This window comes from Notechis scutatus, chromosome 5, assembly GCF_049901735.1.
Source record: "Notechis scutatus isolate UNSWTSFEM ecotype Mainland chromosome 5, rNotScu1.2, whole genome shotgun sequence".
In the NCBI taxonomy this organism is placed as follows: Eukaryota; Metazoa; Chordata; class Lepidosauria; order Squamata; family Elapidae; genus Notechis; species Notechis scutatus.
The window spans coordinates 35,009,495-35,125,271 of NC_142013.1; the positions used below are offsets into that span (position 1 = coordinate 35,009,495).

Consider the following 115,777-nt stretch of genomic DNA (forward strand, 5'->3'; position numbering starts at 1 on the left):
GCCAAAACTTTATTAATTTGTCCCTATCAGTGGTAATTTGAAGTAGTAGATGGAGAAATATTAATTTCTTTTCATCTTTTCATTCTATTTTCTCCATTAAAAACATTTTTATTTCCTCTGAGGCAGGTGGGTGGTTAAGAAATAGAAAAACAAACAAACAAATAAATTAAAATAAACTAAAAATAGACCACTGAATTATCATCAATAGGATATTACCATCTGCTTCAGAGAATATTATTCAAATAGCCCAAATTTACCAATGAACACCTTATAGCATTTATTCTGTGGCAATGACCATGACAAAGAGCTCTTAGCACATTGTTTAACACTAAAATAATCAAACAACAAGCAAAAGGCAATTAGCATATTTCCAGTAATATATTGGTTTGGCTGTAAATCAGTTAACTGGTAATACTAGAGCCATGGGCTAGGAATTAGGCAGAGGAAGATTCTACAGACAAAGCATCTCTGTTGTTTGGGGATAGTTTCACAGGCTTTCTTTTTTTACATCAGCTAATTTTAGCATTCTGCATTGGGGATCCTCAAAGAATAAAACACAGAAGTCGGATCAACAGTACACAGAATGTACTCCTCTTCACAATGCACATTTGAGATTTGGGAGTTATTTGCATAACCTCTGCAACTTCCGCTTACCCATAAATCCTGTCACAACATAAGTATGCAGCAATGCCTATAGGCAGTTGTGGGCAACTTTCAATCAGCCATGACTTATAGCTGTGACTTAAATTAACAAAGAAGAGAAGGTTGGTTGCATACAGTACTGTAATCTGAGGTGGAAATCCTCTATGAGAATCCAGGAATTATAAATTGAAGATCCTTTTACAGGAAAAGGTATCAAGAAAGAACAAGAATGTAAAGTTAAAGGTATCCAAATCCAGGAGTAGAGATTTGTGTCCAACCTAGAACAACAGCAGGAATTCAAGGATTCTTCTATTTCGAGGAGTGGATGTCCTTTTTTCTCAATGACGCATGCCACTGAGTCATTTTAGGGAGTTTTAGGGCTTGTCACGATCTCAAATTTCAGGATTCAGGATGCCCTTTAGAATAGCTGTCCCCAACCTTTTTGGCACCAGGGACAGGTTTCATGGAAGACAATATTTCCACAGACCAAGTGGGGTAGAAGAGGAGTGTGCAGCCTAGATCCCTTGCATGTGCAATTTACAGTAGGGTTCATGTTCCTTTGAAAATCTAATCTGTGGTGATTTGAGGTGAAGCTGAGGTAGTGGTGGTAGCACTGGGGAGCAGCCACAAATACAGATGAAGCTTCATTCTCTTGCCCGATGCTCATCTCTAGCTGTGCAGCCCAGTTCCTAACAGGTAATGGACCGGTACTGGTCTGTAGCCTGTGGGTGAGGGACCTTTGCTCTAGAATATTATCCCTTCAGATATTAGATGACCCTGACTCTGCTGGCCTTTTTAAAGCTTGTCAAGACTTGATAATGTGCCCGGGCCTGGGATGCTGAGTATGTTAAGAACCCCATTTCTTAGCTATATTAACATGTGTGGCAATGGTTTTACTTGAGGACCATATCTATTTATTTTAATTATTTTATGTTTTTATGATATAGGGCATGATATAGAGTAACTTGTTGAGATGAATGACTGTAGACATCAAATAAGTAAATAAATGTTGTTTAAAGCAGTAACCTGTTGTAGACCTGAGTCATTATTCTCAGGTGGGTACAGCTCAGTGGTGGTATTCAGCCGGTGCGCACTGGATCAGGTGAACTGGTAGCAATGATTTGGCGTGGGTCACTGAACCAGTAGTAAGTTCTAGCTGGCCACACCCCTGACCTGGTCACCCGGTTGCCACTGGCTCACTTGCCCCACCTGCCCGATGCTCTCTCACCCCGCCCATCTGACACTCGCCCCTTAAGGTATTTCTTTTTTTCCCCTCCCGACAATTAGCTGTTCATACGATCAGCTGTGCCAGGATTCCCCTTGCTGAGGCCCAGGAAGGAAAAAAATGGATGGAGAGGCTCGTCCCCCCTGCATTTTTTGCCTTCCTGAGACCCAGAGGAGCCTTTTGGAAGGAAAAACACCCCTCCCCAGAGGCTCCTCTGAGGCCAGGAAGGTCCCAAAATGGAGCATGGAGGGGTCTGCGTGCCCCTCCCATGCTGGTTTTTTCTTTCTAAGCCCCAGAGGAGCCTTCTGAGAACAAAAACATCCCCCTCCAGAGGCTCCTCTGAAGCCAGGAAGGTCCCAAAATGGAGGGGGGTGCTGTGTGACCGCTCCAGGCTCAAAAAACGGGCGGGGTGGTGGCTGCAAAAAACCAAAAAAAAAAGCCACGCCCACGGAACCAGTAGTAAAAATGTTTGAATCCCACCACTGGTACAGCTTGTGACTCACCAGCTTCAGGCTGCGAGTGTGCAAATGTCACTGGCACTGTCTTCACAATTAGCTGTCCAATTGAACTTTTGGGGATAATGATTACTGAAGAAATTGAGGACTCTCGGAAGTACACTGTTTCAGAACAAATTAAACTTGACGACAAGAGTATCACCTAGTTTGCTTTTATGAGATCAGTTTCTACATATGTAACCTGAGGACCTGGAGATTGTATTTAGAGAAAACTGAATTACTGATTCTCTCTCATCTTGGCCTTTAAGAACAGTTTGGATCAAGTGACCTTCTAAGGAAACTGCTTATCTGAAGACATTTCAGCCAAGGCTCAATCTCAATCTCCAGCTGTAAAGTTCAAGGATCATGGATTTAGAAAGACTAAGATTCAGGGAGAGAGTTACTCAGGCTAATTTGACTGAAGACCAAATAGCAAAATCAGTTTGTGTTATAAAGAGTTCTGTCTGCATGAACAAATATGGTAAAATCAGTGTTCTGTCTGCAAGCAAATATGATAAAATCAATGTTGAAGTCAAAGCTGATCAGTAGGATACTTGGAAAACTATAGAGATCTATAAGTTCTGTAGCCTTGGTTTTCTTTTCTTCTGGAAGGGAAGACATCTATATTTTTCATAAGGCATTAAACAAGTCCTCCTTCTTACTTTAGCAGCAAGCAATATTTTAAAATATTTAAAGGCATCTTTAACTATAGGCTTTATTCTTTGGGCCGCATTTCAGGTTGATTTTATTGTAGTTTTATTATAATTACTACTGCATATTGATTACTACCTCTTGCTTATATATTTATTCATACTCTAACACAGCAGGTATTTAGAGAATGAAGATAAATTGCTTGCTAAATAAACAAGCTATTGTTTGAAGATAGATGGTGTTTTTCTTTGTACAGGTTCTCTCCTACAATCTTACTTTAAAATAATATAATTACTAGCTAGTGGCTTTGGATTCAAATACAAAAAAGGTTATGTCTTGAGATCATTAAAGAATATTTTTCCTGGAGTTCGTTTGTCAGAAAAAAAAACCTCCTTATCTAAAAACTCAAAAGAAAGCCATTTTTCTTGTTCTGGCAGTTCCTTGCTTGACAAAGTGCTTCTCTGAAAGATTGAGTGGTATTGAGATTGCCATCATTTTAGCACCCTGGGATAAAAATTCCTTATTTGCATATGTACTTTGAAATATTACATGGGCTTATTTAGTTTCCCCTTTTTAAAGTTTTTTAATATGATGCTTTGAAGCATTAGAATTTGATGTAAGCTTTTGTAAGCTGCCCTAATTTCCTCAGGTGAAGGAGGGTTCACTGTATTTCCAGCAAAATTGGGTTGAGGTGAATAATAATAGAGGCAGACCATTTTCTAAAGGCTTACCTGGTGCCCACGCCAATGTCTTCTAGATGCCAGACAAAAGATTTTTCTTTCTAAAGCTTTTAACCTTATAATTTTTTTTTCTCCTGCTATGGTTAATTTTTAGATTCTTTGTGTGTCTGTTATTGTTATGGTAAATTGTACTTGTTAATGTATATTTCAAATGAAGGTTTGCTTATCTTTCTGGTGAACAAGGTTTCAGCTATCCTTGATACATAATGTTCTGGACATTAAGGAATGAACACACACCTTAGGAGTGGACCTAGAATCAAAATGGAATGTATTGATTATACATTAGAATTAACATTGGTATTATTAATCAATGGCTTTTAATAAGGCAAATCATGAAGCGGTTTACAAAGTAATAAGAAAAAACTATTTAAGCAGTGCAACTCTTCTGCTGTATCAGAAGAGACTTTTTATTTTGATTTGCTAAAGTCCGAACATTTGTATTTCTGTTCAGTAATGCCATTTTTGAAATGTCCAAACAGCCAGAGTGAAAGGAAAGAAAGCTTTACAATAAAAAGACTAACTACTTGCTCTGTGAAGTAGAGAATTACATTTGTGCACAGTGTTTCCATATGTTCCAACATTTTTCCAGGAGTGACTGAAAGCAATCTATGTTTTTGAAGCTTTGCAAATTCTGCTGACATTTTTTTAAAACGATAAGTGGTTTTGCCTTGGGGAAACCCCCCTCCCCCAATCTGTTAAAGTAATTATTAGGTCATTTCGACACATGATCTATCAACATCTTTGTTGTATGATTTCCTGAACCCCTCTGGGAGCCTGATTAAGTTCTCAGAGTTCATCCATGTCTGTTTTACTCCATACTGGGCACCTGCATGAAGCTGAAGCAATTAGTTATTTTTCTGCCTGGTGAAAAAGCAGGGCCTGTCACATCAATTTTTTATGCTGAAATGATTCAACAAATTCCCTTGCTTGGCTCAGGAAGTGCTGCTAGAGGCTTGTTTATGTTCTTTTGTCAGACAAAGTGCCATTCAAAGAATCACTTGCCTTTCCCTGCTCTTCTCCCAAATATCAAGCATTTTCTGTAAAAGGAAACAGAAAATAAAAATGTTTATGATTTATAGATTTAGAAGGCTTGGAAGTCATTTTGCCAGAAGGAATGGGTGGAATATCTTAGTTCTTAATGATATAAAACCTGTTACCAATCTTAGTTTTTGCCTTTTTGAGAGACTGGTGACCTTTTAAGATTGTTCGTGGCATCTCAGACCCACCAAAAAACAAACAACCTAAGACAAGGACAAAATAGACAAAATAAACAAATTGTTTGGGCTGGAAAGCTATATTCTTTAGTTCGAAAGTTCAGAAGATTTTCATGTGGTAATCAGGTTTCATATAATGAAGTCCGAGCTTCTCTGAAGCTCCTCCTTTTCCTCAGTACCCTTGGTATTAAGATAGGAGAACAGCTGCAAAACGAAAATAGGGAATGCTCAAGATAAGTCTATGGCTGATTCTTTTTCAGCATCGTGGATTTTGACGTGATAGTGCTGAGCTGTCACCTGCAATGTTGTCATGTAGAAAGTACTACATATTTGTTTTTTACTTCTGAAACTTAGGTATGACAAGCAGAACTGCCTTGCTTGCCTCTTTCCTGCACAAAAACTATAAATGTAGTAGAATGTGAGAATATAAGAACTGGCTAAACTTTTATCCTTGAAATTCAGAAACTGCATTATACTGGATCTGATCAACAGGCAGAAAGAAGGCTATTTCATCCTCTGACAGTTGCTGCTGCTGCTTCTTTTAACAGAAAATAGCAAGGATTACATTTGGTACTTCTAAGCAGAAACCATTATCCTGCAGGAGCCAGCCATATGCTTCTACAAACTATATATACAAAGCAATGGATTATGTAGATTCTAGGTTATATTAGAATACTATATTTCTTTTCGCAAGGTTAGAATTTTCTCAAATATGCCATCTTACAACATATGAGAAGGCAAGAATGCCACTCTGATCACATGCTCAGATAAGGTGTGTGGGCTGAATTACTGTGTGCTTGATTAAATATATTACTAGTCAGATGGAAAAATTCTTTCATCTTCCATATTTAATGTTACAGAAAGAACAAAAACACAGTTAAACTGAAGAAGGTGGAGCCATGTCGCTGCGATACAGCTGCAATCTCGGGGCTCCGAGATCGCAGCTGATATCTTCGCCCCTGGTCGGTCCAACGGACCTAAACCGTCCCGTAGAGACAGTGATAGTAAGGGGCGCATCCTGTCGATCCCAGGGACACCGCAAAGACCCTGGTCGATTCAGGAGAAGCCCTTCTACCATCGGCGGAGAGGCAGCCATTAAGCTGCTGAAGCTGGGACAGCTCCGGAAGGAAGAGACTGAAAGAGAAAGTGTATCGGTTTGGTGAGGACTTTTTTTTTTATTAGTATTTGGGACTTAAGGACACCCTAAGAATGAGAAGAAATCTGTAAGATTTTCGACAAAACTGACTTAGCAGCGATTTTTTAAAGAGAAATGTCAAAGTGAGGCTTGGCTTTTTACTTTTACTTTTTTTTTTTTTTTACTGAACTTCTATCGCAATTTAGCAATTGTTAACTGGACTGGTTTTTTCTCTTATATTTACCTATTCTTTTTCTCCTTTTTGACTGTTTATTTTTTAGAATAGAGGCCCCCTTTAGTAATTTTTTTAAATAAATAAATATATATATATATATATGTATATGTATATGTATATGTGTGTGTGTGTGTTATATATATATATATATATATATATATATATATATATATATATATATATATATATATATATATATATATATATATATATATATATATATATATATACACACACACACACACACACATATATCTTCTTTTTCTATTATGCTTTTTCTGGGAAAGAAGGGGGAGTGGATTAAAGAAAATTTGTAACACTGCCAACTAGAGGCTTGAAAAATGCTTTATTGGAAGCTGAGAGAACTGTGAAAAAATCTCTCTCAAGGACACTGGAACTTGATAAGATAGAGGGAAGAACACTGGAGAATGTTTTTACAGGTGTTCTCTGGGACTTCTATCAACAATTGAATATTTGAAGCTTGGCTTTGAAATTTGTGGAGAAGCCATAATAAGAGCCTTGGATAATTAAATAAAATGCAGTGTGCTCTTTTTCTATTTTTTCTTAGTTGTCTTATCCCTCCCCTTCAATCCCATAGTATTTTGTAATATTTGTATATTTATTTTTTATTTTTATTTTTTTTCTCTTCCTAAAGGGAAAGCCTCAGAATTTCTTTTTCTTTTTCTTATTGGGACTTTTGCCTTTTCCATTTTCATTTTCGATCCATTTTTATGGCTATTTTTTATTTTTGAGATCTTTCAATTGGATTAAGGTGTGAAGAACCTGAAGAATTCTTTTTTTTTTACTACTTTTTAATACTATTGGGTTTTGTTCTTTTTCTCTTTATTTTAATTTTTATTTTGAATCATAATTGACTACCCCACAACAGGATTAAGGTCTAGAAGAACCTGAAGAACATTTTCTTTTTTCTTTTTAATTTTGGGCTTTTTAATCTTTATTGTCTTTTTCTTATTCTTTTTTTCCTTTTTTCCTAATTGGATTATAATTGTCCACTCTACTAATTGGATTAAAAGAGCTTAAAGACGCTGAGTTACCTAAATGAGTAAGAAATTCATATCTTCTGGCATTTCAACTTCTGCTCCTGCCTCCCCAACAACTGGAGGACGACGTTTAACCCAGATAATGTCGAAGCAAGATAAAGAACAAGTGGATTTAAAGATGATTATGCAAGGAATTCAAGAACTTAAAACGAAATCGGATATCATTGAAAAGAAAATAGAAAATATTGAACAAAGAGCTGAGAACATTGAACAAAGAACAGAGAGTATTGAACAAAGAATGGAGAGTATTGGACAAAGAATTGGGAAGACCGATGAAAAAATTGAAAATATTCAACAAATGATGGTGAAATATGATGAGAAAATTGAAAAAATTGAAGAGAAAGACAAACAAAGAGATGAGACAATTGGAAATATTGATAGCAGATTAACAATGGTTGAACAAGACAAAAGTGGGATGTTGAAGTGGGAGATGGACAGGTCAGAATTCTATCTCAGATTTCAAAATATAGAGGAAGAAAAAGGAAAAAATTTGGCTGCAATAATGATAGAAATCTTGGCTGGAGCTCTGGGAATAACAGAGGAAAAGATGATGGATGGAGTAGATGAGATATACCGAGTCTTCACAAGATATGCGATGAGGAACAATCTACCAAGAGAGGTTCACGTCAGATTTACAAAAAAAACTATTAAAACACAAATATTACAAGTGGCAAGAGAGAAGATGTTGAAATATAAAGACAGTGAGATTGTGGTCTTAAAACAAGTACCCAGAAAAGTGAGAGAGATGAGAAGAGAATATCGATTCCTGACTAAAATGTTATTGAAAAAAGAGGTGAATTACAGATGGCTGATTCCAGAAGGATTAATGTTTACATGGCAAGAACAGAAACACAGAATTGACTCAATTGAGAAAGCAGAAATATTCTACAATGAATTTTTCGAAAGAAGAGAAATAGAGACAGAAAAAGAGATTATCTCAACTGAACTTCAAGAGGACCAAATGGGAATGGGAAAAGAAGAAGGCGCAGTAGGTGGACAAGTGGAGACCAAAGAACAACGTGAAGTAAGATCTACAAGAGTTGTTAGACCTAAATACAAAACATAATCATGGAGGAAAAAAAACTGATTTCTATGAATATAAATGGACTGAACTCAGCTACCAAAAGAAGATTTTTTTTTTCACAAATTAGAGAAGTTAAAATTTGATATAATTTGCTTACAAGAAGTACACATTAAAAAACAACATGAACAATTACTGGCACGACCAAAATTAGGGAAAATATTTACTTCTCTGACTCACTGTAAGAAAAGAGGAGTGGTTTTATACATTAAAGAAACTATCCCAGCAAAACTGATTCATACTGATGAAGATGGAAGAGTATTAATGGTTGAAATAGTGGATAATAATACAAAAACACTCCTGGTTGCAATTTATGCCCCGAATGATAAACAAGAAGAATTTTATAAAAAATTACATATTAAAACAATGGGACTGTACTATATTAACATAGTTATGATGGGAGATTTCAATGGAATCGTAGACAATAAATTGGACTATACAGCAACAGCAACAAGACAAAATAGAAAGACTCTCCCTAGATCCTTTTTCAAAATGATAGATGAATTAAACTTAAAAGATATATGGAGAGAAAGAAATGCTAAAATTCAACAATATACTTTTTACTCAAATAGACATTTATCATGGTCCAGAATAGATATGATTTGGACCTCAACAGAATTAATATCTAATATTCAAGAAATAAATATTGAAACAAGTACATGGGCAGACCATAATCCAATAACAATTAAATGGAAAGGACAAATGATGGACATTAAATAATACTATTTTAAAGGAAAAAGACTTCACACAATGGATGGAGAAAGAATTGGCCTTCTTCTTTAGTGAAAATAAAAAAGAAGATACTTCAATACAGAATGTTTGGGATACAATGAAGGCATATGCGAGAGGATTAATAATAGACTATACAAAGAAAAAGAACATTAGGAAGAGGCAAACTATCAAAGCTTTAGAAGAGGATCACAAAAAAGTGGAAAAAGAATTACAGAAAATGCCACAGAAAAAAGATATTAAACTTAAAATGGACATAATTAAACATAAAATGGGTCAGATAGAGAAAGAAGAATTGGCACAAAAAATTAGAAGTGCTAAACAGAACTATTTTGAAGATGCAAATAGGCCAGGTAGATGGTTAGCATACAAACTGAGAAAGGAGAAAGAATCAAGGAAAATATTACAGTTAATAGACGATCAAGGCCAAATGTGCTATGGTAATAAGGAGAAAAAGGCAATTATCCGAGACTTTTATGGACAACTATATAAACAAGAGGATATTGATGAGGAAAAAATTAAACAGTATTTACAAAATGCTAACCTACCTAAGATACCTAAAGAGACTGAAAAAATGTTAGAAAGTACTATAACAATGATGGAACTAACCGAAGCACTCAACAGACAGAATAATGGAAAAGCACCAGGTCCAGATGGGCTTCCGGCAGAATTTTATAAAACACTACAAGAATCATTGAGCATCCCATTGCTAGAAGTCATGAATGAAGTTATGTCAAATAAGAAGATACCTAAAACATGGTCAGAAGCTTACATTACACTTATTCCAAAAGAAGGGGCCGATCCAGTACAAATCAAGAACTATAGACCTATTTCTTTATTGAATGCAGATTATAAAATCTTTGCTTCAATCTTGGCAGAAAGGCTTAAAAAATACTTAAATAATTTTATTCATCCTGATCAGAATGGATTTCTGCCAAAGAGACAAATCAAAGACAATATAAGAGTAATTCTGGACACTTTGGAATATTATGAGGCACATCCCGAAAAACAAATGGCTTTGATATTCCTCGATGCCCAAAAGGCATTTGATAATGTGAATTGGAGATTTATGTTACTACTACTGGAACAGATGGGTTTTGCCAGAAAATTTATTCAAGCAATAGAAGCTATATACTATAAGCAAATGGCAAAAGTAATGATAGAGGGAGAACTTACAGACTCTATTAACATAAGAAAAGGCACAAGACAAGGGTGTCCATTATCACCTTTGCTATTTGTATTGACTTTGGAAGTGTTGAATAGAAATATTAGAGAGGACCAAAATATAAAAGGAATGAAAATCAAAAAGGAGGAATTTAAACTACAAGCCTTTGCGGATGATTTGGTTTTCATTCTGGAAGATCCTCTAGAGACAGCTTTAAAACTATTGGAAAAGAAAGAGACGTACGGTGAGATGGCTGGTTTGAAAATAAATAAAGATAAAACAAAGATTCTGACAAAGAACATGTTATTAAGACAAAGAGAAGAACTGGCAGACCTATTCAAGTCATGAATAAGGTTAAGTAAAATTCAAGTCATGAATAAGGTTAAGTATTTGGGGATATATTTGACGTCAAGGTGTACTACATTGAAAGAGAATAACTATATTAAACTCAAACAGCAGATAGCACTTGATCTGAAGAAATGGGAAAATCTACAACTGTCATTAATAGGCAGAATTTCAACAATCAAGATGAAAATTTTACCCAGAATTTTATATTTGTTCCAAACAATACCAATTAGGCTTGGCAAAGATTATTTTGAAGACTTAAATAAAATTGTGTTGAAGTATATATGGCAAGGCAAGAAAGCGAGAATAAAATTAAAACTTTTACAAGATGCTAGAACTAGAGGAGGATTTGGCCTTCCTAATTGGGAGTTGTATTATCAAGCTGCAAATTTGATGTGGGCTAAAGAATGGATAACATTAAGAAAGACTAGATTGTTGACACTAGAAGGACATGATTTATTACTGGGCTGGCATGCCTTTCTGTGGTATAAGGGAACTAAATCGCAGGGCTATTTTAGAAGGCATTATATACGGGAGTCTTTATGGTTAAACTGGGAGAAAATTAAGAGACAATGTTATTTGAAAATTCCAGTTTGGTTATCAACTATTGAAGCATTTTCCTATCCTATAATATATAAGAAGGAACAAACAGTTAGATATGGGGAAATATTGGATGAAAAGGGTGAACTTAAAACGATGCAAAATCTAGAAGAACAAGGTATAAAGATGAATTGGTTTTCATATGCGCAAATACACTCAAGGTATGTTAAAGATTCTAAAACAGAGGGATTCTATGATAAATTGACTGACTTAGATAATATTTTGACAGGTACTGATGAAAAAGTGATTAAAAAATTATATGGTTATTTACTGGAAATTAAACTAGAGGAAGAACAAGTTAAAGAAACTATGATTGCTTGGGGGAAGAATTTTGGATATGGGATTGATTTAGAGAAATGGCAAAAATTGTGGTCTCAAAATTATAAAATGACAATGTCAACAGCATATAAAGAAAATCTGTATAAGATGTTTTACAGGTGGCATTTTCCCCTGACAAGAATTGCAAGAATGTTCAAGAATAAATCTGAAAAATGCTGGAAATGTCATCAGATACCTGGCTCATATTACCATATGTGGTGGACTTGTGAGGACACTAGAAAATATTGGACTAAAATTCGCATATGGTTGGAAAAAATGACAAAGAAACATATAGATTTAAAACCAGAGATTTTTTTATTGGGAATCTTACCTGATACATACAATAAAAATTTGAAATATTTGATTGTAAATGTATTAACAGGATTGTATTTGCTAAAAATTGGAAGAGTGAGAAAATACCACCATAGGAAGAAATTATTAAGAAAATATTGGAATGTACTGAAATGAGTAGATTGACATTTGAAATTAGAGAACAAGAAGATAAACAATTCTATGAAATTTGGGACCTTTTCTATCAATGGCTAGATAATAAAATATAATAATAGAATATTTAGAACTTTAGGAAACAATGAATACATATTTTGTTTTTTCTTTGATATTATCTTTATAAAATTTTATTAAGATAGACTTGGTATGATTTTATGATTTGCTATAAAATAAATTAAGTAAACTATAGTTATCTCGTTAAAGTATGAATTAATAAAATTATAGTCAAATGATTGTTTAATAATGATATCAGGCTATATAATTATTGATTGATAATATGAGCTATTATGTAATATAAGTACAATGGAGACTATGAAATGGATGCACAAAAAAAAGTGGTAAACCAACCGACACACGGTCTGTAAACTCATGAAGGAAAGGATGATGTTTTTATGTTTTATGTGTTTTTGTTTGTTGTTTAAATTAATAAAACTGTTTAAAAAAAACACAGTTAAACTGAATAAAAATTAAATTTTTGAGTCTAAATCTGTAAATGCTTGCAAAGATGTTGAATTTATCAAAATCTGCATGCAGGCAGGAGGACAACTATTTATACAATTATGCCTTTAAAAAAACATGCTCAACTAGATTCCTTTTGTCCCTATTTGCATTTTAAAGAGCAAAAAATAGTCCAAAATGTTACATATGTTAATCTCAATCAAGTGGATGGCATCCTTAGGGTGTCAGTACTGCTACCTGTGAATTAGATCCTTATACCTCAATTACTCAAGATCTTCTGGGAGGGTTCAAGCAATGGTTATTTTTTCTTGAGTGACAAAATTATCTTGCCAGTCCTAGAGAAGACATAAACCATCAATAAACCCAGGAATCTTGGGTAATTTTCAACCTGTATTAAATCTCTTCTCCTTTTAGAGATTGAGAGTGCAACCAATTCAAACAGTGATAATTAAAAAGATATGGACATGCACAGAAATGGATAAACTAACGTTGGAATTAAAAAAATAAAGACGAGTCTAAATATTATAAAGTATGGGATAAATTTTACTACTGGTTGGGAAAAAGGAAGGACTTAAAACGTAAACTAAAATGAGATAAGGATGTTAAGATAACAATTAGGAGTATAAAGAATTGTTGGTATAGATGTATATACTATGTAAATATGTATTATTTATCGTCCAAAATAGCTATGTGTAACAATTAGGTGTGTCAGGATGATTACACCACATTCACTGTTTTTAAATGTTTTATTTTTGTTTAATAAAAATTTAAATTAAAAGAAAGAAAGAAAGTGCTACAAATTCAAAGGTCTCAGGAGTGAATTATTTGCATTCTTTTCATTTGGGTTTATGGCCTGGATAAAGCAGTAGGATAGTATTGATTATGCTTGTGGATGGTGTTTGGGGTAAGAGTGATGTGACTTCGTTTTGCTGGATCTTTCAGCAGTATTCATCACCAGTTATCATGGTATCCATTTGGATCATCTTCAGAAGATGAGGTGGACAAACGTGCATTGATTTACAGTGCTTATCCCATCCCCTGGAGCTGGTTCCAGTTAGAAGGTAGGGTAAGATCCAGCTCAAGATCCTTGCTTTGTATGGTCCCACAGGGCTCGATGTTCTCCTCATCCTTACTATTTAGCATTTAAATGAAACTAATGAGTGTGGCCATCCATCAACAAAGGGTCATCAGTACTCTGATAATACCTTGTTTTCCTAGCTGAGTCTGAAAAGGTGTGGGGAGAAACAGGCTTAAGGTTGAACTAGAACAAGGCCAAATGGCAGTGGTTTTAAGCTAGGGACCATGCTTTACCGTTTGTAGTTCTCAAAGAGTGACATAACTTCAGGCAAAAGTGATACACAATCTCCTAGTCCTGAAATCTCTAATCAGAGTATGATGCCTTTCTATCCTCTCCTAAATATTAGATTAACATTTAAAATGACACCTAATATCCAATCTGATTCTGCTTGGTACATTCTATCTATTAATTTTTACTTTTAATAACAATAAAAACAGAGTAATAAATCGGAAATGTTTAAATACATAGTATCCTCCTAAATACGTAGTTAAATAATAAATCTAAATAATAAATCTTATAGCATTCTCATTGCCTTTCCCTTCAATATTTTATTACATTTTAAAAATCAATCATTATTAAACATTTCAACATTTTAATTTCTTATTAACTCTTAAGCCATTCTAATTTTCTATTTCTAATACAAATATTACAATACCGTCTTATGTACCTTGCAAAATCTTTTAAGAAAATTTATGCTTTACCCTTTATCCCTGAAAAGATTCCTCTTTTCCCATCCAATTTTAAAACTTTGCGGCTTTTTCTCTGCCTTTCCCCTTTCTTTCTTCCCCACCAGATCTTCCTACCCCCTTCTTCTAACCTCTGTCTTGCTGGCATCCCTTCTCTGTTGTATTCCCTTTTTCTCTTGTTTGCTATCATTGTATTTATTTTGCATCATATTTTTCTCTTTCTTAAATGTTTTTAAATCTTAAGTCCTTCATTTTCCTCGCTTTCTTCCTTCCTTCTTCCTTAGATAAATTTTGGGATTCATTAAAGATGGTGTCTTCGTCTTCTTCTTGCTGTTGTTCCATCTGTCGCATTGTCTGTTCATAGTTAACCAGCGCCATTTCTAAAAATCAAAAAGTTTTTCCATACCATCTTTACAGGCTGCTTTTGTTTGCTCATATTCATCCCTCAGTTCCTCAAGGGAGAAAGCCATTATAAATCTTTTCTTGTCTTTTTCCCTCTTTCTTCTTACTCCAACCAAAATATTCCAAAAGAAAAGTAAAACAATCCCAAAGTCCACAATCCTCAATCAATCCAAGCCAAGCCAAAATTTCCACTTTCTCTTTCAGGGGTAGTATCAGACAAAGGAAAAAAGAAAATCCAAATCTGTGTTTTAAAGCCTTATTAAAATTTTATTTCTGTCTCCAAATCCTTAAGGCATCTCCTCCAACAAAATCCAACCAGATAAATATATTTTTGTCCTCTCCCTTCCGACTTATCCCATAAAGCTAGTTTTACCTGGAAAAAAAAACAGGTTTCTCAATATCCGTTTGTTAATTCCGTCGGGAGGGAGAGTAAACTCCTTTCAGCACCTCAGAATTGCCGCTTACTTTCTCTTGTGGAAAGAATCATCCAAAAAGCCATCACTTCCAGGAATTAAATTAAATATATCTCAGAGTCCTGGATCGACCAAGAAGACTTTCACTTTTAAAAACTTTCTCCTCTTCCTCCTGCGCATACTTGCCCAGCTGCCGGCTTCTTTGTGGCGGCCATTACGGACCCGCCGCTACACCGTCTTGGTAAAAGGAGGTTCTGCCGGCCAGGAGGGTAAAAAAAAAGATTATTGATTGGGTTTCATCCAAATCCAACCTATGGTCTAGTTAAATTCCTTTATTTTATTTATTTATTTTGGTTTGTTAATTGCTTACAAGATAATAGGTATAAGTAAAAACATAGTAATGAATACATGGATGCATATAAGAAAAATAAAAGAAATAAAAGAAACAATAGGACAGGGACGGTAGGCACGTTGGTATGCTTATGCACGCTCCCTACACACCTCTTAGGAAAGGGGTGAGGTCAATAGTAGACAGCCTAAGATTAAAAATTTTAGGGTTTGGGGAAGAAACCACAGTCAGGTAGAGTATTCCAGACATTGACCACTCTGTTGCTGAAGTCATATTTCCTGCAATCAAGTTTGGTGCGATTAACCTTGAGTTTGTATCTATTGTTTGCTCTTGTATTGTTATGGTTGAAGCTGAAGTATTCATTGACAGGTAGGACATTGCAATGTAGGATTTTATATACTATTCTTAGATCGGTCCGAAGGCGGTGTAGTTCTAGATTTTCTAGGTCTAGAATTTCAAGCCTGGTGGCATAAGATAGTCTGCAATGAGTAGAGGAGTGGAGAACTCTTCTTGTGAAATATTTCTGGACTTTCTCAACTGTGTTAATATCAGATACATAATGTGGGTTCCAGACTGATGAGCTGTATTCGAGTATTGGTCTAGCAAATGTTTTGTATGCTCTAGTTATTAGTGTAATATTACCAGAGAAAAAGCTACGTAAGATTAGGTTAACAACTCTTAACGCCTTTTTGGCTATGTAGTTACAGTGAGCTCTTGCACTTAAATCATTAGAGATGAGTACTCCAAGATCCTTGACAGGGTTGGATCATCAATAAGGTCTTGACTATTCAGCCTGTACTTTATTTTCTGATTTTTTTGCCAATATGTAAGACAGAGCATTTATTTGTTGAGATTTGAAGTTGCCATTTGTTTGACCATTCTGACACATAGTCAAGGTCTTTTTGAAGGGTAGCAGTATTGTCTGTGGTGTTGAATAGCTTTACATCATCAGCAAAGAGAATGCAGTTACTCTTAATATGATCACAGAGGTCATTTATGTAGAGTATAAAAAAAGTTGGTCCTAGAACACTGCCTTTGGGGGACACCACTGTTGACAGGTACAGGATTTGATAGGACACTCCCAATTTTGACCATTTGTTGTCTGTTTGACAGGAATGCTTCTATCCAGTTATGCAGGTGTCCAGAGACAACGTAAGATTTTAGTTTTAGGAGTAGTTTGTCGTGTATCAAGTTGTCTGATCAAGCCCGATCAGAGGCTTTACAGAAGTCTATGTAGATTGTGTCTATTGCTTTGCCCTGATCGAGTTATGTAGTCCATATGTTTTTGCAGTGTAAGAGTTGCAGATTACAGGATAGATTTTTCTGAAACCAAATTGTTTATTAGAGAGTAGATTGTTTGTCTCTAAGTGGAGGATGATGGATTGGTTAATAATTGATTCCATGATTTTACAGGTGATGCAGCATAAAAAGATTGGTCTGTAATTTTAAACTAGGCTGGGGTCTCCCTTTTTGAAGATGGGGATGACCATGGCTTGTAACCATAGTTTTGGCAAGGAGCTGGTCCTGAAAGATTTTTCAAAGATTATGCTTAGAGGTTTGGCTATGGCAGTGGATAGCTTTTTTAAGAAGTAGGCACATATTCCATCCGGTCCAATAGAGAGAGATGGTTTTAGATTGCGTAGTGCTTTTTCAACATTTTCTTCTGTAAAATCAATATGTATTAGATCATTGTACTTGTCTGTGGTTCGACTAGGAAATACTGAGCATGATCCATTGCTGTTTACAAATACTGAGCCAAAGAATCTGTTAAAGAGGTTGGCTTTAATGGTGTCGTCGTTGCAGTCTTTACCATTAGGTCCTTTCAGGGGTGGGATGGACCTTGAGTCTTTTAGTTTGTTGTTTACAAAATTGTAGAAAGTGCGGATGGAATTGTGCATAGGTTTTCCTCTTGTTTAATGTGATAATTGGTGCATTCAGTTTTTATCTGGTGGCATAAATTTTTGTATCGGCTTTTGAAGTTGGCAACGTGACCAGATTTGTTTTTCAAAGAAAGCGATTTCTTTTTGGATTGAAGCTTATTGTTATGGGTAATTTGTTTTTTCTGGTTTTGGGAGTTGTTATTGGTACATATAGTTTGATGACTCTTTTGACTTCAAGTAAAAATATGTTGTAATTGTCTTCTACAGTATTGCATCCAGTGAATAGAAATTGCCAATCAACGGATGAGAGATTGTTGTTTATAAGATCATAGTTGACTTTTAATGTATCGGGAGACCTTTATCACAGTCAATCATCCCCTACTGACTTTTTTTATGCTTGGTCTTCACTGCACATGGGAGGGCAGACTTTAAAACAACAAATGTGCAGAATTTTGCTTTATGTTTTTGAGAGTAAAAAAATGTCACTATTGTTTTGGATACTGTTATTTGACGTGATGGCAGTGGTACCCAGAAAGAGAACCATTCTGAAAAACCTGCCCTGCTTATATAGAAATTTCACATTTCAAGCCACTTTACTAGTCTTAAAGGTTTCAATCTTATGGGGAAAAAATGCAAAGTTTATTAATATAAAAAGTTATTCATTCACTTATTTATTTGGTAATAGTCAGGAACAATGATTTCTTGTTTCACCACAGATGTTACATAAGGTACCTATACTCAAATTCACTGCTGAATTTTACATAAATGTTAATATTAATTAAATAGTAACAATCTATATTTTGGATTATATAACATGTCCATTTCACTTTAAGGATGATTTTTCTACTCAGATTTGTAATTTACCTTGTTATGTGATATCTGATTTCTAAATATGTATTATATTCCTCTAGATGGCACTATAATGCTATCTCATGCAATATTTGGAGTAAAGTTAGTTTACCTTATTTTTCTGCCAGTAAATAAAGAAATCAATCCTGCTCTGTGATATGCGTCCAGTTCTTTATCAGCTGTTACTTATTGGACAAGTTCTGTGATACATTTATGTCTATACTATTAATACGTTATTAAGCTACAATATTTATATATACACTTGATGGATAATGTGGAAGTAACGCCTCAGTAACACATAATGGTGTTTTTTGGTGCATAAGCAAACAACTAAATGAAGAATTCCATCCTAAAATGTATGAAAAAGTACAAAAAAGTTTTGTGTTCTGAATTTTATTTAAGTATGGAGGAAATATAATTGATGAAGGGGAAAAATCAATATGTGCCAGGGGTGGGTTTTAAACTGAAGCTGATGTTGCCTGGCGTTCTCATAGCATTCTTCAAATTAGCCAGGTTAATGGAGCAGTAAAGTCTTATCCAGCTCCAGGGATATTTCAGTGTTTGGTGAAAATGTCAAGATGATGCAAACAAAGCTTGTTTTTTTTTTAATATGCATTGCAGACACAACACTTTTTTTAAAAGGCAGAATATGATTCCACCAGCATCGTCTCCATCTGAACATTTTTTTAAAATTATACTTCTCACACAGTTCTAATTATCCCTCACTCTATTTCACTGTCCCTCCCTTTCTGTTTTCCTTCTCTCCTTGCTTTCCTGTTTTTATCAGGATTTCCTAACATATGGAGTGAATTCATTCCCATTCCAACAGGGTCTTCCAATGCTAAATTATAAACATTGCTATGAGTGGAAAAGTAATAATGCCAGGCTCCAATTGTACAGATTTGTCAATTTTAACATACTTACAAAAATCTCATTTGAGATTGAACATGACAAAATTATCACCATTTTTAGTCTCTGATCTGTTGTTCATCAAAGCAAATAGGTGATACTAATGAAAAAAAAATGTCCCTGCTAAGATACCATCCGGAGTCTTTTCGTAATAGTTCCATAAGACAGTACCTAATTAAGGCTTATTTCTGAGTTATCGAACAGACTTTTTTGTTTCTAACTGCAGCTAGCTGCTCCTGAACTTGAAAGAATATCAGCTTTAACCGAATTACATGCTAGAAGCAGTGGAGGAGATAATGGAAGGTCCAGTCCCATTTTACAGTTTAGCAAGTTTAAGCCTTAGTCCTGCATCTCTATTCCATAGAAAGGCATCTGCGTTTAATTGCTACTGAAATGAATAAGGTGTAACAACCATGTCAGGGTGCACACAGTGTGACTGTGACAACCCAGGAGCAAATACAGCACACAGGTTTGTCTAAACATAGAGTGGTTTTATCCATACAAAAGCATATATACATACATGTACTTTGATACAGGCCTTGAACAAACAGCAAACAGCAAATTACAGCTACACCACAGAAGCACGCATGGAGAAAGAGATACACCCCCACAGGGTCTCTTATATCATAGCCCCTTAAAGCGGTAGCAGTCAAATAACTCTGCTAATTCATTGCTACCATTGCATCATCAATACAACATTACAGTATTACAGCATTACAGCCTTACAGCAGCTGATCAGCTATTAAATCATCATTATCCTGACAAACCAAGATTAGCAAATTTATTGTGTACTACACTGAAATGTATTAGTTTCCAATAATAGGCTACTTCTAAAGTAGCCAAAAAGACTGATTTTTGATGATCGCAGGGCTTATTTTTGTTTTGTGAAGAGCATACGTCATTCCAATAAAGTATTATCATAGTGAAAGTATATGCAAATGCACCTATCCACAATGTTCCTATGCACACATTCTGTACATATCATGTTATTTGTTGATACACTCTACTATTCTGAATTATAGGACCTAGGAAGTTTCTTTAGTGGTCCAGTTTATGCAATACTTTTTATTTGTTAGTTTGTTTTGGTGATTAGTCTCTGTAAAGTATGGTGCCAAAAGTCAAAAGTCTTCCTTATGCAGAATCAAGTGGAACCATAAGTTCTGTTGATTTAGGAAATATACTTTTATTTATGCAGTCTTTTTCAAATCATGTTACTAAGCAGAAATACTCTGAAATTGTCCTATTATATTTTGTTCTGCTTTTCAATCTGTTTCTATAACTTATCAAGATAATTTTATTTGTTTCCCAAAAAATCTGCTGCTTCATCCAATTTTGGTAAACATGATCTGCATTGCTTCATCTAAATTATTAATAAAAATACTGAAGAGTTCAGGCCTAAAGACTGTCTCTTGTGGCACCCCACGTAATACTTTATTTCAATTGGATGAGGAACTGTTAATGAACATGTTTTCAGTGTGATTTTGAGTCAGTTATGTTTTTACTTAATTATTATGCCATCCTTCCTAACTGTTCTTGGCTGATCTTAGAAAAGCTAAGTAGGATCAGGCCTTGTTAATATTACTGTGATAGCTTCCTTGGTCATTGGCTTGAATGATGATGAAGAGCCAACTCCAGGGACATCTGAGAGGAACTATGGGGAGCACCAGGGTAACATGCAAGGTTCTATGGCAAAACTGAATGGTTGAGAAGAAGCTGTGTCGGGATCATTGGAGGAATCCAAGAGAGAGTGGCCATATGAGCAGCCAGCTATGCAGACCAAAGAAGTGCAGCTGCATCCAGACAGTATGGACATCCAGTTAGTCACATGGAGCATAGAAGAGGCTCAGCGGTACCTGGTCATACAGAAGAGTAGGAATTGTTACCCCTGCCCAATCCCAGGTTGCACAGAACTACAGAGGGAAGCACAATGGAGATCAGTGAGGCTATACACAAGGAGGCAACTTTGCCCCTCCCAATAAGGTGCACCAGTCAGCACCTATTAAACAACCATTCAACCATCAATTCATGGATACTCTTGATTTGTTGCTTTGAACTCATTGAGACTGTGTTGCCATTGTAATGCCTTGTACACCCATTAAAATCAAGTTGCCTTTGTCCTGCCTTGAACCCATTGAAGCCAAATTGCCTTCACTTTGTCTGGATGCAGAAAGTTGTGGTTGCTTTTACTGGGCCTTGCAATCAGCAGTTGCTGTCATCCTGCTTGGAGTTCATTAGTTCACCTTGCTAGCATTGTCCCCTTGCCTTAGGCATTGAAAGACTGCAGCTTGTCTTGCTTCTGTTGTTTTCACTATGTCCTCTCAGCATTTTTCAGCGACATCACTTGAAACTGACTCTAAGGACTACACGTGCAGAGTTGGGACCTGGAGAATGACTATGGGGTAGGTTGTGTGAAATAAACACAATTAATCCTGCTCATGCTGTGTATGCATGTATGGAAAGGGACAAGTTGGATGCAAAGTCATCAGGAAATCTCAGTTATATAGACTAAACTGGGAAGTTTAAAACATCATGAAAGAAGGTAATGGCAAACTTCCTTCTTTACTGTTGCCAAGAAAACAACATAGACATTCTATGTAATAATCAGAAGTGATTTGAAGAAATTATTGGCTCTGCCTTTACCATCCTGAACTTAATAAGCTTTCTGATTATACAATAGTGTCAAACAATATTGCATCACATGTTATAAGAAAATCAAGATTTACTATAGCTATATGATTTAACGTGCTAAGTGTGTTGTTCAATCAAAATCTGAGGAAGGGAAAAATCTGGAAAGATTTGTACCAGACAAATCTATATTGACTTCCAGTAAACACTGTTTTTAAGCATTGTTCTCAAGATGTTTAAAGATCAGCCATCTTATAGCATAGAATCTTTCTATGTGTCATTGTCAAACTGATTTATAGTAACTTAGAACCTCATTTTAATCTTTTCAGGAGACAACTGTTGTCCTCTAATCATTTGATACTTCATCAGTTTTTCTAGCCTAATAAATTAGGTATTGATTAGATAAGTTACTATGGTATTCTAGGTCTAGGAAGCAATTTATCTGGCCCTGACATTTAAAATAATATTTGAATGTTCTTGATTATGTTTTTATTGCCTTCAGTCTTTAATCCTGTTCCTTCATTCTGTTACTCACAATTGCCTGGTGGAACTATACCTTCTTCAAGAAGACTGAGCCAAAATATGAGGGCTATCCACAAAATAGATTACGCTTTCGTCTGTAGCAAGAAGGGGCAGAGCTAGCGTGGCCATCTTTGGTCTGTGCGTCTGCCGCTCAGTCTGCATCTAGTCGTGCTAGTGGGAGGTTCGTATTGTTGCCCATTACTTCACAGCAAACGTTTGAAATGTGTGCTGCAATTGAAAATCCCTCGAGTTGTGAGGTGCGATCAGTGATAAGGTTTTTGTTGGCAAAAAAACATAAACCGATTGAAATTTTTCGGCAACTGTGTGAAGTGTACGGGGACAACATCATCACTGAAGGTGGAGTGCGCCAATGGTGAATTAAGTTTAAAAATGGCCGAACTACGGCACTCGAGAAGTCCTGAATGCTTTCAAGTGGGAGATTTTTCCTCATCCGCCCTACAGCCCCGATCTTGCACCAAGCGACTACCACTTGTTCTCGAGGATGAAGACCTGGCTTGGAACACAGCGCTTTGACACCTGAGATTTGAGCCAGTCAGTCACGCCCGCCTGCAGTTCCACGTTGTCGTCAAAGTGCTGTGTTCCAAGCCAGGTCTTCATCCTCGGAAACAAGTGGTAGTCGCTTGGTGCAAGATCGGGGCTGTAGGGCGGATGAGGTAAAATCTCCCACTTGAAAGCATTCAGGACTTCTTGAGTGCTGTAGTTCGGCCATTTTTAAACTTAATTCACCATTGGCGCACTCCACCTTCAGTGATGATGTTGTCCCCGTACACTTCACACAGTTGCCAAAATATTTCAATCGGTTTATGTTTTTTTGCCAACAAAAACCTTATCACTGATCGCACCTCACAACTCGAGGGATTTTCAATTGCAGCACACATTTCAAATGATAGCCCTCGTATTTCAGTCACTCTGACATTTCTTCATTAGCAGGAGCTCTTTGCTTGTCTTCACTAAACAACTGGTATACTTTTTTCTTCTTCTTTTTATTCTAATGTTTGTTCTTCTTCAGTAATCTGGAAATTCCCCTATTCTCTAGGACATCACAAAATAATATATAAAGGCTCAAGTGGATAGTCAGCAAGTTCCTTTAATATCCTGGGATGTAATTTATTGTGCTGTTCACTGAGAATTTAAGCTCAGTTCATAAATTCTCATCTTATGTTTCTATAAAACTCAAACTTTAATCCTGGGCCTTTAATTTTTTCTTAGGCCCAGTACTCTTCAATATTTTCATAAATGACTTAGATGAGGGGATAGAAGGGGAACTCATCAAATTTGCAAATGACACTAAGCTGGCAGGAATAGCCAATACCCCAGTGTCAGCTTCCGATGGAAGACGAGGAAACTTTTTCCAACAAACTTCTTCACTCAAAGATTCATTGTGGCAAGATTTGTTTATTGTGGTTTGTTTCTTCCAACAACAGCAACAAACGGCACACACAAGCAAAACCAGCGCTGAGAGCGTCTGCCTCTCAGCGCTGTTTATATCCCTCCCCTCACATAATCATTGTCATCTCCACCCTTAATCATTGTCATCTCCGCCCTTAATCATTGCCTAGCCTTAATCATTGTCATCTCCACCTTTAACCATTTTCTAGCCTTTTGTTCCCAGCACACAGTTAATTTCTGCCTCCCTGTGTGATACTCCCCCTCCCGACTCCTACCCCATGTGCATATTCCTGATTAAGAGTGCACAGGCATTCCCCTCCCCACGCTAAGTGCACTGCCTCCCCAACCCACCAAAGCCGATTCTAATCAGCTGACAAGCCACTCCGAAATGCCATTTGAGAGCTGGGAAGTGCAGCGCCGATATGCCAGCCCAACAGTTCATCCAGCTGGCTGCATTGGGAGGAGGAGGGGAGTGCGAAGCGTCTCCCCCATCAATTCATCCAGCTGGCTGCATTGGGAGAAAGGAGGGAGGGGGAGCATCTCACCTGGTGCCATCTAAGCTTGCCCTCGCCCAGAATGGATTCCCCGCCCTGGGTATGTTTTGGGCTTCACTCTGTTCATTAGTATGGCATCGTCAAGGAAGCCCGACACCCAGAAGACAAGCACAGGGTCCAAAAAGATCTTGACAGACTTGAACAATCAGCCCTATCCAATAACATGAAATTTAATGTGGAGAAAAACAAGGTTTTACACCTAGATAGGAACAACCAAAATACAAATACAGATTATGTGAAATCTGGCTCAAAAACAGTCACTGTGAGAGGAACCTTGGAGTCCTAATGGACAAACACTTAAACATGAGCCAGCAGTGTCTGGCAGCAGCCAAAAAAGCTAATACTAGCTTTGTTGTATAAACAGAGGCATAGGATCAAAATCACATGGAATATTAGTACTACTTTATAAATCCTTAGTAAACTATACCTGGAATATTGCATCCAGTTTTTCCAGTTATGCACATAGTTCCATTTGTGTGAGCAGCCTGCCACTCATGGAAATAGAAAGTGGCACATGGGCTCGCCCGCTGCTCATGCAAGTGAGGATGCATGTTTGAGTGCTTGCTGGTCATTTCCATGACCTGGTTGCAATCCCCTCACAGCAGTGGTGGGATTCAAAAGTTTCCACCACCAGTTCTGTGGGCATGGCTTGGTGGGTGTGGCTGTAGTGGTAGAATCGCGTGACTCACGCAACTCACGTGATCGCGCACAAGTGCACCAAATGCACGCTTTGCGCACACATTAAAACAGTAAAAACTAAGCTACTGTGCCTCTCAGCTGTTTAGAACAACAATCCGCTCTGCAGCACAAACAACTGAGAGTTAAAAAGGACTTAAAAGCAGGGTGGACAGGTGGTCCCAACGACTTGGAGCAAACTGGTTCTCTCCCAGCTGATCTTCAGCACTACCGGTATGCCAGAACCAGGCCGAACTGGTAGAATATCTCACAGCCCACTAGTGGGGCACAGCCCACAGGTTGGTGACCCTTGGACTAGAAGACCTCTAAGGTCCTTTCTAGCTCTATTCTGATTAAATTAAATTTTGAGCATAACATTCACTAACATTAAATCATTCTGAGATTTAACAGTGCCAAATTCCAGATTATAAAATCTTAGGCTACCTGTCCATATTCTTCCTTGGTCACTTATCAAAGGCTGAAGATTGTGTATATAGTGTTTATTCCTCTGATTTTTCTGACAGTTTGCTGGTGTAGGATTGACTGAAGGTGTTCTTCACAGTATCTAACTACAGATGAGATCCCATACTATCTGACTAAACTCAGGTTTCTTGAACTTGAGAATGCTAGGATTGTACATAGTCCTTTTATGTTCCTACTACACTAACTACAGTATGTTTCATCTTGTTTATTGTACAGTCAGGTTAGCTGATCCTCTTGTTCTTTCTTGTACGCTTTTAAGGAATAAGTTGTCGTCTGCCATATTGATTCCAAGGGATAATTACTCCCTTCAAGGCAGATATAGGGATTGGTTACCCAGGAGACAGATTCAGGAGACAGTTTTGCAAACAGATACGTCCATACTCATCAGTGGTCAATGTAAAAACTGTTCACAGTAAAGCTATTTGAAACATTTATGTGTTAGGGATTAAAGTAATTGTACATTTTAGATAGTTTATTGGTGAAATTATTGCAACCCATAACCCAATCTTTTTTTACTTCAATAAATCTTGCTAAACAGGATTCTGTGTTTTGATCTGGAACAATGAATTATTTTAGTTTAAGACAATTCCCCAAGAGTATGATACAGCACAGAGATTAAAAGTTCAAAAATATGTTGACATAATACTATTGTCAAATATACAGCTATACTTTCACACTTTGGTTATGTTCACACAATATAGTGGATGACAAATCAACTTATTTTAGCCTTGTACATGCATGACTGAAGGCCAAAGAAACTTTAAACTGAGAGGATAACAAAATCAAAATCACCCTGTGAGTTTCTATGGCTCAGAATGGACTTGAACACTAATCCTAGTTGAATCCCTTAACTACTGCATCATACTGGTTAATTTCATTAGGTTCATATGAGTATTAGTTGGGAAATACTATTATTCTTTCCCACGCTATTCAATCATTACTCAGATAAAACACACTAACTTCTGTAACTACCTGCTGGATTTACTTACCTGGGTTTTTTTAAAAAATAAAATCAATCTGGTATTGATGTTTTCCTGATCTTACGCCATGACTTCTTTCAGTCACATAAATCAATTTTTGCAAATGTCAGGCTCTAAATCTCCAGTCAGATGGAAGCACGTGAAACTTCGTTATTGTTTAGAATTCAGCCTGATGGAGGATGTGTTTGATGAATGGTGTCTCATGGTCTGTTCAAAGCATTATTACAAAGAATATCAGCTCCATATCAGAAATTTTAAATGCTGAAGCTTTTATATGTTTCTATTTCAGGCAAATGTTCCCTTTTATGATGGTGTCACAATTTGAACAGAGGGCAATGACAAAATGTTGTGTAGAAATTGCAGCATGACTCAGAGTAAGTATGTACAGGTGAAACTCGAAAAATTAGAATATTGTGCAAAAGTTCATTTATTTCAGTAATGCAACTTAAAAGGTGAAACTAATATATGAGATAGACTCATTACATGCAAAGCAAGATAGTTCAAGCCATGATTTGTCATAATTGTGATGATTATGGCTTATTGAACTGAAAGGGGCTCCCATTGTTGTATTTCATAAACATGAATGGCATAGTCTAAGGAGTAATAATTTAAATACATGAACCCACACATACTTTCCTAAAGTACTATTATGTTAATGAAGACTATTATCAATTCATAATCCTACCTAATTACATTTGAGCAATGGTTCTTTACAAAAAACATCATGCAGCTCAATTTCCTGAATGAGTCAGGAAATTTTAATTCAAGGAAAAACAAAACAAAAAAAACCCTGAACTAATTGATGTCAGCAAATCAGTTTACCCATGAAACAGCTGAAGGAAGACTTTACCTTTTCCTCTTTCCAACTGTTTTTTGAAATTTTTGGTACTGATTATATAAATTTTTAAATCTTTATGTGGAGAGAAAATTCATCAAATGAATGCCTCAGAGCAAAATGTTGCCTTGGGTAGACTTTTTCAGCATTTTTGCCAAGAATGGGAAGCCTTTTGGAGAGTGGAGAGATACATTTAATTTGGGAAGACAAAGAAAGTAGTGGGAAGAGTGATAGTCTTTCTCTTTCTTTTCTTTTTCTTTTTTTGTGGTAACTGTATTTTGGAGCCTATAACATAATTGTGTTTCCTGTCTCAACACGATAGCAATCATAGACTGATTTTCAGCACTCATGCTCTTGAATTTCTGAATGAGCTCCCGGACCCTCAAAAAAGATACTTGGGACCAGGATCATATGAATATTTCAGGAAGGTGGTACACCACAAAACAGCCACATTGAGATGAACTCAAGTTCTGCATTATTTACCCTTTTCAAGACTAAAGGGGAATCTCAGAATCCAAAGGATGAAAAGCAGGAGGTCTAGAACCTCCTCTTGCACAAGCCCTTTGTTAGCCCTCCAAGATAGATCAGACTATGAATGCTAATTCCACTTGTGTTATAATGTTGTCAAAAAAGAATCCTGAAAGTCTGAATTTGCTTCCACATTCATTTCCATTATCTTCAAGAAAATTAGGAAAAGTCCTGTCTGAGATCAGATTTCAATTTCATTTTTACTTATATGCCTTTTAGTGGATCTTGACTTGGTTGTTCTGTTCTTCAAGATTATTCTTTTATTCCATTACATCCTCTTGAACTTTACACTGTAGTCCTTCCTTCCTTCCTTCCTTCCTTCCTTCCTTCCTTCCTTCCTTCCTTCCTTCCTTCCTTCCTTCCTTCCTTCCTTCCCTGTACCTTTCCTTTTCCTATCCAGTATCATTTTTCCATTTTCCCTATTAAATTTGTTTGTTTTAACCTGCTGCTCAAGTCTCTAAATTGTTTTTTTAAGCTCTCTTAAAAAAATAGCCTCCCCTTCCAGTTTACAAAATTATTCTACAGAAATACCGTAACCTTATGTACATAACCTAAAAGGATGGATAAAGACTATTGTTTAAACATCCAGTTCTTTAATGTGTATAAAATAATAATAATAATAATTAGTGCAACACAGAAAAATAAACCAATATTCTAGCATAAAATCCAGACTGTGTTTTTATTTATTCCCTCAGAAGAAAGCACTAGTATCCAGTTAACCTAAAATGGATTAGATGGTTTTACACTGCTCAAATGTCAGTCTTCAGCTTCTTCTTTTTTCCCCCCTGGCGCAGGTGAAAGACATCTGAAGCAGAGGAAGATACTTTCTGAAGAAAAATATCAGTTTCAAAGAGGAGAATGTGCCATCGGATTTTTACTACTTAATGCAGACGATTCCTCAAGGATTGAAAATGATGGAAAATACCAACCACACAGAAGGAGTAAGAGTATATTAGAGGCATAGTTTTTTTAAAACAAACTTTATTAATTTTACAATTAAAATAAACAAACAACACATACACAAATGTAGAAAAGAAGAAAAGAAATAGAGTTGAGAAGTAAAAAAGGAAAGAGAGAGAAAGAAAAGAGAAGTAAGAGTAGAAAAAAAATAAAAAAGTGATTAAAAGCAATTTCATCTTCAACAGTTTGTGGGTCATTATTTCTATCCTTATTTTATGCCATATTTACAAGTAATCCTTAATGCGAATATACAATTACCACTATGATTATAGCTTATCCTCTTTTACAATATTATGTAGCCCATCTTTTATCTAACCATTCATAGCAGCAATTCCAGCTCTCATAGTACATTGATGTTTCTTTCACTTTTAATGCTAGGGTTAATTTATCCATTTCTGCACAATTTAGTATTTTTTGAATAATCGTTTCCTCTAGTGGAGTATAAGGCTGTTTCCAACATTGTGCAAAGGCCAATCTAGCTGCTGTCAATATATGCAATATTATATACTTCACTTTTTTTGGAAATTGTTTATTAAAGATCCCTAATAGGAAGAACGTCTGGTTTGAATTCTGTCTGTTCTGTCGTTGTTTCCTCCAACCATGTTTTAATTTTCTGCCAGTATCTTTGTGCTTCTAAACAGGACCACCACATGTGGAAGTATGTTCCCTCCTTTTTTTGCATTTCCAGCAGTTCGGACTCATATTGGGGTGCATCTTCACCAATCTTGAGGTGGGGAGATGCCACCTATAAAACATTTTGTAAGCATTTTCCTTGTACAATGCTGATTTTGTGTTTTTATTATTTCTATTCCAGACCCTCTCCCATTCTGTTAAGGTGATACTACGTCCTATGTTCCTACTCCAAGTAGAGGCATACTTTAAGGCAGGGTTTGGAACATCATTCCTTTTCAGCCAGAATTAATTCTGCCTTCCCCGTTCTATACTGAATTTACATTTTGCTTTCTTCATTCATATTCAGATGTGATTTGTGAATTGTTTTTCATAGCTTTTCATAGATTTTGGAGAACAAAATCAAACCATTCCATGTTTAGCTTATGAGAATAGCATTAGTTGGACTCCATTGCTATATTGTCATGGTTTCATATAAACCATATTTATATAAATACCATTAAGACAAACTTTATCCATCAGCACCCTGTATATATATTTTCCTTTACAGTATGGCCCAGTTTGGACAAGGTTGTCCTAGGATGTTGTCAGGAGTAAGCCCATGCATAGGAACTAAGGAGATTTTGCTCTTCAGATGTTCCCATGGCTTTCAATAAATGTGCAAAGCAAGAATATCAAAGGATGCTTTTTTCAGAATATTATGTACCCAACTTCACAATGCATTCCATAGACAGTAAGTAAACACAAATATGACTACTACCATGGATGCTCACGTTTTTAAGACAGTTTAATTAAGTGGAGCATAAGAATAAATTAATTATAGATAACAGTCATATTTGCTGGCAAGAAGCTCAGAGACATTTTATAAAACTGAGGGCCCAAGTTAAGATTACAATATATGTGATTTGGAGATGTTACCTTAAAATCATGTCAACTAAGAATAATAAATCTTAGTATCAAGTGAGTCAATTGAGGTTAGGAAAATAAGTCACCAGCTGTGTTTTGCTGTCATTAGTAAAAGAAAGTGTCAATGAAAATGCCAACTTTTATTCATACCACTTGCATTTCTCCCTCTAATAATTTCACCTAATCCTTCACACATTTTCACCATATTTAATACAGAGCAGAAAAATTAGTAGATTTTTTCTTCTTTCTTCTTAAAATAAAATAAAATGTTGTTGAATATTTTGTTGTGAAGCAACTATTAAATACAGGGATTAATGTGTGAACAGAATGAGCTCTTTGCTGAATATCTACATAGTCATTACACGTTTCTTTGACTGATTCAACAATAGATACTTGATTAGACAGAATACGGGCCAAACATGTATCACTTCAAATGTAGCTGATGGTTAAATACATTTCTTTTTTATATTCTGTGCATGAGTGTGTTGCAAGTTGTTGAGAGTAGCAAAGTGAAAGGCTATTGGACCCAAACTACTTTTCCTAAAGCCTTGCCCAACACACATGGTTTTTCATACAGCTGTTTTGTCATCTGATGCAGTTTGACTTGACTCTTTCTTTTAAAAATGTTTTGCCAGTTATAAGGTCAGCCATTTGTGATAGGGTAAACTTTCTTGTGCAGGTAGATCTAGCTTACACTGTTTGGTGACCATTCAAAGTTATGACAGCACTAAAAAAGTAATGACCAGTCATCACACTTACAACCGTGATAGCATCCCTGTTGTTATGTTATTGAATTTGGATGTTTTGTAACCATTTAGTGGTCACACAATTGCCATTTTCACACTTAATAGTTAATTTCCAATGAACAGAGTCAGTGGAGAAGTTGTAAATGAAATTGTAAGTCACTGTCCTATGATGCTTTGCTTAACAATCATGGGTGATTCAGTTAAAGACCATAGCAGAAGTGAATTAGGTCTGGTGCAGTCATGCATTTCTTAGCAATGGAGTTGCCTGTCCCAATTATGGGTATTAAATGAGGACTGCTTGTATATATTAGGTGTGTCTCACATAAATCTTTATTGTAAACAATAATTAATATGGATGAATAATTGCAAGATAGCACTATATAATCTTTAGGAACTAAGAAAGTTTAGCCTGTCCAGGAAACTGCTGTGTAGTAGCCAGAGTAATCTGAGGAAAACTTGCTGCTACCTCTGGTTAGAAAAAGGCTCCAACAGCGGAAAGAATTTGAGTTTTGTACTACATTTACATTCCTGTACCAAATATTGTTATTTCTTTTTGATTGCCTTGGCCTGTGGATACTTCTTGTCAGTAATCTACATTTAAAGTTATTCTTATTTTATTCAGTAAATCACCTCAGGTTCTACTTCATTTATGTACTCACTGTCTTAATGACCCTGAACTTTTACCTACAATTTACCATGCAAAATAAACATGAGTTTTTTGTCCGGGTATCTGGTTGTACAAAAGGGAATGTGGGAAGAGTCTTCACATTCAAATTTGTTTTTTGTTTTTTTGCCTGACAAGACCAATTCTTCTCTTTAAATATTTTTTCCTTTTTCTCTACAATATAATAATTTTTAAGCCTAGTAGATCAATGTTCTGAAGTACATCACTGCTTTGACAATGAACATAAATGGGAAAACTAAGGCTCTTTGGATATTGCTGAACTGACTCAGCATTGACAACAAGAGTGCTGAGAATCAAGGTGATAAATTTCTGGAGGCCTACAACTCTCAGACCCATAACAATATGTCTCCAAGTAGTTGTTGACAGAATGTAACACTTTCACTGCCTTTCTTTTTCCAAATTTCATATCAGCACGGAGTCCTGACAATGGGAAGATAGAGAAAAATCAGAAGAGGTTGGCATTTTCAAATCTTTCCCTTTGAATATTTTCTAAGGGCTAATACAAAGTATAGTAGCAGATGGGACAGACTGAAAAAAAAAAATCTGGAATGATATGTGTGAAAAAAGAGAACATAATTCTTTCCTGTTTGCCATTAACTTGAAGAATAGCCAACCTCTGAAGGTGGTCTTTGCACAGGAAAGAAATTTTACTTCCATTGGCACCAATAAATTCCCACTGTAAATTCTAATGTCACAGAAAAAAAATTTCTTCGGATCCAAAGGCAAGAAAGTTTAAATTCCCCTTTCTACCTGCCTACCATTGGTCAGGAGATACTTTGGTCCTTATTTTCCAAAGCACACATTCACTCTTATTTATTGCCATATAATACTATCTTATTTTTTAAAAATCATATAATATAACTTACCCAATAATTTAAAACTTATTAGCATAATATCTAGATAAGAATAAGAATATGAAAAATATTGTGTTTCATTTTTAAATATTTTATTTTTTAAAAGACATAATAAAAACAAAAATAAAGTAAAAAATTAAAGAAAAATAAGAAGTGTAAAAAGTGCAAGACAAATAAACAGAAAAGAAAAAAGGAAAGAAAAAAGAAAGAAAAAAGAAACAAAGGCAATTTGTTTCTAGCCACTTCACCACATTGAGCACAAGCTGATAAAATAACTCTCCATCATCCTTTAAAACTCTTCTTCCCATAACTCGCATACTTGTATTTCGGATCTCATAGCAAAAGTAAAAATGTTCCAAATTCCATGTGTGTGTGTGTGTGTACATTTTTTGCCAATTATATATTATTTTTAACGTCTTAGATGTCTATTAAAGTAGGTAATGGTTCTTCTTTCTATTGTCTACTAGTGGTGATTTTCATTTTTGCAACCCAGATATTATATGAATAGCCCACAACCTTTCCAAAAGCACTGTGTAGCTCCTCCAGGTTCCAAAAGATTACCCACCTGACATCAAACATGTTTAACAAATTCATCCAACTCTTGAAACTACAATCAAACAAGCTGTATTGTGTCTTAGCTTCATGAACATTTGCATAAAGTCCATATCTGTCTTTTGCTCTTCAAGATCTCATAGGTTCATCCAGTGTATGACTTCCATAACAAACAGGTGAGGAGTGATGTCATTAGTACAATCCTGTTGCCCTTTAATCGTATTGGTCCCTTTCAAATATTTACACCATGAAAGAGGCCATCAGAATGACAATTACTGGGGAAACTATTTTTTATTCTCTAAATATGGGATTGCATTTCCTAGACAGCACTATCCAGAAAATGTTTCTCTTCTACCTTTTCAAAAGAATCAGGTCGTCCCTGATTTATGACCACAATTGGCATCTGAATTTCCACCGCTAAGCAAGGTGGAAGTGAGTCATGCCCAATTTTATGCTATGCCCAATTTTATGCTTTTGCTATGGTTGTTAAGTGAATCACGACAGTTATTAAGTGAATTAAGTAAATCCAGTTTCCCACATTCTTTGCTTGTTGGATGCTGGCTGAGAAGGTTGCAGATAGTGATCAAATGAACTTGGAATGCTACAACCTTCATAAATATATGCTGAATTGGCAAGCAACTAAATTTTGATCTCATGGTCGTAAGTATGAAAACCCATCATAAGTCCATTTGTCACTTCAAACAGTTATTAAACAAATGGTTATAAGTATAGGATTACCTGCACACTAAGTGGTTGTAAATAGAATGTCACATGTCAATGGAAAATGTGTGTGTACAAAATTATTTAGGCACTTTGATTCTGAAAGCATTCTTCAAAGTCCTGGAAAAAATTGAGTGGTTTCTCCAACGGAAGTCTGCAGTGCTGTTTATAAAAAGAAATGTTTTCAGCCGCAGATGATACTGTAGTTGTAATTTTTTCACACTTACAGTACTTAACAGTTATATGCTGTTTATACTAAGATTGTGAGTAGTTTTTGGGGTTATTAACCAATTTAAGTACACTTAATCTCAGAAATGATTCAATGTTTATATTTTAAGAATGAAAGTATAATTGTTCAGATGTGAATGAAGAACCACATGTTCCTTGGAATTCTCATATGTATATTATATTTGGCATTATCTTGCAATATACCACCTTTTACAAGGCATTGTCTCCTAAAACATCCTTTTTTTATCAACTACTAATATCTAAAAATCTGTGGTAATAAAAATATTCTGTTACCTTTTTTGTTAAAGATAATATTTTATTCTGTAAAAACTGCTTTAATTACTGTACTTCCAGTACAGTCATATAAATGTCAGCTGAGAAGTAAATCATTCTGAGTTTACTGGCTCTTACTACAGGGAGTAGATATAACATGGCAGCTTCATATAATCAAAATCTGAAATACTATTATTAGAACTAACCAAAAGGTCATAAAATATATTAACTTCATAATGTTTTGTTTGCTTCTAACAAATATAAGGCTCATATGAATTTTGATATTCTTTTAATGGTTTCCCATCCTTGACTGATATTGCATTTATCTTTAAATTAACCTTTACATTTACATGCAGATATATCATGTACCAGTTAATAAAGCTAAGTGGGATTTATTTGTGAAAAATGTGCATACTCTTGCATAGGAAATATTCTAATTTGTTGTTGTTTCTTTGTGTATTTAAATATTACTTTGGTGGAATAAGTCCATAATTTTTCTTTGCCAGCTTAATCATTAATATTGTTTGTTTGATACATCACACAAGTACATTAAAGTTTTCTTTGCTCAAGTTATTTGATATATGAGCATCTGAAGAAGACCATCTCTTCCTCTGATATATAAACTATGACAGCTACATTTTGGTCTGATAGCTGTGTTTTTAAAAATGTTCTTTATCAGGGTGTTTAGCCCTTTATTTTATTTGCTAATTTTTTTCAACCTGGATACCACTTGACTCCTACTGTCTCAGGGTGGCTTATAAAATAAAAACAAACAAACAACATATACAAGTATAGAACAAAAACAATAACTAAGTGGCAAAATTGATTATTGAGGCAAAAATGACATGTACACAAGGTGCTCCAACCACTCTAACTTGACATCTGAAAGTAGAATCAAATCTGGAGTCAAGGCCTCCTGAAAGTCATCAGGTGAGACCCAACTGGATCTCAGAGGTAACTTCATTCCTGAGGACAGGCATTGGAGCATAGAAGACTTGCTTCTATGATTCTGATAAGCGGCATTGTTTTATCAAAGGAACCTGGAGTGCACCCAACCTGTTGGATCAAAACAGCATCTTGAATTGCTCCTAGAAGCAAACTGGCAACCAGTAGAGTTCATGAAGCAGGAACATCACATAATCATACCAAGACATGCCCATCATTGCACATGTCATTGGACTAATTGAATCCTTTGGGTGGTCTTCAAATGCAGCCCCCATGTACAGGGGTTGCAGTAGTCAAGGTGTGAGGTTGCAACTGTGACTGACTGTCTGAAGGGCCTTCCAGTTGTTAGAAGTGAACCATTTGTGCATGTGTATGAACATTCCCGAGAATGGGAATCTAACTTGAACCATTATTAGTGAGTCATGTTATAATTTGAATATAAAGATGATTTAAGGAAACATATGGAAGGAATAAGCAGAGTCTATAGATTATCTAACTATGTTAAGTTAGAAGGAGACAGACAAAAGCATCATGTATGCATATACACAGTGAACAATGGCAGAAAACCCTGAAATACCAAGCTCATAAACAAAGGTGAAAGACAAGGAAATGGGAACAGGGAAAACCCCTCTTTATCAAATACAAATTGGTGCCACAAACTGGTCAGCTGGTTGTACTGGAATCACATTTCCAGTACTTCAAAGGGGCATTTTGTGTTCTGACGTAGGCTTCCCCAAAAAGCACTAAGCAGACTTTTTGTCCTGGTAAAACCCCTTTTATTAAACAAAGGTGAATTTCTTGCATTCACATTCAGCCAAAGGCCTGGCAGTCTTTTAAGAGTCTAATTAGGAGCACAGACCTTATCTAGCTTGGAGAGCTGCCAAGTAAATATTTTCAAATGCAGTGCTGACAAGGAAAGGCTTGGCACAGGGTCTCTGAGATGCACAGACAAATCTTCACTCTGCTGCAATGAACAAATGAATGAATGGTTTCCTGCAAAAACCCCTTCCCCTTTTGCTCCTATTTTAATCCCTATGGGAGGGGCCATTCACTGTTCACCAGTAGCCTTACTCTCACGTCAACCCTTAGTTCGTAATTGTTCTTTTCTTATCGCAGCTCTGTGCATGCACAGGCTGGGAACCGACTCCAGGTGCTCTCCCGCCTCATTGCTGTCCAATTCTGAAGGCAACTGATAACTGCCAGCATGCCCTGGCCCCATCTCTGCCTCTGACGTAGAGCCCTCGTCCGAGCCTTCCTCAGCCTCCAGGACTGACCCATGTTTCTCCCCAACCTCCTCACTGTCCTACTCTATTGCCAACTCTGCTAGCCGCAGGTGGGCCATAACATTTTGTTTTGATGAAGCTTCAAATGAAGCACTTCCTTCATGCAAAATGGTGAAGCACAGTGTTGCCACAGTAACAGCGTAGCCATGATGTTTCCCATCATTTGAAGAATGTGGTGTCTATGCTTGCATCGGCAACTACTTCCTTTGAGACAAAGTCCCTGATTGAAATCAATCAGCCTTGCTGTCATGCTTCCTGAAAATAGAATCATACAAAGTACAGCATCAGATTGAACATTATCAGGACATCACATCTTCCTGTGCAAAATGCAACATGAATTTGAATACTATTATAACTGCAAATATCTCTGTAGTTTAAATATGCAGAGGACACTCATCGAAAACTGAATAGTCTGGCACCATAAATGTAAATTGCATGTGTATTCAGCAATGCATATCTTCAAAGGTGAATTTGTTTTCACTGTCAGCTTTGAAATTGAGCTGCCAGAGAGATTCGACTGACATGCTCTTTCAAAGGGGATCCAGGAAGCTCAGGTTTTGACTGGAAGCTGGTCTACACATGCCACTTGATTTGTATCTACAATAGCAGTTTCTGGGCATATGCTGCACATGCTCAGAAGCTCTTTTCTGTTAGGTAGATCTTCCAGTTGAGGTTGACCATACCCAGGCTTGATATGATAAATCTCTTTGAGGCAAATCCCCTCAAGCTGATCTACCTTTAAGCTAAGGAAAATACATGCACTAGATATTTCTCTTTTTTTGTTACATTTTTATTTAGGTTTTTTTTTTTGTCTTATGCTATGGTAGACTTTTATAAAATTTTATTCAAAATTATATTCTTTTGGTATATTACTCCAGAATCCTTTGGGAGAAAATATATAAAAATGATGATAAAAAGAAATATACTTTTGATTGATTATATTGTATGAGTAATCAAGAAAAAAACAGTAGTTTTCTAGGTTTGGGATTAGCATGTTGTATGAATCATATTTGAACCATATTTGAAACAGATCTTAATTAATGTGTGACTCAATATAATTTTAATTGAGACTGCGTAACTCACAGTTGAAATGCTTGGGCTTTATAGAATGACAATTTTCATCACCTCATTGCACTGACTTATTATGATTTTAGCCAGAATTTAAATGGACAGTTTCAAATATGGTGCTTAGCAACACAATTTAACTGTGCTTTGCAAAATAAATCACTTTTGGCTCATTTCCTAGAAAGTGAACATGGTACAGATAGACATCAATGGCCAGGACAGATCTTGGACCCTTGCAGTGGGAGACTTCTAGTAAGACCACATCTAGCCAGCAATACATACAAATATAGTTTAGAGCATGGGAGTCATGGTGGCATCACATGACACATTGGGACTTTTCCCCTCTTTGCTAAACTGGGCATGGCCAGTGTGTGACACATCTGGCCCATGGGCCAGGGGTTTGACAGTTCTAATATAGAGGCTATCACTTGCATCTTTGGCCAAATTAGAAAAGTTCTGTGAATTGAAGCCTGGGTTCAAATCTCAGTGTTGAAGCAAGAAATCATAGTTGGTGTTGTGAAAAGGATGCCTATGAAGCAATTATTGTAGACAACCGATTCATGAAAATCTCATCCGTAGCCACAGCAAGAAAAACAAAAATAGCAGATGTCTCCACAAGAACATAAGCAAAACGTTACAAAGGCAGGGGAAAGATCAGTAAGAGAAGTATTCTATGGAATTTTATCTTCCCAGATCTAATTAGTCTGGGAAACCAGCCAAGAAAAGAAAAAGTACTGAGGCAGGACTAATAAGGCTCCCCTTTGTAACAAAAATGGAAGTAACCCCAGGGCAAAAACTGACAATAAAAATTCATGGGTAGATAATTCTGGGGTATTTTGTCCACTTAAAAAGAGGGAATCCTGCACAAGTTAAAGCAAAAATGATGCAGTCATGGTTCTACAGAATGTCAGGACTGGCTTACTGAAACATATGCATGAAAATCATTGTATCGGACAAGATAAAAAAAAGAATCTGGTGAAAAAGTATTATTTTGACTACCATAGGAATGACCAAGATATGGAAATTCACTAGCAATCCTAACCAAAGAATCAGAATAAGAAATTCAAGGGGAAATGGAACAAGGCTACCATAACTCCAATGGTCCTTGTGCTAACTAGAGAGAAACAACACATCTGTGACTAAACTAGAAGATACTATGAGGGAATGTTCTTGCACTCAATCTATCATTGGATATGAACTGCTAACCAGAGTAGGGTATATTTAAATTCTAACAAATGAGGCCAAAATTTTCATCTAACTTGCTGAAGCATTTGTAAGCAGTCTTGAGAATAACTGTGATTGAAATTTCTCCTTATTGCCCTCAGAAAAATGAACCTAAATATAAACCTTGCATGCATAGGAAAACCATCGGATAATCTTTGGATAAAGTGAAGTGGATAAAAAATGCTTTGGATAAAGCATTTTTGAGCTGAGAAGAAAATTTAGGAAAGTAATGTGTATTATCCAGTCCCTCATATCAAAACAGGGACAGATTCTTTACCGATGCGTTTATCCTCCGAATGCTGAAAATACCAAATCCTTCTTATAATAACAGCAAGTGCTTGTTGCTTTAAAATAGTAGCCACTAGAACAGCAATGGCAAATCTTTTGGGGTCACCATGTCAAACATTTGGAAAATGCCTGAGTCTGCTGGTATATCACCACCTGCCTCCTGAACAAAAGAGAAACAATTCTTTACTTACTTATTTATTTTTAAAAAAATACAGTACAATCATGTGTTGCCATGTATTATATAAAACAGGGGGTCTCAAACTCATGATGTCATCGTGGTACCATGTGACTTATCAGGACTTTTTTCTCCTTCGCTAAACTGGGCATGGGCGTGGCCAGCCTGTGACACATCTGGTCCATAGGCCGGGAATTTGACCGCCATGATATAAAGAAGCATCAAATAATTATAAAAATTAAATACAGGTAAATCAAACTTATTTTTTGAGGATCCAGAGGCGATGTGAGAGCACGGTTCTCTCACATGACTTCTACATGGTCTGGAAGTTACTCCCTTTTTGAAGTCTCCATAGGCTCCAAAGGAGGAGTATACTTTCTTACCTCTGCAATCTACTGACTTCAAAAGTCACACAATCTATAAAATTATCTATCCAATATTTTCTTTTTATGATTTATTACTGCAGTAAATAATTGCAGTCTTTTTTCTTACTGGGGATCATGGGAACTGAAATCTCACAACTCTGGAGATCAGCCCTTTGGGGAAAACTGAAATCACGGTAAGTCTTCAAACCTTTGAACATTTGTCTTGCAAACCTTCCAAAGAAAGGTTTGTTAGAATTCATAATTTACTTTAATGATTGAAATTGAAATTTAAAAATCTACAGGTTTTATATTTAGTAAGTTCTATTTGTATGTCAACATGCAATATGTTATATATATTTGGATTTTCAATTAAAATGTAATAATCTTCAGAATAAAGATATTTACTTTCGTACTTGCAACACTAAATTTAATAAAAGAATTTGATTCAAAGAAGAAAAATAATTGAGCTTTTATTCATAGCAGTTATAGAATGGCCTACCACATTTCCTGTTTGTAGGATTTAAACTTGAATTTTAAATGCCCAGATTAACTCAGTGTTGAACAAACAAAAGTCAGTTCTTGAGTCTCTGACTGAGACCTATTTTTGTTTCCGTTTGTTTCTTTAACCAGCAGGAAATTGAAAGGTAAGTATCTTTCCTTTATACCATAAAATTCAATTATCTTTTTTTAAAAAAACTTATTCAAAATGTTTATAAATCCAAAGGCAGGCTGCCAAAAGAATTCAATGTCTACTCATTTTGATAATCTTTGTGAATTTTAATTTATCTTTAGATAGGTGGAAAGAAACATTATTATTAAATATTTGTTGGGAGGAACTAATGTTAGTACTCATAACTAATGTTAGTTATGTACACAAAATATAGTTGTGTAACTATCTTTTGCTTTTGAGGCTTATGTTTTGAAAACTAAAAACCCAACTAAATTTTGATTAATTCTCTTTTAGATTATCCTTTAAAACTTATTCTAACAGGGCATATCTGTGTTTATGCCAGTTCAGGGCTGTTCAATCACATAATGGATTTGCCTTTACTGAGATGATGGCTGAGATGAGAACTTTATTTATTTCACAAATATATACAGAAGAATGTTTGATTATTCCAAGACAAAGGCAGAATTATAATTCGGAAATATAAATTGCATTGCCTTTGAATGATATTGTATGGGATGAGAAAACAATAGACCATAGGTGGTCCCTTAATTAAAACAGTTGATACTCCTGGAGATATGAATCCCCAACATGAGTTCTTCGTATCAATATATTTACCTTAAGCTGTAATGTCTACATCGACTGAAGTCTTAATGAATTCAATTAGATTTATTCCCAGATAAGTAGATATAAGGCAGCAATCATTCTAGTTGTTTTCATACATCAACTGTTTAAAGTATGCAGAATTTTTACTCCATTTATTTAGTACTGGTGCTCATTTGAATGTCAGTAATTATTTTAGTTCCTTTGAGATTTTTCCTACTGTGATTTGCTTTGTAAAGTGGTATAGACAGTAAAGGTAGTAAAAACGTATCCAATATTTCCTTAATATGCCAAGAAGTACTTCCTTCTGTCAAACTCCCACATATTATGTCAGTTCAGTGTGATGGCTACTTCTTTGATGATATAGAGATTTTAATCCTGGTTGTTGATCTCCCTTAAGCCAATACTTCATTTTTATAATTTCTCAATACAAAAGTATGCAGTGGAATTACCCATATAGAATTGTAATTTGGACACTTTTTGACGAAATGATGGTTTCACATATAATAACAAGTGAGCGTATGATTAAGTCTGACTGAAGGAATTGCTTTAAAAAAGATCCATACCACATTGCAAAACCAGGGTTGTAAGTTAGGAACATTACTACAGACGTAGGCAATAAAATCAATTGCTGACAAGAAATAAAGATTCTACTCTTGCATATATTTTTTTTTCAGAAATGCATGTCATTATTTCTCTAAGAGGACATATCCCAATGACAGTAAGAAAGGGACAATTATAGTTATGCAATTAAAAAGAATATTTCAGCAATTTTACGAGATGTATTAACCCCAGCCCATCCAAAAAGTAACAGTTGGAGAAATCTGATTAGATTGAATCAGAGTTGATATAAAGGGATACATGAATGTATACATATGCATACTGTACTCTTAATAAAGTTTTTGTACAGCGATAATGTCCATGGAGATTTACTAATTTACTAATTTGTTTGTTTGTTTAATTTGTCAATCCCTTACAAGATAATAGGTATAAGTATAAACATGAGTAAGAATATAGGAAATAGGTGCAAATAAATGGGGACAATAGGACAGGGATGGTAGGCACGATTGTGCACGTATGCACACCCCTTACAGACCTCTTAGGAATGGGGTGAGTCAATAGTTTGAGGTTAAAGGAGCGGGGGTCAGAGAATGTAACAACAGAGTTAATTGGTGTTAATAGTTATTAAGAATATATTCCGGGCAGAATTTGAAGATTATGATATAATTGTTACCAAAGATTTTGATAGTATTATGTATTCTATATTCTATAAAAATAGAATACCTACACTTAAAAACAAAATGATACATATGAGTGCTATCGTAGAGAGATTCTGTTTTAGTATTTTTTTCTACAAAGATAATTACATTTCATTTTGATCAATTCCTTGATTTCAGCCAGAGATATCTAAATATTATCTAAGCTATAGATACACATATCAAAGCTCCAAGCAATGTTTTTCCAGAGCCTCTCTAAAAGTTTGCCTTTCAATCATAATTTCAATGCAATAGAACAGAAATAATTAAATACATAAGAAATTATCATATGAATGGCGTTAATTTTATTTTAATTATATACATCAAATTTAATTGTCATCTATCTTATTTATCTATCATGGCCTACCTACTTTTAAACTCTAGTGCTGCTGACATATCATCCAAGAGCTAAAGCCATACTTTGATCTGAAACAAGGTGTGCACCCATGACTAACTGCAAATTTTGCATATTAGTTTCAATGGAATAATGCTGGTAAAACAATACTTCTTGCTGTAAATTCTTGCACTCATTCTGTAATATTGTAATATTCTTTGTGGGAATCATGAGACCATGTAATTTGTATGCATGTGTGTGTGAGAGAGAAAGAAACAGAATAGAGAGTAAAAAAATGGGTCTTTTGCATAAGCACAGGTAAGGTGGAGCCAAGCCACTGGTTATCGTATTTTATTTATATGATAACTTATTTATATTACAGTCTAGTGCTGGTGTACCACTAATGTTTACTTTCAAACAATTAAAATCAAATACAAGAACAGTTATAATACAACAAAGTACGTATAATTAAATCAAGATCAGGCAAACACAACAACTTAAATGAAGCTTTAAATACATTTATTTAAGAAAATAAGATAAATGAGCCTATTAATAGAGTCTTGGCCTAGTCTATTCAGGCTGAGGGATCCAGAGTTTATGTGCAATCACTGGAAAATCCTCTGACAACTAAGAATAATTGAACTCTGTTAGTCTTTCCACTGAATTCTATGGCTCAAATGTTTTGTTGTTGGATAGAATGACGGCGAGATGTCCTAGGCTAAAATCCTTCAGAACTGAAGGAGCTTCTTGGCTGAGAAATGAAATTTCTTCAATGAAAAACAAAAACAGTCCAGTTGCCTCTTGACCTTTGGGATAGGAGTATATCTCACCCTGTACTGCATTCTTTAACATTCTGGTGTAGTTTGCCTTGTTTTGTCATCAAAGTGTTAACTTCATTTGATGATGAGGCACAACTGTCCCAACCACTGGTGGATATCCTGAAAGTGGGACAAAACATCTACTACTCACTGTCCATACTATGGGATAGAGCTGAGACAAGAAGTGAGCTTTGACATTTGGCAACCTGTTGGTTTGGTTATCTGTCAGAACCTGATTTGTGGGGTTACAGTTTTCCTGCTTTGCTGGAAGCCCACACTCATCCTGTGAATCAGACATTACAGCCCTCACTAAAGTCCTGCTTCTCTTGGTACAATACTCTTGTGCTTGTTATTTTTTATGCTGGCTTTCTCATTTGTTGTTTGCTGCTTCTTGGAGGCTTTTCTCTTACAAGCTTTCTATTTGCTTCGTTCTCTCTCTCTCTTAATTGCTCAGCTTTTTTACTTTTGCTCATTTAAGAGTTTTATTCACCCGCTTATCTTTCTTGTTCTTGCTTGCTCATCTGCCTCAGTTTCTTTTAAAAGATCTGATGGACAGCCTCTACGCCAGAGACCCTTCTTGTTTGAAACACTGCCAATAGGCCTGTTGGCGAGGGCAAAAGGTGTTTACTTTTTCACATGTGTAGATAAGCAGTCTGTGGAATGTCTGGTCTATGCCTTGTGATGTGTGAGGCAGGCATGACACAGGCAGATAGATTCTTGACCTTTCCTGCTGCCCAGCTAAAGTGGCCTTGGAGAGAAATTGGCAGCAACTGCAGAGTAGCGACATAGCACAAGCAATTAAAATGACTGTCAGCAGTTGGGAAAATCATGGCCTCCATTGCATTATTATCATAACTGTTATAGCAATGTCACAAAGTATACATGTAGTACATTGGGGTGGGATAAAATTGAATGCAAAAGATGCTGAAGAGCAGAGAAGGGGATAATGGAAAGATGACCAGGGGAGGAATGAAAAAAAGTGATCCAATCAATCAGGAACATCTGCTGCAATAGTGACTGGCTGCAAAATGGCAGGCACAATTGTGTGATTGAAGCCTTGCTCCCTTTTGCAAGCCTGCAGTGCTGTGCCACACATTAAAAGGGGTGGAGCTTTGATCTCTCTGCCATGCTTGCCACTTTGAAGCCCAGTGTCCATCATTACAGATACTCCTGACCACAGTATGTACTTTCCTCATTGCATTAGTTTTTGCAGTAAGGAAAAAAGGCTGGAGACTGTGTGGCAAATGATGATGGTTGAAAGTCAGTCAGGCACTTTGACTTCAGGAGACAGAGAAGACAGAAGAGGCAGGACAAGGCACAAATCCTACCTGAAAACAATGTTTGCGCCATAGCTCCAGAATAAATGTTGCAAAAGTGCCTTTGTACAGTTTTCTCTGAACTAGAAGTTAATCAGCATAGCTGTTGAAGTTCAAATTTACAGCACTGTGGTAGCACAAGTAGGTGGTACAAATCCTAGAATATGTTTCATTAAACTTGCTGTTTTGTTTTGAATGTTGACTTGCTCAATATTCTTTTATGTTTTCCTATATTTCTCATATGTTTGTCAATGTTACCTGATCTGTATGATTTCTAAACAGATTTTTGGAGAAAACAAAAATATTTATATGTATGGTATTCAGCTTTGTTTGGGTATTTTCCCACATCAGTATAGTTGTGCTTTTAAAGTTGTAGCAATGTTTCGGCAGAATCTCATCCTCAGGCTTCTGTATAGTGTTCGTCTGACAACGAACTATACCAGAAGAAAACACACACCAACCGCTACCTCAATGCCCAATCCCACCACCACCCAGCACAGATAAACTCCGTGGCCAAAACACTAATTGCTAGAACCAAACGCCTGGCAGACAAGAGACACATAAAGACTGAACTATGCATCCTGACTAAAGTACTGACAGCTAATGGATTCCACAAAAGCAAAATCACCGGCTTGATCCACAAAAACACACTGAGACATAATAAAGACCTAGAAGATGAACAGACCTATGGATCAGCTGTCCTGCCCTACATAAGAGGTACTACAGACAAAATCAGTAAGATACTACACAGGCATCACCTCAAGACTGCCTTCAAAACAGACAGAAAAATAGCAGCCATCCTAAGAAAGCCCAAAGATAAAATTGACCTGGAAAACCAAGGCATACATGAAGTCCCCTGAGCATCATGCCCTGCCACATACATTGGACAGACCAATAGAAGAATAAGTACCCGCCTGGATGAACACAAAAATGCAGTAAAAAAGCTGGAACACACTTCCTCACTAGTCCAACACATGAAAGCAACAGGTCATAGCATCAATTTCAATGGCACCAAAACCCTAGCCACTATAGAAAACCCCAGCTACAGAATTATCAGAGAAGCCATAGAGATTGAAAAAAGACCAGAAAGCATGAATAGAAGAGATGATTCCACCAGACTGTCAATTATTTGGAAGCCTGCACTCACAAACAAAAAAATGTCCACACCACAAGCCAGCCAAACACCTGGGCACAAACAGATCGCCCCCTGATACCTCCAGCTCAAACACACCCCAACCAGGCACCCAGATGAAACCTAGCTTCCTAATAAATGCTAGCCGTCCATTTACTCAGAGCCAAGCCGCACTTTCCAATACAGGAAACACAATGTTTCCAGGAAATCAAGACAAAAAAAGCCACAAAACAGACAGAAGATATTAGAAACACCAATCAAGCAGAACACAGCAAACTCCAAGACCAATAAACACAGAGCAAGACTCCCAACCAATCAGGATGAAGAAAAAACCATTCCGGCACAGCGTAGGCTAGTACCAAATTTAAAACAGAAACAGCTGTGAAAGTCTGACTCACAGATGAACACTATACAGAAGCCTGATGATGGCAGATGAGATTCTGCTGAAACATTGCTACAACTTTAAAAGCACAACTAGAATGACGTGGGAAAATACTCGAACAAAGCTGAATACCATACATGTAAGTACCCGCGAAAACTTAAGAAAACAAATATATATATATATGTGTGTGTGTGTGTGTGTGTGTGTGTTTTCTTAAGTTTTCGCGGGTATTTATATGTATGGTATTGAGCTTTGTTCGGGTATTTTCCCACGTCGTTATACTTGTGCTTTTAAAGTTGTAGCAACGTTTTGGCAGAATCTCATCTGCCATCATCAGGCTTCTGTATAGTGTTCATCTGTGAGTCAGACTTTACAGTGGTTTCAGATTTAAATTTGGGGCAGCCTATTGCTGTGCCAGAATGGTTTTTTCTTCATCCTGATTGGTTGGGAGTCTTGGTCTGTGTTTATTGGTCTTGGAGTTTGCTGTGTTCTGCTTGATTGGTGTTTCTAATATCTTCTGTCTGTTTTGTGGCTCTTTTTGTATCTTGATTGGCTGGCAACATTGTGTTACTTTATTGGAGGCCTTTAGTGCAGCTTGGCTCTGGGTAAATGGACGGCTATCATTAGTTAGGAAGCTAGGTTTCATCTGGGTGCCTGGTTGGGGTGTGTTTGAGTTGGAGGTATCAGTGGGGATCTGTTTGTGCCCAGGTGCTTGTCTGGCTTGTGGTGTGGAGATTTTTTTGTTTGTGAGTGCAGGCTTCCAAATGATTGACAGTCTGGTGGAATCATCTCTTCTATTCATGCTTTCTGGTCTTTTTTCAATCTCTATGGCTAGTGAGGAAGTGTGTTCCAGCTTTTTTACTGCATTTTTGTGTTCATCCAGGCGGGTACTTATTCTTCTATTAGTCTGTCCAATGTATGTGGCCAGGCATGATGCACAGGGGACTTTGTATATGCCTTGGTTTTCCAGGTCAATTTTATCTTTGGGGTTTCTAAGGATGCCTGCTATTTTTCTGTCTGTTTTGAAGGTAGTCTTGATGTGATGTCTGTGTAGTATCTTACTGATTTTGTCTGTAGTACCTCTTATGTAGGGCAGGACAGCTGTTCACTAGTCCAACACATGGAAGCCACAGGTCATAGCATCAACTTCAATGGCACCAAAACCCTAGCCACTATAGAAAACCCCAGCCACAGAATCATCAGAGAAGCCATAGAGATTGAAAAAAGACCAGAAAGCATGAATAGAAGAGATGATTCCACCAGACTGTCAATCATTTGGAAGCCTGCACTCACAAACAAAAAAATCTCCACACCACTAGCCAGACAAGCACCTGGGCACAAACAGATCCCCACTGATACCTCCAGCTCAAACACACCCCAACCAGGCACCCAGATGAAACCTAGCTTCCTAACTAATGATAGCCGTCCATTTACCCGGAGCCAAGCTACACTAAAGGCCTCCAATAAAGTAACACAATGTTGCCAGCCAATCAAGATACAAAAAGAGCCACAAAACAGACAGAAGATATTAGAAACACCAATCAAGCAGAACACAGCAAACTCCAAGACCAATAAACACAGACCAAGACTCTCAACCAATCAGGATGAAGAAAAAACCATTCTGACACAGCAATAGGCTGCCCCAAATTTAAATCTGAAACCACTGTAAAAGTCTGACTCACAGATGAACACTATACAGAAGCCTGATGATGGCAGATGAGATTCTGCCGAAACGTTGCTACAACTTTAAAAGCACAACTACATGGAAAATGAATGCCATACTGTACGAAACTGAGAATATATATATATATATATATATATATATATATATATATATATATATATATATATATATATATAAATACTCCTTCAAATTCCGAGCAAACAAAAAGCCGTTCAGAAGAATCACAAGATAAGGCTGGCATAAATCCCAATGTAAATCTTTACTCTGTCCGCAAACCTGTTTGGAGAATCTAGCCTATATATATCAATTATACTTTGCTTCAATTCTATATATTGCTAATATATATCACACTCTACTTTCTACATACTTAGTCTCCTTCGTTACTATTCCAATCACTGAGCCATGCCGGCTCATATTTTTTATGTAAATTTGTCAGCAAGTAAAGCAAATTGCACATATTTTTTTGTTTTCCTGACTTTACAAAGTGTGGAGAATATCTTACTTATTTTGTTATTCATGCAATGGTTTCAAAATTTCTGGAAAAAAAGAATCACCACCTTTCTGCCACCTTCTTCATGAGTTTGCAGAATTAGCATAAAAATTGAGATTTAATACAAGTTTGTAATTTCCTATGTTCCTGTGTACTCATTTTTTAAAACATTAAGCATTTTAATAAAATCTAAATGTTCTCCTTTCTTTAACTATTCTATAGCAATTGTTAACTGGTTATGCCTCAATATTAGAAAAATGGATATCTGTTTTATCAATGTATGAGAAAATAAAATTGTAAATTTCAAATGGGAACACACAATTAGTTTTTCAGAATTTGAACATGTCTCATATAATGTATTTACCCGTATCCAAAGATCCTTTCAAAGAAAAAAGTAGTGCTTGTGTTTATAAAATTCATACATGGATATAAATTCTAGCATGTCAAATGAATACTGAATTGAAAAATTTAAATGAACAAAATTCTTATTTTTATTTACACTGTTCTCTTCTTACAGGAATGGATGCTAATCAGTGTATCATTTGTTGGATACCCCTTTCTTTTGTAACTCTTATTATGATAATTTCTTTACTAAAAAATGTTTCATACTTCTTAAAAAACAAGAAACAAAAAGGTAAGCAAAGCTGAAGAAACAGATGTAGAAGAGAGGAGAGGTGCTAGCTGAATAGTAGAGAATACACAACAGGTTTACTTAAATACTCAACAGATTTATCCCTGGGATAGAAATGAACTACCTGTATAGTACAATGGATTTTGATCAATAGCTCTGCAGATTCAGTTGGAGTCTGATATCTGCAGCACTGTAGCTACTACATATTAACATTAGCCTAAACGATACTGTACCAATATTCTGATCTTGGGTAAATCAATGTGATAATATAATTGGTCATAGTAAGATAGTGTCTCAAAATATATCTTTGTTATTAATATATATTGGCATATCTTAAGACTTTTAAATTAAACTAAGCCTTAATTAATGCATTCATATGAACAAAATGACAGCAGTGAACTGATGAAAATAAGCAAATCAAACTCAGCTACTACAAGGAATACAAGAATAATGTAAGTTGTAAATTATAGAAATAGCAGGAAGTGAGGTTTCACTTTCATCTGCAATGGAATAAAAAGAATAATTCTTTATCTGATCTCAGTAAAAGTAGTGCTACTTTTCACTAAGGCCACATTAAAAATAATCTCATATATATTTATACATATAAGATACCTTAAGTTGTGGTTTAACAAGAAGCATCATCCATTTCAAAAGTAATCATGTTTACTGTGCTAGATGTACTTAAAAGAAACTGTAGGCATTTGTCAAGTTTAAGCCTCCCTTAGTTCATGACTATTATACCATGATGGCTGTTGAAGCTTCTTCTTTACAGTTGTTTCTGGTATATAAGCTCCTGAATTACTATTACTATATGCAAATGCTTTTAGTTATTATAGAAAATCCAAATGCCTTCAGGTACCATATGAGCCAAAAATCAAATTCTATAGCCACTGCCAGCACCACTATTCTCAGCCAGAAAACACAAATAACCCAGATTTTGATGTCTCCAATTTGAGATATTACTTTAAAAAAGGAGCCAGCAAAAGTTCAGAAAATACTGCAGAGCAAAGCTACAATATTACATTCATACATACATACATACAATTTTATTTTTTTTTGTTACATCCTGTTATAGAAAGCACAGAATGGGAATAACAAAACAGTAAGCAAAGACATGGAAGACATGAAAATCAAGAATTCTAACTCAGTATCATTCACTACCTTTTCCCATGCATTTGTATCTTTGCTCACTGTTCTTATGTCCTGCTTGGTATATAATGTGTCATACATTGGCATTTTGCTTTTTAATAGTTCTCTCTTTCTCTTTCTCTCTTTCTCTCTCTTTGTCTCTCTCCCTCCCTGCCTCTCCCTCTAAATTGTATGAACTCCATCCAGCCACATCTTTCTTAAGTCTTTTTCTTCCTCTTGACCCATTCATTTAGTCCAGCACTCATTCATTCTTGCCCCTATTGCTTCTTACATTATCAGACAATCCTTTTAAGTACCTCATTCCTCTGGCATTCAACTTTTGTGTTTTTCCTGACATAGTAAACACTCATTTCCACATAACAAATTGAGTACAAGCACATTCGTATACAGCCATTGTTATTTTTTTTCAACAAATAAATGTTGAAAAACATTCATGTTACCCACTCTCTTTCTACTAGCACTTCCATTTCTTAAAATTTTTCCATGCATTTATCACTTTTCATAAAATTCTTTCTTGGTACACCCGTATCAATCTATTTACTTTTAGGTTTTGCCAGTTACTTTCAGTCATTTATGCAATTTTCCCTATAAAACATAATTACCATAGTCTTTGGTATATAAATGTTCAGATCAATACTATTTACGGCATCAAACCATCTAACTTTTGTTGTGGGTTCACAGCAAACACATATTCTTTTGCATCAGAACTTCATTTATATCCCCATTCCACCAATACATTTCTGCAAGCAGTCTTATATATATTTCCATAGATACATTAAACACTAAAGGCGATATGACTTATGCTGTCTTTCTTTTTGCTCAGTAGCATTCCATTTATTCTCACACATACATACTCTTACCAACATTAGCAACTAAACTTCAACTCCACATCTGCAGTGAAGGTTGCATGATTCAAGTCTATTCTTTTTATTTCTATGTCATAAATCAACATAAAGGCAATCAGCATTCTTGCCACACTCCTACATTTCTGAAAAAGGAAAAAAAATATACAATCTGCATATAGTACAATATTGCTGGTATCTTTATTTCTTGAAAAACACTCTCTCTATATATGTTTTTATACACTCATACAACACTTATATGAATATATAAAAACATTTTGGATCTGGAACACTGCTCTACCCAAACTTATAAAGCAGTCTATATGCAGTATAGAATATACAATACAGTATACATTTTTATTTATTTTTATTTTATTTTATTTGGTTTTCAATTGCTTACAAGATAATAGGTATAAGTAAAAACGTAGTTATGAATACATGGATATATATATATATAAGAAGAATAAAAGAAACAATAGGACAGGGACGGTAGGCACGTCGGTGCGCTTATGCACACCCCCTACAGATCTCTTAGGAAATGGGTGAGGTCAATAGTAGAAAGTCTAAGGTTAAAGTTTTTGGGGTTTGGGGAAGAAACCACAGAGTCAGGTAGAGTATTCCAGGCATTGACCACTCTGTTGCTGAAGTCGTATTTCCTGCGATCAAGTTTGGTCGATTAACCTTGAGTTTGTATCCATTGTGTGCTCTTGTATTGTTATGGTTGAAGCATTTATCGACAGGTAGGACATTGCAATGTATAATTTTATATACTATACTTAGATTGGAGCGAAGGTTGAGATACTAGCTATAACTGATTCTTTGCTACTTATTGCATGTAGACTGCTTTGTAAGTTTAGCAAAGTAGAAAGTAGAAGAAAAAGTGGAGATGGGAACAAAGGGCCTGGGAGAGTTCTGGCAGAAGGAAGACCAGAATGAAAATAGGCATTAGAAGGGAGGTAGCAAAACCAAGGAGACATAGCAGTTAGAAGTGTATGGTAGGAAAGGAAAATGCAGAGAACATTCCATCTTATATTTAGTGTATCTTTATAAAGAAATAAAGAAGTATCACATCTTAAAAAATAAGTTATATTGAAATGATAAACACCTATTTTTAAAAATTTGTTGATTTCTTCAAAATGTTTTCCAGGCAAAATTTGTGAAGATTATAATGAATATAATTCAAGGTATGGCAAAAGTCTTCCTTTTTTGAGATGGTGTGCTTACATGGAAAGACCTTTATCCAGTGTATTCTAGATCCCAATTTAATATACTGATACATTTTTGGAACACTTCCGGCTCCAACTAAAATTATTTTTACATTGTTTAAAATTGGAACTTAATTTTCTGGAATTAATAATAATATTAACACACTGATTAGATATGTTGTTGGTTCAAGCTCCGAGCTTGGTGATTTGGTTGCAAACGTTTCGCCCCATTCAAGGAGACATCTTCAGTGCATGTTAGATTGTGCTTGTCTGGGGGAGCACTGGCTTTTAAATACCTTTCTGAGTACTAGTCTGATTTCAGGTTGTGTGATTGGCTGGCTGCAGTTGCTGAGTCATAGTCCTTGGTTTTAAGTATTGCCTCTGTGTTGTAAATTAGTGCTGGTGTTGTTGTACCGTGTTTCTCACATAATAAGGCCGGGGCTTATTTTTTTTTTGACCCCCGAAAAACCGGCTAGGCCGTCTTTTTGGGGGGGACTTAATTCCCCCCCACCGTTGCATCCTCGGATGGGCGGGCGACGACAGCTTGGATGTTCGGGAGACCTTCCATCACCGTTGCTTTTCCTTCTCCCTTGCTGCCGCGGCGTTACAGTAATGCCGCAGCGTTTGGCACAGCTACGTGCGGCCAGTCAGGGCTCCTCCCTGCAACCGGAGCCCTGAGGAGATTGGCTTCAGGCGCTCTGTCGCCGCCTTCCTTTGCCTTCGAAGGTAAAGCAAATTATTTTAAAACCTCCGCTCATCCCATCAGGGCCGCGCCGGAGCCGTGCGAGCTGGGCAGAGCCGGGAAAGTGAGCCGCGGGTGTTTCCTGGTTCTGCCCAGCCTGCATGGCTCTGCCGCGGCCCTGGCAGGATGAGCGGAGGTTTTTAAAATAATTCACTTTACCTTCGAAGGCAAAGGGAAGGCGGCGACAGGAGCACCTGAAGCCAAGTATACCAACAACAAAAGGCAAATCCTCAAGGTGGGCTGGAGGGAGGTGGCTACGTGCCCCTGGGCTGCTTCAATGCAAGGTCCTGACTTGCAGCATCCTGCCGTTGCCGCCACGTCCTTTCGCCGCTGCCTCCTCTCCGACTGCGAAACTCGTGTGCTTCGCCAAACGCTCCGAGCGAGGCGAGCTCTTTCATACATAGAGAGAGAGGGGGGAAAGAGGCCACCCGCTTTTTATCACGCCGCCGCACCACCGGCTCTAGGCCAAACCCCGGGCCTCTCTCGGAAAGCAAATACCGCGCATGAGAGGAAAAGACGCGCAAACCCCCGGCGCAGGCGCCCCTCTTATTGACATGGGAAGACGGGGTTGGTTAAGGCAACCCTGCTGCCGCGGACCTCCTTTGAGCCCGCCCCGCTGTGACCTCCAACCAATCCACAACTTCCAAAGCTTTGGCGCCTCCCAATGGGGATGTTTGCTGGGAAATGGCTTCGACTCCTCCACTCGTCCATGCATTTTATTGCCTGCCCCTTTGCCCGGAGCCGGAGGGTTCTGGCCACGCCCCATCGTGCCTTTCAGCTTCAGGAGCCCGTGCGCTCTTTTTTTGCCCCGAGAGTTATGATCCCGCCTTTCCAGAGAGGGGAGGGGCGGTGCCCTCTCAACCCAGCGCGTCCAGCATCCCATCCGTCTCTTCCCCCTACCTCCCGCGCGCACTCCTCACGTGCTGAGCACTTCCTCTTGCAAATTACGCCTCGCAACTCTTCTCTCCCTTTCCTCTCGCTCCAAAAAGATTGCCATCGTATCCCACCGATTCGGGCTTCCAGCCACGTTGTGATCCACTAGTGAGGTTGCCATCTCGGATGGAAGCATTGCAGTCTCCCTCTCTTGCTCGCTCTGAACTTCGCGCAGACCAAAATACAAAGATCACCCGCCGTCATGTTTGGAGCTGCCACTTCCGCGTTTGGAGCTCCAAATGGCGGCGGCACTCCAAACACGGAAGCGGCAGCTCCAAACGTGGTGGCGGAATGGGCAGAAGGGAAAGCAACAGCGGCGGGTGCCAAAGGTGTCTGCAGCAAAGTTGTTTGGTGGGAGTAGGGAGCTCTCCGCGCTTCGCCATGATCGCCCATTAGGAGCGGCTGGTGGCGAGGAATTCCTGCCCGCCGGGCGCTCCTAACGGCAAGTCTCCCCACCCTTCCCCCTTATTTTGCATATTTTAAAATAGGCCTAAATTTGGGGGGAGGGGCTTAATTTGATTTTATGCCCAAAAAACATGCTGGGCCTTCCTATTGGTGGAGGCCGTATTGTTGGAGAAACACGGTATGGATGTCTTATAATGATGTCATGGTCAGGTTGATTTGATCGGCTGTGTGAGATGTGGTCTGATTTCTTGAGATCTGCCAAGTTATAATTTTGTTTACAGTGTGGCTATTCATTGGTCTTTAAATGCTGCCTTCGAGATCATGACTGATGTTGTTCTTTCATTCTAAGTGGTTGGTAGATTGGGTCGATGTCAATGTGTCTGTTTACTGATTTATTGGTGGAAAACCAGGCTTCCAGGAATTCTCTTTCTCTCTTTGACTTCACCTGTGTTACAACTGTGGGCCAAGTTAGATTGAATTTGTGTCTGAGGGCAAGCTGTTCCATTGGTTGATTTTAATCACTGTCAGAAAGTTTCTCCTTATTTCCAGGTTAAATCTCTCCTTGTTCATTTTCCATCCATTATTCCTTGTCTGGCTTACGGGTGCTTTAAAAAATAGCTCGACCCCTTCCTCCCTGTGGCAGCCCCTCAAATATTGGAAGACCGCTATCATGTCTCCCCTGGGTGGTTAGGCACAGTTGGAGGAGATCATCATCTATTGTGGGTAGTCTTCTTGGTGGCTTTGTGTTGTCCAGTAGTTATTTGATTAGGTCAACAGTTTGAAGTCTACAGATGTGAATAATGTGGTGGCATCGAATGATATAATTGTTTCATCTTCATCGATACGTAGGTGTTTGAACCTGTCCAGGAATTGTGTTTCGTAGTTATGGAGTATTGAGAGTCATTGATTAGGCATTTCTACATTTTTTTGGCAAGGTTGTAGGTGGATATGCCGGGAGTGAGACAATTGGCTGGATTGGGGTGTTTTCTTTGTGTACTTTCAAGAGTCTGTAGAACTGTGCTATGTTGAGCCAAACAACAATACCGCCACTAATTTACATCACACAGACAGTATTTAAAACCGAGGACTATGAATCAGCAACTACAGCCATCACACAGCCCAAAATCAGACTAGAACTCAGAAAGGTTTATAAAGGCCAGTGCTCCCCAGACAAGCACAATCCCAAGTGCACTGAAGATGTCTCCTCGAATGGGGATGAAACATTTGTAACCAAATTGCCAAGCTCTGAGCTCAAACCCACAACATAACTACCAACTCGAGCTCCTAATATTCAAATAAATTTCTGATTAGATTTAAAGACTGATTAGATTTTCAGGGGATTGGTGGAAATAGAAAATGAGAAATCAGAAGTAACCATGTTTGCATCCTCTATGGTGAACATCAGGAATCTGTTTCTATAAATGGAAATCTGGATATTTATTTTATTTATGTTCCTTTGTTAGCTAAATTTATTTGCTCCATTTACTCTGGGCACCTTACTTCAATAAAAACAGGGAAAAAAGATGAAAAATGTAAATTTAACATTAATAAAACAATGAAACAATAAAAACAACAATAACAATAGACAATTCATATGAATTAAAGTCATATGAATTAAAAGATGGGTGGGGGAGCAGGAAGTGCAGAGGGGAGACAGAATATATTGAGATCCAATCTATTATTTTCAAATAGTTGTTTATTCAAAAACAGTGTAAACTCAAGTAAATCACATAGTCATATAAATTATATTTTCTAAACAAATTATGCAATACAATGTAATACAATATGTCCACATTTGTTTGTTTTAAATCTGTCTTGCCCTCTTTTGCAGCAATGAGGAATTTCATGAAGAAGTTTGTCCGGTTTATGACAATCTTAATCACTACCATCAGGAGATGCTAAGTAAGTTATAGATAAAGTTGTCCATTCATTGAATTTAGGTTCATATGACTAACTTGAACTAATTGTTGTAGGCATTTCCCCTTTTTCTTTCCTTCTTTTCTGGAAGACAATGTTGCAGTTTATAGGAAGAATATAGTAGTTCATGCTTATTTATTTAATTTGTATCCTGCCTTTATTATTTTTACAAATAACTCGAGGTGGAGAACATATCCAACATAACTTCCTTCTCCTATTTTCTCCACAACAATAGCTCTGTGAGGTGAGCTGGGCTGAGAGACAGAGTGACCGGCCCAAAATTATCTAACTCAGGGCTCACCAACCTTTCTGACCTCAGGGACCACTAAATTCATAATTTTAAATCCCACAGACCACTAATGTGATTTGCCTAATGACCGACTGGATGGGCATGGCTAGGTGGTCAAGTGACTGGGTGGGCATGGCCAACTCGATGTCACTCACATCAAGGGGCACTCCATCTATCTATCTATCTATCTATCTATCTATCTATCTATCTATCTATCTATCTATCTGTCTATATCTGTTTTATATGTATGTGTCTAATATTATTATATTATATTACATTATAAAATATATTAAGGTTTGGAGATTTGGAAATTCCCCATCTTTAATACAGCAAAAAGTTAATAACAAATGTTCCTATCTTTTAAAAATGTTTTAATATTTTTTAATATTGCTAGTATATTTTATATACAGATACATACAGTGGCTATAAAAATGCACACACCCGTTAAACTTAATTGTTGGAATTATGGCCAAAAGAGTTCAACCTTGGTCTCATTAGACCATGACATATTTTCCCCATGCTTTTGTCAAACTTAATGTTTGCTTGTTTGCCAAGTTTGAATGTTTTTCTTTGTAAGAAAAAGCTGCCATCTTGCCACCCTACCTCACAGCCAAGACGCATGAAGAACAGGGGAGATTGTTGTCACATGTAGTACACATGTGTACTACAGTACAGTTCTTGAGAATGTCACTGTTGTGCCATATTTTCCCACTTGTTGATGACTGTCTTCACTGTGTTCAATGATATAGCCAATACCTTGGAAATTGTTTTGTACTCTTCTCTTAACTTATACCTTTTAACAATGAGATCCCTTTGATTCTTTGTAAGCTCTTTGCAGACCATGGTTTTTGCTGAAAGAGGCAACTAGTAAAAAACAGAAAAATCCTGCTAGAATAGCTGATCTTTATATGGACTTGATCAGAGTCACTTTAATTAATGGCAAGTGTGTACTGACATGTATAACATCAATTTGAATGTGATTAGTTAATTCTGAACACAACCACATCCCTACTTATAAAAGAGTGGGTACACTTATTGTAAGTTTTTTTATTGTTATATCCCCCGCCCATTTTTTTGGCTTGTTTTTGAATTGAATTATATAGCTTATGTGTTATATTTATGGTGCAAAAAATTCAGAAGTGGTTTATTTCAGTTTGATATTTTTTTTACAACTCAAATAACTGGCATTTCAATAGGGTGTATAGACTTTTTATATTCACTTTTATTGGGACCAATGGTCTATGTAAATGAATATAAAAGCAATTAAATATATGGTAATCATTGTTGATTATTCGAATTATTTGTGTTAACTGTTGCCATTGAAAATTTGGCCACAATATTAGTGATGTTCTCATTTCAATCAGAAGATAAAAACTTTATATACTAAAGATCTGTTTATTTGAATATTTTTGCAAGGAATTAAAATAAGTAAATTCTTCTAATTATATTATCATGCTTTAGTGATGATTTCGATTTCTCATGAACTCTGTGGACAAGTCCAGAACTTTTTTACATTTCTATGTCTGTGGAGATTCTCAGTTATTCAGGTCATAGTCGCAAAGGTGCTTTTCCAAAAGGCAACTGGACTTTGTTTTTTTCCATGAAAACGTTTCATTTCTCATCCAAGAAGCTTCTTCAGTTCAGTTTAAATATCTACCCAAGAAAGTGGATGCAGAGTACTATACTGCACCCCCACCAAAAGCCCTTCCTTAATCTAGAGCAGGTGTGTCAAACTTGATTTCATTGAGGGTCGCATCAGGATTGTGTTTGACTTGGGGGGGCTGGGGGGGCATGGCTGGGGTGCATGAGGTCACTCATGTGGGGGCACCAGTGGTGGCCTGAGCGCTCTGTCAGCGAAAATGGGCTCCCAAACTCTGTTTTTGTCTGCGACAGCCCCCTGCAACCCTCTGCCAGCGAAAATGGAGCTCAGGAGCTTCATTTTCACTGGCAGAGGCACCATGGGCCAGTTCTTGCCCGTTTCCAGAATGGTTGCACCAGCCAGATCTAAGCACCTTGAGGGGCAGATTCTCCTGATCTAGAGGAAGTGAAATATGTCAGGTATTTACCAGCACAGTTATAGCTGCTATATTGCATGGTATTGAAAAATAACAGGTCATTGCAGGACTTTATATGATTGACAATAATATAAACTATTTTAAAACATTCTACATCAAAAATTATTTTCAGATGAAAGTTGCTATGAGCAAATGAATGTCCCTTCTCCTAGATCCACCACTGATGCACAGGTTTGTACATGCTTGTTTATATCAATGTTCTTTAATTTCTAACAGCTTTTTTCAAGGCCCTTTATGGTGCTAAATGATTTGCCTGGATCTTAGCTGCACTAAAATACAGAACGTTACTTTCAAAATCTTGGCCAATTTAAAGTTTAATTCCAGCCCTATCTTCTTTATCAATTCTATATCTTCCTTATCAATTCTATGTAGATATGTCACATTCATTTATGTCCATTTATTATTTTACCTTAACGAAATTATGGAGTCAAGAGTTCTAAGTTATTGCAGGTAAAGTAACATTTAGTTACAATGGCCAAGATAGATGTGATCTCAAACCCAAGCTTAGAGATGAGACAGTGAAATCTCATGCTTTTATTTGCTTACACCAGAGCTGTCAAACTTGTGGCCCACGAGCAAATGCATCACATGCTGGCCACACCCATGCCTGGTTTAGCGAAGGGGGAAAAAGTGACAATATCTCACGTGATGCCACCATGACAACATGAGTTTAACTTACACCTGGCTTACACCTATACACAGAATCTTGCCAAACTAAAGCTATAATTGTCTAGGCCAGCCATCTGGCTTGGTAGCCTGGCGGTTGGAGGGGAGAGGGGATAATTTTTTCCCAAGAGGTAGATGGTCACCACTTGTGTGAGGGAAGCTTTGTGCATGCACACATGCTTTCCTGCCGCTTGTGCGGTCTGGTTCCAAAGAGTCTGCGGCCCGGTAATGGCCTGTGGCCTGGTAGTTGGGGACCCGTTTCCTGCTACTAGGCATACCCCAAGTGATTTGAAATTACGGTTACCCTGAACCTCTCCCCTCTTCCCCCATCCAGTTCAGGACTGCACTCTCTTTCTAGAAAAGATCTAAGTTGGCAAAATCATCCCACTGTGCTGCTGCAGGTACACATTCCACATAATGGTACAATGATTCAGTGTAACACAACCTTGTTAATTACAATTAACAAAAGGTCTGTGAATTCTCAGAATTGGATTGTGCATTAGCAAGATTCATTTTGAACCCTCCTGAGTTTGATAGGAGATATACCTAAATATGCTTGAGCATGGCTCCTACTTACTGCTCAGTTCTCAAGAACAGCACATTAATCATTGAGCTGGGAAATATGGGTTGTGTGAATCATAGATAAGCATTCAAATGTTATCTGTTACAGTTACTGGTGGAATCTGTGATTTCACACAAATGAGCAGGGTTCATTTTCAGGATGTCGGAGAAGGACCGGCGCCTAATTCTCCTTCATATTCTGGCATAAATCTAGCTAATAAAAGTTAAGCGTGCAACTATGTGGTTGCTTTGCAAATTTGGTCAAAGACAATTGTACTGAGAAATTATTAACATTGCCAGAGCATTATTGGAATAATCTCTGAGACACTTATCTCTGGATATCTCATAACACAGCAACACTGTTGCAATAACCCATTTACAGAGATGCTACAAACACAGTTTGTTAACCTATACAAGAGCCCTCCAGTAGGGTGTATGGGTGGAGACAAAGTAGGAGGCCCTGCCCCATTTGAAGTAGAATTGTGTGAAATCAAGATATTGAACCAGTTCATCCAAATAGAGAGTAAAATAGGGGAATGGCCTGGTAATGAATAGACTTTTCTTATATAGTATGCCAATGCAGTATCAGTAAAAAATATAGCCTTCTTCAAATGCATATGGAATAAGCTAGCAACTATTAGTTCAAGTGGATCAACAGTGAACATATAAGAATCAAGTATTGCAGTGACAACATTATTTACATTATGCTTGCTATAATAACCTTAATGAATGCAAACCTAAGGAAACAGTAAGTCTTGTGTGGTGGTCTCTCATGGAAAGAAGACACAACGCAAGGTTGTCTCGGGATGAGAGCCCAGAGCAAACTCTGAAACCCTCTTTTATTAGAAGCAATCTTTGTTAACGTAGCAATTTTTGTTAGCGTCCTATCACAAACGCATTACATCACACAAAATGCACTGATCATTCGCATAAGCATACAAGGCTGTAAAGTTTAAGTTTGCTACAGTCCTGGTTTAGAAATGGCAACAATTTGTCCTTGCTCCTTGCTTCGTGTTCCAGCCAACCACCAGAAGGCTCCGTTGTCCTAGCACGTACACAAAGAACAAAGAATCATAGTTCCCACAGTCTTGTTCAAAGATGACTGTGGATAATGACAAATCTTAAATCTTTTAGGTTTAACAGGAAACCAAGAGTCCTATAATAGAGTTCTTGATTTGCAGGAAGCCCCAATGCCAGTCCTAAAAGCATATTAGGTTTGATGGAATTCCCTAACATTTCCTCCAAAGATTGCAATAAAAATGTATCAGCAAGAACTATTTAGATAAGCAATTCAAATAGAGAAAGGGAATCCAATATTAACTTACGTTTTATGATCCTATTCCAATGGATTCAGGAATGGATCCAATGGATCCAATTTTTCACAGTAAAAATAATGAATTCATGATTAGATAAGATAGGAAACCAGTTGAGGAAAAAGTGCTGTTTCCAAGAAGTTACCAGAATAACAGAACAACTAAGTTGGAAGGGACCTTGGAGGTCTTCTAGTCCAACCCTCTGATCAGGCAGGAAACCCTATACCATTTCGGACAAACTGTTGTCCAATCTCTTCTTAAAAACTTCCAGTGTTGGAACATTCACAATTTATGGAGTCAAAATGTTCCACTGATTAATTGTTCTGTCAGGAAATTTCTCCTTAGTTCTAGGTTGCTTCTCTCTTTGATTAGTTTCTATCATTTGCTTCTTGTCATGCCTTCAGCTCCTTTGCAGAATGGCTTGACTCCCTCTTCTTTGTGGTAACCCCTGAGATATTGGAAGACTGCTGTCATGTCACTCCAGTCCTTCTTTTCATTAAACTAGACATACCCAACTCCTGCAACCATTATGTTATAGCCTCTAGTGTCCTAATCAACTTTGTTGCTCTTCTCTGCACGTTTTAGTGTCAACATTTTTTTTGCATCGTGATGACCAAAACTGGATGTAGTATGCTACAGGTGAAACTCGAAAAATTAGAATATCGTGCAAAAGTTCATTTATTTCAGTAGTGCAACTTAAAAGGTGAACCTAATATATGAGATAGACTCATTACATGCAAAGCAAGATAGTTCAAGCTGTGATTTGTCATAATGGATTATGGCTTACAACTCATGAAAACCACAAATCCACAATCTCAGAAAATAAGAATGTGAAAAGGTTCAAAAAGGTTCAATATTCTAGGCTCAAAGTGTCCCACTCTAATCAGCTCATTAAGCCATAACACCTGCAAAGGGTTCCTGAGCCTTTAAATGGTCTCTCAGTCAGGTTCAAGTAGGAATCACAATCATGGGAAAGACTGCTGACCTGACAGCTGTGCAGAAAACCATCATTGACACCCGCCATAAGGAGGGAAAGCCTCAAAAGGTAATTGCAAAAGAAGTTGGATGTTCCCAAAGTGCTGTATCAAAGCACATTAATAGAAAGTTATGTGGAAGGGAAAAGTGTGGAAGAAAAAGGTGCACAAGCGGCAGGGATGACCGCAGCCTGGAGATGATTGTCAGGAAAAGGCCATTCAAAAGTGTTGGGGACTTTCAGGAGTGGACTGAGGCTGGAATCAGTGCATCAAGAGCCACCACAAACAGACGGATCCTGGACATGGGCTGCAAATGTCATATTCCTCTTGTAAAGCCGCTCCTGAACAACAAACGTCAGAAGCATCTTACCTGGGCTAAAGAAAAACAGAACTGGTCTGTTGCTCAGTGGTCCAAAGTCCTCTTTTCTGATGAGAGCAACTTTTGCATCTCATTTGGAAACCAAAGACCCAGAGTATGGAGGAACAATGGAGAGGCACACACTGCAAGATGCTTGAAGTCCAGTGTGAAGTTTCCAGTCTGTGTTGATTTAGGGAGCCATGTCATCTGCTGGTGTTGGTCCACTGTGCTTCATTAAGTCCAGGGTCAACCCAGTCATCTACCAGGAGATTTTGGAGCACTTCATGCTTCCTTCCGCAGACAAGCTTTATGAGGATGATGACTTCATTTTCCAGCAGGACTTGGCACCTGCCCACACTGCCAAAAGCACCAAAACCTGGTTCAATGACCATGGGATTACTGTGCTTGATTGGCCAACAAACTCGCCTGACCTGAACCCCATAATCTATGGAGAATTGCCAAGAGAAAGATGAGAGACATGAGACCGAACAATGCGGAAGAGCAGAAGGCTGCTATTGAAGCATCCTGGTCTTCCATAACACCTCAGCAGTGCCACAGGCTGATAGCTTCCATTCCACGCCGCATTGAGGCAGTAATTGCTGCAAAAGGGGCCCAAACCAACTGAGTACATATGCATGCTTATACTTTTCAGAAGTCTGATATTGTTCTATGTACAATCCTTGTTTTATTGATTGCATGTAATATTCTAATTTTCTGAGATTGTGGATTTGGGGTTTTCATGAGCTGTAAGCCATAATCACCCCAATTATGACAAATCACAGCTTGAACTATCTTGCTTTGCATGTAATGAGTCTATCTCATATATTAGTTTCACCTTTTAAGTTGCATTACTGAAATAAATGAACTTTTGCACAATATTCTAATTTTTTGAGTTACACCTGTGTGGCCCAACCAAGGCATTATAAAGTGGTATTAACACTTCACGTGAAATTGATTCTATCTGTTAATACATCTTGGAACTGTGTTGGCTTTTTTTGGCAGCTGCAGCATACTGCTGGCTCATATTAAAGGGATTGTCCACTAGGACTCCAAGATCAGTTACTAGTGAGCCAGGTACCACCTATACTGTACCTGTACATTTGGTTTTTCTTGCCCAAATGAAGAACCTTATTTTTTTCACCATTGAATTTCATTTTGTTAGATAGCGCCCAATGTCCAAACACTTAATTGCAAATCTATATCATTTCATTTAGGTGTATCATACAACTGAATTGTTACTTTTACTGTTAGCTGTTTGCCATCATGGTAAAAATGACATATCAATAATATGAATTGCTTGTTTTTTGTAGCAAACAGCTGAACGCCAAATGTGTTATGCTTCCCTTGATCATAGTGTCAGAAGAAAGCACAAAATGCAGCCCAAAAAGAAATATCCTACATTAGAAATGGGTGAAAATCAACTTACCAGAAAGAATTCCACGCTGTCTTGCATTTATCTCAACAGTGAACAACTCAGTGCTGAAAATAAGTTGTCTGAAAATACTTCTCACGTTGATTCGTTCAGAGAGTTTGGTTTAAAACACAATGCAAATGATGTCATGTTTCAGTAACCAAATAATTTTCTCAATTTAAACACTCACTGAGATAATCAATTGCCAAGTTAGATAAATTATTGTGTGAATAAAATTGTGCCATTGAGTTCTGTAGAGAAACAATTCATTTTTATTTTTATTTTGAGACTTTCCATTAAATGTGCTTAGAAGAGTCTGGATCATGCAAGAAGTTATCGGGGCCATGGAGAAACTTGCTTAGTCCTTTCAACAGGCCAGTGTGGAACTGGTTATACCCTCCACCTGCTTCAAGTATGAGTAGAAGCCAAAATACTGTTTTTACTATAAAAGTTATATTCCATTGGAAGATTAGAATCATTAACAAAATTTTTGCTACCTTTCTGAGAAAAACGTACTCATTCAGCTCTGCTCTGGATAATTGTAACTTGCCATACGGCACATGTAATAACATCAGGAAATATTTAAGGTTAATTAGGGAATAATGTATCAGCTTTGATTCATCTAATTAAGAGTTATACAGCTAGCAAATGTAATGTCGGCATGTATTTAGTTTCCTGCTAGTTAAGAACTGTTAAGAGTCAATCCCAATTATTCAATGAGCATGTAATGTCTTGAGCATCTGAATTAAATGGTCTATAAAGAAAGTAGTAAATGAGGTATAAAAATAAATCTCCAAGGAAGAATTTGACATTTTTCATTGTATTTAACTGATTGCTATTCACTTTTACACCACTGTTTTATCGTGTATTTTATAAGAAGTGATATTCCTAATTGCTGCCCAGATATACTGTACCTGTTCAATTCAGTCCAAAACATTTTTTTGTAATAAAAAATACATGAATGCATTGGATATATCATAATATAGCAATGAAGTTTGAATTAGGCACAATTTGAAATTAGTCAGTGACCTTTAAACCTGTCTTACACTTTTTTTGAATTACTAGTAATGGTCGCTTTTTGTTCATAGTGAACAAATTCAAGAGAAAATTATATAGTTGGTATAATTCTAGGAAGCAAATATTTAAATATATATTTTTTAATTTGACATGAAAATAAACAATTACCAGTAGTTCCAAAATATGTACTATGTAATGCTTCCTCTAATTATTTAATAAATGTATTTTAACTGATCAATAAAGGAGAATATTTGTAGCTTAAGGTTGAAATGAGGGCTCCTTGATGCTCTGAGAGGTTTTAGCAGATGTTTCATTACCCTAACTAGGTCACATCATCAGCCTTAGAAGTACCATGTCCTGATATATAGATTCCCCATTTCACCTGGCCTGTTCAAGCAAAAAAAAATATAAGATTGAAATGATTTTCCTTCACATGGCAGCCTTATAGAATTGAGCCTTTCTTGCTGGTCCCATCCCTGCTGATTGAAAACACCCAAAGGTAGGGAACAATTTATTTACTGTTCCACTACTACCCCAAGATAACACTATCTATTGCATTTTATTTTTAATTTATGGTTTTTAAGCCAAGCCTTCCATGTTCCATCTTGGGTAGCCTTGAAAATTGTTCAGCAAATAAGGAGGTGAACAGTTTTATATATTCCAGTAGTAGCCTTAAAATAAACTCAGACAAAATACAAACATATTAAAATGTTTATTAGGTGAAGATATATGTGTCAAATATTAGGTATATTTAAAATAAAATCAAAACAAAAAAGTATATTTTCAAATATACTCTTTATCAACGAAACAAAGATTTTTCTTTAAAAAATCCACAAACTTATTGAACAGTAAGTTAAAAGCTCTTTATAAAAACACAACTATTATTTCTCAACTCCCAATAACCTCTTTCTAGAGGTGCAGATCAAACAAATTAAGGGCTGCAAAAGATGTTTCTTATAGCCACTTAAGCTAAATAAACTACCAAGAAGGAAAAAACCAATTAGCTGAACTGCTGAATTTTAGAAACATAGTCTCCATTATCTCTATAATTTTCCAATGACAGAATTGCATAGATTTGGATGCTGAACTATATCAGTAGTTTTTAATCTCTCCATTTTCACTGCTAGAACTACTACTCTGTGCTAGAACTGATAAGTTAAAGAACTGGTAAAAAATATTTACCCACTTTAGTTCAGGAATATTCCACTGAATATATATTCTGTCTAGAAATTACTGGATTAAAATATGTTTTGTTAAACCCTTCCAAACCCTTCCAGAAATGTTTCCTCATAATCCTTCTGTATGTGTTCTCTTCTTCTGATTCCCCCATCACTATAGCTCAGCTTTCTGGAAACTCTAGCAAAGAAACAAAATTTAATACAGACTGATAAGTACCAAATACAAATACAAAGCAGCAAAAGAGCTCCCCGCACAGGTATATTGATCATATCCTTTTTAACTGAAAAAAAATCCATCTCTGTACTTCTATGCATAAACAATAAACTAATGACCCTCTGATGCATTTCAAAGAAATTCATACACGACATATCACATAAGAAATATAAAGCCCACCAAAGCATATTATGCCACTGGATCTTGATGCTGTATTTCAGAAGATAATAATTAGAACATCAGAATATTTTAACATGTACAACATAGCAAAATAATCTTAAGCTTAGGTCACTTGTGACATAAACAATGACAAAATTGTCATTTGTGGTGTGAACAATGCATGATGTACAAGAAACTCACCACTGGTTTCTGTTAGTGAAACGTAGTGATCAAACAATATGACTTAACACTGACAGTGGAATTTATGATATCGGCTAGTATCCATCACTCTTATATGATTCAAATTTTCATATGAAAGTGTTTTTTGGGGAAATATGCACAAATACATGACTGCGAATATTAAAGTATATAAGTTTTGTACATCAACATGTGCAGGTTGGTGGTTTTTTTGTTTTTTTGTTTTGCTGTAAGCTAAAATAATTCATCTATTCACTTCCCTTTATTTGCTTGAATTCTAAAAGAAATTGATGTCCAACTCTAATTGTAGATGATCTCTGGCTATCAATGTCTGTCTCTTCTCACTACGGTATGCCCATAATTTATCATTTTTGATACAGCAATGCTAATCATCTCAATATATTGATGAAGGAATAATTAATCATCTCAGTGCACAGTAGTTAAATAAATTCAGTGACACCGAGCAACATACAGAGATAATGTTGCTTTGACTGGACCTTGTTTTTATTTATCTGTGATCATTCATAATTCCCGTCTCCCCTGAACTGCCTACCATCAGATTATTATGTAGAAAGGAATGTACTGTAGAAGAGAGCACAGATGATCTTCTGTACTGTATCTTATGTCTTAGTGCACGAAGCTGTTTTGTAATCCCACAAAACATTCCTTAGATTACCATGAGCAAATTTAAGCCTCAAGGCCACATGAAACTCCTTTGGGAGTTCTGGGACCACTTTCAACCACTCCATTTTTCCAGTGTTGTAAGGTAGTTACAAAATGATAATGCAATTGTACAGTAAAGCTCTTCATAGTTTAAAAACAAGGAAAACACTCAGATCTACCAATTTTATAGAGATCTCTCCTGCTCACAAGGACCTTTGATTCCCTGGACCAATTTTTTAAATGTGAATCTTGGCAATAGAAAGATTATCAATCTTGCCTTAATGTTAGCTAATAGAGATACCTGAGCATTTTGTCTCCTCTTTTCTACGCATTCACAAAGAAATATAAGAAAGAAATTGTTATCACTTAAGGTGGGATGGACAGCAATAAAAATTCGATAGATAAATAAATGAAATACTGAAAGGGAATTCAAATATTGCTTACTTTGGTATATAATTCTGTGACTTTCTTGAAAACTCATGTCCCCGCAAACACCTGGGAATATTTCCATTCATATCTGAAATCCCGGATTCTTTGAACATGTTATATATGGATTAAAAGTGTATGTTTAAATGTTTTGGTTACAAATTATTTCAAAAAGAATAAAAAAACATAACAAAGATACGAAAAGTAAAGTAATGTCCCTTTAGCAGGTTAAATAAATATTATTCTTACTGTAAATTTCTTATAAACCAAATTGAAACTAACTTCAAATGTACTTTGAGATGGGCAATTCAGAAATGGGAAGAATAATAAAAATAGTAAAAAAAATTAGTTCCATTCATATTTTTAAACAAATCAACCTAATTCATATTTTCCAGATTATGTAATACACATACGGTTGCCTTTACTTTCTGACACTCTTTTCCAACTATAACATGGTAATTCAAAACTCAAAAATTGCATACATTAATTTCATATTATTGAAAGTGGGAAAAACAAAAGCAAATGCAGACTGATTTGTCAGTCAATGGACACATGAAGTTAAAAATACTCAAAAACTTCAACCCAATGATCTAATATTAGGAAAAAATGTTCCTAATTTGGAATATTAGGAATTAGTCATATTAGGAAATAGGTTCAGACAAAAGAAACAATGTTGGTATGTCATTAAAAAAACCTGAAATTATTTGTGCTATTCTGAAAGCATCTGTTGACCTTGTATATTGTTTGTTGCCTATACTATTTTTATACAGTATAAAGGATTAAAAATCTAGTTGATCTAATATTTGAATATTTCTTGGAATAAACAATTAGCTGCCTAACTTGACCAAAGAACCATACATTGCTATATAGTTTGCATTTAATCTTTTAAACCAACCTTCCATATCAGCAATTGAAGTGGCCAGAAATCCATGACCTGAAGCAACAGAACCTCCGTAATTCTGAAAATTAAAAAGTTTAAGACTTTTAACTAACATCATCAACCTGGATTGCTAATGTCCCAGAATAAAATGTTATTTAGCCACAAGCTTCTACCATACTTTTTTCCATTCTGCATCACTTTAGTTTCCAAGTATCAAGCTATTTTTGCAGAAGATTTGGATCAAACGTTACTTTACCTTTCATCTGTCATACATGTTTAATCTGTTGCTTGGATGCAGTTTTAAAAGAAAAAAAAACTAGCATCTAAATATTAATATTCTTCCATAATCTAGTTTCATGTATTAGAAAAGAACACCGGTAAGGAGAACCACACAGTGCCGTAACAACTAGTAAGACTCTTAGTCTAAGAGATTAGTTAAAAATATTTGTGCTAAATTCAATGAGATTTATACGTAGGACTTTGCCCTGAAAGGTAAGTTCATGTATTTTAGAAATGTTGTCTATAAATAAAATACTTTTAAAGGATTTGGTACTTTAAAACAGTTTTGAGGTTTGAAGGCACTGTAGAAGATTATATTTCACTTACCGTATTTGATGCCGAACTGTTTTTAACAGGTGAATGCAATGTGGAAGTTGTATCTCTTATGTTTTTCCTGCAAGGTAATTTCTGATATATTCTGTTAGAATGATCAGATTTATTTTTTAACCTTTTTAAAGGTAAATACTGAAAATCTTCATTGCAAAAATGTGCCGCTCTTTTCATTCTGGCAACAGCAGGCAGAATTCTTATTGGAGAATTAACAAGGGCATTTACAGTTTCAGATATCTGCACTCCTTCGTATTTTTTTAAGTTTGCTGCTCTTAGAAATGTTGGAAATTTGGGAAAGCCTTCAGAACATAATTTCTGGTACATATCATCAATTGTACTGTTTGTTTTTTTATGGAAATTTGAGGACAGATTACCTAAACCAGAAGTGTGAACATCTGCAGAGTTTCTAAGGCTTGTGTACATATTTGAACACTTAAATGGCTTCTGCAACTTTGGAGAACACAATTCCTTATATATTTTTTCAAATGCATCTTCATATTTCTGTTTATAAGAGATGGGACTTCGGTTAACATGAAACGATGAAAAAGAATGACTTCGTGGTAATGAAACAGTGGCAGTGAAAGTTTTAATTTCATGATTTTTGAGTCCATTAGAGGTTTTCACTGGAGATTTGCTTCTTTGTAAAATGGAGTTTGTACTGCCATTCAAGGACAAACTTAAACTTGAGGTGGTTTTGAATGCCACCGTACTCAGTTTGTCAGTTTCACTTTCTGCTTTTGGATTAAATGCTGTGTCTAAATCTACAGTGCAAAATGTATGGGAACAACCTTCAAAACTCTGATTCTTTTTTACACTGTCTGAAGATAAAGGGAAACAAGTTGTATTTTTGACAAAAAATGTTTCGTCTGCACAAAGAGTTCTAGGAAAAACAGTTTCCTCTGTAACACTTTCTCCAGTTCTTTCACTGTATAAATGATCTTCTGTGATACCAGAACAGTCTATTACCATTCTATCTGAGTTCTGAGATACAGTAGGTTCTATTCTGTAAATACTTTTTTCAGAGCATAGCACCTGACGCTTTGAATTGTAAAAAGGACTTTTGTCACGATTACTTTCTATAGATAATTTCTTCTTTTCAGCATTTTCGGTAATGAAGCCAGGTGTCCATTTTAGTACTCTGGACTTTCTCATTTTCTCTTTGTTGGTATTAAATTTTGCTTTTTTAGAATGACAGTATCTATATTTGTATTGCTTGTTTAATGAATTGGAAAAAGATTTTTGGGATACTTTATCCAATAGTCTGCTAAGAGTTTTTACCATTCCTGGATACAAGTCTGCTATTGTGACATTATTCCATGAACAGTTTTCATCTGCAAATTCATACATTTCTAAAAAGCTACTATGTCCAGTTTCATTATTAAGAAGGGATTGGTTTTTAGGCACAGTTGTCCTATTCACTGAATGTGAAGCAGCAGAAATGGACGGTTCTGGAGATCTCAGCGATACAGGTGACAGCTGCTTCCTCTGGATTGTATCACACCCTATTTAGATCCAATAAAATGAAGGTACAAAAAAGTAGCACTTAATATTGACTTGTTTACATTACGTAATGAAGATACTTAATATTTTCTAAAATGTCTATTTGATCTGTTACAATGTCACTCAATAGCTTGACTCATTAAAATAATTCGTGGTATACCCTAAATCTTAATTCACTGTAGTGCTAGTTATTATTTATTATACTTGTGTACTGTGGTAATCAAGCATGGTCCTGTTTCACTGTATAATAAATAAAACTACAAAATATAAAATAACATTGTTATATAATTATAAAACACAACAGTAAGAACGCTTCAAAAATAGTGATTTGAATTATACCTAGGAACCTATCAGCAGCCAATATAGCATCCATAATACTGTACATATATTATATGGGTGTAATGGCTTTTACTCTCCAGTATGCAAGAAGCTGCACTTTACAAGCATAGCAGTTTCCAAGTAGTCTTCAAAAAGAGTTTCATGAAAAAGCATATCATAGTCCTCTAGTCTAAAGGTAATAAGCTATAAATTACTGATGCCAAAGCTCATGATTCAATTAGATCTAGCCAGGAATATTCCTATATAATGGTCCTACTCATTCAGGGGTAATTCACAATTTAAGGAAGAATCAGACAGCTGAATGCTTTTTATAGAAACAGTAACTCACTCTCCTTAAAGATATGATATCTTCAGAATAATTGTTTCCCATACCTAGCTTATCTCATTCATACACACCCTCAGCCAACTGAAGGAACTAGGTAGGACATGGATCTAAGCCACAAGCACAAAACATAAAATATTACAACAAAATAATAAAACAATAAAAATCAATAATATTCAAAATTAGTGATTTCAGTTATACCCCAAATCCTGCTAGCAGCCCAGGTAGCATCCATTATATAGATACTAGATGGCTGTATCCACAAAGTGGATAGCACTTGGAACATTTTATCAGTACCATAGGCTAATACATGCTGAATGAAAACACAGATCTATATTGTCTTGAATGATGTTGAAATGTAAGAATACTTCATAAACTCATGGTTCTTAAATCAGGATGTTTTTACTGTTTCTCTTTGCTTTAGATAAGTATATTAATTATATAACTATCTAATGATATTCAGAAAACAAATGTTAAAAATGATTCTTAATCTCAGAAATAAGTTCACTTAAACTGTAATATCTCCAAAGCTATTTTACAAATTAAATAGTCAGAAGAACATATGAAAATGTAGGCTTATATATCTAAACTAAGCTCAAATATGGCACAGGATGTCAAATTGTGAAATATAATCATATCATTCTACAGGGAGAATAGAGCAAATTACTTTATGATGGAGGACTAGAAAATATTCCTGTGAAATAAAATAGTATTTAATTGTTTGAAAACATTTAACCCTATCTGTCCACAGAAATTTTCAAGTGCATTGTTAATTACAGATTTATTAATAGGTACCTCTTAGCACAATCATTTTAAATTATCTAGAGGGCTATTGCTATAACGATTGTCTGCAGCTAACAATAATGTTTACTCTTAAAGTAAATTCTAAAGGCCAGTTATTCAAAGACTAATACAGAATAAAATATTTCTGGGACTGCAACCCAGCTGTGTAAAAAAGGCAGGACATGGATACTGATTAAATGCATGCATGAGCATGTGTGCTCTCTCTGTTTTCCAATCCAATTATATAATCCATTTAAGTGGTGCTCTTTCTAGTAGTATTAAATTACATGTAGGTTCCACCACAGAAGATTCCAAGTTTAATTCATGGCACTGCCATCATAAGAGTTCTAAGGAAAGATTTCGAGCTGAGACCCTGGATGTCTTCACTACGTTCAGTAAAGAAAGATTAAACCAGATGGACTAAAACATTAACTCAACACGACAAAGAATTATAAAGCCTTCTTAATGCAAGGCAGAACAACTTTATTTCAGCTGTTGCCTGCCTGTTCATTTCCTTCTATTCAGATGGTATAGGCAGATGAGCTGAAGAAAACTGAAATAAGAGAGGGGGAAAGAGGGTGTATGGCAGTTTCTGTAGCAGAAATTTGTATTTACAAAGACAAAAATAAATAGGGCACAAAAGAAATACTTTTGCATTCCTTATTGGATCCAGATCATGCAACAATTTGGGTTTTCTTTTCTAAATAAATGTCCTAGAATTGTCATATAACACATGAGATCAGCCAGTGCTTTAAAAATAATCTTACCTAGGTAGCGTATCTAACAAGTATCATTCCAAGGATTTTTTAATGAGCCAAATTAATACAGTTCTTGGCTAGTCTATTAGAAAAGATAAGCTTTGAAGACAAAGAACATGAAAATCTTTTGAGACATTCGATATTGTCCTTTAATTAAAAAAAATCCTAAAAATAAGGACAAGTTCCTAAAAAATTTAAAAAGGAAAAAGAAGTTTTCTTTTTTTCAGTGCTGTAAAGCATCTTGAAGGTGTTGCAAAGCTCACCGATTAAGGATTTATTTTCCAATTTCCTTCTTTGCCGCAAAGGAGACAACTGACAAATACTTCTTGGTTTTGTAACCTAAACCAAGATATACAAAGAATGTAGTTAATAAAAACATTAAACCAAATGTTGGGATACAGATTATGTTCATTATTGCTGTTGTAGTACAAAATACACGTTACATGCTTAGACAAAAAGAGCGGACAAGGACAGAAATATGCATATGAAGTGACTGAGAATCATTAGGTAAACAATTGTATAGTGTGATAACACATGGAATACGATATACAGATTTCATCATTTCAATTAAAAAAAAGATAAAACATGGAATTGTAAAATAAATGAACCACGAGAGTCATAAACTTATTTCCTTAGAGACAATAGGAAGATGCTATTATATGTATGTTCTTTTTGTGAAGTTGCATCGGTTGTCCACTAGAGTAAAAGAATTCTGGTGGATTGGATTAAGTAAGAATATTTTTGTGTTGCTTTAAGTATTCCAGTTAATTTAATTTCTTATGGAAACAGGAATATGAGTACTATATGACGACTATATTATAGTCTTAATCTACAGATCTGATAGGCTTGATTGTGCAGATTGGGTCTCTTTAATAGCAATAGCACTTACATTTATATACTGCTTCATAATGCTTTGCAGCCTTCTCTAAGTGGTTTACAGTATCAGCATATTGCCCCCACAATCTGGGACCTCATTTTACCAACCTCAAAAGGATGGAAGGCTAAATCAACCTTGAGCTGGTCAGAATTGAACTCCTGGCATTGAGCAGTGAGTTAGCTTGCAATACTGCATTCTGACCACTGTGCCACTACAGATCTTACAGAAAATATATAAAAGTTTAATAGTTATGTTGAAATTCTATGGACAGAAATCAGACCATGGATAGAAAAATATGGACTATACAGTTATAACAGGAAAGAAATTTAAGTAGAATGAATTAAAAGCTGTACTACCATAAACATTGCTGGAGCAGAATTTGCATAATCTTTCAACAGAATGTCCATTTCTACTTTGCATTTATTTTTCACAGGTGTTCGAGAAGTGCATTCAGGTGGGATGTTATCCTTTTAATAAAAATAGGACATAAGAGCAAAATGAAATCCTGCTGTTTATATGAACAAAGTAGTTGGATATGTACCAATTATATATAATTATAATATATATTATAAAAACCAGTTTTCACCTGGATTCAACAGGATTCATTAACGTGATACCAAGATTAATGTCAGAAAACTAGATAAATGTTTCAGTTTAGGATTATTAACCATTGTTTCATATATTTTTTCCTATGGCAGTATATTACAGAAGAGCAGGGTACTTACCTGTTAGATAATAATGATTAAGATTATATGTCATGCAAATAAAACAAATAAAATGTTAAAAAGTTATATTTATGTAGTTACTTAACAAGTACATCTAAATTATATTAAAGTAACCACATTTTTTTTACAATCCCCAAGGAATGTCACAACTTTTGGGCACCTCTAATGTTTGGAAATCGAAAGTTGAAAAATTTGACATGCCCTAATTCATGTGTAAACAATCTTAATAGAAAAATTACCCAGTAAGAATAACCTCTAAAAAGGAACCACAAAAATATTAAAACATAATGCATATATACTTTTTGTCATACATTTTCTGTGTTATATAATTTGTTAATTACTATATTTAGGATTATATCTTCAATATGGTGTCTGTGGGCAATAACATACCCATCTGATCTGCCCTGTCCCCTTGATGGTCATCAAGCTTCCTGTTTGATCTTTTTTTAAATATATATTTTTATTGTTTACAACTATAAATACAAAATACAGCGCAGCCATTTTGGCATTACTTTGCCATACATACCAAAGGTGTATTAAAACCCATTAACATTTCTATTATTGGTACAATATTTACATTTTCTTCCAATCCTCCTAGCTGTTTTTGTTCCAACCTTTTTTGCAGCCACAGATAAAAACCTGTTCCAAGTATCGTAATATTCTGAATCCCCCTTATTTTTCATTTCTCAAGTTAGTCTATCAGATTCTGCACACGCCTGTTTCATCTTACTGCTTATATTTAACATACAAAATACTTTAATAAAAAGAAAATTGTTATTCTGCAAATCAAAATAGTTTTCAGCACAATCTTCATTTGAACTGGTCCACATAAGTTGACTTGGAAAGTAGCCAGAAACTAATGTTTAGTATCGTATGTTTGCATAAAGGAAATAGGCAAGAAGTAAATCCCTTTGAACGACCCTGTAATTCCTTAATTCGGGGTAGAGTCATTAAGTAGTATCTCATAGTAAAGGGACAGAATGGGTTGTATTCTAGAACAGGGGTCTCCAATCTTGGCAACTTTAAGACTTGTGGACTTCAACTTGAAGTCTACAAGTCTTAAAATTGCCAAGGTTGGAGACCCCCGTTTCTAGAAAATTGTTGATTTGTTATTATATTTTTAACAGTAACAATTTTGTTAATGGAAAGTTCCCCCAACTTGTCCATGGTGATTTTGAAGCAGCTTCCATGACAAAATATCCAATTCCAAACGGGCACACCAGTTAGAGTAGAATGCACAATTGTCTGTGTAGATAAAATGCCATAAATATTTGCTGACTATATTGAAAGATTTTGACAGGGGTAGGGTTTCTTTTTGCAAGTTAGGAAAGTATGTAGTTCAGAGGATATGATATATCCCTTATCATACAACTGATATTTCTTTAATGAATGTCTCATTTAGTGACCGTTCAGTTACAATGGATTAAAAAGTAATTTACAACCAATTTTCGCATTTATGACCTTTGAAGGTTTGTGCAACAGAGGAAAAATTGAAGTAGGATTGTAACCAAGTTGCAGTTTCATTTAGCAATTGCTATGCTTAATGACTAAGTTGCCACTCCCAATTGTGATTTCTAAATGGGGATTACCTATATGTCAATGTATTAAGATACTTAAAACAAATATGCTAACGTTGTGAACAAAATTTTATTTTTGTGTATACCTTGATATGTATATTGGCCAACTGACATTTAATAGACGCCAACTCAGCCTTTCCTTTGCTATCTGCAATTCAAAATTAAATAAAAAATATTTTTGTCAGCATAACAAATCCCAAGGTTTTAATTTTTCATATAGGATTTTTTTCACTTTCTAAAAAAACACACACGTATCTTTCTTTGAGCAAATAAAGGAAAGATTTACTCTTCTTTTGGTAGCTATTAAAAAACAAACATTACATTGTTGCCAATATAAAAATTGTATATCCAAAAATGTATATCCATGGTAAATGTGATTACCATGGCCTTTAAAAGCATTTCATTGACAAGTAATTGTACAGCTAGAATAAGACAGATTTCACTTAATTGCCTGGTTGTATATTCTTTTAGAAATGTATGTGGGGGCCATGAATAAATGTCATACAGAAAGCTTCCAAATCAAGGTTTAAAAAAATAATGATACAAATACAGTAATCTTACTTGTTTGAAGAATGGATAATGAATTAGCAACACATTAATGATTTAAAAAGGTAAAAGGAGCTATAATTTCATATGCGTGTGGTATGATTCTTAATTACAGACTTAATACACTTCAGTCAGATACTACAGTTACAACCTGAGCATTCATTTATACAAAAAGATACCCAAAATGTTGCTAGAAACAAAAAATAAAAATTACACTTTGGGTTAAAATTCTGTAATTCATTAACTCACAGGATGAGGTTTATGATACACTGATATTGTTAAATACAAATACAGTATGACATATAGGAATTGTCTTTGCAGATCAAGTATCAGTTAAATGCATTTTAAAATAAGTTTAATCCATAGTAAAATGTGTGTAGATAAACTGAAAGTAATTTTCAGGGTTACATGTTTTGTGCTTACCTGGACTGTGTTGGCTGTCTTCATATAGGTCTAGGAAGTGATGTTCTTCAAATTTCTTTTTAAAAACCCAAAATTACAAACATTGAATTAACTTCAATTACTGTACAAAATCAATTTTACTACTGAGTGACAAAGAAGTTAGTAAAGAGACTGATTATTACAAAAAAAAAGTTTCTCAGAAGGTATGTGCATATACACAAATGCATATACATACGATGATATTCTGTTATGCACTACCGTACAAACTTCGGAGAATCTTTTGCTCCAAAATGCTTCTATACTAATTTCTTTTTATATTTTCCAAACTTGCAGAATAACTACTGTTTCTGTTGCTATCAATCACTATGCATTTGTAATATTGATGTAAATTTTATGATGGGATGGGGGAGAGGGGAAATCAAACAAAACTATAATTTGTTGACTTTATATTTATTTATCAAATTTATTTGCCACCCATCTTATGGTTCAGGCAACTTTGAGTGGCTGAGATTTAATTTCCATTTTTATATAGGACAATGCCACAATGAGAAACGCAGATAAAATGATCTTGTTTTTCAGGCTTTAAATATAAATATATTGAAGTTTACATTAATAGCCTTGGGCAGATCCTTCAGTAAGATACTAACTTACAAATTAAATGCCTCTATGGTTTATTCAAGAGGATTCTGAAGATTCCTCATTGTTGTTTTGGCTATCAGACACCCAGTAATATTACTTATGTTATTTCATTTTGCAATTTATCAGAAATATCATGTTTTAAGGGTACTTGGGAGTAAGAGCCAATGTGGTAACAGTTAAGAATTAAAGCTACGGAATGCATATCACAATGAGATGACAAATTTTTCAAATGGCTTCTCATATAAGCTATGTTGACTTTATATTTTTATATATTTTGATAAATCACTGATAAGCATTACTCTCAGATATATTTTATATATTATTCTTTACTCAAAATTAGAAAGAAATAGGTTTGACCAATCATTGATACAGTTAAACATATAAGATCATCCTGTAACCTAGTGTATTATATTGGGTATCGAAATCACAATAAAACTAAAATTATCAGTGTGAAGAAAGGGGCAGGGGAGGAAATCAGCAAATAAGTATTTAATTTTTAAAAAATGGTGCATGAGAGTAGAATGAAGAATAGGAAGATGTATATACTTGAAGAAAAGTTTCATATTATTCTTCCTAAGCTACTGGCATATCATACTTGCTCATCTGTAGAGTCTTCTTCAAAATCAGAATTCTGCTTTTGCACTTAATTAAAAAGAAAAAAAAATAGTTAGATATGCACATTTGAAAATAAAATTTCATCTTCAATGGCATTTAAAGCCGATTCATGCACACAAACCAGACACTTATTTTATTGATCAACATCTTTCTTATATTTAGAAATAAGTTTAAAACAATCACCCAAGCATCTTGTACAAATGTTTTGTATAACGGTATGCCTGTATGGTTTAAATGGGAGATTGGTTGATATTACTCCATTATATTATTACACCTGGGCAAAGAGTCATGTATTAAAGATTGGGCAATATATACATCTATTTTTAAAAGATTAAATAAATACTTTCCATTTAACCTGATTTAGCAGTTGAACTAAATTCAAAAGCAATTTGATTTTTATTTACCAATATAACCAAAAGCTGCCAGCATTTTAATATATCTTTTTATTATTAAGCATAAAACGCATTAACTTCTGCACATAGTTGTATAAATTCATTGGTCTATTTCTTTGTTTCTCTCTTTTCACCACATTTTTTCTCTGCATTTGCTAACCAATTATTATCCAAATCTTGAAGTTTTCTTTTATGTATTACAATTAAAGGCTAAAAGAAAGAGATATGAAATTTCAAAACCTTTTTCTTACCTAGTTTTTCTTGGCATTCTATAGTGTTCTGTGGTTTTAAACAAAGACTTTAGTTAATGAATTCCTTTATAATGGTAATAAAAGGACAATTATTTGCTTGAAAACTTTGTTGTTCAATAACAAATGTTACCAGCATCCATGTTACCAGAGAAGGGAGAGAAAATCTAGGCCAGTGGTGGCTAACTTTTTTGGGCTCCTGTGCCAAAAATTGCGAGCGCGCCAGCACGCCCATACTTGCGTGCCAGCACCCAGAATGCAATGCGCACGCCTCCTCCCCCTGCACATGCCCACGCAATCCACACCCCTCACCTCCTTACCTGCACTGCACCTCACAGCTGATTTTTTGGCTGGTTTGAGGCCTTTTTCGGCCTCCCAGAGGCTTGGAAAAAGCCTCTGCAAGGCTTCTCAGGCCGAATTATAGGCCCGTTTAGTTACTTCCGGTATTACAGGAAATGACAAAATGGGCCTATAATTCAGCCTGAGAAGCCTTGCAGAGGCTTTTTCCAAGCCTCTGGGAGGCCAAAAAACACCTCAAACCAACCAAAACAAAATCAACTGTGAGGTGCAGGCATGCACAGTGAGGTAAGTTTGCCTGTGACTTGCGTGTCAGCACAAATGGCTCTGCGTGCCACTTGTGGCACGCATGCCATAGGTTTGCCATCACAGATCTAGGCAAATGTTTATCTACAATCTTGAAACTACTATTAAACAAACTTCAGAATTATACTGTACCAAAGAAATTTCTTTTGCTATAACCTGCTTGCAGTGGTAATGAATATCTTAAAAAGAAATTCATAGAAAGTTTGATTAAGTAGATCTCAAGCCTACCTTCTATTGCTTCTGAAACATCAATTTGGTGGAATGGGAACATTACAATATATTTATTGGTGCAATATAATATAATGCAATGTTATGCACATATATGTATGGAGGATTGTGTGTTTGTTAGTATGATTTACTGTGTTAGGGATTTTCTTTCTTTCACTGTTCTTTATTGAGATGTATTTATATTGAGGGGGGTGCACTAAGTGAGGCTGAGCCAATCTCATTGTACACATGTTGTGCATTGACAATATAGGTTTGAACTGAATTAAATTGAGAATAAAACAGTTTGTGTCCAAAACAAAATTGGAAATTCTGTTTTAACTATAAATTCCAATTTGATTTGGACAGCAAACTGGCATTTGTAGGATTTTTTTTTCTTTCCTCCTCTGTCAATTAAAGTTCAAACACGTTTTATGATTCTATTATTTAAATAACGAGACTTGATTCTCTGAAATTTTACAAATTGTTCAACCTACTGGCTTTGCATACCTTATAGAAACTCAAAATATCTCTCTGGACTAGGAAACTCTACCAATAAAAACATAGGAGCAATAGCCAATGAACAGGACCCCAGCCTTAGAAGACATTCAGTGATCTATTGATTAATAAATATTTGGTCTTGATTGTAACTCCCAGTAAACTAACATTAAAACTATATGTTTGGGAAATTACTTATCCTATAATTCCACTGATATAAACAGATCTTAATTAATCCATATTAGTCTTAGTCATCTACTAATGCTCAAATATAGAAGAAAACTATTAGGAGAATGAACTGTATTCAGAACAATATTCAGTAACAAGATCATCTGCCATTCTTACTTAGAAAAAGTAACACATTTTAAAAACTTAACAACAATATTTGAATTTCATCATTCAAATTACAAAAACAAAAATGCTATAAAATAAATACAATTTATCTCCAGAAGTTGTAGGTATTCCAACACTGGAAGTTTTAAAGAAAAGATTGGACAACTGATCTGAATTTGTCTGAAATGGTGTAGGAGGGTTTGGTGCCAAAGCAGGGGGTTGGACTAGAAGACCTACAAGGTCCCATCTAACTCTGTTATCTCAAATGAAAAGCCTGATCTACGCAATGATTATTTAATAAAGATTGAATTACAATAATTTAAATTTGATATTTTATTATCTGTAACCATCAAATGAAATATATTTATTTTCTGTATACTAAAAAAAACATTGCTGATGCTTTACAACTTCAGAATCAAAATAATAATAGTCAATACCTAAAACTGATGAATAATAAAACTATCAACTCGCTTTGGCAGAAGGAAGAGTTAAGAGTTAAGGAAGAGTTAGTATTGATTAAAAGGTCTACAAATTAGCCCCATCTTGACTTAACTTCTGAATCACAACAAACACCATCCACATCCAACCACACGTTTTTAGATTTTAAACATGGACCCAACAACTTAGAAAATAAATTTCATATTAGTAATAACAAGGTTAAGAATGAAAGGCATATATTTTAATACCTCATAAGACACATCTAAAATTTCATCATTTGACTCTTCTCCCCAAACTCTTGGTCCTATAAATTGCAAAAGAATACATACATTAGTTGGAATACGTATTTCCGATTAAGATCTTATATAAATTTCAGTTAGGACAAAGTCATAAATTAGAGACCTCATCTGGGCTAGGGGCTACCCTCCTCCAAATAAGGAATAAGGAATGACCATTCCAGACTATGACAATAGGCAAGAAGAAAGAGCTTTATAATAATAGGATCAATGAGCAAAATATATTTTCCATTCACTTTTTATATGCTATGTCCAATAATGGAAACCTTAGTTCTATGTTGCTTGTCTTCTTGATTATTTTCCATTCATTGGTTCTTGTTTTCCTTTTGGTACTTTGGAAAATATCCCTTCGCTCCATCTTTGTGACAGCCCCTCAAACACTGGGACCTTCCCTAACCCCCCCCCTTTTTTTACTAAACATACCCAATTCCTGCAACCATTATTCATGTTTTAGCTTCCAGCCCCCTAATCTTCTTTGTTGTTCTTCTCTACACTCTTTCCCTTCCTTCTCTACTCCCCTGCTCTACCCTGCTGTAAATTGGCATTGGATCTGAGATGACAATAGGTTAAGAACAATCTCATTGAAATTTAATTCCCTGCAGATAAACTTTATGTCATCAAGAAGTATGAGACTGGATCCCAGCTTCCTGTGTTCAGATTTAAAGTAGTAAAGTTATGAACATTTTCTATTACCATCTGAACTTGATCCAACATTACCCATGACCCTAGATTACTTCTCCATGTATATTTAACTCTAGCTGTCATTTATTTAAGTATTTCAAATTAAAAAAAAACCTAAAAAAACCATCAAAATCCATAATTTTTTAAAATGAAATTTAGCTTGATTGCCTGAGTTGAACTCGGGTGACATGCTACTGCATTTTGGACCAGGTTTCAATCATGTTCTATAATATGAGATATATTAAGTGCATGTATGTGGGTTCATCCTGTTCTACTAAAAACCATAGCTGGTGTATCAGTCAGAGCTATGCAGAAGCCTTCCTGGGTGTGGTATTCACCTGCTCTTCAAGCAAGAACTCCAAGACCAGGAGGACTACCAGATGCAAATCTGTGCATTCCATCTGTGCATACAACCTCTTCAAGGACTAAATGTGGCAATAAACAGCCATTTTCTCATGTTTGGGTTAAGTATGACTCTTTCCCCCCAAATTCTTATACTCTCCAAATATCAGTACTATCCAGACATCCATATTTTCCAATGGGCCTGGGGTGGAGATGTATATCTGAGTATCAGTATCGTCAGCATACTGATACTTCAACCAAGGTGACAGATGACTTCTCCCAGTGCCTTCAGGTATGTGTTGGAACAGAATAGGCAAAAAATATTAAACAATGAGGCTGTTTATAACCAAGTGCCCAGTTTCCTGAATATCTTCGGTATATGCTCAGTGAGGAAGTATTGGAACAACCGACCATTGTGCCTTTATCTATCAACCCTTGCATTGTAGTTGACAGTATGCAATGCCACTAAAATATCTAGGATAACTGCACCACCTTTGTCTAGTTTAGTGTAGCAATCTATTGCAGTGATCCCCAACCTTTTTGACGCCGTGGCCCGGTACCGGCATCAGCTGGGCGCCGCGGCCCGGTACCGGCATCAGCTGGGTGCCGCCATCTTTTTTGATGAAAACGTGCTTCCGGTGAGCTTTCTACCCGGAAAAGCTCACCGGAAGCACTTTTTCATGAAAAAGATGGTGGCGCCCAGCAAGCCAGCGGCCCGGTAGGAGTTGTTCCGCGGACCAGTACCGGTCTGCGGACCGGTGGTTGGGGACCCCTGATCTATTGTATGTTTGCATAAACTCCACAATTTAAGCACTTCTTAATGTAGGATTATATTTAATTTTCTATTCATGTTAATATATTTGATTTTCTGATTGTCCTGATTCAGCATGTACAGGAAGACAATTTCTTACCTAGATACTTTTATATAATAGAAGCAGCTCTATTCTTAGTAATTTCAAGATGTATATATACATTCTCATGTATACACATCCACATACAAAGACAGACATGTCTTGTTGGATTACAAAGCTAATGAATAATATTAGTTATCATTTTTCATTTTATTCTTAAATAAGATTAAATGTATTTCTGTATTTGTAGTTATAAGATAAAATATAAGTATAGTAATAAAATAAGGTAAAAATAATCTTACCATCCTGTGTCTGATACATCAATGATTTGATAGAGACAACTATATCCTCTTCAAAGGCAAAGTTGTACTAAATTAAGAAAATATCACATCAGTTTAGCATGTTTTCTAACTATTAAGCAGTTCTATTCGATAAAATAGACATTTTTCAAAACAGGTAGCCTAATAGGATTAGAATTTCTACTGAAGATGGATTTTAACCAAAGAAAATATATACCCGATTTAAAAACCTTGTTACTTATATTCACGTGATGTGGATCACATGAAGACTTTCATATGATCACGGTTTCTGTCACCATCTGGGATCAACTCTGTGTGTGTGTGTGTGTGTGTGTGACCATCTGGGAATCAACTTCGCGCGTGTGTGTGTGTGTGTGTTCCAAAGATCGTCACCTTAGTTTGCATTATGTGCAGTCTAACTATACAAACCCAATATTATGTTTTGCGGCTAAACAATAATCTATATTCAGGAATTCCTGAATTTGATGAAGCAATTATACCAAGGAACTGAGCATGGCTGTAATTTTCACAAACCGCAGTAAAAGCACATCCACTTCTGCTCAGTTTTGGCTCATTGGCCTCAAATATTTAGACAGACTTTTAAATCGGAATGTCCTCCATTCTCATTCAGGCAGGAAAAACTATGTACTAACGTTGAAGCACAACCGCTGCTGCCGCCACTACTACTAATTCAAGGGAGGGAGCAGGGAAGACATCAATGTTACATGTCGTCAAGAAATCAGTTCGGAAAAAAGACCCTCAGGCTAGCCATCGCCAAGGCCTTGGACCCTAACAGGTCACCTCCAACCTTTCCATGCAGTTCTGATCCTCTACATCAAAGCCGTTTCCTCCACGCTCAATCCTCATTGCGCTTACCTTGTTCACAATGCTGCTCATGGTAGAAGCGAAGCGGTAGCGGCTATGCCGGAAACTCCGATCCATGCTGCTTGTCGTTGCTTCTACTACTTCTAGGGTATATAATAAAGATACTTTCCACCACCCCTCACTTCACTGCCCCATTCTATCCATGTCAATAGCCCTTAATGCGCAAGACCACCACCACCCTTAAGAGTGGGGATTGGTTTCTGTCGATATACCAAGGCCGAGACTTGAAACCGACAAAGAAAAACCCGCCCACTCCCAATTCAAATATAGCGCCAATTCCAATCCCCCGCAAAGACTTTTCCGATTCTTGACTCCGGTAGGCGGTCGCTCGCGTCGCTCTCTGTAGGCCGCCCAATCAGAAGGATAGAAAGTCAGTCTGATTACAATCTTTCTATTTGAACGTTCGGATGTTTATTTCTACCTTCCATCTACTCTCGTGGGCGGAGACGGGAATGAAAAGAGAACGCTTGAAAACCGCCCTGTTTTTTCTTAGGCAGAAATTCTGTTCTAAGAGTTTCATTTTGACGACTCTAAAGTGATGCCGAAAGACAAGCATATGTTTTTGCCGGAGATGGGTTGTGATTTTTCTTAGGTCCGCGTGCATTATATGAGAAGCATTAGAAATAATGAGATTAGTGTGTTAAGAATAATAACTGTCTATGGAGATTCTCAGTCATTGATTGTTGTCCCAAAGGTGCTTTTTTCAGGAGGCAACTGAACTTTCTGGTAACCAGAAAGTCCACAGTTGCTTCATGAAAAAAACATCTTTGGGATAAGAATAACAGAATTGGCCCTGTTAAATACTGATTATAAAATATTTACTACAATTATAGCAAATAGATTGAAAAAAATATTGAATGAATATATATATATATAAAGATCAAAAGGGATTTCTTCCTAATAGACAAATCAGGAATAATTTAAGGATAGTATTAAATGTTTTAGAAAACAAGAAGCTCACCCGGAAAAACAAATACCCCTTGTATTCTTGGATGCACAGAAGGCCTTTGACAATTTAAATTGGCAATTCCTAATTTAACAAGTGTACAATATGAATCTAGGCACTAAGTTTGAAAATATCGTGACTACAATTTATGATTCACAAAAGGCGAATATTATAATTAATGGAGATAAATTATAAAAATAGAGCAAGGAGTCAGGCAGGGATGTCCATTATCCCCCCTGCTCTTCATATTATCTTTGGAAACATTTCTTACACGAATTAGACAGAACCCAGGAATAAAAGGACTAAAAATTAAAAAAGAATATAAACTCCAGTCATTTGCGGATGATATGGTATTTTTCATAGAGGAACCAATTGAAACAGGTCAAGAATTACTGAAAGAATTAGATCAATTTGGGGAAGTTGCAGGACTTAAAATTAATAGGGAAAAAACGAAATTAATAACTAAAAATTTAACAGAAAAACAAAAACTAAAATTGGAAAGGATAATGGGATTACAAATAGTAAAAAAAGTTAAATTCCTAGGAATTTGGTTGATGGCTCAATGCAAAACTAATGGAAAATAATTATAATAAATTATTACAGCAAGTTAAAAAACATTTAGAGATATGGGTTAAATTGCAAATCTCCTTATTAGGGAGGATTGCCACTATAAAAATGAATATTCTGCCCAAATTTATTTACTTATTCCAAACAATACCAATAAATATACATAAAAATTACTTCGTGGTACTTAAGATAATCACCAAATTTATCTGGCAAGGGAAAAAACCAAGGATAAACCTAAAGGCAATGCAAGATATGAAGAGCAAGGGAAGTATGGCACTCCCAAATTGGGAATTATACTATAGTGCAGCCTCCTTCCTCTGGTTGAAAGAGTGGGTAAATCTGTCGAATAAAAGGATCTTATTTTTAGAAGGCCATGATTTACAGAGGGGATGGCATGCATTTTTATGGGACATTGGGAAAATTAAGCAGAAGTATTTCCACAGACATATAATTAGAGATTCCTTATTGGCTAATTGGACCAAAATAAAAAAAACACATTGTTTAAAAATCCCAATTTGGATCTCAATGATGGAGGCGATGACACATCCAAATAATCTAGATCTTAATAAAATGATAAAATACAAAGACCTTCTTGACACGCAAGGAACTTTAAAATCATGGCAAGATCTCCAAGAACTGGGGCTACAAGTAGACCGGTGGGCTTACTTGCAAATTCAAAATAGATATAGCCAGGATAAGAAAATTTTTGGAATTTATACTAAGGCACAACAAATAGATAAAATTTTATTAGGTCCAGATAAAAAAAATATAACTAAATTTTATAATTATTTACTAGAGATGGAATTAGAAGAGGAAGTAGTCAAAGGCAACATGATAGCTTGGAGCAGAAACATAGGACGTAGCATTACATTATTAGAATGGGAAAAGGTTTGGACAAGGAATAATAAAATTACAAGATCAGCAGCATATAAAGAAAATGCCTATAAAATGTTTTATAGATGGCATCTCTCACCCTTGAGAATAGCGAAAATGTCTCCTAACATGAATCCGAATTGCTGGAAATGTAAAAAGAAACAGGGAACATTTTTTCATATGTGGTGGTCCTGCACTGAAGCCCAAAGATACTGGCATAGAATAAAAAAAATGGTTAGAGAAAATAACGGCGGAGCAAATTGAATTAAAACCAGAATTCTTCCTACTGGGAATATTTAATAGACAAATTCCTAAAAATGTCAAATATATAATACTGCATATTCTTACTGCAGCCAGAATAACCTTTGCACAGTGTTGGAAACAAGCAGATATTCCAACAGAGGAGATGGTTATACAGAAGCCTGTGCAGAGATGGACAAGTTAACCTTAGCACTTAAGGAAAAAGAAACATCAGAATATTATAGAAGCTGGGAATGCTGGTATGACTGGAGAGAACAAAAATAGAAAATATATTAGTAAATAACGTAAAATGTAAATCATAATTATATATTCACAATCAGATGTATTTGTAAATGTATCACCAATATTGATAACAAACAAGGAACCATAAACTGTCGATAGTAGAATTGTTAGTTTTTTAATCATTTTCTTTTTTTTCTATTTTTCTTCTTCTGTGTGTTGTGTTGTGTTTGTTATTTTGGTTTTGTAATCAATAAAAATTTTTTTTTAAAAGAATAACAGAATTGGAAGGGATCTTGTAGGTCATCTAGTCCAACCCCTTGCTCAAGCAGGAGGATCTATACCATAATAGGCAGCTTCATAGTCCTGCAAGTTTACTTTGGGCGTACATAAAATAAAGCGATGTGGATGGCACTTTAAGGATCAAGTTCTTTCCATCTCCTGTCTCATCCCCGCCTCTCACCCAGAAACAGCTAATTTGGGATTTGATTCTGTTTTCAGGTAAAAAGAAACGAAAAACAATAAAAACTTCCAACTAGGATTAATCTTCATTTTAGAAGTATCTTGGTGAACCAGTGTACTTGTACAATAGAGAAAAAAACTCCACCAGAAGCAATTTTATATGAAAAGACTCTAATATATTAGAGGCTACTATATTGTATTTCTAAGAATTACAAGAGTTGGTCAAAATTATTCTCTGCATGAAAATAAGTGCATTGTGTATGCAGTGCAATAAAACCACGAGAAAAAGAAATAAGAATTCGCTACACTAATATCAAAATTTTATAGTTCTGTGTAAATTATGTAGTGTGAGAGATTAAAGATGATCATGACTAGCTGTCCTAAAGTTTTAACATGATGTGTAAACTAATAACATCTAATAACTTCTAAATATATTCTAAATTATCATTTTTTTAAAAAAATATGGTCAGCTTTACGATTTTCAAATGCTAAAAACGAAATATACATTTAAATGATATAGTCTAGTTCTTTGAAAAGATAATGCTGATCATTTTATGCCTATTTTGTATTAGTATGTAAAATTTGTTCCACAAACTTTGACATAGTTCATCAATTTGATAGAATGTTTGATTTGGTAGTACTGTGTTTAAAAGCAAGTAACAACCAATTTTAGAATAAAAGTAAACTAAACAGCTCAATGCATGAGTGAACATTTTGTTATTCAGACAAAGTGAAAAAACTTTATTAAACTAAAGCTACAAACTCTTCTCCAAGCTCTCCCTCCCCTTTCTACTTTGCCTCTCCTTTCTAACCCTGAAAAAAAATATTCCTCTGAGTAGAAAAATGAGGAAATAAAGGAGGAGGTGGAATGTGTATGTGTCTGGAGCACAGTATCTTTTAAAATATATTTTAAAAGTGTACGTGTGTGTTTCTGTGTGTAGGAGAGGAACTGACTGTACTGTGTCTACTTATTCCACTATGACTACGCCCATCGGGTGATAGGTTGGTACCTGTATTATAATCCTAGTTATTATTTTCTTCTTCTGTTCAGCCACATCTGATTCTCCGAGACTTCCTGGACAGGTTCCTGTGGTTTTCTTGACATCCTATCTCCTTCCTAGGCTGGGAGAAAGTGACTGGCCCAAGGCCACTCAGTTGACTTTATGCCTAAGGTGGAACTAGAATTCACAGTCTCCCAATTTCTAGCCTGCTACACCATACTGGCTAGGATATTCTGTGTATATCTTATTAGTATTTTCAGTTACATTGACAAACAGGTGATACCACATAGGATTTCTCTCATGAGATTAGTCGGATATTATTTTATGGGCTGAAACCTTCCAGGAATTGAACTATCGATAGTTCTGCATAGTTTAAATAACTATACAGTGTATATCAATAGTACTATATATTATGTATTGTATAAAAATAGAAAATCCTGTTCTGCAGAAGTCATGTAGAACTTGTTATGTGAGAACCTTAAAGGAATATGGATTGTACAGATCATTCAGATTTTATCATTTTGATACTGTTGAAAACCAGCATTTCCTAAGTTTAATTCCCAGTTGAAGGCACATGGACTGTAAAGATCCTTTATGTAGTACCGTGTTTACCCCAAAATCAGACCAGATCTTATTTTCTTTTAGGCTTGAAAATAAGCACTTGGGCTTATTTTCGGGGAGGGTTTTTGGGGGAGGGAGGTGCAGAAGGCGGGGAGTGTGGTCATCTAATGGTGGCTGGTCCCCTTGACCAGAGCCATTATCAGCTGAGCCAGCGATAATGGTGAGGCAGAAAGCCATGCAGTCCGCCAGAATCGGCTCCTCCCCCCGCCCCTACCTCTACCCAGCTGATGCTGCTTGAGAAAATGGGGATTGTGAGACGTGTAAAAAATGTAGAAGCAAACCGCAGCCTGCCCCTTTCAAGCAATCAAATGTCCGTGTGTGAGAGAATGAGAGAAACGATGGAGGGGAGTAACAAGAATTGCAGGCAACGGACTTCCGGTTTGAGCTTCTTCAGCGACAGACCAAAACCTCATCTCTGCGAGGCTTCGATCCGTGCTCGCCGCTGGAGTGCTCTGAGCCAGCTGGTTTCGGGGCTAAGCCACCCCGTAGAGGTGGTGAAGAGGGGGGAGACTGCCAGCAAGGTTAAGGAGAGCCGCATCTCTCCTCCCCAGCTGGCCATTACTCCCTTTCCCGAAGGCGGTTGCAGCGGTGGTCAGAAATGGCCACCACGAAGAAGAACTCGACCGGAAAAGAATGTGCAAGAGGAAGATAAGAAGAGAAAGTTTTGGTTGACCGGGTCAAACAGCAAAAGCAACAAATAAGATACCTGGAATTGAAACTGTTAAAAAACAATAACATTGTTTCCTAAGAAAATTTTTAAGCTGCGAAGGAGAGAGAAAAGGGAAAAGATTTGGTTTTCTCCTTTTCCTATACTGACAGCTAAGAGACTTAAGCAAGAAATTGGAAAAAAATCCACTTTGACATCAATAGGCATTTAATGCTGAAAATAAAAAGTCAAAGGGATAATAAAGATTTCTGGGTAATTAAAAGCTTTTGAAAACAGGAAAGGAGAGAAAAAGAATAAAAGGGTAGGATCTGGAAGGGAGGAGACTGCCTGGAATTAAAAAAGAACTTACAGCAAAATCTCAGAAATAATCTCAGAAATAAGAAGATATAACTCAGGACTATCTGGATTACTTGATGATTTCTGGATTCTTGGTTATTGTTTTGAATGACTAAAATCAATTGGGTGGTTGTTTAAAATGGCTCCACTTTTAGAAGAACTGAAAATGGAACTTAAAAAGTACAAAGAAGATGCACAAGAAGGGAGAGGTTTTTTTTGGCTTCGTATTTCAGTTTTTAGAAATGGAGATTTGGAATTATGAGAAACAACAAGAAATGCCTGCAGAACAAGAAGATTGCGACAAAGAAGAAGCCATCTTTAATGAACAAGTAATCTTAGATGGGGGGAAAAAAGGAAAGGGGGGAAAGAGAATGGAAAGTTTAAGATTGGGAAAAACAACTCCCCCAAAAAGAGTGAAAATAAGTATAAAATCAGAAAGCAACAGAAGAGGGAAATGCAGAAGAGAGAATTAGAAGTAGAGAGACAAGGGGGTAAAAAGGGGAGGGAGAAAGATGAGAGGAAAGAAAGAAAGGAAAAAGAAGTTATAAAGGACAGAAGCAAAATATAGAGAAACAGGGCCTATTTAGAGATAATGGGTGAAAACTTAATGGAAAAAGGAATTCTGCAAAGGTACATAAGATAGTATGGTTATATTAGAAGCAGAAATAATTTTAGAAAATATGAAACAATGTATGATTAAAGTGTCTGATAAAATAGCTATCGTAATTCAGTGGAATACTTGTCAATAAATAAATGTAACAAAAGATTTATAAAACGTGAAGAGAAATAAGGGAAAATTAATTATGGAGATTATATGTGTTTTTTAGGAAGTATGATATTTAATTGAAAAGAAGTGTTAAAGATGTTAAGATTTTAATGATTATTAATGATAGAACTGAACTGGAATGGAATGAGGGTTTATAATTACATATATTAACAATCTTTCTTTTTTTTAAAGAATATAGTGTGTATTATAAGAATGTACCAAGCAGAATTCGATTGGAAGTTATGTATTATGTATTATATTGAAGGTCATAACCTTAAGGTATATATTGGAGTTTTAAATAAAAGTTGAATGGATGTAATTAAAAGATACAAAGGTGTCATACTCCAATTAGTAACTACAGGAGAAAATTTGTTTAATGAGAAAAGATAATATGAAATTGAAACAGAACAGACAAAAGTATAAATATAATGATTTGATGAGATAATCAAATAAAATTGAGGAAATTAAAAGAGGGGAAAAACTATATAGAAAATGTAAAATAGTATAAGATATGGAATAGAATACAAAAAGGAGCACGAAATTGAGGTTTGTGTCTGTATAAAGAAGTTCAACCCGGGACCATGCTATTTTCAAAAAAGATGTTTTACTTGTATTTTGTGTGTGAAAACCCAAATAAAGCTTTATTAAAAAAAAAAAAAGAATTGCAGGCAACGCTGTTTGAAAGGATTTCCTCTGCCGTTTCTCTTTTCTGTCCCTCCCTCCCTTCCCCCCCACACATTTGATGAGAAACAGTGGAGGAAAACCAGGTAAGGGGACTGTCCCACTCCCACTTCCAGATCGGTGCCTGCTCAGAGTGACACCCCAATGCCTGGCCTCTGCATGGCTGAATGCAGCCAATGCGAGAAATGGGCTCTCTCGCAGTGCCTAATCTCCCATGTGAAGCCAGCTGGGCTCGTTCCCCCCCAGAGCACAGTGGCGGCCAAGCTCAGCAGACCAGACTCAGCCAGACATGCCATGGATGCACCGCTGTCCAGAGAAGAGTGTACTGAAGCTCAAATGCTGGGCCTCGCTGGACTCGGAAGCCAGGGATCATGCAGGCATCCCAGCCACGTAAAGGCCTCTAAATCCCCGGGCTGCTTGCAACTCGATTGAGCCATGCATAGAAGCAGCGGCACCGCTATGAGGTTTGTCATACTGGCGCAGCCTCTTTGACCAGAACCCAGAAGGCTTCTTGTAGCATTGCACTTGTGAACAGCAACACCACCGTGATATTAATCACATTGGCACATTACCTGCCATGAGTGGCTGCACCGGTTGAATCTTGTGGTGGTGCTGCTGCTTGCGTGCACAACGGCACAACAATCTTTGCAGGATCCTGCTCCAAGAGGCTGCAGCAATGTGACGAACCTCATGGTGATGCCGCTACTTGCACGCTCAATACTATAACAAGCCTTGTAGGGTCTTGGATACACTGAAGGCACAGAATGGAGTGTTTTTGATGAACAGCAGGAAAATGGGGAGGGGATTTTGTTTTCTGTCCTTTCCTCAGTCTGTGCTGGACTTGAGGAAAGGATAACAGGCAGGAAAATCCCCCTTCCCATTTTCCTGCTGTTCACCAAAAATGCTCTGTTCCAAGCCTTCAGCGTTGCAATTCTGGAACATGCTGAAGGCTCAGAATGGAGCCCTTTTGGCGAACGGCAGGAAAATTAGGCGGATTTTCCTGCCTGTCACTCAGCAAGCTCAACACACACGGACATCCCCCAAAGATTCCAACCTGAGCCTTCAGCGTTGCAATCGTGAGATGTGCGTCCTTTTCTCAAGTGACATTTGATCGCTTGAAAGGAACAGGCTGCGTCCAGAGAGAAGGAATGAGAGGCAGCTCCCGGCCCTCGCTGGCTCAGCTGATCCACAGGCCCCAATTATTAAGGGGCTGAGCAGCCATTAAGTGACTGGGGAAGGGAAGGGCTCGTCCTGTGCTGGCCACACCTACCCCCTTCACTAGAGCTTATTTTGGGGGATAGGGTGTATATCGGGCCCATCCCCAAAAAATCAGGCTAGGGCTTATTTTCAGGGAAACACAGTTTTAGTAATGTAAATATATGTAAATGATATAAAATCAGAATTCCCTAATTGTGCAAAGTAATAGGAATACAAAAATGTAGGGTTTCTAATACAGAAAATTTACAACATGATGATACATCATCTAACTAGACTATTCCCAAGTAATATCCTAAAACCTGAGGAATTTATGATTCTTTGTTCTTGCTTCTTCAAGAATTCTACCCATTTATCTGAACATTTTTCTTGTTTTCCCAGCTCAGGCACAGAAGGTTCTTCTTTTATCTCCCCAGATTTTTGTCTAAAAAATAAATCGAGAAGAAGAGGGTTGGTAAAATATCCTAAAGTTTATTCCAGATAAATGTGTATTTATCATGGAGGCTGTAGTTTAGTGCAGTGGTCACCAACCAGTGGCCCTTGGCCCACTGGTGGACCGTGAGAAAATTTTGGTGGGCCGCAGAGAAATGCCCCCCAAAGCACCCCCCAAAGCCTGCCCACCCACTGGCTCCCACCCTTCAGCCGAGCGCAAACCTGCAAAAAGCAGCACAGTCCTCGCCGGGCAGGATGAGGTAATGGCACTTTTGCAGCAAGAGGGAGCTGGCGGCACAGGCGGGCTGAAGTGGCAATGGAGATGGCCGGAAGGTGCAAGAGCGCTGCACTACTTGCATTTGTGCAGCACTTCCACACCTTCCAGTTTGCCTCTCCTGGCCTGGGCTCTTCCTTGATGGCTGCGGGCTGTAGGGACGGCCTGGGGCAGGAAAAGTACTGGCTGCTGGTGGTGGGAGGGGGTGGAGTGGGCAAGTCTGCACTCACCATCCAATTCAGACATCCGGAATGGGGCAGTGGGGGTGGCATCAGTTTCCTTGTCCCTTCGGCGCTATACTTTGCTGCTACCCCCCCCCCTCCACGGCCCAAGCCATCGCTGTCCAGGGAAAGCACAGGAAACGTGAGCAGAAATAGCTCTCGCTGGGGCGAAAGACCTGAGGTCGAGGAAGGCACAGGCAAGAGAAGACGGAAGCTGCTGCCTTTGAAAAACGCTGCTTTCTGTTGCCTGTGCCTTCCGATCTCTGCTCTTTCGCCCCAGTGAGAGCTGTTTCTGCTTGCTTTCTTTTCCTGAGGGGAGCAGCAGAGATGTCAGGGCTGCTCTTTCCCCCTCAGCAAGCCAGGCCTGGAGGAACATGAAAAATTGCAAGCGAGCGCCGGAGAAAGGCGTGTTGGAAAAGCCAACACACATTTCCAGTGCGCTTTCCTCTGTCCCAAAGTAAGATTGTGTGGAGGGAAGGGAAGGAGAAGCCCGGCTGGCTTTTCTTTGGCATGGGGTGGGGAGGAGAGACCAAATGCCCAGACCAAAAAAGCGCTGAGGAAGACGGGCTCCTGATAACCAGCCTGTTTGTGCAGGTGAGAACTCCAGCTTTTCTGGACTTGACATCCCCCCCCTTTCAGCCTCCACACAGGGAGGAATCCTCTGCTTGGAAGTGACAGGAGAAACCTGGAGGTTAGCCTTTATGTGGAGGCTGAAGGGGGGGGTGTTGCCTGGTTATTAGGAGCTCGTTGGCGATTCCAGCCCGGCCCTCCTTCCCTCCCCCGACTAACTCCAGGCAGCCATACCTGGAGGGAGAGGTTTCCTCTGACTTGGGGGAGATATGAGATGGCTCTGCTTTTTTTAATATATATATATATATATTATATTTAATATAAAATTTATTAAATAATTTATATTTAATATAAAAATAAAATTTTTATAGTAAATATATTATCTTTTTTTAAAAATTCGTGTTAGTGGTCCTCAGGATTTAAAAATATGAGTTTGGTGGTCCCCGAGATCGAAAAGATTGGCAACCCCTGGTTTAGTGAATGTTAGCTGACTATTGATGGCAAGTACTATGTTCAGTTACATATATCTTTAAACAGCTAATAATCTGAGAAGAACTTGATCTATTCAATTTAATTAGAAACAATTTTTTCTATATCAGCAATAAAAACAATACAATAGAAGACAACAATACAAAAGATGAATTATGAGAAAGTTCAGGGAAATGAGATTTCAAAAAGAGGTTCACTTTAATAAAACGTACACAGAGTGCAGTTGTACAGAATACAGAAAAAAACTAATATACAATTTTTAAAGCTTCCTGTGATAGCAAAAAAGGAGATTTTTAAAATGTAGCATTGACACAAATTGACATGTACTATGGAGGTTGAGGGATAGTAACTATAGCTTAGTTTGAGAACAGAAAGTTAAATTTCTGGATAGGAATGAAAAATATTTCTGTTTTAGGAGCAAGAGAAACAAGCCTCTTGGGCATTGTTAAGCTACTTTCAATAGCTTAGTGTGATGAAAATTTATTTTGGATTTTCTCAATTCCGGATTTGGGAAACTGTCAATAATATGTCAGACAGAAAAAAGAATGTGTGCCCAGTTTTTTCCCTCTTCCTTGGTTGAGGAGAGAGGCAAAAGGAGAGGAGAATTTTTAGCATGATTAGTTTATAAAGTTAAGGGAATTACTTAGGTGGCAAATCTGAACATAGGAATTTCACATTGTTCTAATATTTGAAGATTTCGTCTTTTTTTTTTCATATTCAGAAAACTTTAAGAGTGATGTATAGGAGTGTGCATGCATGGCTGTATGTACTCCTGCACCGTTACTATAAAGGATGTTGCGAAAAGCCAATAGCCAGAAAAAGGAAAGTTTTACTTGACTTACGAATATGTAATTTTAGAATGGCTGAAACTATGCTTTTTCAAAAGCAATAAAAAGAAAAAGATATGCAAGCAGGAAAGAACATTGGCCTTTGCTCTAGGATTTTAGAAATTATAATTTTAATAATTACCTTTAAATTATTTTGTTAAATATATGTTTCATGTAATTGGAATTAATCTTTGATAGCTGAAGATAAAGTTTTGAAATGCATCCTCTTAATTATTTCCTCAAATTTGTCTCATTTCACGATAAAGGTTTATTTTTAAATACTGATTTCTTTAATTGTAACCCTTAAAGACCTTTTAAATACCAGACCATTACATCATGTTAATTTACATTTGAAATAATTTCTATAATACCAAAGTAGCTAACTGCTTTTCCAAATAGTTATTTATATTTTGCCTGTTAAATTAATTGAGGTGTTAATTAATAAAAAATACTCCAATTTTTAAATTGATTAGTGTAGATATTACATTACTGAAAAAACATACTTCATCCTAAACTGATCTAAATAGGACAGTCCTATATAATGCTTTATCACCATGTTCCAAATTTCAAGTTAAACAAATTATATTTAAGCAATTTATCTATTCTGTATCTTCTAGAGAAAAGTCTTCCCAATTCCAATTGTATTTATCTAGTATTATGTGCTTCTTTTTTCTTTCCGCATTACAAAATTTTTATCATGTATGTAGACAAAAGCTATTGTATGTTATGAGAAAGAAAAGGGCAATAGATGAAGAACAGTTCTGAACTAATAATCTGTCTAGACCGTCTTATTGTTTTGAATAGTGGGTGGGAAATATAATCATCAGTCTTGGTATTTGATATTCCTTGAATTGTTCTTTTTGTCACAAGTGCCATTTATAACATGTGTCAGATGCTGTGTCTTTTCTCACTCTGTAAAATTTTCAGTACACTGGAGAGTTCAAAGCTTTTTGAAATAATTTCCCGGAAATGTTCATCATGTTCCATTCCGTTCAGGAGTTCTTCTAAGGTGAGTTCCCCTATATGAAAACAATATGCACTTCTTTAGAGTCAAAGTTTTGTAGACTGACTTTTTCTGTCTTGGAATTAGGGAAAACACTGTCATATCCACTACTATATTCATTACAAGTTATCCTCGACTTATGAATGTAATGGAGCCTGCCCATTACGATCGTAATGTTAACTGAATTGTGTTAAATGAATGAGCCCCATCCCTCCCCCCCCATGCATTTGTTAATCAAATGTGTGGGTCATTAAAAGCACATGAAGTACCTCAGGAGTGAGGAAGATCATGGGAGGCCTAGTGCAGGGACAAGTCCACTGTCTCCAGCCATCAAAGGCCTCTCCCCACCCATTGAGATATCCCATGCTCTACTTCAGGGATCCCCAACCTTTTCGACGCCGGGCCCGGTTCCGACATCAGCTGGCGCGCGGCCCGGTCCGGGCGTCAGCTGGGCGCCGCCATCTTTTATGACGAAAAGGCGCTTCGGTGGCGTCACGGAAGCGCTGTGCCATAAAAAGATGGCGGCCACGCTTCTGGTGAGCTTTTTCGGGTAGAAATGGCTTTCTACCCAGAAAAGCTCACGGGCGCTGGCGCCGCCATCTTTTATGACGAAACAGCGCCCGTGAGCTTTCTACCCGGAAAAGCTCACCAGAAGCGCTTTTTACCAAAAAGATGGCGGCGCCCAGCAACCAGCGGACCCGGTAAGGCTTGTTCATGCCCGGTACCGGTCCGCGGACCGGCGGTTGGGGACCCCTGCTCTACTTCACACCTCTTGGGATTCCCACAACTGGTTGGGACTTCTTCCCACCTGTCACCAATTGGTCATTTACTTTGGAAGATCTCCAGAGCTCAAGTTACTGTTGCAAAGCTGTTTTCCTTAGATCTTGTATTTTTACACACACTTCCGTCCTCTTTGGAAAAGCGTTTTTGCATGGAGGAATGTGTAAGAACCTGAGATCTATCACATCTCTGTAGGCTTTTTTTTTGTGGTAGTCTGAACGGTGCCACGTGTGCCCATTGCATATTTTCAGCAACAGTTCCCTAACAGCCAGAGCAGCAACGCCATGCCCCCTGCGCTCACCTTGTTGGGTGCCAGGCCCTTGTCCAGCCAAGTGGAGAAGCCTTGGACTGCCCTGTCTCTTTCAGAAGTGGGTGTAGCCCTGCCCCACCTCTTGTTAGGGTGCCAAACTCACCCAGATCTTGCCAATTGTGTTGCTGCAGAGCTAGATTGAGAAATTGGTTCACTAGCTGCCCTCCGCCCTTGTTTGCTGGGTCTTCTCTGGTGGAGATCTGGCAGGCACAGAGACACCTATGGACTGTAAGGATCCCAGCAAGTGAAGGGTACAGGGCAGTTGGTGCGCCAAGCTCTTCACTTCTTTATCCATCTCCCAGTGGTGCAATTAATGAGATCCAGGTGGGTTCAGAACTTCAGCAATTGACTTAAACTCTGGAGATCTTCCCAAGGTAAGTAAGTGATTGGTGTGGATACGGAGGAGCATATGGAACATGGTGGGCTACCAAAGCAGGCCCAGTGTCTGTAGAGACCCAGCAGGGCAGGATGGAGGCGGGAATTGGCAGGGAGCATGTTGCAATGGCTCTGCGCTTGGTCGTAAAGTCAAACGACCGCTGTGGTGCTGCAACATACTTAACTTTGGGACTGGATCATAAGTACTTTTTGTGGAAATGTTGTAATTTTGAACCTTCGTTAAGTGAACTGTCGTAACTCAAAGACTACCTGTACTTGGTAAAAGTAATATAGTTCCCCAACAATATCCTCCAATTTGTGGGAACCAAATATTCCATTCATTTGAAATTGCATTTGATGCATTTCTGAATCCTGCAGTTCCATCTGTAGAATAGTTTGTTAGATGAATAGAGCAGACTTCTTCGATCTGTTGCCTTCCACTCCAGAACTGCTGAATGACCATTCTAATAATTAAGGCCATGGATGTGGAGAGCCTAGACTGAGGAAGGCTGGAGAGATACTGCTTAGATATGCAAGCTGTATGACGAAGCTTCAGGGAGGGGGATGGAGATAATGAAAACTGGGAGAAGAAACTCTTAAGCTCTAAGGAAATATTCAGACAATTCAAACTCCTTGCTTCCTCAAGCTGCTTTTACTGAAACAATAAAAATGCAGAAGAAAAATATATTTGCCTTTGTGGGCCTATATAATTTGAATCTCAGTTACTAGTTTTATTTTAATGTGTCAAAAGAATGAGTCTCTCATCTTCCTTTAGTTCTGCATATTTATTCCGTTCTGATCAGTTTTATATTGGAAGGAAAAAGCTCTCAGAGACTCAATAGTATATATGAAACTTTTTCTTAAATATTTCTTTTTGGAATTGATAGTTGCTGCTTAGGGGGTTAATGAGTATGATGCTGAACCTACAATAAACTGAGATTTATAATTACAATAGAACTTAACTGAAATAAAAATCAGATTTCCCTAACATACAACCAAAGCAAGAATATCTTAGGTAAGTAACAATGCAACTGAAGAATGCTTGGTAAAATTATCCTGTTCCATCTGGATAAAAATACAGCTTGCAACATTTCAAACATTCATTTTTCTCACTTTGATTCTCATGGCAAGATTCAGCTCTTTGCTTCTAAAAAACACAGAATATATATATATATATATATATATATATATATATATATATATATATATATATATATATATATGATTAAATATATTTATAACTATTTAATTGCCAATAATCACTTCTGGCAGGATACTCTCGATCAAATGAAAAAAAAAGATCTCAAGGTAATTAATTATAGTACAGTTAGAATCTCTTGTTAGAATCTCTGTAAAGCAATTTAATAAAATTTGCTCAACAAAGAATTCAAAAATGAAATGAATGAACCATACTTTTCTCTGTTCCCTTTCTTTGCTGTCTTTGATTTTATCTTGCTGCAAACAAACAGTGAGATCAAGCCATACAGTCTGAATGGCTCTTTGAATTTTTTAAAAAAATCAGTTTTTGCTTTGTACAATGTCCATCATACAGTAATCATCTTATTAGATCAATTTCAATCACTTATAATATTTTTGATGTATGAACATGTGACTAACTCTTTAAAGCTTTATCAACAGAATGCTTTTACAAAATTGCAAAATAATGAAAATAAAGATTTCAAGGTTTATTTATGCTTACCATCATTGTTTACATCTATCTTCTGAAAAATCAGGTTTGTCAATTCTTCAGGAGTCATCTCTTGGTTTTTATTGATTGTTTGAATAGCCTAAATAAATAATAATGTAAGAATAACCACACTGTATTGCAAATGTAAGGGGTAGCTAGTCACATTGTTTAAAAGAGTCTAAAACTTTAGAGGCTTATTAGTTTATATTGAAATGCATATCACAGTGTTTTGGTATTTAAAAAATATATACTATTCATATTACTTTTAATTTTTCATTGCAGCTGAAGAAGTGAAGGTGGTGATCGATGTCTTAGTATTTATCTGTTTAGAAACACCATAGGTTTACTAAAATACTATATTTGGAGGAGCCTGTGAAGTGAGTGACCTAGAAGCTACAGCTGGCAGGTCAAACGTATTCTGGCAGATAACATCTCTTCTAAAATCACTACACTTATTACCAGTAAGCTTAACTTATGAAGTCTTCCATAGTATAGTAACAAGATCTATTAGATACTGCATGCCAGCATTGAATCTGCCCCTTGAGAGTACCATCTAAGAGCTAACCCAATTTCAGAGGTTGTCAAATCTACAGAACCCTTTAAAACTATCGTCAGACATTGCTCAGCTCCATCTCTTTTTTTTTTGCAATTCATATATTGGTTCACACTGTTTTATATTTTTACATTGTTATAATGTGCTATATAGAGTCTTCCTGTTGGAGGACACTATAAAAACATTAATAAATACAGTAAGAAAAAAAAGTTGGAAAGGGACCATTTAAGTCAATGCAGGAATCCAAATCCAAATGCATAACACATAGAAGCCTAAATACCAACAGGCGATAGCAGCTTTGGATAGTTTCCAGTCTCGCCTAATGGAAGTGGGGAAAATTCAGTATAGATACATATTGCCTTTGTCTCTGGGACAGTAAAGAAATAAGTGACAATTTGGCTATATCTTTATTATAACAGTCAAAACACCAGTATATTCACAGTATTAAACCCCCATAGAAAGACTTATCCTTGCTAATTTGTGTGCTTACTCACCATTAACATGCTGATAACTTCTTTTTTGTCAATTGTTCCACTCCCATCAATATCATAAAGTTTAAAATACCATTTCAATTTTTGGTCAATTTTCCCTCGGATCACTAGATTTATAGCAGCTAAAAACTCCAAATAGTCAATAAGTCCATCCTTAAAATAAAAAAAAAAAGAGTGTGTGAGAGTATATTTGCAAAGTATATGAAATTGCATTTTTTTTGACAATAATATTAATAAGAAGATAACATGCTGCAAAAATAATTAAGGATGTTTTGATGGCTTCCTCATCTTGTAACTTTCTTGCTACAGAAGAGTTCCACCCATTCAAAAACAAGGAAAAGGATCAGTAAAAGGCCAGAAACAGAAAACAACTCGCTGTATAACCATCTATCATGGGAATAATAATAATAATAATAACAACAACAACAATAATAATGTGGTACAGAGACTTCCTCTCTGTATCACCACTTCAGACTGCCCACCAGATTTTAAAAAGTAAAAGTGGTAAACTTCAGAAATGTCACTGCTGTTACAGCAAACCAGAACTGTTCATTATGGAAACGGCAGTTCCACAACAAGAACTGTTTCCAGCCACTGAGAAGAACAGCCTCACTACCTGCAGCTCAAATTTCTTTTTTTTTTTTTTGTAAGTTTTATTTGAGCTTTCACAAAAAGAAAAGAAATACAAGTAAGACATCTTTTTTGAAAGCAGCATAATCCCGGGTTACATCTCTTCGTACAGACACAAATTCAAGTTCATGCTCATTTTTATATTCCATTCCATATCTTATTACTATTCTACATTTTCTACATAGCTTCTCCCCTCTTTTAACTTTCTTAATTTTATTTTATTTATTTCATCTCAATTCAAATCATTGTACTTATATTCTTTGTCTGTCCTGTTTCAACTGTCTACTATCTTTTCTCATTAAACAAAATTTCTCCTGTAATCACTGATTGGAGTATGACGCCTTTATATCTTTCCCCTAAAATTATAACACTTAATATAATACATAACTTCCATTCGGATTCTGCTTGGCATATTCTAAAACTACACACTGTATTCTTGAAAAAAGAAAAAAATTATAAATGTATAATATAGTTAAAACAACAATCCATTCCAATTCAATTCTATCATTAATATTAATATTCATTTAAATCTTAACATTTTGCACATTACTTTTCAAATAAATATCATACTTCTATGGGAACAATTATAAACTTTCCATAGTTAATTTCCCCCCCTTCACTTATATTTTATAAAACATTGACTAATTAAAATGTTCCCGTTCCTTCCTAATTCAATTTTCTCATTTATTTTATTTCATTTATTTTATTCACAAACATTTCACCAAACCACACCAACTACTTTATCCCTCTTTTTAATCATATGTTGTTTCCAATTTTCTAAAATTATTTCTATTACAAATATAACAATACAATCTTATGTACCTTCACTGAATCTCTTTTTCAGTTAGATTTTCACCCATTATCTCTAAATAGGTCCTGTTTCTTTACATCTTGCTCCAAACCTTTGTAACTTCTCTTTCTTTCCTTCTTCCCTCTCTTCTTCTCTCTCCCCTTTTTACCCCCTGTCTCTCCACCTCCATTTCCCTCTTCTGTATTCCCCTTTTCTGTTGCTTTCCAACATTATATCCACTTTTCAAATTATTTTTCCCTTCTTTGGCTGTTTTTTTAAGTCTTAAATTCTCCATTCTCTTTCCCCCCTTTCCCCTTTCTTCCCCAGATAGAGTTACTTTTTCATTAAAGATGGCTTCTTCTTTGTCCCAGTCTTCTTGTTTTGCAGTCTTTTCTTGTTGTTTCTCGTAGTTGCAGATCTCCATTTCTAAGAATTGAAAAACGAAGCCAAAAGAGCCCTTCCCTTCTTGTGCATCTTCTTTGTATTTTTTAAGTTCCATTTTCAATTCATCCAGAAGTGATGCCATTGTAAAAAAATTTAAACAACCACCCAATTGGTTTTAGTCATTCAAATATAATAACCAAAAATCCAAAAGTCACCAGACAATCCAAATACACACAAGCTGTTTCTTTTTACACTTTCTTTTTTTTTTCACTTTCTCTTCCTAGGGTTACTATTTAGTTGCAAAGTTTCAGTTAAAATGTATCTTTTAGAAATCTTGTTGAAATTTTACTTTAGATTCTTTTGAAGTCCAGGCAGTCTCCTCCCTCCAGATCCTGCCCTTATTCTTTTCCTCTCCCTTCCTGCTTATAAAAGAAAAAGTTTTTAATGTCTAGAAATCTTTATTGTCCCTTTGGCATTTAGTTATATTTTCAGCTTAATTGCCTATTGATGCCAAAGCGGATTTTTCCGATTTCTTATTCCGATCTCTTAGTTGTCAATGTAAGGAAGGAGAGAGAAGAAAAAAAAAACCTTTCCCTTTTCACTTTCTTTCGCTGCTTCCGACTCTTCTTTGGGAGTGATGTTATCTTTTGTAAAATTTAAATTCCAGGGTACCTTAGTTGTTGCTTTTTCAACTTAACCCGGTCAGCCAAAACTTTCACTTCTTATCTTCCTTCTGCACTTTCTTTTCTGGTTGAGTTCTTCTTTCAGGTGGCCATTTCTGACCACCGCTCCTACCGCCTTCGGGAAAGGGAGTTTGGCCAGCTGAGGAGGAGAGATGCGGCTCTCCTCGACCCTGCTGGTGATCTCCCCCCTCTTCACCACCTCTACGGGGTGGCTTAGCCCCAAAACCAGCCAGCTCGGGGCGCTCCAGCAGCGAGCCCAGGCAAAAACTGTGCACGATCGTGGATTCCTGTCTGTCACTGAAGCCCTGCAAACCGGACTGCTGCAGCTCAAATTTCTGTTAAGACTCTCTGACTAGTCCCCGTTCTTCCCAATGTCCGATTCTGCTGCTGGCTGCACTGGCTGCCGGCGAACCACAACACTACCAGGAATGCTTTGTTTGAGTCTTCCCTTCTCTCCCACCCCATCTGGCATGACTTGTACATTAAGCATTGTTTTTTCCTAACTCAATAGCAGGAACAGCTTCTTTATGTGGTCAAATGGAGCTCCACCTACTTTACTCACATAGGAAACTGTCTTAATACATCAGTTGCAATTTTACAAAATATTTTACAATTTTACAAAAAGCACATTGTCAGTAATCTAAGTGATGCTAGCAGAGCATGAGGTTGATAGCAGTTGTTTGCTCCATGCAAAAAACAGCAATGTAAGTTGTTCATCTCTTCTTGAAAAGGCTCGTCATTTCAGCATGTCATGGGATTTTCACAAAAAAAATCACTCCCACTACCACCAGCCAGTACTTTTCCTGCCCCTGGCTGTCCCTACAACCCGCAGCCATCGAGGAAGAGCCCAGGCCAGGAGAGGCAAACTGGAAGATGTGGAAGTGCTGCGCAAATGCAAGTAGTGTGGCGCTCCTGCACCTTCCGGCCATCTCCATTGCCACTTCAGCCCGCCTGTGCCGCCAGCTCCCTCTTGCTGCAACAGTGCCATTACCTCGTCCTGCCCAGCAAGGACTGTGTTGCTTTTTGCGGGTTTGCGCTCGGCCGAAGGGTGGGAGCCAGTGGGTGGGCAGGCTTTGGGGGGCATTTCTCTGTGGCCCACCAAAATTTTCTCACGGCCCACCAGTGGCCCGCCATGGCCCACTGGTTGGCGACCACTGGGTTAGAAGCAATCTCATTGAATTATATTGGGGAAATACACTTGCAAGATTAAATCCTTAACAATCAAATGTATTATAAAATAGATTTTTATCTAATACTGTTAATAGGGTGACATTGTGGATATAAAAAAGAAATGATTGATTCCCAGATTTGTCAACAGCTTGCAAAGAAGTATGTAAGTATGGCTGGACAAACAGCTACATTCATGCAAGTTATGTGTATGAGACAGAAAAGGAGAATACTCAAAAAGTGAATACGATTATAGTTTAATTATTGTGATTATAGTTTAATCAGAATAAAACAATCATGTTTTAATACTATATAAGCACGTAAACTATTCTGACAGGCATGAGATAGAATGCAGTTTGTGCCTCCCCTCATGAAATTTAAATACAGTTAAACATTTTGTGTTGATTTCTTTTATCAAATCATTTTTCTAAAAGGATTTCTGCCATTTTTGTGAATTTCTTTGAACTCGATTATAAGAATAATAGTGCAGAATAGTTGAATCCATCAATACCATTGGCCTGCTTCATAAAGCTGTTGGGAGCTGAAATCCAGCAACTTCTGAAAAATTGTAAATATTCTATTCGTAGATTAGAAGAACAAGAGCAGTCAAAGCTGGTGCAAGGTTACTGCTGAATATTACCAACTGCAAAAAGTCTCATTTTACCATGTGTAAATTGCGAACAATACATACATTAAATATGTGCAAATTAACTCTTGTTAAACTCTGGTGGCTTTCAGTGCAGATGTGGCAGAAAAGTGAGTGCAATTATATTAAATGGATGGATAGATAGATAAGCTAGATAGATAGATAATTTTATCCCAACTTTATTATTTTTTATAAGTGACTTCAAGCACTGAACATATATAATATTCCTTTTTCCTCCTATTTTCTTCACAACAACAATCCTATGAATGGGTTAGGCTGACTGAGAGTGACTGCATTCATGGCTAGCTTTTCTGCTATATGCAAGCTAGAGCCACAAATTGCCTATCTCTGGTAAAGGTATAAACTCAGAATCAAATCCTCTGAATCCTTGTTTACTATTTCCCACCTCACCCAAAGATCTCTTTTGGGTGCAGGGAAGGATCATGTTTCCAATACAGCACGCATGAAGTCAATTGGAATGTTGAATTCACAGCTGTTAAAAGCTGCCTTTTCCAAACAGATTGACATTAATCAGCAGCATCTTCAGCAAACTGCACTGACCTAAAAATGATGATTTTAGTGCACTGGTACATTATACAAATGTCGCAATTATATATTTGTCTCAATGACTGATACAAAATATACGGTACTTGCATGATAACTTTACACACATTTGCTTTCCTTAGCCTCTCTGTTAGAGTCACAAAATTTCATTCAGTTCTGCTCAGTCCATGCACCTTGCCTACTGCAGTTAAACGGAGGTGGTAAGTTTTTGCAGGACTCCCTGGGACTGTGAGCTCAGAGTTTTATGATGACTAAATTATTACTGTATTACTTAAACTTTATTTTGTGAGTGTTTGACTTTATTTGTGCACAGGTTTCATGAGTAGTCTGTATGCTCATACAAGCACACCTTAAAGGAAATATAAGCCTCAACAGATGGCACTTTTTAATACAGATAGTCTTCACTTAACAACTGCTTTATTTAGTGACCATTCAAAATTATGATAACATTAAAAATATAACCTTAGGAGTGGTCCTCATACTTTCTACTATCTTAGTGTCCCTCAGTCATGTGATCATTTGCAAGCATGGCAGTCTGCTTTCAACACGTAAACAGAGAAGCCGGCAGTGAAATTGCAGGTCATGGACATTTATTGTCTTGCTTAACAATCATATCATTTAGTGACATAATTGCCAGTGCCTATTATGGTTGTTAAGTGAGTAGTACCTATAGATCTGGACTATTCGATATAATTGCTTTTTAATATCAAAAATAGAAATGAAAAATCATAAAATATTAAATAATAAAGTAAAAAATATTAATGACAAATGTCAAAAAACATAAATAGTGCTTTAATTAAACAGTTTAAAAAACTACAACAAAGAAAAACAGTCTATGTCCTAACAATAAACAGTTATAATCTATATATACTCATCTAATACAAATATTAATCTAGTACATATCTAGTACATATCTAGTGTTTCCAAAACTTTTGTACAACTATCTTTTTTCAATTTATACTCTGCATAAATAGTCCCATATTTCATTATCTATACAAAGTCCAAGTCTAAAAGCAATCCACTCATAAGTAGCATGGGCAATTAGGTCTTCAATAAGACAATTAAATTTTATGCATGATCCTTTTTCACTTTAGAAATATTATTAGAAATTATAATCAATTTAAAGTATACTTTATCCAAATAAGCTGAAATTAGAAACCACTAATGTCCTAGCCAAGTGAATTATAGTGAAAATTTATCAATTTATCAATCTTAGATCAAGACGGACATCAAATGTAGTTCATTGAAAATGTAAGCTGCAGGAAGAGAAGCCTGAGAAATTATCACATTAAATTAAATGTTAGTCTCCTGCTCAAATGTAGCAGTGTAATGTATGCCAAATAAAATCTGTGGCTATTGTCTTATAATAGTGTTATCTGGATGGAACACCAGGAGCTAGGACTATAACTACCAGACTTGCATTATCAGTTTGTAAGAATTACACCTGGAATTCTAGAACCACCAGTTCTGGCATCGGAGCCCACTATTTGCAAGAGATTGTAGCTTAAGGAATGTTACAATAAAAACTTATGCGCGTGCGTGCGCATCTATTATGAATATACATATGAATAAGCAATAAAATTATGTGAGTTCTGGGTTAGACAACCTAGTTCTCATTGGTGTCAGCCAATGAGCAGGTAGACAATCCATGGGAATATTTTAAAAAATGACAGTGATTTAAAGCCAGAGTTGCCTTATAGGGGAGATGAGTTGCATAAAAACATTAATAAATTTTTTTTCCTGGTTTTATAACTTTGTGCCTAACCGGAAACTTTCCAGGATTTCTGCAATTGTTTCAGTGCTAAGAAAAAGCAATGAGAGCTGACTGTGTTTCATGAGTCACATTATTTTGACTTCATAAAGGATTAGTGATACTAATTTTTCTGCTGAAGTTCTGTTTTTCTTTAAGCCTTTCTCATTACAAAGTACTATATGCGAAGATCAATTTCTAATATTCTATTGTCACATTTTCCAAAGGAAAAAAATTTGGAAGTAAAGAAGTATAGTTGCTGGGCCTGTGAAAACACTGCTCATGAGTCTAGCTTATATGCTTAAAAGTTATTTGACAGATTGTATCTTCAAATAATAATGGTTGCCATTACTGTTTTGTAATTTGCCTGAGCTAAGATTATACTTAACTTTAGTCACAAGGCTGACATTAAGTCAATAATCCCCCAAAGTACAAACCAATCACTAATTCCTACAAACTTAATATGCCTAGTTTTTTTCGGGAAGACAAATTCAAAAACATTTTAAGATAAGTATGATGAAAGAAAGTATGATGAAAGAAACTGTCACAAATAAACTGTAAATAATCAAATTTGTTTTTTTAAAGTGTGTATCATTAGGAGGGAAAGCAAATATAAAACAAGTGAGTAAATATGATGCAAGTACATTAGGAATGTTATACACAATTCTTATTTTATTTCAGAAAGAATATTGAACAGGAGTAATGGGATAGAAATAGAAAAAGATAAATAAAATTGTAGTAATGAAATATAACAACAACTGGGCATGCAATTTTAGAGAAATGACCACAGGAACTACTATAGAAGTATATGGTACGTATAGTGGCTCCAAAATTTCAAGGAATGTGACAAATTCATGAAGATTAATAATATTGATACATAGTGGTTTTAATAGTTAATAACTCCATACGCCTTTGAAAATTGAAGGCACAGCGCTGGCAACCATATTAAAGTCTACAACCTCTGTTATATATATCTTAATTCTGTGCATCTCACAGATATCAATGTGTAAAGTACACAAAAGTATGAGATATCAAGATAACTATCAGAGCTATAAAATATATTTTAATCACTGATAAATTAAAATCTTGTTAAACAGGCATACTAGCTACTTTTATATTTTGCAAAATCAATTTAGAAGGAATTGTAAAACAAATGTCAGACTTAAGATGCTAAAATATTTTGTATACAATAAATGAAAAACAGCACACAATTACCAAAAACTATGCAATACAGAAATAACTTACCTTATTTGTATCAAAAATATTGAATACTTTCTCAACATAATTATTTGCCTGTGTAGTTGAATTTTCAAGACCAAGAACCTTCTTGCATTCATACATGGTGAGTTGTCCAGATGGGCATTCTTTCATGAATTTTGCATACCATTGGTAATTTTCCATAGCAATGATTTCCTCCATTGATTCATTGGCACCCATTTGGAGGCAATTAATCTATCCTGCTTTCTTAAATTTGTTTCTGCGAACACTTTCCTTCACTGCAGTGGCTCACGTTTAACTGGAATAGAAGGAGCTCCAACACATGTAACAACTGTAAGCATCTTAAGATCATTATAGATTTAGTATAAGTAAAAATAGAAGTGGGATTACCTTCAGCTCTACCAGTTAATATAGTTCTTTTATGAAATAGAAAGGTGTTGCTCTTAAAAATAATTCATGCAGAAATAGGTGTTATGATTTGATTACTAATCAATATTTTGGATGTCCAGAAAATAAAATCTGCTTCATTAGTTTTTATTTATTTATTAATGAAAAGGGGTTCTATATAGGAAGAACGTTGTGTATAGGGAAGAACAATTAACTATATTTGCTGAAAATCATTTCTTTAAATATTTTTTTTCTTATTTTTGGAGTTATATAAGAGAATTGGAAGGGATCTTGGAGATCTTCTATTCCAACTCCCTGCTCAGGCAGGAAAATTCACAATTTATGGAGGAAAGTTGTTCCATGGATTAATTGTTGGGTCTGGAAATTTCTCCTTAGTTCTATGTTGGTTTTCTCTTTGATTACTTTCTATCCATTGCTCCTTGTCCTGCCTTCAGGTAGAATAGAATAGAGTAGAATTCTTTATTGACCAAGTGTGATTGGACATACAAGGAATTTGTCTTGGTGCAAATGCTCTCTGTACACATAAAAGAAAAGATACATTCAAGAGTCAAGAATCATAAGGTACAACACTTAATGATAGTCATAGGGTACAATAAGCAGTCAAATCATACTAGGAAACAGTCAATATAAATCATAAGGATACAAGCCACAAAGTTACAGTCATAAGTCACAAGTGGGAGGGGATGGGAGATAAAGAGTGATAAGAAGATTAACAGTAATAGTGCAGCCTTTGTAAATAGTTAAACAGTGTTGAGGGAATTATTTGTTTAGCAGTGATGGCTTTTGGGGAAAAATTTGGGGAAAAAGGTGCTTTGGGCAATAAGTGGATTCGTTTTTCCCTTCTTCCAGCAACTATTCTTTATATGTTTTAGCCTCCAATCATCTTTGTTGCTCTTCTGTGAACCCTTTCAAATGTCTCAACACCGTTTTTACATTGTGGCAACCAAAGCTGGCTGCAGTATGCCAAGGGTAGTCTTACCAAGACATTATAAAATGATATTAGCACTTCCTGCAATCTTGATTCTTCTCTCTGTTAACATCTAAACATCTTAATTTATTTTATATTTTGTATATTTTTATATCATTTCTCCTTTCTATATTCTTTTTTTTCTGCAGCTTATAATTTAGTAAACAAACAAACCCTTCAATAAAGGTCAGAGGGACAAAGTCCATTGTCTGAGAATAAAGGCAGATTAGAGACAAAGTTTCATTAAATAAGTAAAAGTATTGTTATATGAAAAGTATCTGCTGTGCCACTCTATCTTCAGTTGAAGAATAATAAATGCTGCTCATACATATTAAAATCAAGCTAATTCAAGTTAATAAAAAGTTAAAATATTTGACAGCCAAATTCTATATGACTAAATGACACACAATATTTCCAAATTCTAATCCAGTCTTAATAACACTTGCACACATAAGCTGCCACATTCCTAAACATCACACATATACTTTCTTCATTTCATGAGAAATTTGTATAGGATGACTTCTTCTAGTTCTTATTTTTATAAAAGTCTCAAATATTTAAATCCTATTTCTTTGTAAAGTGATTTCATTTTTGTCAATCTCCATATATCTAAGCCATAATGACTTCTAAATCTGAGTTAATTCATCCATTGCATCCCTACCCCACAAGATGTGAAGGATAAATTCAGTCAGGAATAGGTTTGAAATATTATGAAGGTTTTGATCTGGTATCTTATATGGAAATTGCGAGGACTGCAGGAGGCCAAACAAGTTCAAATTAAACCCTAGCAGGTTAGAACTAATTTTTCTGCAAACGTGGGCTCTGCAAAAACATGTTTCTATTCTATGCCCTCTGTGGTTTAGGAGTTTTACCTTGTAGCTCCTGTCTGAGCTTGTGTAGGCTATGATTTGAGTCACATTAATGATCATCCATTCTACTGAAGCCCATCCTGTGTCAGTGCCTTCTACCCATCAGGTGGATGCCAAAGAGAGCTAGTACCATGTGCAGAACTAATCCAACTGACAGGTCATGGGCGCAGAGAGAACAGGACATTAGGAGAGATTTTCCTTGTTTCAACTGTTTTCCTGAGCACCTGTTCACTATTAAGTGAGAACATGGTCTGTGCTATATTGTGCTGTTGGTTTTTTGTTTTTGTATGCTGTGAGTCTTATGGAGTTACCTGTCCTCTAAGTTGAACAAACAAACATGACAAGTGCTTAAATCCACCATTTTCTCCCATTGGCAGGTAATGTTTCATGGGAGGGAAAACAAAGTCAAAAGAATTCTCATATCCTTTAACTTGGACCTCAATATATAAGGGAACTGCTGTGAAGGAATGGTAAAGGAATGAGCAAGCTGTCAAAGGGAACTTTCAGAAAATATTACTGAAACTCAAAATAGCCTCACCTTAATTTTTTTGTTGTTATGGTAGAATATGTAGTAGAGAGAAACTTGACAGTTTGTCAAGATTGTTAGTTTACAAACTTACAACAATAAACATCATTCCTAGAAACCCTGCTGTGTTTTTTTTGATGTTGGTTGCATCAAGATCTGACATATATATTTATTGCCTTCGTTACTGTGGCAAGATAGAGATTGGCAATAGGGCCGCCAATGTATATCAGCATACTTTTATGTAACTCAAGGGTACAGATCAGAGGTGGTATTCAGCCAGTTTGCACTGGTTCTGGCAACCCGGTAGCAGGAATTTGGCGTGGGTCATGGAACCGTTAGCAACTTCTGGCTGGCCATGCCCCAAAACCGGTTCCAGTCGCCCGAGTGGTCACCGCTTGCTTGCTTGCCCTGCCCGCCCTCTCACCGCTCGCTTGCCCCACCCACACGACGTTCAGCCTGCCCATCCCAAGCCCACCCTATAAAAAGGCATTGCCAAGTGGTCTTATTGCTTACACATGCTAGTCTCTCTGTGGTTGCCTGCTTAAGCTGATTTGAGATTAATCTACTCTTCCCCAACGGACCTCCTACAGGATATGCCTACAGGACCAGGTAAGCACTGAGCCCCCAGCACCTGGCCCCTGCCCTGGGTTGAACCCCCAGTGATCCTTCCTGCCACCCGGTGGCTTCAATCTGCGGTTTGGCATAGCTCCCCAAGTCACCACGGGTCTGTTGTGGGCCGGGTGCTTCTCTTGCGGTTGCCCACCCCTGGTGATTCTTCCCACTGCCCAGCTTCTCCCTGGGCTTTTGGGGCCCTCTGGAGGCCATGGTCTCTATCCCGGGGCTTCACACAACTGGCCAAGCAGCGGCAATGGCTTGTGCCACACTGCCAAAGCCCCCATCGCACTTTCCCACCTCCTGGCTTTGTCCGGGCCTTTGTGGAGCCTCTGGCAGCCGTGGCATAAAGCCTGGGCGTCGGACAGCTGGCCAAACCGCCGCGATGGCTTGTGCTGTACTGTCGAGGCCCCTGCTACACTTTCCTGCTGCCCAGCTTCATCCAGGCCTTTGTGGAGCCTCTGGAGGCCATGGCCTGCAGCCCAGGGCCTCGTGTAGCCAGCCAAGCCGCCATGATAACTTGTGCCGCGTTGCTGAAGGCCCCAGATCTTCTTCCAGCCACCCGGTCTTGCTCCGAGTTTTCGAGCTGCCACGATTGCTTCCAAGCCATTGTGATCACCCCCCACCCCCTCAAGAGCTTCTAAAAGCCCTCGGAGATCCTTGCTGGCCAGGCTAGAGCCCATAGGCTCCAGCCTAGCCAGCCTTGTTAAAAGAACCCACTTCCCTCCCACCTCCAGCAAGCACTTACCTCCTTCAGAGGCCTTCTCCCGATTCCCAAACTGCTGTAAACTTGTCTTCTGCCTTGCTTGTGCTGCATCCAGCTCCTAGGTGAGCAACTGATTCTGCCTCCCTGCTTTCTTCAATTGGCTTTTTTTTTCTTATTTAAATCAGGGCAGGGGTCTTCAAACTTGGCAAGTTTTAAGACATGTAGACTTCAACTCCCAGAATACCTGAGCTACCATGACTGGAGAAGGGCTTCTGGGAGTTGAAGTTCACAAGTCTTAAATGTCAAATTTGAAGACCCCTGATTTAAAAAAACAGTAAGTGTGTTAATTTTTTTCATTAAAAAAGTCATATAAAATTTGGGAAATTTTAGCTGCTTTTTTATTTTTAGAAAGCAGCTGCTTTGTGAGGTTGTCATTGTGTGTGTATGGAAGTTCTTTTAAATTGTGTGAAATCTTTTTAGATTTTTCCAGTTGTATCTGCTTTGTGTGTGTGTGTGTGTGTGTGTGTGTGTGTGTGTGTGTGTAGTTTTCAGTTGTGTAGGGAGTATCTGCTTTGTGAGTGTGTGTAATCCAGTCACGTTACAGTATGATTTTTCTGGATTGGCAGCAGACCCACAAAACTACACAACTGAAAACACACTCCCTACACAACTGAAAACTACACACACACACACACACACACACACTCACAAAGTAGATACAGCTGGGTTTCTTAAAGGCAGAAGGGCTGAGATTTCTGGTGTGAGGTTTTGCATCCTTGGGGGAACAATCCAGGGTTTTTATTGTAGTGGCTTTGTCTGGGGATTAAGTAAAAAATGGTTTTTATCTGCAGTATTTTTTTTGGGGGCGGGTATACTCTCAAAGTTATCTACGCATTACAATGATCAAATACTAATAATATTTGCTTATCTTTTTTACTGAACTTTCCTTATATAATTGGTGTTTCTTTTACACTTTTACATTTCTAACTTCTGTTTCTAGCCATTGATAAAAGAAATCCCATGTTAAAAAGTATTCTAAGCCTTCTCGATTGTAAATTTGTAATTGTTAATTTATTCATTTCTGCACATTCTAATATTTTTTATTCATTTTCATATCTTTGTTTTTACATCATTGTGCAAAGACAATTCCAGCAGCTGTTAACATGTGTAAAATTAAATATGTATTCTACCCAACAAAATATTTCTGGTTTTTAAATCCATGTCGCTTTACCATTGTTTTAACCATGACACCACTAACAGGCTACTTGCCTTGTACTGACCTAAATACTGAACCTAATTCATATAATCAGTGAACTGACTGAGGAATAAATTTTAGAAAAAGAAATCAGTATTGCTCTGTGGATGTACCTATGAAATTCATTCTTATTGATCTAGCTTCTTAGATGATGTTGGAAGAATTATCCTGGGTTCAGTTCTGGGGAAGAAACACACTGGAAACTTGGTGACTGCTTGTAAAGATGGTTTAATGGTGGACAGGATCACATGCCTTTGAGCTCTTGGGCTGAGAGTTCCTTGGTTTTATGCCCTCTGTTGGGATTTGAATTTGAGCTTGTATTCTGATTGGTTGTCAGATTCCCATGGGCCATGCAGGGGCATGAGTCCCAGACTTGGTTGAGCCTTGCTGGATGATGATGTAATGAAAGGGCTTTGGGCAATTCCTAATATAGCTCTACCTGGAGTAGATCTTTGTTATGTAAAATAGACTGGCCTAGGCCAGAGTAATGGTCCATTAGCAAAGGGGGGGGGGCAGAATTTCTGCCTCTCTTGAGTTGTTACTTTTCTTTTTAGGGGAAATATTCTGCCTTTTTAATATATCCTAAAATATTTCATTTTCCTAGGAGAGGGATGGGTTTTAACTTCCAACAATGAAAAACTGTATCTTTCTTTGGACCCCATGCTGATAAAGACTGTACATTGTTGGGTGAAAAAAGAGATCCCTTCTGTTACCTTAGTCCTCAGCTTACAGCCACAATCAAGTCCAATCAAAGCACAATATTGTTTTATGTCTTTTGCAGTAGTAGCTGATAGGCAAGGATGAAGTCAGTGACATCGCCCACCCAGCCACATGACCTCCAGGCCACACCCACCAAGCCACATGACCACCAAGCCACACCCACCAAATAAGCCATACCCAGTCACATGACCTCTAGGCCACACCCACAAAATAGGCCATGCCCACAGAACCGAAAGTAAAAAAATTTGAATCCCACCACTGCATAGCATGTTTATCCTATTCTGTCTTCGGCCCTTATTGTTTAATTGACTAATTAACCTCCATATTAAATGTCTGTCTATTACTTTGTCTGTGGGCAATGCTTTCCTCTACCATTGTTTGTTCTACATTCTGCTGAACCTCCTTTTGAGTTTTCCTCTTCCTTAACATCCGATTTAAATTATTTTTAAATGGTTTATGTAGAAGCCAGGGGGACATAGGCGACAGGAAACAGCCTAGAATCTCTATGATGTCACAAGCAGACTAAGTTCAACCTGTCTTGAATTCATTAACCCCCTATTTAATGCTAAAATAGTGCTAACCATTAGTTGACTAGTTTCCTGTACAGAGGACAGAGCACATGAGCAATAAATCAATTTAATTGGAATTTAACATGTGGCTCTAGTTTTTCATGCCTGACAATTTGACATTATAAGGCTTTGTGATGTTACTTGTACTAGTTTCAGATACAGTTATAATTTAGATCAATGTATCCTGTTGTTTTCAAGATATTAAAACATTAACTTCTTGAAGGTATTTTTTTAATTTGTCAAAAATAATAAGAAAAACAGCAGGATTTCTAATCTTTAAACATTATGTTATTAGTTTTATCACATTAAGTTGATTAATTTTGAATTGGGTTTTCACAACAAAATTCATTGGTCTCAT

The 115,777-nt window shown here is 36.5% G+C and overlaps 3 protein-coding genes across 4 annotated transcripts; 1 reads left to right on the top strand and 2 right to left on the bottom strand.

Annotated features, from left to right (window-relative positions):
• Window positions 1-40,226: 40,226 nt before the first annotated feature.
• On the top strand, window positions 40,227-65,090 carry TRAT1 (T cell receptor associated transmembrane adaptor 1). 2 transcript variants are annotated; one of them, XM_087966537.1, is made up of 6 exons: window positions 40,227-40,322; window positions 48,878-48,994; window positions 52,130-52,166; window positions 56,099-56,169; window positions 58,661-58,719; window positions 63,731-65,090. In XM_087966537.1, the coding sequence occupies exons 2-6, from the start codon at window positions 48,880-48,882 to the stop codon at window positions 63,989-63,991; spliced, it is 543 nt and encodes a 180-aa protein (XP_087822663.1). In that variant the 5' UTR covers window positions 40,227-40,322; window positions 48,878-48,879; the 3' UTR covers window positions 63,992-65,090. The 2 variants fall into 2 exon arrangements, with proteins under 2 accessions (XP_087822663.1, XP_087822664.1); XM_087966538.1 differs by having other exon boundaries at window positions 40,238-40,322; window positions 63,775-64,058.
• A 451-nt stretch (window positions 65,091-65,541) lies between these two features.
• Window positions 65,542-84,585, bottom strand: HJURP (Holliday junction recognition protein). Its single transcript, XM_026663979.2, has 13 exons — window positions 84,320-84,585; window positions 83,447-83,513; window positions 81,223-81,278; window positions 78,902-78,929; window positions 78,239-78,285; window positions 77,026-77,080; window positions 76,143-76,204; window positions 74,111-74,221; window positions 73,141-73,216; window positions 69,173-70,677; window positions 68,582-68,645; window positions 67,705-67,792; window positions 65,542-66,204 (listed from the first exon to the last, which is right to left on the bottom strand). The coding sequence occupies exons 1-13, from the start codon at window positions 84,383-84,385 to the stop codon at window positions 66,102-66,104; spliced, it is 2,328 nt and encodes a 775-aa protein (XP_026519764.1). The 5' UTR covers window positions 84,386-84,585; the 3' UTR covers window positions 65,542-66,101.
• A 10,518-nt stretch (window positions 84,586-95,103) lies between these two features.
• GUCA1C (guanylate cyclase activator 1C) lies at window positions 95,104-109,107 on the bottom strand. Its single transcript, XM_026663891.2, has 4 exons — window positions 108,815-109,107; window positions 100,959-101,108; window positions 99,924-100,011; window positions 95,104-96,775 (listed from the first exon to the last, which is right to left on the bottom strand). The coding sequence occupies exons 1-4, from the start codon at window positions 109,004-109,006 to the stop codon at window positions 96,645-96,647; spliced, it is 561 nt and encodes a 186-aa protein (XP_026519676.1). The 5' UTR covers window positions 109,007-109,107; the 3' UTR covers window positions 95,104-96,644.
• Window positions 109,108-115,777: the final 6,670 nt, after the last annotated feature.

What these genes read in the sequence shown, in the direction of transcription:
- TRAT1 (XM_087966537.1), top strand. Translation starts at nt 48,880, where the DNA reads ATGGATGCTAATCAGTGTATCATTTGTTGGATACCCCTTTCTTTTGTA. An exon ending in CTACCATCAGGAGATGCTAA is followed by an intron (nt 56,170 to 58,660) that starts GTAAGTTATAGA and finishes AATTATTTTCAG; the next exon opens with ATGAAAGTTGCTATGAGCAA. An exon ending in GATCCACCACTGATGCACAG is followed by an intron (nt 58,720 to 63,730) that starts GTTTGTACATGC and finishes TGTTTTTTGTAG; the next exon opens with CAAACAGCTGAACGCCAAAT.
- HJURP (XM_026663979.2), bottom strand. Translation starts at nt 84,385, where the DNA reads ATGGATCGGAGTTTCCGGCATAGCCGCTACCGCTTCGCTTCTACCATG. An exon ending in TTTTAGATGTGTCTTATGAG is followed by an intron (nt 78,930 to 81,222) that starts GTATTAAAATAT and finishes TTAAAACCACAG; the next exon opens with AACACTATAGAATGCCAAGA. An exon ending in TGGCCAATATACATATCAAG is followed by an intron (nt 74,222 to 76,142) that starts GTATACACAAAA and finishes TTTTATTAAAAG; the next exon opens with GATAACATCCCACCTGAATG.
- GUCA1C (XM_026663891.2), bottom strand. Translation starts at nt 109,006, where the DNA reads ATGGGTGCCAATGAATCAATGGAGGAAATCATTGCTATGGAAAATTAC. An exon ending in AAGTTATCAGCATGTTAATG is followed by an intron (nt 100,012 to 100,958) that starts GTGAGTAAGCAC and finishes TTATTTATTTAG; the next exon opens with GCTATTCAAACAATCAATAA. An exon ending in GATAGATGTAAACAATGATG is followed by an intron (nt 96,776 to 99,923) that starts GTAAGCATAAAT and finishes GTTTTCATATAG; the next exon opens with GGGAACTCACCTTAGAAGAA.